Source organism: Aythya fuligula, chromosome 4 (genome assembly GCF_009819795.1).
Source record: "Aythya fuligula isolate bAytFul2 chromosome 4, bAytFul2.pri, whole genome shotgun sequence".
In the NCBI taxonomy this organism is placed as follows: domain Eukaryota; kingdom Metazoa; phylum Chordata; class Aves; order Anseriformes; family Anatidae; genus Aythya; species Aythya fuligula.
Genome location: NC_045562.1, coordinates 51,272,163 through 51,416,341, shown reverse-complemented (window position 1 = coordinate 51,416,341; position 144,179 = coordinate 51,272,163). Strand labels below are relative to the sequence as shown.

Here is a 144,179-nt window from a genome sequence, read left to right as displayed (position 1 = left end):
TTCTCACAGTTGTTTTTAGGCAGTATTCTAGTCTTCATTTATATATTCTATATGGATGCACTAATTACATCTTAGTTTTCAGAGATCTGAGGGTTGTGCTGGTAGCAAAACTAGATGCTCCTATTTATAACAACTGTTTGATCAATAATGTATTGCAGACGCGCAGCCCATAGTACGTTGTTACAAACATACACATGGGATGCCTTCCTACTGCACACACTGTGGTAACTCAATTTGCAGTGGCAAGTGCTGTTCCACTGGATTAGAAGTTTACAGAAATCTTGCATTCATTGCATGTCCATTAGAACAACACCATAGGTTAAGTTATTGCAGTACTGACATTTAACTGGCAAACAGGCGAAGTCTGAACAGGAGAAAGGAATTGTGATGTTATTTTTATTGTATGAAAAGAATAATTGTACTGAAGTCATAAGTATAGCTCTGAAATAACTCCAGAATATACACTCCTTGGCTTCGGCTGAATGCAGTAATAAATAGAAAACAGAATGTAAAGACTGAAGAGAATAAAGACTGAAGAGAAAGAAGACCTTGATTTCCTTTTACTTACGCCCACCTCATCAAAACTAACTGCACTGCAGGAAATACGTAGGGGAACTGACTCTGACGGATTGTTTTTCACTTTTATGACATGAATGCCAAGTAAGCAGAATCTGATTTTGTCCTTATTACTTTGTTAGGTTTGGTGGGTACAAATAAGAATAACTTCCAACAAAATTCAATGTAATATAGACAGCAGGCATATTTAGATTTGTTGTCATTACAACAAAAATATTGCACTCTATTCAACAAGTAATAGTGAACAACTGTGACTATAAATGCCTCAGCTCAATGGAGTGGCTTAAGTACATCTAAGATACATACATAGTAATGAGAAAATATGTTATTTTTCGTAAATAAAGATTCCAAAGCTTTTTCGTACCCAAAGTAGTAACATTTTTTTCAAGGAATAAGCTACCTTCATCATTACTTTGTAATCTTAAATCATTATTAAACACCTTTCTAAATATATACACCAGTAACTTCCTGAACTGGAGGCAAGATCTTTTGGTAAAACTATTCCACTTTTTAGACAGAAAGATATAATGGTCTCTCTTAGCTTTAAAAGTGAATTTTATAATAATATTTTATAATAAGCAACACATTCCTAATTCTTCTGAAGATAATTTATGTTAAAAATAAAAAAATATATTGTTTACAAAAGCTTGTTAAAAGTTTTTAACTTTTGGGTTAGTAGAAACCAAATCATTTGCTGTCATTTTAATTTCTATTCTAATTTAAGTTCTTTTCAATCAGTCCCTTTTGTTATGTTTGTTATTGTACACTATCTTGCACATCCTCTATTGTCATCATAAATTTTTAAATATTTCACCAGAACTTCACATAATACATTTTCTTCAACAAAAGTTAACTAAATAGGCAAAGATTATAATGTTTGAGAATAATTCAGAAGATAATTATTTTCCAATGATTTTAAATGATTTCAAAACGAATATCAGATCTGTCTCAGATTTGTCTTAGGTACTCCAAAAATTACAGAATTTGATTGCCAGCATCATTCTATAAACAAAACACATAAATCAAAAGTTACTGTCTGGCTGCTAATCATAGCTCTATTATATTTTTATATATATATATATATATTTAATTTAATACAATTCTCAGATATATATTTACCTGTAAACTTATGAAAATTTATCTTTTGTTGTTTAATCCCACTATTTTCCTAAGAGGTCTTTTTTATGCTTTAGTTTAACAGTAAAAAATGACAGCTATATAGTGTTTTATATCTCTTCAACACTTTAGTTTATAAAACACACACACACACACACAAAAAAAAAAAGACAAATTGCACCAATTCATCTGGCTCTTCTTGCCTTCTGAGCACATCACCGATGTGTGTAGTGTTGTCTGTGGGATATCACCAAGTGATTGATGGTACTTTTTTCCTACCTAAGTGCTTATAAGTGTTTAGAATACAATTAGTTTTTCTAATGGAGTTTAAGAGAGTATCAACATCATCAGGGAAGCTACTACAAGTTTTTAGTTTAAATGGCCAGTTGTGTGCCAGCTGAAGTCACAGAAATAAGTCCATTAATTTGCAGACAGACAAGTTTAGACTACAAGAAATTCAGGATAAAAAGCCATAAAGTGTGAAGATAGAGCAGCTAAATTCCAGTATCCTTTATACTAACTTTTTATGGGTATAGTTCTGTCAACATCACTGGAGCTGTTCCCAAGGTACATTGGTAGCAATGGGACTAAAACTGAGATTTAAATAGTTTCTCATGGAGCATTACTTGATTCAGTAATTCTTGTTCATCAAAATAGGCAATCTAATTTCTGCAAGATTACCTACATAGGCTAACCGATACAAATTTCAATCCAAAGCTCTAGGAGTCCACAGTTTTTCTGCATCATTGGTTTAATCATAGTGGAAGATCACATCATGGTTTTATGCATCCATATGCGCATTTGACACGTCTCTGAGGAGCTGAATGTTCATTACTTTGACCCTAAGTAAAGGGAGAAAATGCAACCATTTCTTTTAGGAGCTTGATTCACCATCACACTGAGCAGGTTGTGGAAATGTCAAGGGCTTTGAATTGCCGTTAAAGTCAAAAGCTTGAAAGGTTGAGTCATATAGACATTTATTTTATAGCAATTAATAACTTGAGACATTAAGTCTCTAATATGCTATACATCTTAATTAGAAGCCACATCTTCAGTTCAATTTAATTACCCTCCTCTATCATGTCTTCAACTCAATTAATTTCCTTTGCAGTTTGATTTTTCCTTCTCATATTCTGTATGAGATTTACACTGGATTCAATAGTTGTTATGTTGTGTGTTATATGAAACTTGATGAGAACAAAGAGGGAACACTTAAGTGATTCATTTTACTCCCAGGTGACATGCAAAATTCTCGTGGATACTGGAAGATGCATCACAGAATACCTCTCAGTGCCTCTGATTAAGTCCTAAAGCTAACTTGACTTGAAGATAGCTAGCCTTTTTTAGTTTATTCTTATTGCTTTTACAATAAGTCACAGTTTATCTTATTGCATGTCCAATTAGAATTATAAATTCAATACAGTGGGAAAACAAAACAAACAAACACAACAAACAAAAATAACATAATGGGAAGGACTTCTTTTAAATACAAATTTAAAAGCAGGTCATGAATTAAAAGAAATCTCTCAACTTCTAAGTAAAAAAAAATAAAGGGAAAGGAAGGGAAAAAGAGAAGAAGAAAAGAGAAGTAACCCTCTTTTACAGATTATTCTAATTAACTTAATATATTAATTTGGCATTTTATGTTCTGCATGGATATGTTTATTTTTCTAACTCACTATTATATTTCATATCTAACTACCATGCTGACTTTAGTCTATTTCCATGCATAACTTACATCACCTAATTTCTGTCTTTACCAATCTCCTATTCAGATTACATAAACCAGTTTGCACACAGCTATTTTGAATTCAGTATCATCTCAGCTGCACATTTGTCCCACCCACCCCACATCTGGTCCACAGGAATATGTGGTGAGATTCCTCATGAACCCAATTTTTTCAATTTATAAGAAAAGGAGAAGTGAGCTAGTCTTCCGTTAGGCAGGCAAAGATTTGTGCATAGATGGGAAATACATAGTCAAAGGATGATCCACCAGAATTTCCTCCCTTCTAAAGAATGTGAATTCAGGGAAGGTTTAGGTTGGAAATTAGGAGACATTTCTTTTCAGAAAGAGGGTTGCCCAGGGAAGTGGTGGAGTCACCATCCCTGAGGGTTTTTAAGGAAAGGTTGGACATGGTGCTTAGGGACATGGTTTAGTGGGTGACATTAGGAGTAGGGTAATGGTTGGACCAGATGATCTTAGAGGTATTTTCCAACCTTAATGATTCTATGATTCTATGAATGTTGTTTCTGACATAATACATCTCTTTTCTGCCCTGTTTATTAGCCTAGATAAAGACATACGTCTATTCAGTGTTGGTAAACTACCACCACTGCCAGCCCCAGCATGCTGCTCCTCACTGGGTGTGCTCAAATACTTGAATCTCTGTTTCCCATACTACATGTGTTTTGGTTTGGTTTGGTTGTTTCTTTGTTCTGTTTTGTTGTTTTGGTGACAGAATACCTGCCTCCTTTATTCACAGACATCATCTTTCTCCTTCTGCTTGTTCCAGATGTCAGTGGTTTGGTTTTAGGGCTTCAGAGACCTTGTGCCTTGTGCCAGAGAATAGTCTTGACCAACACTGTCAAGAAACTCTCAGAATCTCATAAATCTGAAGAGATCTCAGGCATCTCCAAGACTAAGTTGTTTAGATGTCTCTCTCTTTCTGTTAGCATAACTCTTCAGTGTTTGAGAGATGAACTATAACCTTCCTATAAAACAGAAGGCAAACGGGGGAAAAAAGCCTAGATCCAAAAAAGGGTCGTCACTTAAACATGAACTTCATTTCACTGCCACCACCCATGTCCAAAATTTTGAGCACACACCATCCACCAATGTCCTAGCTTTCATTTTCTCATGTATGTGGAACAGGAATGAACAATCAGACATCTCTCTTGTGCCTTAGCTTCCTTTGAATCACAAGTTAAACCTTACATTATGACACAAGTCACTTGTGTTGTCAGAAAACACAACAAATTGATATAATTCTCATTTTCCAAGCCTGTTTAGAGAAAGGGTGTGTTAGTGCTTTGTTTTTAGCAGTAGCTTAATGATAGGATTACTCCTCCAGGCTGGGATTTAGTGTTTTACTCTGCCTGAAGGATTACAAATGAACATCTCTTCTTCTGTGGCCTAATATAAGATACGGGGCTCTTTTCTTCCCTGTGAAGTCATTCCAGTCCACATGACATACCTGAGGGCTTTCTGGAACAGGAAGAGTGAGACAACTGTGGTCCTACCCTCCAAAGACAGAATGGGAGAAAAGGAAACTTAAATCTTGGGAAGTGTTCCACTGAATATATTCTTCATCCTGGGATCAAGGACAAAAATGAATTCTAGTCCTTGAAAAGAAATTCTCTAGTTTACAGATTTTCTTTCTTTTTCACTCTTCTGAAATATTTAATTATATTCTAGACTTAGGAAAATCACTTGAACAAGACAGAGTTAAAACATCCAGGCTTCCCTAACCAATCTATTACTTGGTGGGTACAGCACATACAATTTTCTATTATAAACAGAAAACTATGGGCATAGTTAACTGAACCCAAATGACACATATCTGTGGTGAATATGCTAATCTCTCAACTTTAATGGAAGATGGAGTTAGTCACTGAGCTGTAAAAATAGGGTTCTATACATCTTCACAGCCCTCAGAGAGGACTGGGTGAATCCTCAGCTGATCTCAGGAAAACTTCAGATGTATGCTGCACCTAGATTTCCTGTCAGTAAGGTCAGGTGCTCAGTGTTCAGAGTGATGGTTTCAGTGTTGCATTACTTTCTCCATATTTGCAAAAGGAAGCCAAGGTCCCTAAATCAAGTCTGTGAGCCTGCTTCCAAGTGCCAACTTAACTTCTTCTAAGTTAGGAAGCTTCTTGCTAAAACATGTTGTGGAACTAAAGGTATAAAATGGGTTCATGGACACAGTCTCAGATAACAGATGCCTATTAAACATAATTTCCCTTAGGTCAGGGAATCCCCAGCTTCTGACTCTCAGCTGTGGGAGGTAGTGAGAGGGTAAGGATGCTGGTATCTACACTGTTTCCTGAGGCATCTATTACAAAGCACTTTCCAATACAATCCACTGATTGATTGATTGATTGATTGATTGATTTTGTGATTCTGTAGCGATGCTCATACATAAATTTAAATTGAAATCAGGTAATAATAATAGATGTGTAAAAAGAGAACAGTCAGTACGGTCGAGATTAACTTTTGTCATAAATATTATCCTGGAGCAAAGGATGCAGCTAATAGTAATGAGTTTTTCAGATAACAAGGTTCCTTCAGTACTTAATGTAATCTTTTTTCTCAGTGAACTGTGCATTGAAAAGCTTAAACTAGTTGTAATCAGAAATCTACAATAACAGCAAACTGAGGTTAAACATATGTACATACATATATGCATGTTTCTGCAGATTTTAAACTGTGAAAATATTAAGACACAAAATGTTGATGTTGAGAATATATTGGTAAAGAGAAAAAAAAAAAAAGAAACACTCTTTAAACAGTAGCTTTAAAAGTTGTGCTTATTAGGAATTCTGGCAAATGCACTAAGCCACTTTTGTCCCATGAATCTTCCTAGAGCTGGTGGATTTTTAACTGTTTCCTCTTGTCTGTTGTGCAGAAAACTGATAGATAGAGTAAATCTACCCTCACAACCTTCCAAAGACAGTTAGTTCTCTGACATTTTAATGCCTCCATTCACATTCGATTACCATACTTGTAATGTCAAAGCCATTCCAAAAGTGGGGGTATTCCAGCAGCCATGTATCTCATTGCTCACAAATGCTAGTCCACAGATTCTTAAATAAATATGTTGTAAAAATAGTGATCAGGGAGTATCTTTTGAAGATTCACCTCCTGAGTCACAAACTGTTACATTTGTTAAAGGTCGTAAAATGAAAGGGAAAAAAAAATCCTTGATTCACAAAAAAAAATGTGCTTTATTTTTTTAAAACCTAATTAGTAGAAAGTCCTCCAGAAAAGGATTTCCAAATCACCTTTGGCAGGGCAGACACAAACCTGCAGAAACAGAGAGGCCTGTAGTAACCCTTTATCTTCCTGCAAGGAAGGGCTACACATGATTAAGTAAGCTTTCACCGTCTGGCTGAAAGCACCTGTCTGCTGGTATTATCCCTGCAGGCCAATGCTCCTGAACAGATCTGCCACCTTGGCTTTTCAGAAAGCAGATGAAGTTTTGAAAGTGAAGAGATCCAGGCCTGATGGACTCACAAAGTCCATCTGAAGGGAGAAAAAACATGAAAACAGAGAGAATCTGGAAGTCATGGTATCAAGAAGCAGCAGTGTGAATGATGGCATATAACTGAAAAAAAAAAAAAAAAAAAAAAAAAAAAAAAAAAAAAAGGAAAAAAATATATTTGTATATTTCTAATTCAAATTTATTCTTACATGTCTTCCTTGAACTATCTCTAAAACAAATACATAACAGGGGGTCCTCTGTTCTCCTTTGAGAAAACAAGTGAGTGTACATGTGCATGATGGAGGGAGGGAGTGGGGAAAAGATAAAGAAAAGGTAATTTGGCAGCCACAGTTCCAGCTCAAACATTTATATTAAAGGTTTCTAGTTGGCATCCATACAACCCAGATTTTGGATAGATCCTTCCTCAATATATTGCATCCCTTCCTCTACTTTCCCTTTAAAGATTAATTCAGGCTTCTTTTTGTTCATTTTTTAGTTCTCATCCCAAATTGTTGTATTTGACAGAGTTCAGAAAGTGACTGTAGGACAGCAGATGTGACTTTTTTGTTTTGTTTTGTTTTGTTTTGTTTTGTTTTTCTTGAGGGACACCCTTCTACAAAGCACCTGTATATGCAAGACTTCTTTTTATTTGACTTGAGACGTCTTATTTTACTCAAAATACACACAGGTATGTAAAAAAAAAGCAATTTCATTTATACTCATTTAACATTCAGATAGATGGGATGAAGATCATAAAGGTGTATAAAATTTTAGAAGGAAATTCTGTCTTCACAGAGAACTTTTCCAGTGTTCACAAGGACGTATAGTCAGCAAAAAGCATAATGAACATTTGCTCCCAAAATGAGGATGTTCTTCTTGTTGTTGTTAATTTAGTTTCCTGAATTTGACACCAATCCTAAGAAAAAAACTGTTTGCATCTAGCTAAGACTATCAAATGTGTTTGAATATTTGTTAAATACCAGGAAAAACTGAAGATTTCTAACTTTGTAGGGACACCATTCTTCTAATATAACCATTTTGATGGGGTATGTAATAGGTAAGTTTTGTGGTATGGCTTTAGTAAGTTGGTTTCTGGAATAGAGTTTTAAACTGATATTTTTATTTGTTATCATTTATTTATAATAGAATTGCTTTTACTAAAGACTACACCCAGAGGTCTCAAGTGAATTGATTGCATAAGAAGGTCTATTTTTAACACAAACTACCATCTCAGTCTCCTTCCAATAATATTGTTACATTTCTCACTTTCCTCTTCTTCAGGCAAGAATAATATATTATAGAACAAAGACTTATACTAGCAAAATATGCAATGAGAATCTTCACAAGAGGTCTCTCACAGAGAAATCCTCTGATTCTTAAATATAAAAAGTATGTCCATATTACAAAAAATGATGATATATAAAGGAAATTTATATTAAGTATTGTTTATCAGCTGTTGAAACTGGACAGCTCTAAAAGTAATTATATAGAATAATAATAAAATAATCTAATAAAACATTATAGATAAAATAATACAGAATAAAAACAGGCTTGCATCTAGATGAACTGTGGGCACCATAAGTGTAAGAAGAATTTTATTTTAAGCATATGTAAGGTGACTGCCAAGGAATAAAGAAATGAATGAATAAATAAATAAATAAGAACAGAAAGGACTCTCAAAATTTACAGAAATGCCTGGTGTTTATGTGTTCAGTGATGCAATCTAAGTACTTTTCTGACATCCTAAGAAAATGATTTATGGATGATGGGAAAAGAAACTTTCATTGAAAAAAAAAAAAAAAAAAAAAAAAAAAAAAAACAAAACATCCAGGTATGCAATTATTTGTATCTACTGAATTCTCTCTTGTTTCTTTCTGCATTGTTTCAAAAAATTCATTTATTTTATGGTGATTTAAAATTCTTATATTATGATATTTTTGTTTGTTTTCAGTTTGTGCCTATTCTAGAATTTAAACAAGACAACCCTTTGTATCTTTGGCAAACATTTACAGTCAAGAAAATGACAGTTTCTCAGATTTAATTGCATGTAAGAATTTGATGTTAAAAACAGTTGACAACATGGCAGATGTTCATCATGTGCAGTAGGACACAAAGGTATTTTTTTGCATCTTGTCAGATGGAAATGTTTAGATAGTACTTAGTAGAGGTTAGGTGATTTTGGTTTGGATCTCTGAGAAATAAGAGATTATAATAAAAGGCTCCTTATGAAATAAGCTCTTAGGAGCTGCTTTACTACCCAAAGAGAAGAAAAGAGAAGACTTGGACAGAAGATGAAATATTTCAAAAATTTAAAACAATCAAAGAGGTCTCAATTCTTGAAGATGTCTCATCACAAGACAAAGAGCTGATTTAAAATTTATCAACAATACTGTGAACAACCTCACTAATTTCAAATGTCTACAAGAAATTTAACTTAAAAACTCTTTGGCTAAATTTGTAATTAGAAAAAGATAGAATAGTCCTGGGTCTCTGGGTGGCTAGAGACCAGATATCATTCTTAAACTTAGTTTGAAGCTGTAGTCTACTAGTCTACTGCTTGCTTTTGGTAAATTGTCTTTACAAAGATATATATATACATATATATATATTTCTTGTTCTGATCATTGTTAATTTGTTCCATGAGAACTGATAGAGAGTTTGTTTAGTCTCATTATTGGAGCTGGTGCTATCTTAATAACCTTTCTCAGTTTTTCCTTTCAGTACGGAAAACAAATTTGCAAAGACACTGCTCCATTAATCAGATTGATTCTAAGTAATTAATGGCTGTTAATTACAAAGCAAAAATAAACAAACATACCCTTCAACCTTTTTGTTTCCTTCTAGAGGTCTCTTTACAGACTTGAATGTTAGTTTATTTCTAACATAAATATGTTGCATTTCATCAGAAGTATAATTTAAGTCTAATAAAATATATTAGAATTTTAGATCAAAGTTTTTTTTTTTTTGTAAAATATCATGATTTTACTAAGATAATGGTTTGTGTTTCATTATTCATATTCAATCTCTATTCTTCTGGTTTTAACATGGTGCAAGCTAAATGATTATTCACTGAAACAGAAATCATTATTCCAATTAGAAAATACACTTGCCCTATACATCAAAATATTAAGACCTTTTAATTACTTGATGGATATAGATAGCTTCCTTTCCCCAGTGCTTCCTGAAAGAAATAACATAAAATCTTTATTTCATAGCAATGTTTCATATTAAACCACTAGCAATCTGTCAAAGAAAGGGGACATTAAATTTTCATAATTGTAAAATTGTCAAGTAAGAGCACCAGTAAAATGTTATTGATTAAAAACAAAGGGGGGGGGGGGGGGGGGGGGGGGGGGGTGGGAAGAGATGGAGTGGGAAGGAGGGGTATGACAAGAACTTGCACACAAATATCTTAGATATTTTCCTATTTATTAGAACCCCGAGGTCAACGAAAAATCAGGAAGACTCACTGTCAAAATACTTGCTAAGTTTTGTGTGTCAGGAAGGGCTCAGAGGCAACTGAATCTCCATCTGTAAGAAATGAATAACACAATTTGCATTAGTAGGCTCTCAAAAATTATGCTAAGTTTTAAAAATTAGTGAGCATAATACAGCTCCTAAACTTGCTTTTGCTTCATCTCAGCAATGTTGAACTCACCCTTGGGATATGATGAATAACTTCATTAACCAGCTTCTTACACTATGTACATGTACATGTACATAGGATTCTCATCTGTATGCAGCTGCTACGGCACACTCGTTCCAGGTTTACACATAACGATAGTTTACACATCTTCATTCACAGCCTAAATTCAAGTCAAAATATAGAAATTCATTGTCAGTGTATTCAGCAACAGTTGTCCCCAATTCTTACCACAGACTTCTAATATCATGCTCTTCAATCTTCCTTCACTTACAAATAAGCAAGAAAAAAGAAGAGAACTTCTGACTGCAGGTGAATGGAAAAGCTATTACTTAAAGCCGTGAAGTATGTAAGCTTTGTTAATATGATAAATGACTAAGAAGCTTCTATTTAACTATTTACAGAAAGAACTAGTTTCGTGAAAAGCAAAATAAAAAATGCTATAAGGTCTTGCATCAAAAAAAAAAAAAAAAAAAAAAAAAAAAAAAAAAAATCATGCATAGATTTTTTAAAAAAGGCTATCTTTTATATTTAAGATTGCAGAAAAGAAAGCTGATGGGCCATGAGGTGGGAGGAAAAGAGTTATTGACTGTGAGATCTCAGAGAGAGAGAGATGAACGAAAATTAAATGGAGAGATTTCCCTGATAGACTGGGTAGTTGTCTACATTATACATATACATTTTACACATTCATACCTTGCATGTGAAAAGAAGTGGTCGTCTGAACTTCATGTCTCTGTTAGAGTGATATGTTAACCTCTGTTTTACAATATGGCTTACTCCTAAGGATAGTTTTCAGATTATTCAACCAAACTGAGTCAATATCCAATGGCAAATATAAACACAGTAAAATAGGAACAGAGAAATTTCTTTAAAACCTTTTGGAAAAAAATGCAATAAATAAATAAATAAAATAAATAAATGAATAAGGATAACCTGGAAGGGGCTGGATGGGAAACGGAGTGCAGCTGGTATTTGTTTGGCAGAACATATCTGTCAAAAGGGCTGATGTGAAAACTAAACTGGAGGGAACTCCAAAGCACGGCAGGGAGACAGACAAGAAATTCTGTGTATTGGGGAAACAAGTTTAATTGCAGTGCAGCATCAGGTAGCTGAAATCACCCTGATCAAATGTGGCAGGAGAACAGGGTGAAGCTCCACAGAAGATGAAGCCCACAAGTCTTTGCACTTAGAATGGAAGGTAGAAAGGAAGTAGATGCTGCAAGTGGCATCAACTAATGCTTGTAGAGACAGTAACAGATATTTGTATTAACACAATTACCAAGCTATATTCTTTGTGGTCAGCATGAAAGAAAACATCTGTTACAGAGAGTGCAGAGGCTTTGCATTCAAAAGAAATTCAAGCTTTTATGCCCATAAAATTTATGCCCATGGAATTTAATGCATATTATGAGACTTTTATCGTGGTGCCTCACATAAGCTGTGTCTCCCTTGTGAAATTTCACATTGGGGTAGGTTATAGGAAGCCAGTAGCCATTACAATGGTAATTTGAGCTGGGACAGAGTAATGGCACTGTATTATGAACCAATAATGGGATACTAATGTTTGTAGTACACTCTTGCACTGCATAACAATGAAGGGGAAATATAAGTTTAAAATCAATGTTTAATTAGGTGGATGACTTTCTGACTCTGACAGACACTGAAACTTGCCCAGAACTTCAGTACTGATTCAAAGCTTTTGCAGTGTTTCTACCTTAGAGCACACAGGTCTCTACCCAGCAGTTATTCAGGGCTGTTTGTTTTATCTTTGATTGCATAAAGTCACCCGAGTCTCTGAGTAACTTCTCAAAACCCTTAGATTTGCATGCAGCTTTATTCCTGTTGTGCAAGTGATCTTATGCCATTTGGCAGCACCCACTGTTGCAATGAACACATCACTATTTCAGCAGAATTAGAAAGCTACAAAAAGGGAAAATGCTGGTGTTTCGGGTGCAGTCAACTTTCTTTTGGTAAGTGTGAGCAAACAACTGCCAAAAATGATTTCAGTAAACATACTCTGCATGTTCATCCAAATGCTCCAGGTGGTGAAGCTTCACACTGTGGGTCATGGCTGCCTACAGGACACCTTGCATCAGAAGGGCAGTGATTAAATCAACCTGTTGTGTTAGTCCAAGTTTGAATGGCACTCACAGGCATGATATGGATAGTTTTATTCATCCCCTGCATAACCTGAATATCATGCCTGAATATCATATGTGAGGAAAGAACTGGTAAAATAAACAAGCATATGGAATGGTTAAGTCTGCCACTGTTCTTACACGCTGGCCTAAATTCTCTGCTGCTGCACAATGACATCAATCAGAATCAGTAAGTGGGGAGTGAAGCTGGGCTCCTCAAAAGCTAAACTGCACAATCTCATTTTTATTGTTATATTTCTGGTTCTATTTATTTATTTATTATTGGTTGGTACAAATGATGTGTAAGAATTCTGTGTGTGCCCTCAGGTTCAGCTGTACCAGCTTCATAGTCCATTAAGCTAAATGTCCCTGCTATTTTCACTAATTTTATAGATGTGGTGTAAGGGTTATGGAATTCTGCTAAATATCTCAGAAACACATTAAAATCTGAAGTGTACAGATACTGTATGTAGAGCATGTTCATCAATCCTTGTCTTCACACATCTGGAAAGCTGACAGACTGCTTGCTGGGCACTAAGCATAAAGGAGACAAGTTTTGTGGGGCAGCAAAACAGAGCAGCAGAAAGCAAGCTGCCCAGTCCTCATTTCCTGCTTTTCGTGCTTACATTGGGAATTCCTTAATTCAAAATATTATTTAAAGTCCCCTTGCTGAAGCTTGTGGGTTTTCCTAGAAATGTATGGAAATTCATTTAAAATAACAATCTTTATATATTTATTATATAAATTATTTGGGTTTTCCTGAACAGATGCATTCTCTTCCTCTTAGAATATTACTAGTTTCACCTCAGTTTGCTATTTACTGCCTGCTCACAGGTTAGGTCAACCAATTTGATTTTTTAGTGTCCAATCATGATTTTAAGTCATTTCATTTAGAGCAATTAAGTAAGTTGCTAGAAGTTTCTGGACACACCAGGTCAATTCATTAAGTTTTATAATTCTTCTGAAGTTTAAATTTAACACTTTTCTGTTGAATTACAACTCTAATTAATTATCCTCTGCACTATGCATCAAAAGGAGACATCTTCTCCTATCTTAACCTGCTAATAAATGGCAGTGTTTATAAAAAGGAATGTGTCAGATTCTCATTTGCACCAAGGCTGTTCATGAAAAATGACAGGAAAGAAGGCTTCAGAGATGCACTGTCTCCAGTTTCAAAGGCCCTTCTCTACTGATATAATGGACAGTTATTTTGATAGTGTCTAAATAAGGAAAGATCTAAGATTTTGTGAGTAGAGAGGCAAATAGGCAATGAAAAATGTCACTTCTGGGATTTAGAACCCATTTTATTTATATACATATATGTACACACTATTTTTTTTTTGTTGTTTGATACAGTGTTATATATTACTATAGGAAGAGATCTTTTCTCAATATCCCTAGGGACGTGTCTGACTCTCTCCCTGTTGATAAGTCTCTTTAAGCTTCATATGTTTTGTTCTACCAGCTTCATTGTTTTTAAAAGCCACCCTTGACAGATTTATAAATTGAAGATACTAGGGGGGGCAGGGGTTGGGTAGAGAATGGGGTTATTTTTTTGTTTCTCTGACAAACAGGTATTTGCAGAAGCAAGCTAACATTTCATCATCCTCAGGACTCTCCTGGTGTGGAAGGAGAGCTATATTTTGTGGGTGATTTCTTCCGATCCAGAATAACAGCTTCATTCCTGTCCTGTATTACTATAAGCACATAACCTTTTTGTCCTGAATGAAATTATTATGAGCTGTTTAGAATGCAAGGAAGGAGAGATGTATAGTGAGCAGACCTGTCCAAGGCAGGTATTTGCATGGCCTCTATTCCCTGACCTGAAAAATACAATAAAATTACAGGAAAGAGAATATTTTCTATCAGCCAAAATGCCAATATGACATTGCATTATTGCTGTTACTGAATTTTTGTGACTTTTTTTTTTTTTTTTTAAATTTATACATTACTGCTTTAGTATTCCATCCCAATTTTTCTTCCTAAAAACATACCTAGATGAACAGCTCCTGTACACAGATACATTGTCAGAGACTGTGGGGTCTCCCTGGGGTGGGGAAGCCAGGGTCAGCCAGGACCCAGGCAGCTGGGAGCAGCTGAGGGCAGCCCCAGCCCCAGGCATAGGTCCCTCACTGGACTTGGGGATGGAGCCAGGATATCTGCCTGCAGGTGGGGGTCTATAAAAAAGCACGATGGCGGTTTTGTTTACAGTCTGGGCATCCCAGACATTTTTTAAACAGTAACTTATCTGAAGCTTAACCCTCCAGGTGTTTGCTCATTCAACATTACCTAACTACCCAAATGCCTGTAACCTGAATACACACCAAATGTTTATACCCCAGGGCTTGTACCCGGTAAAAGTCCTCACCTGGAGCTGGTGGCTCCAGCAGAACATCTGGACAGCCACATCTGCCACCTTCTGGAACCCCCTTGCTGATCCAGATTTCTCAGAAAGCCTTTTTTAAAATAAATAAATAAATAATAGTAATAGTAATAGTAATAATAATAATAAATATTTATTTTATTTTAATTTATTTTATTTTATTTTATTTTATTTTATTTTATTTTATTTTATTTTATTTTATTTTTATTTTATTTTATTTTTTTAATAATAAGGCAAGGAATGGACCTGCCATGTTGTTAGTGTGGCTCAGATATGCTGAAGCTCAGCAGTCATTCCCCATAACATAACCATGTCCCATATGCAGCACTGCTTACAATCATTAAAAGGCAGCTGGTGAAGAAAGCCCTGTCAGCAGATGGGTATGGAGGGGGAAAGGACAGGTCTGCTTTGGGACTTAATTTCCCCCTGGAGGTATGTTTCTATCCTCTGTGGCTTGCAAGGGAAAGGGAAGAAATTGTATTTTGTTTCACATTTCACCCTCCCTGAGCAGCCGCTGTTTATTTTCACATCTCTGATTCTAGCTTCAAGTCCCTCTTACAACCTCTCCCATGCAACCCAGAGCTTCTGATGGCTTCCTTTCAGAGAATTCACTAAGGATTTCAACCTCAGCCTATGAAAACCATGGTGGCTGAGCACACCACACCTTCTTCAGCTTCCTTCAGGACCCCCAGACCACTTCCTGAGGGTGAAGCCAAGACAGCACTTCACTGTGTGGTTGGGAGAAGGGGATATTAGTTCATCAGCATCACTCCCTGGACACTGCTTGGCCATAAGCTTCCCATATGCAGGCACCTGACTGTCCATGCAGCACTTGTTCTAGGATTCTTCTCTGGGGCAGCACCAAACCAGCTCACAGCAGTGTGTGCAAGCATCGCGTAGCTGATACAAGTGAGCTGTGTGATCTTCTTCTGCCCTCTCTGCACTTTCCACAAGCTCGGTCTTAATTTTATTCAAGGAGAGACAAAGTTGGCTGCAGGCCCAGATTTGCAGCTGGTGTCTCCAGCTTACAGAGGGGAAAAATACAAACCAATAAACAAAATAACCCAGATTCCATGCTGAATTTGCAGGCTATGCAGTTGGCATCATTGAGCCATACAAGACATTGGAAACATAGAAGGAGGTTAAGGCTAAGGTTTAGGGGAGTGTAGCAGTATCTACTGTCTCTCCCCCACTGGTGTACAATAAAATGAGAATCCCGGGGGGACCAATGCTTTTAGTTGTATGGCTCTGCTGTGCAGTCCAGGAATTAAAGCCTAAAAAAAGAAGGAAGAAAATAGGATTTTGCTGATCATGTGTTACAGAGAATACATTATGCTACTGCCAGAAAATATCTGCACTGCCAGAAATAAATTCCCTTCTTTTAAAATTGTAAATATATATATATTAAAAAGCAGCTTGTTTTCCCACCTGGATTCTACACAAAACCTCAGAGACAGAAGGTACAGAAAGGGTGATTATGCAAGAAGGAGAATACATCTCTTTTCTACTTTTCAGCACTGTGCTTTGGTAATTTAAGCAGATTTGCAAATATAAGTATTGCAACAGTTAAAGGTAGCAATGGACCAGACAATTGTTTTGGACACATGCCTTCCACGGAGGCTAAGCAGCCAATTTTCAGGGCTGCCTTTGAAAAACTTTGAGTAGAATATCCTATAAGTGAGCAGAAATGTGCCACTGTAAATGCAGAACACAGCTGTGTGGTATCAAGCTGGAGAGACCCTACCCTATCTCTCCAGAAAGGTCTGGGTCTGTATTTACAGGCAGCTGAACTTGCAAAACTGTTAAACATTCATTCATTATTTATTTATTTCTAGTCTTTCTGAGGAATGTGATGCTCTTTCATGAGGTAAGTTCTCATGGCTGCCATCTGCTTCAAAACATTGTCTGCATTGGACGTGAACAGATGGGAATTTTAAGGGCAGAATTTTAAGGCATTCATCCTGCATTTGGATATACACAGAGAACATGTGCATTGATACTGACAGACTTTTGACCGACACAGGGTCTTAGCCACTGGGCTGCAAGATTGGGTCCTATGATAAAAACATTTTACCCCTTCAGGAGCTTTCCTGCCTGAATTGTCACAAGACAAAATTTCTCAACTATCACATACCGACCAGAATGTTCACTACTGAGACAGGTTGTAGGTAAGGATTTTTTCCTCTGTTTTGCATTCATGTGATGTGATTTCTAAGTTAGACGATCACATGATAAGGAAAGGGTGTCATAATCTGGTAAGTCTTAAAAACATAAAAGTGTCAAAGAGAAAGATAGGTAATTAGGAAGATTTGGTGCAGAAAGGCTAGGTCTAGGAACAAAATAACTGACAAGGATGTTCATTGATATTAAAACAGAGGAGTTATGAAAAGACTGTGATTGTACCCCACACTGTAATAAAGTTTAAAGAGAACGATTGTGGGAATACTAATGGAAACAACATAGAACAAACAATCTCATTGCATTTATGTTATATTTGTTGCAACTGTCCCTGTTCCTGTTTTGTCATTTTCAATTGTCTTGATACAGGAGACAAGTCTTTATGCTTAGCTGTAAAGCACCAGCCATGTATGTCATGCAAAATAAATAAAAAATGAATCATGATAGGCATTCCAGGGTATTAAGTAAATCAGCATACGCCTACTGCATCAATAATTCTTACTGAATATCCTTGGGTGACTGAGGTGCCAGCAGGGATGAGGAAAAAATAAATAACATGTCTTCAGAACTGGGGGGGAGCATCAAGCAGATAATCACACAAGCACGTATACAACTTCAAATCCTGGTCTCTTACCAGATGAAAATAATCCTTTAACAGTTAGAGTCAGAACAGGATATGATAATTCTGGTCTTGGGTCCTGCACAATATTGCAGTTTTGCTGAGATCTTCTCTTAATGATGGGATGTGGCAAACATCCAAGAAAGAAATCCCTGGGGGTAGTCTACACCTCTCCCACCATTATTAAAGTAATAATCTATGAAATTACTTCCCTGTTTACTACATTGATGGCTTTAGGCAATGAGGACCATGATCTTGGAAGTCCGGTAGGAACTCATCTCCTGAGCAAGGAACAATTCAATAAACAGGGGGCCCCAGCACAGAATTGAGGTAATCATGTAGGAAGGATGAATTCAAAGAACCTAAAGATCTCTTTGCTCCCCAGGTATTTGGAGACTGGAGGAAACCACTCAAATCACTTTCAAAGCCATGAAGAATCTTTTTGTCCTGTTCTTGTTTTATTTTGCGTCTTTTTCCCCCTATGGCATCTTCACCATAAGTAGACTTACAGAGGGACACAGAAGCCTTCAGAAAACTCCTGTGGGTTTTCAGAAACACTAATGTACATCTAATTTATTTGAAGCTCATATACAGTGGAGTTCTTCTCATTTCTGTACCCCACAGAGCAGCACCATGGCTTCCCTCCTGCTGAGATGCTTATCACAGGCTGGCTCAGGCAATTGCTGTTTACCCTAGTGTGAGAATGAGACAGACTCACAAGGAGTATTAGAACATAGCTTATGTCAGACAAACTTGATTATTCTTTTTAGTAAGCACTACAGAATTAGTGTATGAAGGGAATGGGATGTTATAATCATGCCTGATTTCAATGTTAAAAAAAAAAAAAAAAAAACTTACTAGTATGATTAATTCAAATTGCCTTGGAGTGGAAGTGGGAAGCTGCAGTTAAAGATGATTGACAGATCCTATTGAGATGAGGGGAAGGACACAGGGATCACTGCAGAGGTAACAGGAGTTTTTCAGAAGTAGAGAAAAAAGAGTTAGATACGCAAGTCTCAGTAAAAGCCACAGGGAATTGGGGCTCTCTCACCTATGTGCCTTTGAAAATCTGTCTCACATTTTTATTTGCCACCTTCTCTAATTATCTAAGATAAAGTAAGTGGGATATTCATAAAATTCAGTAAAAAATAAAAAATAATAAAATAGACTCATGAATAATTGGAAACATGGAGAATGGTAGAATGTGTCTGACATTATTTCTGGTCAGACATAATTGAAAATCAGTGCTGTTTATTTGAAAAGGGCTGAAGTAACCAGGAAAAAAAAAAAAAGGCAAGAAAAAGAGAGAAGAAAGAGAAAGAAGAAAAGAGTAAGAAAAAGAAACTGAGAGAGAAAGAGGGAGAGGGAAATAGAGAAAAAGAGAGAGAGAGAGGGGGAGGGAAAGAGAGAAAAAGAGAGAAAAAGAGAGAGAGAGAAAGAGAGAGAGAGAGAAAGAGAGAGAGAGAGAAAGAGAGAAAGAGAGAAAGAAAGAGAAAGAAAAAGAAAGAAAGAAAGAAAGAAAGAAAGAAAGAAAGAAAGAAAGAAAGAAAGAAAGAAAGAAAGAAAGAAAGAAAGAAAAAAGAAAGAAAGAAAGAAAGAAAGAAAGAAAGAAAGAAAGAAAGAAAGAAAGAAAGAAAGAAAGAAAGAAAGAAAGAAAGAAAGAAAGAAAGAAAGAAAGAAAGAAAGAAAGAAAGGAAGGTAATACAGATTGTATTTCAGGCAAGACTTACAATTTAAGAAGGTAGTAAAAAAATAACATAAAATAATGAATTCTATAAATGGGAATGGCCCTTTACAGTGCAGGAAGAGAATAACCTTTTTTCTACCCCTGTCCTTCCATTACTGACCAAAATGAGAATATGTGAATCTGTAGGTACCTGTTTCCCAAAAGAGTATTGAACACTTGGAAGACATTCAAGGAAAGTAAGAAAACACTTTTGAAGAGACAGACTGAACCTCAGTGTCAGCAGAGATACTTGCCAGGGAAATTCTGGACAAGTATTTGCATGACTTAGTCACAAAAACAGAAGCCAAGCCTGCGCTCTCTTTGGAGGCCAGGATGGTGCTACTTAATTTTTCCATGAGGACATACTGGATCAGCATCATAAAACCTGTGAAAGAGCAACATTTTTCCCCCAAAGACTAGGTTTAGTTCTGTAATGTGGTGAATCCAGAATTCCCTTGGGGAGGGGTATGCAAGGACTCTACATCCTGCCCTGCCCAGAGAGAGAAGCACCACAGGCTGTGTCCTCAGGGACTGGGTTTTTAATCCCTTGGGTTGCCTCCACATCCACAATATCATGAAAGATTATTTTTAACACTATTCTTTTTAGTTCCATTTCCCTACCTCCAGGGCAGACTCTATGGCAATTGCTTCACTGCTCAGCAGTCATCTCATTTGCTGATGTCAGAAGCTTACTAATGTAATTTAAATCAAGGTTAGATATAAATCAAAATAATTAAGACCAAAAGGCCAGTAACTGTTTTGGACTGCATTGAGTCCGATACTACCTTAGACAGAAAAATAGCATGAAATGTCACCCACAACTCACCTAAATAGGTAAGAAAACAGAAAATAAATAAAAATAAAAATAAAAATAAAAATAAAAATAAAAATAAAAATAAAAATAAAAATAAAAACAAAAATAAAAATAAAAATAAAAATAAAAATAAAAATAAAAATAAAAATAAAAATAAAAATAAAAATAAAAATAGGGTCTTTGATTGATGGTTCCCACACTTCATCCTAAACTAAACTAGCAATCTGGTAGGGATGAGAAATATTCCATCAGGTGTTCCCTGCTGTCAGAATTTACATTTACTCTGCACAGCATACATTTATGAACAAAACAGCCTGTCAGAAATTTAGCATGAGGTGTTAACACATTATGAACTGATCAATATTAAATTAATGAATTGCATGCATATTAAGCAGATAGTAGATAAAGCTATGGTATTTCAGCATTAAATGTTGCTTGAGAATCTGGAAAGATTATTTATTGCCAATTGTGATCTCCCTTCTTTTATGTTAATTTAATTTTCTTGTTGTTACTGGTACTCATCTATTATTGGGTGACTTCTTGCTAGGAATTACACTGCACTATAATTGAAATGCTTACTATGCTCAGTACTAGAATTACATCCAATACGTATAGGAAAGATTATACAATCTAGTATCTCAAGACCAATGTCATCAAACTATTTCTACACTCTGTGCATAAAGGAAGATAAAGTAATATTTTAAATAAGCAGATTTTAAAAGGCAATACAACACAGAGACTGTCAAATTCCTACTACCTCTATCTAGTCTGTTGCTTCTCACTCTTTTTTTCTTTTTAGCCCACCAAAAAGAGGACGAGTCCTCAGGGGAAGAGAAAATTCCCAAATATTTATTCCCTTATAATCATCACTCACTGCACTCACTGCATTTGTGGTTTCCCCAATGTGTTTTACACAATATAATGCCTGAAATTGAGGGTTTCCAGGGTGCCAGGCGCCAAAGAGATGGGAGTACAGTCAGTGCTGAGTTTCTCCTCTGGGCACCATTTGTGCTGTTTTCTCAGCACCCCATGCACATCACCATGAGGCCGGTTTCAAAGAAGGAACAGTGTGGTAAAGCAGCAGAGATCTCCATCTGCTGCTATGGAGCTACACGTAAGGACTTGGTCCCATGGGACAGATGTTCTCAGTGCAAGCAGTGATAATCCAGCAGGATGAAACAATGGTCCCAGGTCAGATACAGTAATGTATCTGGGTGTGCCTCTGGAGAGGCAGCTATCCACCACAGCAGCCTGTAAAAAGTGGTATATCTTTATGAACAGACATACTGCTCTTACCTGCTCTGTGAAACCCAGAGTCACTGTGTTTGAATTTGGATCATTGTCTCTCAGCTGCAGTACCAACACAAAGCGCATGTGTATGGTAAGATGAATACTGATGATACTAGGATCTTATTTATCTGTTAGTAACACTATTAGGGATTGCTTCATTGGATGACTTGACAGTGATAAAGAGATGTAGGGTGATCCACCTGACTTTGCCTTTCAGCTTGTGCCTTATGTTATCTTCTTGCCAATAGTATTGAAGTTTCCTCAAACAAGCAGCACTCAGTGTGCTCAGCTTCCCCCATCATCTTCTAGCATGAAGCCTGCTGTAGTCCCTTCTGAATTCAGTTATGTAACTTCAAGTAAAGAACAGATAAATAGAAGTGATTGTAAGAATGTCCGTAGTAACAATGGAGAAAGGAGAGGCAGAGCAGAAAATATGAAATAGGATGAAAATTACTTCTAGATAACAGGTCCTGGAAAAAATAAAGCTATTTGATGGCCTTTACTATATAAGCTAAAGTAATGTGTGAATGCTATTTTTATGGTGAGCTATACCAATAGTGTGATCCTGTAAATAGCTAAAGCCTTCTTGAGAATTTCCTAGCACTCCCAAGGAACTTGGTTCAGGACATGAGTCACTCATAGAGTGAACCCATCATTGCCCTGTTGTTACCCAGTATACTAAATTGAGTCTTCCACCTCCAGTATGAAGTGTATTTTTGAACATCATTACTTGAACAAAGACAGCATTAGAAAGTCAAATGATTTTGAATAAGCACACTTTTTAAAGGTGGACATGGTGTTTTAAATACAATTTATTTCTTTAAAAATTTATCGAAAGTGAATTCTAAAATATATTTCAAAATTAATTTCAAAGCACGTGCTCAGTGGCAATTTTATGGACATTACTGGCTTCTGTCCAAACATTTTTGCTCATCTGATTTGTTTGGTAGATTTTTCTTCCAGTAGATAAGTAAAAAGAATAAAATACAAGACTTGTAAATTTAGGTTAGAAATAATCCTCAGAAATAGGTTCAGAAGTAATCTTTCAGCAGTAATTAGGCCACCATGTGATTATGATCTTTCTTCACACGTTTAGAAGGTGTAAAGTCCATTGCATGTACCCCTGTTTCCCATCTGCTCAGTTAGGACAACAAAGAATATAAAAATAGACAGATGTGATATCCATCATGTGGTCTTAAAAATATTTTTTATAGTGAGTAAACATGGGCAATGAGAACTATTTTTGTGGCAGATTCTAATAGAGTAGAATAGAATAGAATACTTGAATTTTGTGAAATATTAGTTCAATTAGGAGATTGCTTCTAAAGGAAGTTTTATTTTATTTTTCTCTGTTCCAAATCTTTAAAAACAGTTTATAATATAGCTTTCTTATTATTCTTATTAGCATTGCTTAGCATGTTAAAACTTAGGAACTAAACTTGGCAGAAATATATAAAGGGAGATGGTTTTACAAGTTAAATCCTCAATAACATAATGATTTAAGCAATTTTGTTGATTTAGAAAAAAACTTTCTGAAAACAAAATATTTTTTTCAAAAAGACTTTCTTTCCTTCCAGAAATAAGTTTCATTTATATGTTATGTGACCTATTAGTATTTTATCTTAAATTGATTTTTATTTTTTACTTTTTAACAAAGCAAGTGTCATCTAAAACTTATAATATCATATGCTGGCTAAAAACAACTTGTTCTATAATGAGATAAGTTAAGGTCATTATTCTAACTATGAAACATAACCCTTTAAAATGTGAAAATAATATGAAAATTATAATTGAAATATTGAGAGAACAATAATAAATTTATTTTTGACATTCTTTTTTAAATTTAAGATTGAAAAAAAAAATCAGTATTTTGATCTATCTTTGAAAAGAATGTGTATTTTAAATGTATAAACTTCACATGGAGTGGAATTTTAATGTACTGATCAGCTCTACTGAAAGCCAATAAAGGACACAGAATTCCAAAGTTTGTAGACTATTCCTCTGTAACAAAGTAAATAGCTGGAAAAGAAAGACAATGAAAAAGACTGAAATGGATAAAAGAAAAAGAAGCTAATTAGAAAAATAAGAAAAAGAAGAGAAAGAAGAATGCAATCAAAAAACCCAGCTCTTACCACTTTCTGCTTAATTACAGAATTCTCTTATAACACTTGGGAATTTCCTGTCAACCCTATCCATCTAATCACCCACAAGCTCCTCAGTTACACTAAATGACATGACTTGCTATCTCCCTAATCACAGCCTGTAATCTTAAACCTGTAAATTAATAAACACATAGATGGGGTTGGAACTGTAACTGTGTGAACTGTATGAAAGCTTGACAGGCATCGCAGAATATGATGGTGGATTCACAGGAGCCATTGTTTTTTTCCCAGTCTCTTACTACATGTGCCAATTTTTCACTCTGAAAGAATCAGAGTATGCGCTGTGTAACCCCCAGACCAAAACACTTTATCTGAAGATGCTGGTGGGGTTGCTAAGTAACAGCAATGTGGTTTATGTGACACATCACTCATGCCTTGTGAGCACTTCAGTGCTCTTCAAGAATGAATTAAATCTGAGAAATTTTAGGTAGTACATTAAAAGAAAAAAAAATCATTAAAAAAAATCTACATATTGACAAATTAGAAGGGATACACAGGTCAATCAAATACCTAGCCATACCATAGGCAGGTAGTGACTGAAGTGCAAAGAGCAAGTAGCGCAAAACAGTCTCCAAACTCAATGGCAAGGTTTAATGGAAAGGTTCAAGTTACTGTGTGAACCTAAAAGGCATCATCCCCAATGGAAATAGCATAAAATAAAGACAGTGGAAGACCGTATAACCTGTGAGAAGTGCTGTGAAGTAATATTCAAAAGGCAAGAAGAAAATTCAGTGTGAAGTTCTCAAAAATTCTCATTAGTCTTAAGTCATGAAAATGCTTTCAAAAGATAAAATGCTGGAGTAAACTGATTAGTTGAATGGGAAAGAGCAATAACCTCCAGATATTAATTATATTTATATTTATATTTATATTTATATTTATATTTATATTTATATTTAAGTAGTGAATGAAGTCACTGAGCTGCTATCAAAATTATGCAAAATTGCCTGTTAGGAGACTAAAAAATAATATAGGTATTAGGAATAATCTTGGAAATGGAAAAACAAGAAGCCCCATTTTGCCAGGAAAGCCGCCAGAAAGAAAACATTTCACATGCATACGTACAGTTCCTACTGAAGAATATGTATGGCATTGAATCCTGATAAATGTGTGGGATAAATACATATGTTTGTGCATTTATGCCCAGTGATAATTTCATGTGTGTAAGAACTCAACAGTTCTCCTGCAGACCCCAGCAGCCCTTACCCATTCCAAGTATGGCTGTCTGCACCACAGTTACCTTGTTATAATGAAAACCATATCAATTTTCCTCTATCTGCTTTGAGAAATTAGGTTTGTCACAGAAAAGACTATTCACAGAAAACTTTATTCTGTAAATGTGTAATTTTTCTGTGATATTTTAAACCCTCTGTTTTTAAGATGATTTTTGTGAACTTGTCAAGTTTGGACTGCTTTCAGTTCTGTTAGTGAAAACACTCCGTGTTTTAGTTCATTCCCCTCTGTAGCCTAGCATAGCTCTTCCTTCTGGAGTCTGTACTGTTGTTCTGATTAAATGGCACTGCACTAAACATTGTTCACCTACTCTTGAAACATGTGTGGTGTTTTCTTTTTTTTTTTTTTAGCAAAGTAGTTATGAAAACATTAAACAAAACAAAACAAAACAAAAACAATTTGCTTGAGTCTCTTTAAAAGAGAGAGGAGATAACAACAGACAAGAAAATCTACCAGATGGTTCTTTTAATAAATACATTAAAGTCTTTTTTATTTTTCTCCAATTTTAGCAACTAACATAACAGAAACTTTCAGACCATCAAACCAGTTTTCACAATCTGTCATAAGTTTGCATTTCACAGAAATAATCCTGACAAGCACTAATAGAGGAACGTTGTTGGTGCAATAATAAAACAGTATAAGGCATATTTACACCATCCTTACATACAGAACACTGTACACACAAAAAAATCACAGACCCAGAACAAAGCAAATTCAATCCCTTAGACGTTTTACGTTTATAGGCTTGGTATCAAACAAATAATTCTCCAAGCAACAGACAACCTCTTGTTCTTGTGTGATTTATTTGTAACATTGTGCTCATGCAAAATAGGTATTTGCTTTATTGCATTAACATTGAAAGAACATTGGGAGTTAGTTCTGAAACCAGTTCAATCAAATTTTCAACCCTGTTTCTCTTCATCCATAGCAAGTCTGAGTCATTTTTATTTGTGACATAAAACGAGGCATTAACTGATGATTGAGATTTTTATTTGATAAATTTCAAAATGATAATGAAGCTCAACTGACTACAGTTCAAAAACCATCTTTCTTCACCATGCACATTTTTCTTTGCTATTATGAGGTGGTTAAGATGAGACACTTTTTTGTATTTTTAAGTTTCTATCTTTTTATATATATTTTTAAAGAAACCATGTACTATCCAACATCCACTGTTCACAGAAGGAAATAAGCAGCAGGAATAGCTCTGGTGGCAGAGTTGGCCAGGAGAAGGACATCAGTAAGTTAGTGGCAACTTATTAAACATCAAATGCCCCAGAGATACGTAATGAAAGAGTTGAGTACTATAACCCATATTTCTGTAAGAGTTCAGACTGCCAAGGACGTTTGCGCTCTGGAAAGTAATCTGGAATGTGGATTTTTTTAAAATCTTGGATGCATTTTCTCATTTCTTCCTCAACACTCAGCTTCTCACACACCTTCTTTTTGGAAAGATTTGTTTCTCTGGACTTGCTAATGAGAGTTTGAAAGAGTTCACTGTTCCTGCGTTTGTCTGGAGGTGGCATCCACTGCACTGGGGCCTTCTTAGATGGACGATCCAAAGTCAGAGTATTTGGCTGATGAGCTGTAGACTGCTGAGTGCTAGAAGCATTTTCTTGAGGAGTGCTTGCTTCTGAGTGGCTGTCACAACTTGAGGTGGACAACTCGTTGCAGGAAGTCCCACTTTCACTACCCTTGTCCAAGACTTTGTCGTGCTTCCTGTCCTCATGGTCTTGTTTCGGGGAAACAGTTCTCTGTGGTGGCCCTAATACAAGGCAGGAAAGAAAAAGTATTAAATATACATCGGATTACACAGAAAACTGATCAGCTGCCATTTAGAAAAACATGACACGGGGTCTCAGCTGAGACAAAATGGATGCATTTCCTTTTAGTCAAAAGAATTATGTCAGAGTGGTATGTGACTTCTAGGTCTGGTCCTACATGTGTGTTCAGTTGTCAATGTCCTCACACCTAAAAATGTTTTCAGCAAGAATTCAATGCCTGCCTAGGAAGAATCCAGGAAATTAAATGTGCATAATCCTCACTGATTATCTGCATCAGAAATCCCTGCCTGCAAATTTGAAAGAGTTATTTTGCCACCACATCCCAAGAAGTTTATAATGAGAAATTAGATTTTGTAGTATTGTGAAAATACTGCCATTCAATCTGCAATCCCTTTCCTTTGCTTAAGGAAAAATATTCCAAGGGCATTGATTTTTAATTTTAATTTTTATTTTAATTTTAATTTTTATTTTTTGAAACTCTAATTTATCTGTTCAGAACAGTCTACTGATGCCATGCCCTACAGATGTCAGCTATGCAGAAACCCCAGTCTCCAAAAGAGCATTAATCCTGGAATAACAGAGATCGTTCTGTACTGACAGTCTTTAGGCTTTTTATTATTATTGATTTATTTATTTTTGCCATATACTGATTTCACTCCTCTCCTACTGTCAGTTGTTATGCCAGATTTGCCTCAGTGCACGTACAGGATTAGGTTGTACATCTCTTACTGCACAAGCTGGCAAGGAAAAGGAGGCTACGAAGTTATCAGCAACGAAGCACTCTGTAGCAGCAGAGAGAGCAAGCTGATGGCCTATCAGCAGGAATTGCTCAGTGCTTCATGTGACTGAAAATGGGATCAAGGCTGTATTCTCTCCAGATATTATTTTTGCTTTGAAGTCTGGAGCAGAATTATGAATGTGAAGATGGTTGTCACTAAATCTGTACAAGTATTCTCACTTCCGAAAATTTATTTCAAAACTCCAGCTGTGATGTTATGCTGACATCATATAAACATCATGATGTCAGTTTGGGACACTATCTAAAACTCACAGAAATATGTACAGAGTTCAACAGGCTTCAGTTCAGAGCAAAGATGTTTAAACATCTAAATGAAAATTAAGAGCAGTATTTCAGTGACAGTTATGTGTCTGCTAGGACACAAAACTGTCCAAACAGCATCCAAATGTCTTATCAAACCTAGCTTATCCTTACAGTTTATCCAAACACCATGAGCATCAGTTACTGTCTTTGCCTGGACCAAACCTTTGGGTATGACAGCCCAACCCCAAGTTAGTGGGACAGAGTTGCAAGGAGATTTTTGAGTCACTTATTATTCTGTTTTTCAGAATTACAAATTAGAAATATAATTACAATTATAAAGAATGCAGGAGCAATACAAACACTCTAGTGTCTTTTTGACAGTGCCATTCAAAGGAATCTAAGGAATCTAAGAAGATTTTATAAGAAACACAGGGGAAAACAAAACAAAACAAAGAAAAACACAAAAGCAAATATTTAATAAACTAACAAAGCAGCACTCAACAGTCTGCTTTTCTTTTGTTTAAGAGAGCATCCCAAGACACTGTGACACATTTCTGTAGTCCACCTGGAGAAATCCATGAATAATCAATATACAAAGAGAAGAGAAAACAATCCATCAGGGCTTGTGCTTACATTATTCAGAGTGGAAATCACAAGTGATTTTCTACTTCTTTAGTAGAAAATATTTAGTGCACGGCTGCAGAAATTTTCCTACTCTTTCTCTTCCAGAAACATGTTCACCTTCTTAAATAGATTTACATGCCTGCCTTCTATTATTGTATCTGGCATTTCACTTCATACCTCAAAACCATTGTATGAATATGCTAAATCTAGACAGTCAGCTGGCATCATGTAATTACTCTGCCTGTGCAGTATGCGATTATAAAACTGAGCAGTTAATCAGATAATGATTTCAGTATTGTTACTGTGATTTTCAATAACATAATTAACACCGATGTCTAGTTTACAATCATAGCTTCTTCAAATGTAACAACAGTCTGCAACTGAGAAATTAGTTTAGTGTTATCAACACCCTGTAGACTTCAACTCTCTTTCCTGACCATTTATTTTTTTTCTTTAACCACGTGAATCAAGATATTATGTCTAGTTGGTCTATTACTTCTTTATTGTTATTCCTTGTTTCTCCAGGGCTCAAACCTACACTCTACTAAGGATCTAATTCAAAAAAGTATTGAAACACACATACATACTTCCAAGAATATATAAAAAAAATAATCCATTTTACAGCTACAAGGTTATCCAAGTGCCTGATATTAGCAGGTATGTAAGTGTTTATTTGGATCAGGGTCCTGAGGTTCAGTACCTTACAGCACTGAATTGCCTAAATTCACAATGAATTTAATCCATACATAGGTTTCTCTCACACCTCTCCTTTTAACAGCTAACAGATAGTCCCTTGGAAAGAATTATCTATATGCTCCTGCACTTCTTTCTTGATAGCGCGTTATTAACAGAAGCAAAAGTCCTGCTGGATGAGAGGTTTTTGTTTTTGTTTTCTCACAATATTTTACACCTGGTGAAACCCCCCAAAAATGTATAAATACATAATAAAGGGTCCTCAGAAGAAATTTGTTTTAATTTTCCAAATTAGGTATTATTGGATTCATTTAGATATCTGTTTCAGAAAGCAACTTCTTATTGCCCTTATTTGTGACTGAGATTGTGTGATGGGGTGCTGGCTCCACTATAACTTCTCAGCCCTTCCAAAATATCACCAAAGATGTTCATACAAGTCAGTCTACCTGGAAATATGTATTTTCCACAAGTATAGATAGAATAGGTCTATAGAATAGAAACTCAGAGAAAGTATATTTGCTCTACTGTGCATGTAACTAAAAAGCTTCACTGACTTCCAGCCTTCACCTGTTGCTCCTTCTCTTGCCCTTTCCAGAACCTCTTACCTGCTGCTGGTTCTCCAACTTAAGGGAAGCTAGAAGTCAGTCACTGCATTTTGGTCCTTTCCAACACATTCTCCTCTACCCATGTATGTCTGGTTGTCCTCTCCACTGCCCAGTTCTCCCAATATTTCCCAGTTAACACTTCTCCGGGCACTTCCAATACATAGAATAGAATAATTGAGTTGGAAGTGACCTACAAAGATCAAGCCCAACTCTTGACCACTTCAGGACTAACCAGAAGTCAAAGCATATTATTATTAAGGGCATTTATCCAAATGCTTCTTGAATGCTGACAGGCATGGGGCATCAACCACCTTGCTAGGAAGCCTGTCAGAGTGTTTTACCACCCTGACAATAAAGAAAATCAAAAATGAAAACAGGAGGACAACAAGGCTTAAGCTGACTGATTCTCTTAGAAGGCTCGAAAACATGATAGCAAAGAGAACAAATGTTATTTTTATTTGTATTTATATACATATAAAAATATCTAACCCAACAACATGGTTTTCAATTTGATTCATAATTTTTGCATGAATGAGAATATTGGCAGTATGTGATTTGCATATGATTTTGCATGACATGCAGACTTTTTTTCTCATTGTTTTGCATAGCTACATAGGATTTCAGTCTGGTACACAGCCTTGTTAATATTCCTGAATGAAATTTTCTTCTACTTAGTTTCTCAAATTACATTATTACACAAATCCTATTGTTTTATGCTTTATTCTTAAAAATCTAAATAAAATAAACTATATTTAATATTCTATTGTAAAACAAAACAAAACAAAACAACAACAACAACAACAACAAAACCCTAATCAAATCCTATATTATGATGGACTCATCCATCTTGTATATCTACCTTTTTTATTACTTTTCACCAGCATTCTAAGTATTGCACTAATCTAAAAGCTTAGAGAAAAGTCACCTGTGAATTTTGATGACAGGTTACAATTACTCTGAGAACATTTTCATTAACAGACTTCTGAGTACTTAGTATGTTACTTTTTTGATAAAGGAATATGGTTGTTTTTTTTTTTTTTTTGGTCTAATTTCACCTTTATTTTTTAAAAAGTTTTTTATTTGTATTTATTTATTTTAAGAGCTACAACAGGATAGCACTATAAACCCAATATATTTGAGTTTGCATTGTTACTCTGATTTTCAATAATATAATTAACACCAAAGTCTAGTTTACAATCACAAGGGTACATACTCTGTCCTTGTGAGGTCTCACTTGGAGTACTGCATCCAGGTTTGGTGCCCCCAGCACAAGAAGGAGTGGGTCCAAGGGTGGGCCATAAAGATGATCAGAGGCATAAATCTTTCTTCACCTCTTCTGTGAAGAAAGGTTGAGATACTTGGGGATGTTCAGCATGAAGAAAGGAAGGCACTGGGGTGACCTCACTGCAGCCTTTCAGTAAGGGGGCTTATAAAAAAAAGATGGAGAGCAACTTTTTGTTCAGACAGATAATGATAGGACAAGGGGGAAGGGTTTTAAACTAAAAGAGGGAAGAGTTAGATGTTAGCAAGAAGTTCTTCATTCAGAGGGTGGTGAGGCACTGGAAGGGGTTGCCCAGAGAAGCTATGGATGCCTCATCCCTGGAGGTTTTCAAGGCCAGCTTGGACAATGTCATGGGCAACCTGATCTAGAGGTAGCATCCCCACCCATGGTAGGAGAGTTGGAAATAAATAGTCTTTAAGGTCCCTTCCAACCCAAGCTGTTCTATGATTCTATGATGATCTGTGGCATATTAATGATATTTCAACTGATAGGAGAAAATCCAGCTAATTCCTTGAGACCATTATGGGATTCAGCTTGCCTCTTACTACTAGAATTGTAGGTTAAAACTAGCAACTGTAAGTTCTGTGCTATATCATCTTATTGAAATTTCTTCTGTGAACATACACATTTTGAAGAATAGTGCTTGATGGCAAAGAAGTTTACAAAAGGACCACTACACTCTGTCCTCTTAAATGCATAACAAAATCAAACTAAAGAACTGCTCTATGGCCAGAAAAAAGAAATATAATATTTGTTGTGGTGTTTGCTTTGTTGTTGATGTTGTTTTTTAATAGCGAATACAATATTTAAAAAGCAAATAAATAAGTAAATAAGCAAATACTCAGTTTTCAGCTTGCATCTCATCTGGAACAAAATTTCAAACCAGTTTTTGGATTAAAAGCCAGATCCAAAACATGCTTAGTATAAAATAGTGAAGTATTTTTCAGAAGGAGGATTGAAACTCAGATTTTCCTATTTTTCTTTCTCCTTTGAGATGAGTGATCAATTGCTATGGGTAGCCAAATGCTCACATTTGTGTGTTCTTTGACCCAACTGAGTCAATGCAAAGTAGAATATCTTCAAACTGAAGAGAATATTCCCTTCACCTTCAATTACTCCAGTACCTTCAGGGTAATATATACATTTGGAAGTCGTGAGTTAACTTCCCTCAGGCACCAGAGAGAATTAGTATCTGTGAGGCTTTGATTTATTAATGCTTTAAGCCCTGAACTCTTGTATAAAAGGCCAATACTGTTGACAAACCAACTTCAGTACTTGGAGCAAAACCTAAACTTTATGTGACCTAAGAAAGCCAAGCAAGTCAGTTTGCAGATGAGACTGACACAGAAAAGTCTTGTGAATTGCAGCACAGCTTCCTTAACATGAAGAATAGCATTTAGGTTACTCACATCTTAACAAAACAGTTTTGTAAATATGACCTATGATCTGGCAAAGCTTCAAGTTCATGTCTTCAGGGTATGCAGATTAGTTTGTCTTCACAAACAAGCTGATTCTGATCTGTGAATCTGGTTCCAAAACTGCAGCCATTTAAAAAATATATATGTTTTAGATTAAAATATTGACCCCATTCAAGTCAGAGACAACATAATCTGTGACCTTAAGTTATAAAAAAATAATTTCAAAAGAAAGAGTATTCATTTTAGTGTGAATGTAAGATAAATAAATAAATAAATAAATCTTAGAATGAAAGTAATTTAATGGTGAAAGAAGAAGGGGTGAAAAGATACCGTCTTAAAGAAAAAGAAAAGATTTAGAAAGATATATTCTTATAACTTTTCAGTACTTAATTCAAAAAGTGTATTTTTACTGGCATCCCTGGAAAGTTCATCTTTAGGTGAAAACAAGCAAAATTATTGCAGATAATACTTTAGCCCCCAAATATTAGTGTAGGAACATGTGAAACTACTATGCTCTAAAGAAAACCTCACCACAGACTTAACTATCAGCTTCACTAACATACAGAACCTATGATAAATAATAGGATATTCAATGAATCACTGTAGTAAATTAAAAAAATTGTGATAAATTTATATATATATACATATATCATATACATGTATCATATACAAATACATATATATATATATCATGGCAATTATGACAGATGAAGGAAAAATATATTCCTTGATTATTCTGATACATTTTACTACATTCAGAACTTAACAGGAAATACAAATTTCCTATTAAATTATTTCCTATTTATTTCAAATTTCCTATTTCATATTTTCATATTTCCTATTTTATTTCAAATTTCCTATTAAATTAAAATATGCTCAGGAGGTATCTCACACACTTTGATTCCAACACAAAATTTCAAAGTGTGAACTGTACACTTAATTGTTTGTGTTACACTTATTGTTAACATTTCAGAGCATTAGGATTTTTAGGAATGTTTATTTGTTGTTTGAATGCTTGGATATTTCAATAGGAAGAATATGTGTGTGATTGCACATTTGATGAAGCATTTTATTTAAATCCCCTTACCTGCCATGAAAAGTTTAAAAGGCACTGTGTAGAGATTTTGGCTGTACTGGGCATAGCTCTCACAGGAGAAATTACCCTTTAATAGTGTTAAACTTGGTGGTGTGTGAATGGATATGTGGTACTTGAAGAGAATGAACCAATTCATCTTTCAGATTAGTACCACATGCCTGTAAGTGATAAGTGCTCTGTCTCAAAAGAAAAACAAAGCAAAACAAAAAACGACATAAAAATATTTTTTCAGTCACATTTACTACCACCTGATGTTAAATTAACTTCTAGAAAAGTTATAGTAGAAGGAGTTAAAAAAATTGTTTATTTATTGAAAATTTCTTTGTTTACTTCCAGTAAAGCTTTATTTTAAATATTAACATTATTCATAATGTAAAGAGAGAACTAATGTAAAAAGGGAACTAACTTATATAGAGGGATGAAATTTTTTATAGATGGAACGACTGAAGCACTCTGATAAGCACTCACAATAAGCACTCTGATGTCCAACTTGAATTCATTAGATACTTCAACCTAATTTTGTTTGAACAAATAACAAAACCATACTCTTTCCATTTATTAGTTTTTTGACTGGGTTCTGTGGTAGGCAGAACAGTACATAAATATAGGAGAGAGTGAAATTCTAACACAATTTGTTGCATTCCAGTAAAATTAATGAAGAGTTCACAATTATAATCATTTTTAAATATATTAATCTGAAAATTATGAAGAAGTACTGAGAAATGTCATTTCTTGGACCCAAATCTGAAACTTTATTTAAGATAAATTTGATACTTAAGGACAACTTAGAAATGAGTGCATTGGTATATATGAAAATAACAATAACAACAACAACAACAACAAAAACTTTCATAAAAATCAGGCATCTTCCATACCTTCACTTGCAACAATGAATAGACCAAACTGTATTTCAGAAATATTTCAGCAACTTCTGGTAAACATCCTTGTCATTCATTTCCAAACTGTCAAGTAGGTTTGCACTCAGCTCTATGTGCTAATATTATCTGCCTCTTTTTGATTATTTTTCAGTGGCTAGCAGAATTAAGAGCTAAAATCTTTTGTTCTGTCCATGAGAAATGTTTATTAGTTTTCACAAAAAAAGAGCAATCCTATTCCTTAAAAAAAATAGTTAATTGATATTAAACTATACCAAATTATCTTCAAATTATTAATTTATTGATCTGAAATTTAATAAAACTTATCTAGGGTGATATTCTCAATTGACCACAAAAAGGAGTCAGGGGAACAGTATCAAAAGCAGGACATTTTATCATGCAGTTCTTATAAACTCCCTTAAGACTTCATTGCTTCTTTCCCCTAGCTGGTGCTGACAGAAAGCTTATCTTGTTACCATTGATCACTGGAAGAAAGTTCCTTGATGCAAATCCCAAGCTTCCAACTCCCTCTTTAAAGCTAAAAGTGTCTTCTCAATTCTTTCAACACCAGGATACTGGTCTAGATACTACAATAAAATCCCAGTTTCAAGGATCCAGATGCCTTTAAATTGTTCTAACTATTTTCTTGAAATTACTTCTACCACAGGTTTAAATTACAAGAAAAAAAAAAAAAAAAAAAAAAAAAAAAAAAAAAAAAGTAGACAATGCACTTACAAAAGCTTTATGGGGGCAAAGGGACAAAGAAAGACAATCATTCCATCTTCATATTGCAGAAACAAACCCTAGATGCATCTCCCTCCCAGGATTCACAGGACAAACTATACATTACTGATTAACCTATGGGTTTATAGACTTACTATTCTCTTTCCTATCCCGTATCCTTCCGCATTCAGAGAAAACAGCTGTTGGGCTGGGGAAGGACTTTTAGATACCTGTGCTTTCCTTGAATTTCTGAGGTTGTCAGATACTTGTGGCAATTTATCATTCACCTTCCTCACTCCTTTCCCCTTTCTTCTAACAACATATTTAAGGGTAACCTAATCAGGAATTTCAGTCTGTCATCAACTGAATTGCTGGCTGCTTCCTTCTGCTTTGTAAATATTGATATTGGTTGGGCATCTGCTCAATTGTGAAATAGACTTTTAGCCACTGGATCTGTGTTTGGCAAAGCCCTAATAATAGCTTTAGGCAACATGAAGTTGAATCCCTTTCCACCAAGATAAGTAACACTCCTTTTTGAATGACTCACATTTTGTTTTTCCTAAATTAGTTTTAACTTCTCAGCTGTCAGATGTGGCTCCCCTGTGTGGCCACACAAATGTTTGTACCAGAACAAAAGGCACCAAAGGGAAAGGAAACAATACAAGGGAAGGGATTGCACTTTTCAGAGAAGGCTTATGGCAACTTGAAACACACATGAAACTGTAACCTGTCTTTTTACTATACACACATACAGTAAATATACTGACTTAATAATGTCCTCATCAACATGTAGTTTACATTCAATAAAAATATACTTGGAATGTAAAAAATATCCACTCAAATAAGATCTACCTACCACAAACTTATTTCAGTGGGACTTCAGTGATTCTGTCACTTCTGGAAACACTGCTATGTCCACAGAAGCTCAAAAATTATTTCAAGACTGAAGGAGAGGGATTACACAACAATATAAGGAATCTTTGTTTTGATATTTTCTTTTAATGTAAATGCATTCACAACTCTTACATTGATAAGAACTCTTCTCTTTGTGAAGGACAGAATGGGCAGAAAAAAAAGGGGGGGGGGGGAGGGGGAGAGATATAAACCATATGGGGACATTTTCCTCCACAATTTTACTTCCAGTTTGTCTGGTATCATCTCACATTTCTCTGCTCTGTCAATTACATTGTCAATCACTTTAGATAAAATGTGTAATATCCACCTCTTCCTTCAGTCTCTTTCAATTTCACAGGTTTCTTTCCTACTAGCATGCAAAATAAATTAATGTTAATGTGAATTTACAGAATGTGTATAAAACACACTAGCAGAACATTGCCAAAATACCACGCACTGGCTTGAGAAAAAGTGTCTCATTAAAGAAATAGTTTAGGCACCAGCAATTTTGGCAGGCTTACATGATACTAATGATAGCACTATAGGCAGTATTCAAGTACAAAATAATGAGAAACACACACTCAAAACGAGTCTGTATTTTAATTTTGATTACTGACAGCTAGCCGAGAATAAAATGCACAGTTTAAGAGTTCACAGTGAATTTTCCTAAGAGTTAAAGAACTAACAGAGTGGCAATTCAGAATATACTCAGATTATACTTGTATAGTTTTATGCCTTTCCTTCCAGGTTCTTGGGATGTGTCAATCTTCAAGAATTCTGTGAAATGTTTGTTGAAAGCTTTCCCTAAGTAACAGTGATGACCATCGCTCTCTTACTTCTATGTACAAGCTTTGAAATACATTTCAGACTAACATTTCAGTAATAACAGTGCCATTCATCTATTTTATCATTAATGGCCGGTACATGGAAAATAAAGTAAAATAATATGTAATTAATGAGGCATCGCATCCTAAACTATGTAAAGCACATGCTGATAATAGCACGCTATCTTTAGATCCAAATTCCTAGATCAGCCTTATGGAACATTCAAAGCATTCACCCTAATAACTACAGAAAATGTGAAAACATGGAAAAAAACAGTCTTATTTATCTGGTATATATTTAAGTAAAATAAAAGTTATTAAACATTGAATTCACTCCACACATTTTCTCCTGTGCAAAAACAAAAAGATTTTGCAAATGATTTGTATCTAAAAATATTATATATCTACACTTCCTCAACCAAAATATTATGACTATATCACATAAACCCACAAACAGATACAAAGACTGAAGGTTGAATTCACTGAATGAATTCTCTTTGGGAAACAGTGAGACTGCACAGATCACAACTGCAGTGCAGTAAAGGCAATGTGAAATTCTTAACAGAAATCCTGAGTATTTGCAGAAGAGCAAACCAAATTTGTGACAACACAGAAGCAAAAGCATTTAAGGGACAGGAGTACACTGATCACATTTAAAAATTCAAAACATATTCCTATCAGCAATATTTGAAACATCACAAAATTTTTTCTTTCACTTGGATAATATGTGAAGATAAGTGTGGTGTCATATATCTTGAACTAACCCAAATATGCTATCATTTAATCTGATACAAGACGTAAAAATGAAGACCCAAAATGGATTTACCTTTATTAAAGATGTAGCTGGTATTAATAATAAATTTATTCCTCTTGCAGTTGCAGACTCTATGCTCTATTAATCACCTGCATTGTGCACAATGTAGTTGGGCTGCATCAGCATTAATTAATAGACAACCTTTGCCCCTAAACAGTTTAAAATCTAAGAACATGACAAGAAACAACAGATGGGAAGAGACAGATGGGAAAATACCAAAAAAATGCAGTTTTGGTCAGCATGATAGGCTGCTTGTCTCAGACCTCCAGCTGTCTAATCTTTTGTCAAGACTTATACGAGCAGCATAGAAACAGAGAGTTTTAAGGAGGATTTTGAAGGAGAATAACACAATAGCAGTCCAGATTTAAGAGGAATTTTCTCCCTCAAGTAAGAAGCAGTTTTAGCAATGACACGAATGTGAGCGATAGATAAAGTCACCATGGTCTAGTTGGAGCCATGAGTTACAATTACAACAGGAAATATGTGGGGCTAAGTGAAGATAGTCAACCAAATACCTGGAATGTGAGGACAAACAACCCACCTTTGACACAGAACTGAGAAATTTAATGTACGGACTGAGAAACAAGGATCAAAGCAATAAAATATATTTTTTTAAAAATAGTATTTATTTATTAACAGCACAGAGCACATGCTCTGTTAAGAGATAAAGGTGTGTTTTCCACAGTTACTTAAAGTTTGGATGGAAGAGGAGGAAAATAAAGACTACTTCTTAAAAGTATAATTAATTATCCATGTTTTTAAGCAAGCTCATTTAAGACTAAAAATCCATGTTGCTGTTAATATACACAAAAGTGCATCAGTTTTCACCCTATCACAAGAACCTGCTTCTTCAATCTATCTGAATTTAATTTATTTTGATAGGGTAGAAAATACCATTTGCCAGAATATTTTTGTGTCCTCTGTTATGTAGGCCAATGGAGCAGGCCGGTCCTGGTTAGCTTTTCCATGATTTCCCTTAACACTTCTTAGAGTACTCTCCTAAAACGCTTTCTTACACCACCCTAGCTCTTCCTAATGTAGTTCTCCCTTCTTCCTGCAGCACTAATCAACAGCTAAATTACACTAGACCTGTTCTGAGCACTTTTATGCTCTTAGGATTGGTCCTGTGGATACATGTATATTTACACTTCTGATTCTACTTAGCTTACATATGCTACACAATGCACGAATTTGTAAGCCAAGGGATCTTAGAGATCTTGTCTGAAATATTTATTTATTGCTTAAATCCCTTGTCAAAAATATTTGCTGCAAGGTGACATCTAGTTGTGTCCAATGGTTGTATTTACATGTAACACTTCCACCCCTGACCAAGTTAAAAATACACTGGTTCCCAGCCCAGAGGAAACTAAGATTAGGATAGGTAGGAGGAATTTATTCTCCCTTTATTTCCAAAGTTTCAGATATCTTATCAGGAGACACAATAAATATGCATTACTGAGATATTTAATCACTTAACACAGTTGCATGAATAAATTATGCCCATCTCAGACTGAAATGTGTTTATTTAAGCTCATTCTTTCTTGAAATATTAACTATATTTGAAAAGTTTTTAAATAATAAAAATGTTAAATAATAAAACATGCACTGATTTTCTACCATCCTGCAAATTGAATACAAAATGAGTCCAAAAGACTATAATTTCTTTCATTATTGTTAGAATTTTGGATTTTATGAAACATACCAAATCTTGTGAGATTCACAACACTTGTCTTATCAGTGCAGAAACATAGATAACTATTAGTCAATTATCTAATTTAGCCCTAACAGAGGCAAAACAAACAAACAAACAAACTACAAGAATAAGTAAGAGAATTTCAGAGAGATACACATTCATTTATACATTTTACAGAAATTCCAGTAAATTATTTGAGTAATGTTTGAATTAAGAGTAGTAACAACATAAACAATAAAAGCAGAAAAGAAAAATATCTTTAATGTCATTTTGGGACAGTTGGAAGTACTATTGAAAGTTATTACTTTAGATTTCATCTGCCAAACAATTTTCATTTTAACATAATTTTCATTTTTCCTACCTAATAAGGAAAACAGTTCATAGAAAATTACAACCTCACTCTGATTATCACTAATAGTTCTGCCTCAGTGTGACCAATGTCAAGCCAATAATTGTTCTACCAGAATTTCATTAAATCTAAACTAATTTATTTTATTTTTCTGTCTTGGACCGGCTCAACAGAGGATTGGCCAGCAGATGGAATAATTACTTGGGAATATCATCACAAAAAAGTTACTGGGTTAGAATAGCAGCATTCAATGCATTTTAGCAAATAATCATTCATAATGAATATAATCTCATTTTGTATTAATTGGCATCTTCATTGCATTCATCTAAGAGCTATAATATCTTAGTTGTACAAAAATACTAAACCAAACATTAAGATTTAGAAGAAGATAAGGGGCAGCTGATATGAAACACTTCTTTCTTGTAATAACCATAAGGTTTGGGAATATTTAGTCTTTCAGAATGAAATACTCATTTGTTTCCTTACAGGTGACAAAAAGAGCTTAGAGTGAGTCGTAGTTCTGCATTTGGAAGTTTCCAACAGCATCCCAAACTGAAACCTGCTTTTGACAACAGCTGAGGTGCTGTTTCTTTTCTGTCACGATCCAGAGATGACAAAAGACTATATGCATAAGACTGTCAGGGGTGTATGACGTAACTTCAGTAACTCGGACTTCCAAGTGCTATCTGTGTGGTGATTAATCAAGGAAAGGCCTACATGTTACTTTTCTTCTCGCTCTATTCCCCAGAAAGGAACCCAAGGTCAAAATACTCCTCTCTTTTATTGGCTTCAGGATTTTTGTACAAAATATTTTGCTTTCAACATCTTGTTTCTCTTAATATTACTCATGTGATTGCCTCAAATGCTAGTTTCATTTAACCAAGTTTTACCAATGCTAGCATATCTTTCCTAATGAGCTGTACATTGAGCTTTCAAATGCAACAAGACATTTACACTGAACAAATTGGTTTTGTGTCTGAAAATGTTATTTTCTTCTGCTTTTCAATGTCATTATGAACGTCAGTGTGCCCCTGCCTTGGTGCCTGAGTTTCTCCATCTGTTAAATGTGGGTGGTCTCTTCTGAAAATGTTTTCAAGATCTACTGCTGAAAATATTGTATGATAACTGGATACTCATAATATTAAACCAGAAGAAATCTCACTGAGATGGGTTACACAATAAAGTACAGCTTGGGCAAAGAGAAAGTAAAATCAAGATCATAAACTCAGTAACAAGTTTATTTCTTGAGACTATAAAAGATATCCCCTTTTTCTTACTTGGTTCCTGCTCTGCTAATGAGTGGTATGACTGTGGTTTGACAAATTTAGGAAAGCAAATGAAGTCTAAACACATGAGGTGACTACTCTGTCCTTAATGGAAAAGATGAACGAAGATCCAGTGATATTAAGATCCAGTTCTTCTGGCTGCTTCTGATTGACTTTGATTTTCACTCATCAATTGAAAGTTTATGACATTGTTCCTTTTAAAGAAAGTGCAAACAAATGTGGAAAAGAGGAAGAAAAATGTGCCAATATGGAATCCTGCATTTTTCACACACGATATTGTAACTTACATGCTGAAAAGCTAGCTTTCGTGTTATCCTTAGTATGCATGAATAGCAGAGCTTCAGAGCTGTCTGTATTCCAGACGAGGTCACAGATGTGAGATGAACACTGGTAGGAACTTTTTATTAACAGAACAAAAATGTTGAGGTTTCCCTTGAAAGAGAATGTATTTAAAACAGAAAAAATAAAAGAGGAACCAATTTCAGAACAGGAAATAGTTCTGTCTTTATTTCTCATTATCATTATGAGGGTGAAGATCCTTGGCAAAATATATTTGTAATATCCTAGTCATAGTGGAGGTTTTACATTTTTTAAGTATATGATGGACTAAAACAAATTTGCTTCTTCTCTTGCTCAGGATTTTTGTGATTTTTGCTTTTTAAATTTTTGACTCTTGTTTTAAGACATTTTTTGTCATTTCAGCAAGTATACGTAAGTCTTATACTAAGTCTTTAATATTTTAAAGATGAAATCCACATAAGTTAAAAAAAAATATTGAATTAACTTCCAATACTTTGGAAATTATCCGTTTTTTTTTTTTCCTTTTCTTTTCTTTTTTTTTTTTTTTTTTGGTCTGTAACACAACTGAACCAATAGTTCTACAGATTATTATTTTATTATATATTTCTGAAGCTATTTAAAGTCTTTATGTGAAAGACTAAAGCAAAGAAAGGGGCAAAGAATATGGACCATTTTAACGAGCATGGTAAAGTAATTAGAATAAGAGTATTTATGGATTGTGCAGTATCTATGGATAATGTAGACATAGATAATGCAGTACTAAAAATATAGATACAGGAATACATTGCTACTAATGGTAAGACATTATATAATATAAAATATGACACATTTTTCCTCAGCAGGTGGAGGCAGGCAATTATTTTACAATCACCATATCCTTTGCTTCCTACTGCTATTGTTTGCTCAGTAATGAGAATTTCAGTTCTGGCACATTCATAGGGATACATTTTTGATAGCATGGATCAGATCCTGATCTGAGTTGCAGTACTGTAAATATAACTTCATTTCAGCAATGCTGAAAATGAAGGAGGTGCTTTGGTCTTTCACCAAACTTAAAACAGAACATGAGTTCACTGACAACATCTCATTTATTATCATACATCAACCTGAATATATGCAAAAGAGACACAGTGCTATATTCAGCAATGTTATAGTTGGACCTGGAGGAACTTAACACCTCTGAAACTTCTCTGTTTCAAAAAACTCAGAAATGCCTTCATAGTCATCATCAAACAGCGCTGCTAGGATTGGAACCATTGTATCGCTCTTGCAGTTCATTTTTATTGTTTGTGTATTGTATTTAGATATGTTTTTAAAGCATAGCTACTAGGAAAGGATTCATCATTTTTAGATGATGAATTATTTTCTGCCTTGTGGAACAATCTCAGTAGGCGGTCCAGGAACACAGACATTGAAAGCTAAAAGCCTGGAAAATAGAAAACTCTGCTATACATTGCACAGTGAAGCAGTAGCTGAGGTAGCTGAGTCAGGTTTCTCAGGATGACAATTTTGGAGTTGTCTAAGTTCCAGCATATATACTTAAATCTTTTTTTTTTTTTTTTTTTAATGTGGTTTTCAGTTTTTCCGTAACTGGAACATAGCTTAGAGATGTTTCCAAAACATTCACTTGATTGAATGCTACTCTCCTGTCATCTGTCATGTAAGCAATGAAAATTTTGAAAAAATTCCAGTCATGTTTTCCTCCTTCATATTTCTTTAATAAAGGCTTCACTAAGTATATTCAGTATCTCAGTTTAGCCAAAATAAAAGGAAAAACTTATGGCAGGGAAGTAAATGAGTTAAAGAGGCTTGGAAATAGTAGTATATGGTAGTGTATGGTAGTATAAGGTACTATATGGTAGCATATGTGGCAGCTTGATTCCTTAACCCTTGTCCAAGCCTGGATGTCAGGACAAAGTAGATTGATGTGAGAGCCCTCTTTTCCAGAAAAAAAATAAAGCTCTTACTTGCATCAAGGGACACATTGAGAATTGGCTCAGTTTATACAGAAGCAAATATTGCCTGATATGCACAATTTCAGACATAAGAAATAGCGATAGTCACTGAATGGGAGTCCACAGCATCAAACTAAACCCCCTCTGTGAGCAGCATGTCTTTTCAGGATTAACAATTTATGAAGTTAATGCAAATCTAAGTATGCAGCTGTCCTTTTCTATTTTTAATAAACAAAAAGAAAATGTCATGAAGCAAAGGGGGGAAAAAGCTGTTTCTCAGCTGCAACTGCACAGAAAACAGTGGCAACATTATTCTTCGGGCTGTAAAATTGTACTAACCAGTTTTGTCATGGATCTTAAGAATACAAGATAGGCCCAAACATTTTAACTCAATTTATTGTGCCTTCATGTTATTATTAGTGTCCTTTGAATGAACTTATTTTAACTGATAGAAAAATAAATATGAGTTTATGTGTCATGGCTTTGCATAAACAAGCATTGCTGCTCTAAATATTCCAAGATTTCATTGACTTTTCTTGATGTTTTATGCAAGAATTAATATAAATAATGTCTTAGTTTCCTTAGGCATTTAAGCATGAAGAATTCTTAACCGCTTTGCAAAATTATATACACGAAGGAAAAACTTGCAGCATTTGAGTGCTGCAGTCCTCTGAGTGGGCTTTGTGTAAATATACATATTTTTCTGCTTGCCATGGGTTTCTTACACTTTGGTGATGGGTGTGCTATAAATACGTTGATAGGAATAGAATCTGCAGCTGCATGAAGAGATGAATTCTGAGTAATAAATATTTTGCTAAGGCATCAGCACAACTTCTCACTCATTTGAAGAGTATTGTGAAACTTTTGCAGCAATGATCTGCAAAAAGCCAGACAAGAGGAGGACAGATACACAAATACAAAGGTGGCAACCTCTGACTAAATGGGAGGTGAAGATGCACTGCAAATTGAATTGTTAAGCTAGAGAAAAGTGACAAGTGGTTTCCCTTAGGAATCATTCTTGAGACGAGTGTCTCATTTAGTATTTGTAGTAATGACCTCTGCACAGAAGCATGCTGCTAAAATGTGTTGTTGACACAAAGCTGCAAGATACTTCCATTAAAAGGGAAGCTGGAGAAATGAACTGATGCTGAAGACCAAAAATGTTAAAAACAGGATGAAATAGAATGGTATAAAAGGCATCTTAAACATTATTAACAAGAATTTCTTCCCTAAGTATCTGAGGTGGAAACAAAAGGATAGGAAATAATTGGTTGTGCTAATTGATCACAGTGCCTCTGAACAAAGTAATACAGACATTAAAGAATAAGATGTATGCAATTCCTGAGTATGACAAGTCATGCATACCCAGAAGAAAGTACTGAACAGCTCTAAAGGGAAGACCTGACCCAGAATACCACATTTAATTACAACTTCCCACACTCTTGAAAGACAATTTCAAATCAAAGGAGATGTAGAAAGAGCTTCTATCTAAATTTTTTTCCTTCCTTCCTTCCTTCCTTCCTTCCTTCCTTCCTTCCTTTTTTTTTTTTTTTGGAAACAGACATTACAGTGCTGGAAAAAAAAAAAAAAGTTGATTTTAACCAATTATGAATATAGTACTAGCTTTTTAACAAGCAAAACAACACAGTTTTGAAATTTGAAACATTTGTTAACAGGATTCCATGTGGTCGGTTGTGTGATATAGTACAGCAACAAATTTAGTAAAATGGCAATTGTCCTCAAGCCACATCTATGATGAGACATCCAGATCAGCTACAGCTTTGGATTTGCCTAGATATTTTCCTATTGGTAATTCTCAAAGGGCTTTTACTAAATGAGAATTAACCACAACAAAAAAAATGGGTTTCCTTGAGTCATTTCTGCTGGAGGCTACCAGATTTATTTTTTTTTTTTCTCAGATTAGCAAAACTTTTCCACTCCAAGTGACCCAGTGATGGTACAAGGCAGAAGCAATATCCCTTCCTTTTCTCAGCCTATATAAAAGATCACAGTGTCCAAGCTTAAGAACAAACAAATCAAACACGTGCAGTCACGCCACCCTGTCAGAAAAGAAGCTGGTGAGCTATACACAAAATATTTATTAAAAAATCCTACATCTTACTCACAAACAAACAAAACACCCTCCCCTATAGGTGTTTCTGAGAATTTGTTAGCTCCCAGTAGCACGTGTATTACATGTGTGATGTTGAGAATATGGGGATCTTGGCCAAGCTCTAAGACCAAGACTGCATGCCTTCCCAAACAAGAAGAGGCTACAAAATATTTTGAAGTCAGATGAGAATAATGAGAAAAACCCAGAGTCAAAAAAGTATTTCACAGTTCAAACTCTGTACTGATAGGAGAAAAGATGAAGCTGCATTAGAAGAGCTTCTGGATTCAACTAACTTTCATTATCTATTTAAAGCTATACATATACATGATTTTCTTGATCACTTGGAAACAGAAACCTGTCCTAACAGCCCGGTTTGGGTGTAATGGTAGTGGGTCCACTTTTCAGTGAAACCGTGTCATCATAATTGGTTAATACATATTCTTCATGTTGTTGATTTCATAAGATTTTATCACTTTCATGGCTGTCAGTCTCAGCACTCTCAACACAGTGTTTCTTCCTCCCGCATTCTCTTTCATTTCTTTAGCAAAGGGCAGGTAGTAGAGCATGATGTTTATGCTGCCATCTTTGCTGCTGTTGCTTCCACATCTAATGCACCTAAGACAAGTTGTTAAATCATCCTGAGAATAACAGACATTCTGAAGCAGATTACTTTATTTTAAAAACACTATAGAGTAATGATATTTTTAACATAAAGCTAATTTCTTTTTATCACTACAATCTGCATAGGGCCAGTTAGAAGTCTAGTAAAAATCAAATCATTAGTACTAAAGGATATTAAATAAATTCATAAATTCATATGAAGACCTTTCTTCTAATTCAATAGGGTAACTCTTTTGAGGTTATGTTAATAACCTGTACAATTCTTCAGTGCATCTGCAGTGGTTATCACTTACTCTGAAAAGAACTATACTGTGTACCTTTCTGGGGCAAAATTTAACATATTCCTATCTTTTGAAGGTCTCAGCAGCAACTGAATATGATACAATATGCACTAAGCAATGAAACTAAATATCTGTTCATGGGAGAGGAACTTTAAAGATTTATTCAATGCTCAGACTGAAAACCTTATATTCACCCAACAGTTCACAGATCTGTGATTCCAGGAGGAAAATTTAGACTTCCCAGTCCCTCTGGAAACCAAAGTGTTGCCACAACATCACTGTACATGTACACTTATCTCTTCTTCCTAGTATATTTGTAGGGCAGATATGACCATACATCAACTAAAGTGGTAATCAACAGGGCTAAAATTAATGGCTGTATAAAGTTAACAGGCACAGACATCCTCTGGTGAATCTTCATGAATGGGGACAGAAGATCTTACACTTATTCTCATCTGTTCTCTGTGCAACTCTGGAAGAGGTTATAGCCCTCTGAAACAACAAAAGAAAACATTGTGCCTGTATCTCAGCTACCTTTCAACACAGCCCATTAATCAAATCTATTAAAATTTATACACACAAACACACACACACACACACATATATATCTAAATCAGTGTTGTTTTAAAAGAGTAAGCACTAATGTATGTTTTATTATTCTTGTTTGGTTCCATCATCATACATCAGAGTTGTTCCTTCTATCACTGAAATACTATATATTTCTAATATAAACAACTGTCAATTTATATCCTGTATTTTTTACAAACTGTTGTGCCAAATAATCATGTAGTCCATAAATAACATTCTTGGTGAACAAGTCTACCAATATGTACCAAATATACCAATAACAGAATATTTTTGATATGGACTCATATTCTCTACAATTTCATCAGTAATACTTAACTGAAAATTTACAGAAAATGTGAATAGGTATGCCACTTCATTAATTAGCATCACACTGTGTGCAGAACACTCCATATAAATACAAGATATTGTATGCTATGGAAAGAGATTGCAAAATTATGATTTGCTTCTGGACTTAAAATATCAGGCAGTGTCTATGTAAAATAGTCTAACAGTATCGATATCTACGCTGTTATGACTGCTGCAGAAATCCATTTGGATTTATATTTCTTTTCCAAATTTTTATGTAGCCCAACCTCACTTTTACTACTTTAAACAGACGTTTCAGTGTTGATTTTCTTTATGCTCTGACCTTTATTAATGAAATACTGCACAATCTTCAGATTGTAGTTCAAGTCTGAATTATGCAAAGGAAAGCTCTACAGATAAATAAACACTAGTAAATAGATGAAACTTCAGCTACTGGCCAAGGAGATTGTTCAGAACGTGTAAATGCAAGCAGTTTTCTTTGAACAATTATACCCAATGCCAACAACCTTTTTACCAGACAATAACCCTATGTTATAAATGAAGTCTCAACTCAATCTGAATTTAGTAATATTTATAAAAGAATATTTATAAAAGATATAAAAGGCAAGTAAACAGCGCTGGGTGTGTGGGGAGTCTACACTCCACCAACACGCACACACGAACATCAAACATTCTAAATGTATAGAACATTGCTTTTACATACTAAACCCGAGTATGCCTATACAATCAGAAAAGGTAACAAACAATCCTTTAAGTTCCATGACTTAACAGTCTCCATTTTCCGTTCCTTTTCTTGATTACAATCGTCTCCATTTTCCATTCCTTTTGAACAATATGTCTCGCTTTAAGTTGTCAAGCAACTCGGTCTTTGGGCTTTATGTATCCCGTTCTTCCCGGATCGAAGAAAAGCGAATCCATCTCCTTTTCAAGGCCAATAAGGCCTGGGTCAAAAGGCACGTCCAGGTCAGCAGGGGCAGAACAGCAAAAGCCTTCGATGGCTGTAGCAGCAGAGGGGCTGATGGCATAGCAGAAGGATCTGTAAAGGAGCCCGCAGCGCCCGCACTGTCTGGCAAACCACACGTTTCTGACTGTGGTCCCACAGGGCTCTTTAAGGCCTCTGAGACTGCTCACCAGGTGCTGAGCAATCCCACTGCAACCTTGTCGTTTTTAGTTGCAGAGTCCCACACCTTGTTGATTAAGGAGGTATTGGGGAGGCATTGGGGAGGCAAGGACAATCCCCAGACATGGACTGTATATCTCGAAACAAGACACTGAAACTCATGATAAGGAAGCGGCAGACGGACAGAGAAACAAACGTAAGGACTATAAATCTCAAAACTGGACATTGGAATTCATTATAAAGATACAACAAACGGGAGAATTAGCAACAACCAGCTCTCGCAATTAAGAAACATGCCAATTCAGCAGATTCCTGACCAAAGGTGAAAAGTACACTGTGAGGAAGACTCGGGGTCTTCCTCCCAGAGACCCCTGCCCACGTCCCAAAGACCCCTGCCCACAATTCTTGGGAGGCTCTACGCAAGCGCAAGGTGCCAAAAGGCTAATTAGTATGAGAAGCGAGGGAAGGCGGGGATAGGTAATGAATATGTATAGGCACTTGTAGAATATTGATAGATTGATTGTATAAATTCAAGACTGCTTTCCGCTTTGGGTATGCACGATAGGTGGAGAGATCCCCCGTGCATCCAGAGCTGCAATAAAGAATATACCACTTAAAGGAATTTCGGCTTCGATCTTTGAATCATTGTCCTCAATTTGGTCCCATATTTCAGGATCATTAACTGTCTGATTGTTAATAAGGAGGATAAGCTGTAAGGTTACCAGGACAGTTTGTTTCTAAGGACGTACATGTATGATTCTCCACAATGCGCGGCTGCTTACCAGAGAGAGGCAGCTGCGTGCACAGGTCCGCTTCTCTCAGCTCGAGCTTCTTCCCAGCTCCGATGCACCCATTTCCAGCGACTTTCAGTACGAGCTTCATGAGCCGTTTGCTGAGTTTGGCTGAACCTGTCTTCATGAGGCAATCAATGTGCCTGTTCCCGTCCCGGTCTCCGTTCTGCTAGTCTGCTCCTCTTCATTCCTTCTTTCTGCCTCCCCATTGACATAACTTCATTACATCGTGTTGCCTTTTTTTTTTTTTTTTTTATCTTGAGGACAGGCTCCCCTCTTATACCCTTCTCCCCACAGCAGTTCTTTTCAAAACAACTTTTTATTGGTCAAACAACTTTGAATATAACAGCAAACACCCAGAAACTTCCATGCCTTAACGGCTGGAGAAGAAGCAACCCGAGACTGCATGGCATCTCCTGAATCACCCTTCTTTGTTCCCTCTAAACTCTTTTACATTCCTGATGGCCTCACCGTTAAGAGTCTGATGTTACCATCAACCACGGGGATTGCCGACCCTCATGGCTACACTCCCAAATCTCCCCCTTCTTTATTAATATCAACCATTTTCTCGACACGAATTACCACTCCATATATAACACCCACAACAGCTCTGTGATACAGAGGTATCTGTGAGGCCACTACGTAGGCTTAAGTTTCCCATAACAGCCCCACACATCTTTTAATGCTGCATTATCCTACACAGTCAGTCTTCTAATGACAAAAGATACTCATGATGAGAAGTGAGAAGACTGTCCTTCAGCAGTGTTTCATAATGAAGAAATTGGGCATTGCAGTTTAGCAAGATATAGATAAAAATCACTCAAAGTTTCTTGTGGCAGAAATGGTTTGGAATAAAGAAGACAATTCTAGCTTGAATGCAAATTTACATATGGAGCTTAAGTTGTCAAAGTGGGGGATGCTTTCAAAAATATAGGTGGAAAAAAAATAGAGAAGGATGTATACCTTCCTGGTATATAAGTATACATCTTCATAGCCTGCATACTTTCAATATATAAAACTCCTATTTTCCAAATAAATAAATAAATAAATAAATAAAACACCCTAATTAAAAACAGATATGTTGAAAAACAAAGGAAGAAGCACTTCCTAATCCTATAAGGTAAAGTAATAAAATGCCAGCTAATGGCATAATAAGATAAGGAATACAGGCTAATTGGTGATAAAATGTCAATATTCCAATAGACGCATACTAGCAGTCCATTAAAATTAATTAGTCTCTCTTAGCAAGCAATAAATCATGCAAAAGACAAATTGAAAAGGAAATCAGCTGACTACAGTGAAACACTCACAGGTTGGTTTACCAAAGCTAATCTTTGGGCAAATTAAGGAGTAGCCCAGACATGTTAAACAGAGGATTTGAAAAAATGACCAATGTCTAATATTAGTACAGGATTAAGAGACTACACCTGAAAATCTAAAGGCATTGTTGATCTGCTCGTGTTTTAATTATGATTTCATTTATTGATATCATTAAAAAAAAAAAAAAAAAAGTATTAGGAAAGCTTTGAGTGAAGGGAAGCACTAGACTGGAAAACTGGGCTGCTTACACACAGCCTTGTTCCAGAAGCTGTTAATAATTAGTGTGCAGCATGTAGATGCTGTAGCTTCATTCCATGTTCAGAAGGGCTCAATGTACCTGTTTCTGTACACACTATCAACTGGATTAAAACCTACGGGGCATGAATGGAAAATGAAGTGTAAATGACTCAGAGGCCTCATTTGCAGGATCAGGGCAGAGGAGTAGGAAGTGCAATATGCATTGGTTGAACGCATAAAAGCAAGCAGACAGAGGGTATGCAACTATGAGATAATAAAAGCAGCATTTCTTGGATTACCACAACACAGAACAGTGTTGTGCCAATAGGATACAACATATCTGACTAAATTAAAATTATTTTTAGATTGAGATCAATAATGGGATTTTATATTTCTATGACTATTCTCAGCTCTTTATCAAAAGACATGCAAAAAGGAAAATGTGACATTTAAAAAGGTGAATTAAACACAGGGCACGAAGTAGCAAAAGGAGAGGTTTTGTGTTAATATTTGGTAGAGGCAAAGGGAAGATAGGAATAAGAGGATACAAGAAAACACACTTTCTGGACAAATCTGAAAATAACAATTGAAACCTTTCCCCCTCCCCCCCCAAACTAATCACAATAATGAAAAATGTATCTTATGAAACTAGGACAGAACTGACACAGAGCTCCATTTTCCCACAAGCTAGACCTCCTCTAGTTATATGCAAAACAGAGTAAATAGTTTTCATTTATTCAAAAAATGATGCTCTGACGGTTTGCATTAATGATGGGATCGGTGAGAGGGGAAGGTTGGAGAGATCCTTCCTGGTCTTGGGTGTTGGTTTGTTGTTTTTTTTTTTCTTTTCTTTTTGTTTGTTTGTTTGGTTTGGTTTGGTTTTGGTATACAGTTAAAAAAATCTATATTCCTTTAAATTTCTGGTCTTAATCTGCTCCCTGGGAAATTTTAGGGAGGAGGAAAAGGAGAGGAAGTTAAAGGCAAAGTTTGACAACTATTTGCTGGATTTAACTATTACTTTGTGCTTGTTTCCTTTTAACTATATATTAATATTCTATGAAATTATCTCTGTGGTAAAAGTGCTAACTGGAACGGTGATTTGCAGTGAATAATGGAGAGTAGCAGCAGAAAATAAGCTTTCAATTTGTAATCCTGTAAACTCTCAATTTGTGTCTCTCTGTGTGAGATTGCCTTAATGTAATATCAAAAATATTTTACACCAGAAGTTAATAACCCATCTCTATTAACTTTCTTTCATGTAAAAATAAGTCGAATATTGGCCTTTTTAATAGTTGTGCTTGATGTCTGCTCAAAATTGCCTCAGGAAGAGAAATTTTGTACTCTGTTTTTTAAATAATTAACTGATTTTCATCTGTATCCTGCATCTCTCTGTTGGACACCAGTGTGATTTCCTCCAAGAAATTTGACCTCTCAAAAGAAGTCATATGCAACATGGAAAAAGTGGTCCTGAACTATAGATCGGGATTGGCTATCCCATACTCACTGAACATCCCCTTGAACAGAGGTCTTAGCTCTGTCTGCTTCAAAGAACAGGCTCTCCTGGATTTTGTTTTTCTCATTGTGCCTCATTTCATCACATTTCTTCATATGGTATACCTCAAACCAGACTTCAAAAGCCCATGTATCATGGAGTCAATGACAGTACTTTAAGAAGAAAAGTAGTGCTTAACAAAATGTGCTGCAGTCGTGAGTATGGATTTATTTTCTTAGCTTATGTACAAAACTCTCACTCTGATAACAATCACTGGCTCTGTTACACTTCCATTTCAGACTATCCAAGTTACTGACAGCTAACACATTACACCAAGAATTATCTATGGCATATTTTCAGTGCTACACCTGAGCACCAGGGTAGCACTAACATGCGTCAGGCATATCACTTCTGGCATCAGATGAGCTTCATCAGCCCTAGCCTGGAGATGTGCTCCACTTCACCGTATAGACCTGTCCTATGGGAGGGAAAAGATATCCAAGCTCCAGTAAGCTTCAAGCAGCTCATTCTTCTTCATTTTGTTTTTCATTATTAATTTGAAGATTCTCCTTATATTTTCCATTTGTAGAAATAGAATTCTCTCTATACAACCTCTGCATGGTTATTATGTTTTATATGCATTACTATTATGTCAGCAACCAGTGTGTCTATGCAGGAAAATGTAATCAAGTATTACTTTGGTATTGTGTGGTTTCTGGAACACTGGGACGTTAACACCTGTCACTTTCTGATACATAAGGACTCTTCCATTTTTCAGTAAGTTTACCGTTAAAGTCAACATTTTCCTAGGGAATAAATATATAGGAAAAGTTGAAATCTCCATGTAAGTTTATTTGCTGGATTTGTTTTATGATTACCCTTAAGAATGCAGTATAGATGCTAGAGTATAGCCAGCTGTCAGTTTTAAACCACTTACCTATTCACACTACTGAATGAAACAACTCTGGGAAAATTCTTTAGTTAGGATTTGCACCCCATAGATGCAGCCACTTTCTTAGATTCACTTAGAATACCTATAAAGATAGGCTATTTCTGGTATTAATTTCAGGATTTAATTAGCTTGTTTATCTAATTCCAGTTCAGTAAAGACTAATTTGCTGATTTGACCTTGCCATGACTAAATGTTTTATATTTGCTCAGTTAAAGATTATGTACAGTAGCCTAGGTTTGGTGAGGTGTTGTAAGTGTTCTATTAAATCTTACTAGTACTGTCTTTTAATATCTCTTGATATTAGAGGTGACAACAGGTGGTCCATGGGAGACTGTGAAACCTATGTTTAACAAAGAAGTTCTAATCAATAATAGGTTTTACTATTAATTCATGCTCTTTCCTTGGTTTTAAGAGGTTACTTTCACTTAATTATTCTGAAATTAAATGGTTGGAAAGTGTATAATACTGCTTTTACTGGCTTCACCAGAATTTTGTATCACATAGCCAGAAAATGTTAGATTCTCTTAACTAAGCTGTAAAGGCTTCTTTTACTTCTTTCACTCAGAATGGGAAGGAGTTAGGATGGGAGTGGTAAGGAAGAGCTTTCTGGATGATTTTCTCATGAAGATTCATGATAGAGGTGGCTACTGAAGCAGAGGCCTCTGTCAGGCTGCCGGCAATTCATCAAAATTTACAAGCCATGTATGTTAGCTCTGGGGAGAGCAAGGGAGTAGCAGATTATCCTAGTCTCCATTACTGTACAGAACATAGGAAAGAGCAGGAGATACAGGAGCATCCTAATAGGTTATTAATATGTCTCAAGAAACTTTACAACTCTTGTCACAACTACTGTGTTTGCTTCAAAGCTTTCTATTGCTCTGTTGGTATACTCCCCATCATCTATGCTGCCCTCAACCCTTCCTTCATATAAAGAACTAAAATGCTTTAATATTCCTAAAAACTATCAGTTGTAAGTAAGGAAGAGTTCTTATCAAACTGTCAAAATATTAAACTCTTTTTTCATAGCCATATCTGCAAAATACAAAAATGAGAAACAGGAGGACAAGTGGACTACCTAATATTATTTCTTTCAAAACATTAAGTAAGTCTCCAACCCTGCATATTTATCAGAAATGGGAGCTTCAGAAAGAGTTCAAAGTATTCCTGTTTCAGGTATCTATGATACCTATGTGCCATTGTATCACTGTTTATATAGCATCACTTCTCTACTGTAAGGAAAAAGTGTTTTACTTACTACTTGGGAAAAATAGGCAATAAACACTTATTTAGAAAATGGAAAATAAGTGATTCTGAAGTCAGGGCCTGTTGGAAATATTTTGAATGCTATACATGACAGTTCATTTATTTTATTCATCGACTCCAGATACTATGAGTAGGTATGAGTATGTTCCAATATAACTAAATTTAACACCTATAAATATTCAGAAGGAAAATGCTTTTCCTTCAGGGCATATATTCATTCATTTGTTCTACCTAACTAGTATCAGCATCCAGATAAATTCCATGATGATAAATTGATAATACCCATGCATGGTGTAAAGGTTGTAAGTTGTGACTGAATACTGTATTTTATTTATTTTATTTTATTTTATTTTATTTTATTTTATTTTATTTTATTTTATTTTATTTTATTTTATTTTATTTTATTTTATTTTATTTTATTTTATTTTATTTTATTTTATGAATATGAGGCAGCAATTTCCCAGTAGCGATATCTCTAAATGAAACTGAAGAATTCTGAAGGTTAGTACTTCTTGAAGTTCTGAAGGTTTTAAAGCTTAAATAAAATTTTAATTAAAAAAAAAAAAAAAAAAAAAAAAAAAGAGAGAGAGAGAGAGAGAGAGAGAGAGAGAAAGAAATACAGGGTACAGGAAGCCTGAAGGAGGTTTTTAGGCTGGATGACATGAAGTAGGTTGCAGATCATCACTTCAAAGCTATTTGTACAAGGTACAGAGTAACATTTTGAAATCTCTGAGGTTTGCTTTTTGCATTTTCATTTTTTTAAACATTTTGAGTCACAACCATATATGACTAAAAAAGCTTTACCTTTGATGATAAATAATTACAGTTCAGGGATATATTCATTTAATCTGTTCATCAAATAAAACCTTTATAAAAGTCTGGATTTCTCATGTCTTTTAAACAAATGAGAAAACATTAAGAGTAAGCATGTAATTCAGCACAAAAAGTTGTTAATATATAGGTATAGGTAAATTCTAATTCTAATATTCTAATTAATTCTGATTTTCCCAGGTGTAATAGACTGAATTCTGCAAAGAAAGTTAGAAGTAAAAGGAGCAAAAAGATTAATGAGAAAATAGTTTTAGAAATATTTAGAAAGTACCTTCTTGAAGGAAAAAGGCTAATTAAAGAATATTTTCCAATTTATGGATCTTAGTGCAGTGACTATGTATATAAATTGGAGGAGTTACAGGAACAGGACATGAAGCCTCTGACTTTTGGGACTGCAATCCAAATTTTGTCAACAACTACTGCAGAATAAACACCACCAAATGAGCACTGTCTTGGTGAAATGGGTGTTTATTTTCTCCTTACTAATTATCCACAGACAGGCTGACTGGCTCATTATTAACTCAATTGTGTGGAAAAATGTGAGTTGGATTTTCTCTGCTGTGCATAAACTCCTTTGACAATTTGAAGTTGAACAGCAGCATGTTTTGCTATTTTAATAAAATTGTACAGTATTCTGAATAAACATCCTAGTGTCTGAAAAGTGAAAATGTAACATACAAGGAAGGTATGTAGATAATTACAGAAAATGAATTATAATTGTTTATTGATCCAGATTCCACCATTTCTTATTGTGATGGGAAGGGGCATACTGCTCAGCTGGTCCTTAGACCTCTACTGCAGTGTGTTTGCTTACACAGCTGCAGAACTGAAGAAATAAGAAATCTCCATCCTCACAACGGAGATCAAGAAAAACTAATACTCCAAGAAGATGTGCTAAAATTATTATTTTTTGTTTCAAACAATACTTAATAATGGTAATGACAAAATCTCCTCTAAGGGTTCTATAAACTATTTGATAATGAAAGTAAGACCCTAGTAGACTTAAATTATTGAATTTTACTGTGAATATTAGCTATCAGAAAAAAAAAAAAAACATCAGGCATCTAATAATAAATTATGATAATAATAAATAATTAATGGTATAATTCTCAGAAATTTCAGTTACTTAAGTTGTATTTTGGATAGTGAGAACAGCAAAACAGTATGACATAGTTAGACTTAAAGGCAAAAGTCTTTTATTACAGTACCCAAACTCAGCAGTGTGAGAGGCATCAGCATATCCTAAGAACATATTGGAAAGAACTTTTCTTACTTTTATGTAAAAGAGAGCAATTACAAAGCCAGCTCAAGTGATCTTCCTTATACAAAGCATCTACAGCATGCCCACCATGGTTTTATGCCAGTAAGCAGCAGTAATCATTTTTTTCTGTTTCAGTTTAGGTGTGGATGCATTTTCAGCCTGTATGACGAGACTGTCTGAAATACAGAATCACAGAATCACAGAATTTCTAGGTTGGAAGAGACCTCAAGATCATCGAGTCCAACCTCTGACCTAACGCTAGCAGTCCCCACTAAACCACATCCCTAAGCTCTACATCTAAACGTCTTTTGAAGACTTCCAGGGATGGTGACCCCACCACTTCCCTGGGCAGCCCATTCCAATGCCTCACAACCCTCTCAGTAAAGAAGTTCTTCCTAACATCTAACCTAAAACTCCCCTGGCTCAACTTTAGCCCATTCCCCCTCGTCCTGTCACCAGGCACATGGGAGAACAGACCAACCCCCACCTCTCTACAGCCTCCCTTGAGGTACCTATAGAGAGCGATAAGGTCGCCCCTGAGCCTCCTCTTCTCCAGGCTGAACAAGCCCAGCTCCCTCAGCCGCTCCTCGTAGGACTTGTTCTCCAGGCCCCTCACCATCTTTGTCGCCCTTCTCTGCACCCGCTCAAGCACCTCGATGTCCTTCTTGTAGCGAGGGGCCCAAAACTGAACACAGTACTCGAGGTGCGGCCTCACCAGAGCTGACTTCAGGGGGACGATCACCTCCCTAGCCCTGCTGGTCACACTGTTCCTGATACAAGCCAGGATGCCGTTGGCCTTCTTGGCCACCTGAGCACACTGCTGGCTCATATTCAGCTGACTATCCACCATCACTCCCAGGTCCTTCTCTGCCTGGCAGCTCTCCAACCATTCCTCTCCCAGCCTGTAGCTCTGCTTGGGGTTATTGCGCCCCAAGCAGAATACAACCCTATTCTTGCCTGACAATCATGTCAGCCAAATAGAGGTGAAGGTCTTTGACCCTCTCTAGAAGAGAACCATTGTTTGACCCTGAAAGACTTGACACAAAAGTCAAAGAGTACCAGTTATCTACTGGACCAGAGCAGTGGGTATGTGAATGGGTATGTGAAACACAATAATCTTAAGTGTTCCATAGACACCAAAAGGCTTCCTCCCATATATCCCATTACTCCTCCCTACCCAGCAGTTGCCATAGTTTTCTCACCTGCAACACATACACTAAAATGGCAGGAGATAAGAAAACCAGATGAAATGGATGGATTATTTGAGTAACGAATCTCATCCTAAAGCAGTGGCTACAGGTGAGACAAAAACATATTTTGACTCCTTCAAAATCCGATTATACATGGCAGAGAGTTTGAATTTTCTGCATGTAGCTTTTTTTTCCAGGAAAGAAAGCTGTATGCAGTCAGAAGTGATATAGCTCACAGAGAGATATATTATTATTTTTTTAAATATTTTTTAGCAAAATGCAGTAAGTCAAAACAGATGTACTTCACACTTAAAAGTGAAAACTGAAAGAACAAGAATGTTTAAATTATCATAAGTAAATAAAAATCATAAAAGCACGGTAATTCACTTTCCTTAGTACTTCAGACTGCCCTTTTCTTGAGAACTGATTGAGTAAGAGTAGTTATTTATCCACTCCAACTCAGTATTACTGGAATTAGCTCTTAATATTCAAGTTATAAGAAGCATCCTCTCAGCTCGCACAGTATAATCAACCATTTTATGAAAGAATATATTTGATTAGTTTTACTTTAGACTGGCAGGTCTTGAAGAACAGAGAGATGATAGATTGATTTTTCTTTTCTATATAATATGCTAAACAAAAGAATTGCAAGGTATAATTTATAGCTCAAAATGATGAACTACTTTGGAGACAGCTCTGAAATAGTGATTCTAGGATTTCTCTCTCAACATTTTTTTTTTTTTTCCCCATTCTGCTTCAGCCCCAAATATGGAACAGTCCTTCATCAACAGGTTATTTTACTGCTCTCTTTTCACCTTTAAGAAAGCAGCCAGTATGTTAAAACATTAGGTAAACTACTGAATTCCAGGCCTATACTAACACAATCAAAAAAAGTATGTGATTTTACCACAAGAACTGTTATCTTAACTTATATCTTTCTGTAATTCATGTTATTATGCTTCTTTAAAGAGTATACATAATTAAAAAATAAGTTGCAAACTTCAGAAAAGTATTCCTTTTTTAAATTTATATAGTTTAAAAAAACTATTTTTACGGGTACTGTAATAAAGCTCTTTTACATTTGTCACCAACTAATATTTTGTTAGTTTTTTGTCACTCAGTTTTAAGGAAGAAGATTATGACAGTATGATTTTGCTTAATGTGCTCTGTCTATGGAGTCTGTCTGAAAATAACCTGTATTTCACATGGAATGTGAAAATTTCACATCTGCTGTATATCACAAGATGAAAAACATTTTAAAGGAACAATGTATATTCACAAATAAAGAACTGGCTGGAGAGAGGGAGCAAAAATCCAGCCAAAAAAAAAAAAAAAAAAGCATCAGAGTGGAACTTGGACAGGATTAAATTCATGCTTCTTAAATTGATGATTCGAAAGCTCTCTAGAGTTTATGAATTTATTGCCTGTAAAGGAGGCAAAAACCTATTGGCATCGCAGTATTCAAGTGCTGGCTAAACTTGAAATTCAACATACGTAGGAGGTAGTTAGGCCTCTGGCAAAGTCAAAGCTCTGTGAATTGCTAGGTATAGAAATATAGTATTAGACATTGATTTCCAATGCACTACATAACTTTGACAATTTTCTCAGGTGAAGCCTCACTGTAAAAGACTGAAAACCACTGATACACACATGTAGGCATGCACACATTGGTCACCTGAGCCAAAACCAGATGCTGTGCAAAATTTGGATCAGAGCTAGCTTTGAAGGGCAAGCTTTACCTGTAAATTACCCTGGGCAGGTTTCATCCACAAATTACCCTAGAACAGAAACCACCTGCAATAGGGATGAGAGGATCCTTAATGAATCTCTCAAGGGCTTTAGGCTCACTCATCTCAAAGCATCACATAGTCACCACCATTTGCCTGTAAATGACTCCCCAAAATCTGCAAATCTTCCTGTGCAATTTTCAGTATTGAAAAAAACACTGGCAAAGATCCTTATTTAAGAGAAGTTACGCAAGTATTTCTTTGTAGAAGATGAAGAAGATGCTGTCTGACAGAACAGCAGCAAAAGCATCTACAGAAGGAACCCAAGGGAGCAACCCTACAGTCTTTATGTTTTGTTTCACTAAAATCTTACTGTTTTGTTTCATTTCATAAGAAGATTTATGAGCACCCTGAAGAAACAGTATCATTTTTAGATAAATTCTATCTTTATCTACAGGAACCAGAAGACAAATCAATTTTAGAATACTAATTACAAGATGAGAGATACAAGTCAAGACACCCAATCAAAATCAGAAAAGCAATAGGGGCAGATGGCCTGAAAAAAAAAAAATCTTTCATTCAGTGCAAAATCTCTTAATCCTTAAAATGGTGAAAAAAAATCAGACAGTTTCTAAAAGTATTTGGCCTAAAGAGTTATATTTTTCTTGTGATAACTACTTCTGATATTTTTCTTTTTATGCAGCCTTCAGTGTAGGCTGTAATGTATTTTCAAGAACTTCTATGTTTGGGAAAATATTTTACTTAAAATACTTCAGCAGGATGAGGTTTAACAATATTTCATTGTACTAAAAATAGTTCTGATAGGCTGTATTAGAATTTAATTTCATTTTTCTCAAGATTTCCTATATTCTTTGATCTCAACCTCTTTTATTTGGTGATTCATACTAAAACAGCAAAGTATCACATGAAAACAAGGAAAGATACATCCATGAAGAACAGGATTCTCTCTGGAAAATCTACACACTGGCTGATGTAGGCAAAAATAAAACAAGAGCAGAAGTTATCAAACAGAGCTCTAAGTCTGAGAAGTGTAACTGATCCTTAGTATGATGGAACAAAGCTGTGAAATCTTTTTAGAGAGGTACTTGTTCCATAAGCTGGCAAGAAAGTTTTTGGTGAATTCAGGTTCTTATCAGGGACTGAAACTAATGAAAAAAGCCTCATAAATAAACTCAAATTTTCAATTTCTATTATATTAGACAAACAAAGACAGTAGTAATTAGCAACTGCTTCCTCAGCTAGGACCTGCTTGGTAAAGTTCATACAATCTCTTAAAACTGTGGTGTGCTAATTATGATTCAGATAGGCAGATGACCATTTCAGATGATCAGAGGGTTTTAGTGCCTAAAAAACTGAATTGATCCTATGAGCTCAGTTATATGAATTTGTAGGACTGCATCTCACAGGTTTAGAAAAGATTGAATCAACTTATACCATTATTATTAAGTGAAAATGAGTATCTAGCAGAGATGTTTAGTTTGTTAATGAAGTTATTTCATTAAACATATACTTATGAAATAAAAGAATTCCTCCTAATTATTATGATCACATCACTCCACTCTTTAGCAGATTGGTTTCATTACTGGATTTAGAAGTTGACTTTTTTTGACCTTATTTTGTAGGGAACCATCCAGATGGTATAACCTGTGTGCTGGCAGCACTAGAGATGAAGCCGATCTTAGCTCCTGTTAAATTCTTGCCTGCTCTTTGATCACACTAAGCAAGGTTGAATTTATTTTACCTGAAGGTGTATCCTGCAAAACTTAAAAGAGTAAGTGCTACAAAGAAGCAATAGAAGCATACATAATTTAAATGATAGCATGCTTTATACAGGGGGTTGTCAAGGAATATGACAAAACTATGAAGCAAATTGAGCAGAATTTAAGGAATCTAATACAGCTGATAAAGCTAAATGAGAAAGATTAAAAATCCTAAATGAAAGAAAGGTCAATGGAAATTAAAATAGCTATAGATGTACAATAATTTTGGTGATTGCCTAGCACATTTCTAGTATTTCACAATTCTAAAAAAAAATGCCAATAGAGAGAAAATGGTTATTAATAGCTTAATAAAGAAAAGAATTGGAAGACAGAAACTAGAACAAAACTTAGAAGATGAGTCAGACTGCAAACAGTATTTCAATCATTGGTAGAGGTTTTCTTGGTAGTTGAAGTTTTCTTGCTGATGAAAATATGCAAGGTTTGCCAACACAGCTCAAGTGACCTTTTATGGGTGTCATCATGAAGATACTGTATGAAGACATAATTTAAGCAAAAATGGAATGGTTTGCACTCACTTCTTCAGGTTTTTAGTGCAACACTATGCAACATTGACTCGGGCATTTTATTTGATTTGCTAATAGTAAATAAAACAAGTTTCTTTTTCTCTCTCCAATGCATGCACATACACACAGCAATCTTAGAAAATTTTTGACTCTAAGTATCAAAGTACTGCAAAATTATTTATCTAAAAATAAAACTTTATGCTCTAATTAACAGCAAGCTCACAAGAGATAAAACTACAGTAAGAAAAATGAGAAGAGCCACTGAAATGAATGAAGCAGTGCAGACTTCCTAGGGATAGTTTCCATCTGTACTCATGTCCCTGAGATGTCCTCATTTGCCTGGCAGTATCTCATTAAGATGAATGGGCCTCTTCACAAGTCTTTGGAGAGTTTCTGAAAGGGCACAGAGACACGAAAGAGAAATGATAGTATTTACCTTCTGCACCGTTTAATGGCTATTTACTGGCATGGGGATCGGGTGCTCTACATTTTAAAGAAAAACGACAGAAAGATCCACTCAAGTTCTTAGGTTTCAGAGTTTATTAATTTTATTAATATTGGTAACCCTCAGACATACCTTCATGACAGGTAAGTGCTAGCCTAAATACCTTCAATATGTATAGGTTTAATTGTAATAACATTAAAGCAGCGCATTTCCTTTTGGTACCTAAGGCACATTCTCCAGCTGATCTGAGAGTTGTTAGTTTGTCTTCAGAATTCACTCCAACTGAAAGGCAAGCAGTACTTAAAGCAGCAGGATAAACCTGCTATTAGACTAGCTTAATGGAAATTTCAGCCCACTTATTAAAAAAGAAATGGTGGTAGGTAGAAAGAAATGGTGGTACGTAAAGTTCTGGTACAGCTCTAATTATGCCAATATAATATCCTGGGGAGTTGTAAAAGCTAAGAAAATTTCAAATCAATCTCCTGTTCAAAATAAGCACAGTTGGTACACTCCATCCACCACAATTTCTGGTGGGATCTAACCATGCTCCCTCTCTTCTAAACCAAATTGGCTCTGGATGAAGTTGAAGATTCAGTGATTCTGTGAAGACTTCCTTGCTGCCTGGGACTAATGGACTTTTCCTGATAGAAAAAAAGGACATCCCAGTAAACCAGAGTCACTAGTGCACCTTCTAATTCAGTACTGATTCCTTCTCTACCTTCCTACAAGTAATTACAAAAGTAAGCAATGGTGCTATTTTTCTACTGATAGTTTGTGAAGAGAAAAGATTTTAGCGATACCTAACATCTCCAACACTTGAATGGGAAAAGAGGAAACTGATTGACCCCATAGCTATTTGATGGTTGGGTACACGTGATGGAGCTAAATGCCTGATAAAGGCAGGCGATGTATCTTTGCAGCAACATGTGGCAGTTTGGGATATCCAGGACGCACATTAGGAAAAACTTCTGCACCGGGAGGGCAGTGTGACACTGGAACTACATAGTTCAGAGAAGTCATGAAACCCTTTCCTTTGCAGTTTTCAGGATTCAGCTAGACAAAGCCATGTTTGACCTTGTATAAGGCTGGTGACAGTCCTGCTTCTGGCAGAAGATTGAACTAGACGACCTTGGGAGATTCCTTCCAGCCAACATTTCTAAGATTAGATGAGAATTACAGACATAGATAGGCCAAGTAGGATGCCTTAAATCAAGAAATGGAACAATATTTGTAGAACTGGAAGTCAGATGGTTTGGAGGCATTTGAATCTCCTTCACTCTGGGATCACGTATTAATTTCTAATTAGGTTCTTCAAGTATGTCATGTTCATCAATCCATCATAGTAAAGCTTTAGCCCTAAGGAATCTGTACCTCTCTTGGTGAGTTTGTGAAAATGAGATCTGAATTCCTTTCTCCTATTTTTAAAACCATTGTTAATACCATAACATGTTACAAAAAGGTGGCAGACTATTTTTTTTTCCTGAATTGGAATTCCTCATACCCATATTTTAAAATTCACTAGATATAATATGGCAGTCAAATCCTCAGCTAATGATATAACACTACAGATGAGTTCATTTTTAAATCAGTCCTTCTAATGCTTCAATCTTTTCTGTTTAAGAGCTGAAAGGAAAACATAAAAAACACACTTTAAGCCAGTTGGGTTTGAGACAACTCTGTTTGAGTACTGGTAGAATAGAGAAATTAGAACACTTGTAAGCAACTGAATTAATAAACATTTATTCTTCATGAAACAGAATCATACATCTATGGACATTAATTCTGTAATTAACATAAGTTACAATAACAATGTTGGGTAGCCAAATGACACTATTTACTAAAAGATTGATTTTGATAATTCTCAGATAAAGGAAGTAAACTTGGGATTCTCTCTTTCCCCCAGCTTTTAAAAATTCTAGTGATAAGAACAGCTCATGTGGAGTCAATTAGCTTCCCTTTTTCTATGTTGATGTCAGTTTTGCAGTTATACTTGGCATAACAGCTTTGATTAAGCATTTTATATAATTGTAAGCTTCCTGAGGGGACTTAGAATGGAGCTATCAGGTGCTTGGGTTACATTCCAGATGGCAAGAGATTTGCTCAGCTTCACACTCGTCTTCCCACTGATGATACTAAAACACTGTGGAATTCATTTGCAAGTAATTCCGGGAGCCATCAGGTTGAATTTCAAAGAATTTTAAATATCATCAACTCTGCTTAAAAAAAAAAAAAAAAAAAAAAAAAAAAAAAAAAAAAAAGCAGATGAGTTGCTGTGGTTGTTTTTTAAACAATTCCCAGGTTTTCCCTTGAGTAATTTTTAAACCCATGTCTGCATTCATTACACTCTAAAAAAACACTGCTGCTGGGGTAAGGCTACAAGTGAACTGAAACAGCCACCTACAGTTAATCGTTTCCCATTCCTAATCAACGTGAAGCTACATGAAGTAGAGTCAACATTATCTAGAAGCAGATAGGTATGATAAGAGAGTCAGGAGAAGGCAGCCCATAATCAGATACATTTGGGCTACCATCACACCTGGGCTCTATTTAGATGAACATACTTTAACATCGAAAGTTAGCTTCTGCATGGAAGGAAAGTTAGGAAGGAAGTAATCTCCCCTGCAGAGACAGCAATGTTAAGGACATGTGGAAATAAATCTGGGGACACTGACGCTCCATATTCTAGAGAACTGCAAGCATGGAGGGCTGCAAGGACAAACAGAATGACCATTCTCAGAAATCCCTAATAACCTGCTCCATTTTTTTGCTGTTCCTGGTGGGTTGTCAATTGGATATACAAGTTTCTGAGTTGCAAGAACATTTCTATGTGTGTTTATAATGTGTAATGATAGAGGTGAGCTGGCTTCTGGATTTTTCCTATCCCATGAAAATGGGTACCTAGAAGGGGACTTGAGCACTGTGGAAGTATTTACGCACAAAGCTGCATTGCCCAAATTCTCTTTGGTGACTGAAGATTCCTAAATTCAGTAGGCACTGTTTTGAGTTTAGAAACACTGCTTCTGGTATACACAAAATTGACCCAGTCTGAGCCTAGTTCCTGTTTTGCCCGAATTTGGCATTATTTGATTTCAGGCATCCTAAAAGACTTCATCCACTGGATTTTAGGCTCAACAAGAATTGAGTCAGGTTCAGCAAGAGAACTGGCTTTTTCCCTCCCATGCTGAATAACACATGGCTGTGACAGCTTGAGGATGTCTGAGGAAGAGGAAGTGGCTGTGGACGATTCAGTGCTGTTTTTGCAGCAAATGACCAACAACCACAAAGTGACTGTCCTGCAAGAACTCTTTGAGAAAGTGGCTACAGATACCCAGTCAGAGGAAGGTGGAAGACCAAATACTTTAGTAAAGTATAGGCTGACTTGACACTTATAGCAGAAACTACTGGGAGAATGGCACAACTTTGAGTGGACTTCACTAGTACACCAGTAGACTGTAGTTTTCAACTGAAGATTCATCAAAATACTGTCTGACATAACTCATTATGCTCTGTAAAACAATCAAGCAATGTAACTGTGGGTAGTGATTTGAAAAATTAGCATCAGCAACGTAGTGTCAGACTGTCTTAACAATGTAAGTCAAAGCCAAGGAATTCTGTTTGTTTTTTTTTTCAGGGCACAGCTATTTCGAATCTCCCTTGCCTCTGCATGAGCAGAATAGAAAAACATTGCGCTGGAACATCTTAATTTGGTAACAGTACGAACATGTATAGTTTCATTCTGCAAAAAGACCTCTGCTTTCTTATCACTAACGTTTGCAGGTGTTACCTTCAACTGACAGGAGAAGAAAATGTTAAAATGATGTTTCACAACAGGGGATTTTGTGAATCAAAGAATCAAGTAATGTTAAATACAGAGTAAAGGTCAGATGAATACGATCTTGAAAGATCAGGATGATGAACTGCAAGTCTTTAAAGCCTCTGAAATCTCAGAAAAATTTTAAAAAGAAAGGTCAATAAAGGATTTAGTCAATTTGCTGATGAGTAACACTTTAATGAAAAATAAATCTTATGTTCTATCAGATGATTAAAATGTCATGCCTGAACTATATTACTTTCTACAGTTGTAGCAACAGTTATAGCTACATAATTGAGAATTAAAAGAGTTTTTTCAACTCAAATAAGGATTTTATCAGACAACTATTAGAAGTTTTAAACAGTGATGTATAGGTTTACAGAATTTTTCATTAAAATAATCCTTAGAAAACAACACAGTAATAATAGTAAAACCCCTATAAAGCTGAAGTTAAAGAATTAATATACAGCCGAAAGGATATAACTTTAATAAGATTTTAACTTTGAACCCTGTTTTGAACTTACTATAACAGGCATTTAAATGTATTAGTACTGATATTTTTTGTGTGCTTAGAGCTAAACTCTTAGTTCTAACTTTTTAATCCCTCAGGTTTTGTCTGTTGGTTTGTTTTCAAACATGAAAATACCAGCCCTGTATTTGAATGAAGTGAAGCCTTCAGAACATAAACATCAATTTTAGCCCACTATTATTTGTCCTATTGATTAAAACGAACAAACAAACAAACAAAAACCTTAACTAAGTCTGACGTGATAGGAAACAACCCAACAAACAAAACTATTTTCTGCCACCTTGGATATTTGAACACAGAGAAAATAAAGAAGCCATTCTAGAAGTGACTACTTGAACATAAACAATAAAGGTTTCCTTTTCTGCAGTTTTTGCAGGTGTTTTTGTTCAACAGAAGAGTCAAAAAAGCACAGAATTCCTTCTTCCTTCAAGGAAATCTTCAGGAGCAAAATCAGGCAGGATAGCAGACTTTTGCAAGTTTGCTTGTGATTCAGCTGATTTCAATTTATGCATTTCTTTTTCTCTTACCTACTTAAGTTCTGTGAAAGATAACCATTTTCAAAAGAATCTCTGAAGTTATTCTTTCCATAAATAAAACTGCCAATAATTATCTCATCCCATCTAGAAACTGCTGTGTAATTATGTAGCATCCAAAAGTTAGGAAAGTTAGATTTCAATATAGTAACTATTGAGACTTCATTTGTTCTTCACAGACTTTTAATCTATCATTAATGTTTTATAGAATGTAAATGCAATCACTCAGTTTACACAAATAATTATTCTCTATTCCTATTGAAAGCATATAATCCACAGGCAATAAAAAATCATTTTAAGCTCCACTAATTCTTCACATAAAATTATTTTAGAACCTATGCATTATGTTTCCTCATACTCATGTTTTGTCACTGCCAATACTCGTCAGAAATCTCTAAAGAGATCACATTCTTAGTTCATCTCAGAGCAATGATTTTTTTGCATTTGCAGTTTATCATTCCTCCTGAAATAACGTAAAGGAACATTGTAAAAGTTTGCTTGTTGTTCTTGTATGGATAACCCATTGTTATTTGGCGAGGTTTGAGACCATGTGAAATGCCAAGATGTTATGAAGACATAAAATTATTTGCAGCTATATGACGATACTACATTGATGTCTAGTCGAGAAACAGATTTGTCATGCTTTCAGGTACTTATTCAAACAATAAGTACCTGAAACCTGATTAATAATAAAAAATAATAATTAAAAAAAAAAAAAGCATCCAATGGATGTCTTCTGAATTTTCACTCTTGCAAAGTCTTCCCTGCTCAATTTTAAGACCTATTCCCCACCTCTGAGATGGAAAAGATGACTATTACCTACAGTGAGATACAATGGAAAGTCCCATCAAGAAACTCTTAAATGCATGAATAATTTCATAGCTAAGGATGATTCCTCTCTTTTTGGGACTATAATCAGTCTGAGACTAAGGCAGCCTGACTGACTTGCTAGTCATTTCAAGTAATTAGAAAATTTGTCGGAAAGACGTATTGATAATGAAACCATTCTTCTAGTGCTTTTTCTTTTAATGTACACTTGTATTGTCCATTGCCTTTAGTTGTTTCAGGATACACACATGAATGTTTCAAATAAAAATGCAGCAGCTTCTTAGGAATTTACATTACATATATATTTCAAAGAGCAATTATGGGTCAGATGGTCCCTGGCTTCTGTGAAGCTGCAAAGAGCTGCAGAAAAGGGATAAATCCTCCTTAGCCTGTCTTGTGCAGCCATCTGGGAAGAAAAGCAGCTCTGATTCTGAATAACATAGCAGTGCTTTCTGCATTTTTGAGCAGAGAGGAATCTCCAGGCTGCTCGGACAATCCCTGAAAAGGTGGAAGGAAGTGAATCTTCTGTTCTCTTTTAAGAGATGTTGCTTGACATGCGTATTATCTGCATGTCATGCCTTTGTGAGGTCATTGAAAGGATAAGAATTTTGATGAAGGATTCAAAGGAAGAAAAGGAAGTACACTGGAATGCTGGGATTACTAAAACTCTGTTTCATGTGACAGTCAAGTGTAAATAGACCTGACCCTGTCCCCTGTCAGATGTTTCTGTGTGGAGGAAAGTAAATCTTCAGGTACTCTAAAAAGAAGAAAGGAAATCGGGAAGATAAGAAAATAGGCTTTTTTTTTTTTTTTGCTTTTTTTTTTTTTTCTTTTGGTTCCCTAACTATAATCTCTGGGAAATAAGGGCCAAGTCATCACTTGTAAATTGGTGGCAAATATTAGCATAGTCTTTACCCTCAAGGCAAATGAGACAGCTCAGATTAACAATGAAAATCTCTCATGACAAACAGTAAATACAAGGTTGTCTTTTTTAGGACAGAGGCTCTGGGTCTGCCTACCCAAAAGATCCAACTAAAATGCATTGAAGTTAGCAGTATCCTTTTTCCTAAACTTAAATAGGATCACAATGAAATCCCACAAATGCTCAAACTGTTCTAAGAAAATTGAGTATTCTTTTTTTTTTTTTTCTAAATGGACTCTTGTAGCAAAATTGTCTCCTTATATCAAAAATAATTTTGTGATGAGAACTTTCACAACAGTAAGAAAGAATTTAAGGACAATGGGAAAATATATCAAAGTATGCAACACTGCAAGAAAAGGAGCAGCAAATCAATTTTGGCTGTGATTTTAGGCCAATTTTTTTATTAACTACTCTGACAATCACAGAGCGTCACCTATGGTAGAATAAATGTTAAGGAAGAATGAGTGAAAAGGAACAGAAAATATAGAATTAGAATATATATATATATATATATATATATATATATATATATTTAAGAAGTACTTACAAAAATGCACAAATCCCATGTTTAAGTTTTCAGATGTGCATTCTTCCTGAATACAAACCTTGTATAGTGAATGACAGATACAAATAATGTAATTTTTATATAATTTTTTGCAACTAATAAACTAAAAAATACCGATGTCACAGGAAACTGAGAACTTTATGTGTAATCATAGAAAAATAATATTTTGACATAGAAATGAAAACAGTGTAGCTTTAGCTTGTATTCATGGAGGTGTTTTAAACTTTACTTATATATCTAACCTAATAGATATCTTTATCTAATAGATATATCGTATAAATCTATTACTATTCCCCATGCATCCCAGAGCTCTGTACATCCCTAGATAGCAACGTTTAGCCATTTCACATTTATTAAGACTTATAGGGAAGGTTAGCACTGTCCTTTCTTACTGAATGCACTTCTTTTGCCAGAATGGCCAGAGAGCGATCTCCTTCAGCTGAGCCCCTAGCTATGCTTTTTTTGGTGTGTGTGCATCCATAGCATAGTGACAGGCAAATTTTCACTGTCACATAACCAGTTGATGCTATACCACCAAAACGAGTAAATACCACCAAAACTATACAGCACCACTCTTGATTGAAGAAGATGAGAAACTTGAAAGCTCCAATGCATTCCTAAAAAAGACTTATAGTAAAGAACCTGTAAATCTTGTTAACTTCTATGTAGCTCTTACTACAACCAGTAAAATTCATACTTTCATACTAATTCATACCAGTAAAATTCATACTCAAAACATGACAAAAAAAAAACTAACACTATCAAATCAATTATTAAAACTGAAGCCGTTTTTATTGTCTTGGCCTGAAATACTTACTGAGTTTATGAATTTTCCATAATTGTACCTAAGGAATTAAAAACGTGGTTCTAACATGCATTTCTGCTATTAACATTTTTATTCTAATGTCATTTAAATTAAGTAATTTATACAGTTTTTATCCCTAAAAAATGAGGTTTATTTTTTATTTTCCAGGATAAAGAGTTATCAGTTTTACAGTCCAATTAAAACAATCATTGTAGCGGGCACTTTCCAGTTGAATACTTCCCTCTCTGCCCAGGTGTTTACACGTCCCTTGACATATGTCTCTCTTCTTGCTAAACATTTTTTCCAGCCAATGGTATAAGTTGGGTTTTCAAGTGCTGTGACTGAAGCTATGAAGGCAAGGAAATAAAAGATGAACAGGTTCTCAAATGCCTTTATATTTCTTCTTTCTTTCTTTCTATATTCCCTCTTTTCCATCTTAAGAAACATCATAAACTCATCAGCCATCCTGGGACCACAAACGTCAGGCGGCAGGTATTAGCAAATCCCAGTATCTCAGGAGAGGCTATACCCAGAAATATGATTGGTGTGGTTGCCCAAGAGACAGCTCAGTACAAAATGCTTCTTACCCACATCTGCCATAGGATAAAGTTATAATCAAAAAGCCTCCCATGAGCTCTCATGCAGTATTCTCTGAGATGCAGGACAAAATATGCCTGACTTAAAAATTACTCCTGTAAGCAACTTGTAACTATGTGCAATGCCCTTCTTCTGTCCAAACAAGCTTTCTCCCCAGAATACCATCTTTTTTTTTCCTTACTTGTGAAACATCTTACATGATTCACTTTTTTGAATAACACCTTACATAGATAAAAAGTTTAACAATATTTTAATACAAAGAGCCTTTGCATAATTGCAACAGAAAGACATAAAGCTAATATTAAATACAAAATTGTGTCACATTCTGTACATTAAATCCAGTTCAGTTCTGAAAGAATATCTTTAAAAGCCTCCTTGTGCTCTCCCAGTATTTACTTTTGTGTGAACTAGGTTCATCCCTCCAAATTATGGTAGTTGTCAACAACTTTAAACTACTTGCAGTGGATGAGGAATAGGAAAGCCATCAGCACTTCTGAGGTTAGAAGCCCAGACAGAGCACTAGCCTGTAATTCTGTCACCTGTGAAGATAGGATAGGATAGGATAGGATAGGATAGGATAGGATAGGATAGGATAGGATAGGATAGGATAGGATAGGATAGGATAGGATAGAACAGTTGGAACGGACCTTCAAACATCATCTAATCCAACTAATGTCTGTATGGCCATTGCAACAGCCCTAAATTAATACTATGCCACTCCAGCAATGAATAGCAAAGGCTCTGGACCCCACAGTTCAGCCCATATTGTTTTGAGAATCCCGTAAAGTGAGAAGATGCTCCTGATACAGAGACAACAATCTAATAGGCAATTAAACTAACAGATTAATAACTGCAATGTTTTAAGAAAGAACAATTTCTGACCTCAGTTATACCAGTACCAATCTACTGTAACTTCCCCACAATTCATTAATGTTTTGTTTTGTTTTCTACAAGGTTCCAGACTAGCTATGAAATACATCTTTTATTGTTCATTAAAAAAATATATATATATATATATATTTTTCTACATCAATCAATTCAGTTTTCTGGATTCCAGGATGCTAACAGACATGAGGACATCTGTGACAGAAAAAAAAAACCAAACCTCACTTCTAGAGCTGACAGCTCACATAACTAATGCTTCATCTACCATATGATCTATTGGAGACCGTGATCAATCATAGCTGTGATCTGCAGACTTAGGCATTCCAATTCATGTAAAAACTTTGCAGTGTAACACAAGACTATGAAGAAACTATTATAATTATCTGTTACGAGTGCTGTGTTCACTGAATACAGTCTCCATCATCTGCTGTTTCCTGGCATTTCCAGGCATTTCCACCTTTCCTCTTCTTTCTTGCCCAATAAGAAATTAGAAAACTATATCAAACAGTACCAGATTATAAAACCATGCCTCAGTGACAGCAAGCCTACTGCAGAATTCCTCAATATAAGACAAATATTTTGTTGATAGTTGCATATGACAAATTCCGTATCTCATTTATTCAATCTTGTTACATATACTGTCACTATTAATAGTTTCCTGTTAGAAAATCATTCATTTTGCTATATTTTTCTAAAGTAAAAGATGCTTTTGTATAATACATTGAAGTCAATATATGCACTGTATTTTTGTTGTCCATTATGCTAATATTTTATTCTGAAACAAATCTCCAAAGGCCTGCTATAAGCAGACAGCAGATGGAGCTGATGAATGCATCCATATGTAATCATGGCTGCTTTTATTCTTTTTAGTGGCTGGAAATATGTAAGAAATATATATTTTATCCATGTACCCATACTCATTTCTGATGTACTCTGAGAAGTTCTCATGTTAGAATCAAAACATAGAATTAGAACTGAATGTATTATCCATTTTCAGGGAAGATTAATTCTTCAGAAAGGTGCACCAGAAGACTTGGGAGCATTCACTCAGCAGTGTTGAATGTTGCCTGTGAGGATGTGAACTTTTTTGACTTTGTGGAAAGTCAGTGACGATGGAAACACTTAGGGCTTTGATGCTAAAACTGACCTTTGATAATTAGTTAGAAGAAGGGAAAAAAAGCAATCTATTACATGCATGAATAACCTTATCTTAATTGCCAGCAAATGAAACCAGCCTTCTTTTTTTAATGCCTCAGACTTCATTCACCTTAAAAACTTATGCTTATACTTGCAAGTTGGTACTTGCAGGAAACTGAAGCGTAGGAGAGTTAAGATGACTAGAGCCAAATGGACCCATTTTGACACTGGCATGGATAGACCAAGAAAGAGTAAATGCTTTGATGTGAATCCCAGCTCAAGTGAGAGGGCACATATAAGGAAACCTCATTACAAAGCACTGACTCTAGCAGTAAACTGTTGCCAAGAAAAGGAGATTGGGTTTCACTCAGGTAAAAATGTTAAATTAACACTGTGCTAATTCAAGATTTTGGTTTATTTTCACATCTATCTCTAGAATGAAATAAGGCTATATGGTAACATGAGTGGAATATTGAAAGAAATATTATTAAATTTGGAAAAATAATCTTCTTTTTACTGAAAATTTCACTCATTGTGGGAGTTCACAACAGTTTGGTAGCCCCCATGCTCTTTTATAGGTTTTCACATGCACGCAGGTCTTTCTGAAACCCCAGAGTTGCAGAAGTCATATGAATATAAGTCCCAGCCAGTAACAATTGTAAAATTTCACAGCAGGGTTTGCTGTTTCTGCCTGGGGCAGGATCCTTGGGGTTGCTCCTGTTGGCTTCTGGATAAATGCTAAACCACAATTAGGGTCCTTTGCCCACCACAGAGAGTGAAAGCAAGAAACAGGGAGAGGAAAGAAGAGGAAAAACAGATGCCTGCAGCTAAAACGCCTCATGTTGTGTTTGAGCAAACACACTGAAGCAACGCAGCACTATTTCATCAAGGTTTTCAGTGGACAGCAGGCAGTTGATATCACTCACAACTAATCACATTGACCAAAAATAAAAATAAAAATAAAAAAAAAGGAAGAAAAGGAGGGGGGAGGAAGCTGAAAGCTACAGAATTGTAGCACCCAGAATGGTTAATTACCAGAAACTTGGAAACAATATAAACACAGCTCTGAATTATTATTACCTTTTTTACAACTCAATGAAAAGTTTGTCAATTCCACAGAAAGACATACATGTATAGCCTAACCTACACCTCCTTATCAGTTCTGGTAGTCTGAAAGTGTCTCTCTCCCAGTTTGGATTATGAAACTATTATGGAATATTTAAATTCTCAATACAGTCTCTATACATGATAGTTATTTTAGGATATTTAAACAGGTAGACTTAACTCAGTATGGCAACTTCTACATTCTATCTCTTCTGCAAGACTAGGTACAGGGGACAGAAGTCCACTAGTCTAAATACATAAAATATATTTTAAAATAAATCATACCAATTCCAAACATCCAAAAACAAAAGGCAAGTCTAAAACAATCGTAACAGTGGCTTTAAAATCTTGACAGGAAGAAGGAAATAGGATTTTTCTTTTTACTTTCATCTGTGTGAAGTATACCTTTCAATCTTTTCTTTGCTATCCACAAGAGCCAGTACTCATTTTAAAATATAATTTAAAAGCTTGAATTCTGGTTAATTAGATGAATACAGGAACTTGGTTTTGACTTCTGGAGGAAGAGGACTGAGGTGTGGTAGGAGACTTTTGGTAAATCATGGAATGTCATAAAATCTGGGGTGAGAAAAATGTTATATAATTACTTTTTTATAAATAGTTGTACATTCATAAACCTTACGCTAATAAAGTGTTAATTGTATGTGGCTCTTAACAATATTATCTTATAAACAGATATCAAAACACTTCAGGAAAGTAAACAAGACCAGTACAACTACTTTACAGATGGAAAAAATGAGTCAAAAAGGATCGAAACAACCTGACAAAGGGAGCATCCAGTAACAGCCTCATATTAATGCTACACCTTAGAAATCCCACAAAGGTATTCCTTACCAAATACTGTCTCAAAATAGGAATCTCTATGGTTATGGAATTTAGTCATAGACAATAAATTGACCACCTTAAATAAAAAGCAAACTGCAAAGCCATGCAGTGTCTTGCAATTTGCTCATACATTTTTTCTAAAAATCCTGCTTCAACAGCTAGCATAACCACCTGGTAAGAACCATTTTCTGCAAGCTTCAGATTTGATCCAAATATAAAAACCTGTTCATATTGTCTTTTTGATTATGCAAAACTTTCAGGACTTAAATCAGAGTAAAAACACACCAAAAAGAATCTAATTGCTTTGACTCTGTGTCTTTCACACCAATGAATTAAGCCAGGGCAAAGTATAAAAAGAAAAGGGAAAAGTAGGAAGGATAATTTCAATGTAGTGATTAGATTCCTCATGTACTTGTCACTAAGGCACTGTGAAACGTTAAATCATCGGAAGACCCAGCCATAGCACAGCTGTTGGTAGTTTAGCGGTGTGATACACCAAGATCTCCCTCTCAGTAACATTTCTTTGTCTTTGCTCTAAGCAGTGGAAAAAAAAAAAAAAGGGGTGGCATATCATTAAACTGAATTTATCAAGTAGAATACATTTTCTGTATTTAAATACTTGTCAATTAGCATCAAAATTTTTGGATTTAATCCTGGGAAGACATATAATTGTGATCATCTAAGACATCCGTTTAGTCCTTGTGATATAAAATAACATACTATAAAACACTATACTATATACAATAAAATAATATAAAGTATTGCATTGCTGTCGCTATTTTTGCAATAGGAACTTCTTGGAATCTCACTCTGACTACATGGGCAAGGCAACATTTCCAAAAACCCATGTGGACACTTCATGTAGGAAAAGCTGGACATGGGAACATTCACAATTTTCAGAATTACAGTACAAGGTTTACAAATCTCAGTGATTTGGGAATATAAAATCATTTGGCCAATTATTTACAGGTTACAATTATGGCTGAACTATGATCTGCCACATACAACAAGATGTTAAATTCTGAAAGAAAAAAAAATATTGAATGGAAGCTTAGCATAAAAAACAAAGCATAAAAAATCAGCTTACACTTGTAAAGGCTCAACTATATTTTTGAAAGACAATATTCACAGACAGCTTCCGTTCATTATGAAGCATGTTTCTAATTTCCTACTGCTGACTCACAGCAATTAAACTAGGAAACATAGTCCGGATAGAAAGACTCAGGCAGACAATTCACCGTTGGCTGATAAGCTTATTCACAATGGCGAATTTGGCTCTAGGGGCAAGAAATGAGGTGTCATGAATCCTACAAAAGAATGGTTTTCGTGTGCTTTAATTTGAAAATTACAGAAAATGGAAAGAGATGTATGGAATAATTATGCTGACAACACTGTGCTTTTAGTGACAGAAGACAAAGTCAGAACAAAAACAAGCAACTGAAAACAGAAGCAAGCTAGATAAAGCACTGGGTTCCTTTCCACCTGAATGTTTCTTTAATGAAGCAATAATCTCTGTCTCCTGCATTAAAGGAAAAGGTTTGCATAAGAAAATAAAATCACTGTTCTTCCAAATGAAAGCAGCAAATACAAATAAATAAATAAATAAATAAACAAACACACATTTAAAGTGACAAGTTGCAATGGTGTGAAGCACAACAGAATTCAAGTAATAAATGGGGCTTTTGCATAGGATCTTGAGAGACATCCAGTTTTCAACAGTTAGGCAAATATACACAGAAGTTTCAGTAATGCTTTGTTGTAGCAATTGTAGAGACATTTCCAAACCTGTAACCTTTAATTGCATGTGTTTTTTATTTCTTTATTCATAGATATCAACTGTGAAACTAAGTGGCCAATGTACAAAATGACAGAATAGAGAAGCCTCGGGTAGCTGATTCCAGGCCCCTGTTCCCGTGTTTGCACAGCAACAAGCCCAGACCTGGCTATGGCACATCACTGAAATGCAAGGTCCCAGAGAGCTGCCTGTGACCTGCAAGCTGTGACAAAACATCAGTATTGTCTTCATCACACTCTCACAAGTATGACCAGGACAAGAATTAATAAAAGAAAAAGCCACTTCAGCTTTTTCAGCTATCTAAACTAAGGGAACTTAACACCTTTACCTATACCTACAACTGAATAATAACATTTTAATATTTTAGATGGTTCCTTTTTTTACTTTTCTCTTCATGTCCCATTCATCTCAGAAACCTTCTTTTAACAGGAACTTTAGCTAGCTAAAACAACAAAAACAAAACAAATTTGCTACCCAGTATTAAATCCCTCTTCCCCCCCCCTAACCCCCCCCCCCCCCTTTTTTTAATCCTTTCTAATGGTACTGTTTTTCATTTGGTAAAGAGTTTCTACAGCTTTTAGAAATAGGTTATCTCAAACACCTCATAAGTAGATTTTGTCTGGGATTTATACTGCTTTGCATTTGATATCATGTCTGTTGAATCCAATTGCCAAGATATGCATTTTTTCTGGGTAAATGCCTTCTAAACTGTGAGGGGAAAACCATACTTTTTTTTTTTTTTTTTTTTTTTTTTATAGAGCTAATTTTTACAAGCCATTTTGTCCGTGTATCTTGTCTTCTATTTAAAAAATAGGTGTATTTCAAATTTATTTGGGGTATTTCAAAATAGATTTAGTTTTTACATAAGTGCCCTTCAAAGATGGAACAAATAGCACTCATTACTGATATTTCAGAGCACCAGTAATAGAGAGTATTTTGTATTGTAAGATCATGCATGTTGAAGAACACTAGGAGTTAGTTTATATTACAAAGTGTACCTGCAAGAGATAGTGTTATAATCATCATTAAGGTGCAAAATGCAAAACTATTGGTCTGGGCAAGCCTTCCAGGCCAGACAGGCTGTACCTGAAGTCGGGGATTTTCAACAGCCAAAGCAAGAAATAATTGTTTCCCACTCTGTCCCTGAGCATTTGGAGCAAAGCAAACAAATGAAACAAATCTCTGATTGGTAGCCAACTGCAGAAAGAAATACTGAATACTAGTGGAAACATTGCACAGGAACACTATGTGCCTAGTTTTCTAAGTTAAAGTCTGTGTCTGAATAAAGATATATCCATTTTAAGTAATAACATATGTGAAACTACAGAGCTTACAAATATTTTACAATCAATACAGAAAGGAACATGACTTTTTTTTCCATATGCAGTCTATGTTAATTTCCATCACCATTGCCACTGAAAATTCTCAAGCACATAACAATATTACTTAGAACTCCGAGACTATTTATCATTCTCAAGATCAGATGCTTATCTACAACCAGCTAGACCTTAATCAGTGCTACTGCTGTGTGACAGTAAAGATCTCAGACTGTAGATTCTTTTCTATGCTATGAACAAAATAGGAGTGGGAAATGCCATCTTACCCAAATACTGTAGAAGCACTTACAGTTCCCTGCTACTGGTCTCTACTGCTTGTCTATTATTTTTTTTCCATCTTACATTTCATGTCTCATTTATCCCATAATAAACTTCTCCTAAGTTTATAAACTTATATAAACATTATACTCTATTTTTCATGAGCATTCTCCAATGAAAGAATTTCAATATCCTTGTTCACGGACCTCTGAACTCCAGACAGAAAGTCTCAGAGGCATCTGAAGACTGAGATCTACCAGTCCTATCAGTCAAAACATGTTCATGAATTCAGTGACTAAAACTTATGAACTTAACTTAAAACTAACTCCATTCTCAGCAATTAAAACATTTGATACTTCAAAACTGTTCTATTCATGAAAGAGAGAAAAAAAAATCAGCAACTAAATTATGAATTATTTTCTCAGCTCTTTTCAGGACATTGCATGATGTGCTTTGTTGCCTCAAAGTTTTCTCTACATTAAACATAAAACATTACCATATTTTAAAATTTAATGAACAAGTCATAAAGAAATTACAAAGGATCTGTGAATGAAAGCTACATTAGAAGTGTCTTAGGTAGGTAAAGTTTAATGTTGGATTTAAAATAAGTAGTTTAGCATCTATGAACATAATCACCTACCTTTTACTATCAAGACATTTTCTTTTGGGTGAGATGCACTATATTCTATGGAAATTGCATGGTTTGCAAAATTATTTTCCAAAGAACATCCAGAAATCTATTTGCTTTGGTGTGCCAGCATCTACATTTCAAATACTAACACTAAAATATTTTTTTCTGTCTTTATATATAAGGAGAGGAAGTATCACTATTGGATCACAAAGTATCTATACACTTTTCAGGGCATTTGATATTTGACATTATCTTACCTGTTCTTCATGCCTCTCCCTAACTAAATACCCTATCCGTCCATATATCTCTGATTAAATACCCTCTCCACACACAATAATGTGGCTACTGACTACACAGTTTTGGTTTGAGACAGCACAGCCCCATTAATTAGAAGTCTTAAGGCAAGATGTGTAGTTGGCACTTCATTTGGCTACATGACACTTTCTATATGTAAATCATCTTCCTTTTGATATTTCCATATGCTATTTCTTCTAAATGGATAAACAGCTTATTTTATATTACAACATTATGATTAGTTTAACAGAACCTCCTGAAAATATTTAAAACTTATTAATAACTTCAGTTTTATTCAGATGAAGCTTTACACTTGAGAGCATAAATTTATCCTGATGTGAAATGATATTAACGGTAAAGGAGGTAATCTCATTGTCTTAAAAGAGATATACAACTTCAATCCTTCCAGAATCCTATGGAGGTATCTCTCTGTCTCTCTTAACCATAAAATTAATAAATAAATAAATTTCTAATGACAGATGTTTTAAACCTTACCTACATTAGGTACTTAAAGGTAGCCTAAGGTTTACAACATGGATATTCAAAGTGGGCATATTCATGTCTCTGAAGTCCAGATATAACTACTAGTATTTAGCAAAAATCATGGTACAGATAAGCTCACATATAAAATAAAGGCTTTTAAAACACAAATTAAAGTAGGATATCCAACTTGCAGTGGCCTGAACTTACTAGTTAAAAGGCCTTATTTGAACCGTGACCTAAAACCAACAATATCATTGCACCAAACCGCTAGCAAGCATTTATTTTCAGATTATTAAAATTATATCCATAATAAAAAACAAAATATATCCATCATAAAAAAAAATAAAATAAAATACTGCAATATGGTTAAAAATTGCTTCTGGATAAATATTTTAGATATTAATAATATAACTTTTGTTTAAATTTTGTATATTGTGCCATCCATTATTATTATTTCTTAATTATGTTTTAGCACCAGCAAGTAATTAATTTTCATCATACTTTTCAACTTGAAAGACTTCAAGAACCTAAAGGCATTCTGTGAAAGCTTTGAACTTTCTATTTCCTTTGTACTTTCCATTTCTCTCCCCTGTTCTGCTGGTTCATACTTACATGCTTAAAGATACAGCAAAAAGGTCACAAGTAAAAAAGGCAGCTCAACCAGCACTGAAAACAAAACATAACAAAGCAAGAAGAATGAAAAGTAAATCTCTATAAACATAGTTCACAAAGGCAGCACAGACTGTTGTTGAAACAATTTAGTAAATGCTTCTGTAGTGATATTGTTGCCAGTAAAGCTTCCATCTCATCTCCCAAGCTTCTAAACAGAATGTCCTTGGCATTCCAGTTTTCTAATCCATATGAGTGAAATTAGTTCTCAAGTGGACTTAAATTACTACACCCTGATGTTTTGCAAATTTCCCTATGAATCTCTGACTTTTCAGATGAGAACCCTTCCTTTTATTTATTATAGACATCTTGGAAACATAAACCATTGGCTATTCCCAGCTAGGATTATCATTTTGTATATAAAGAAGTAAAATCACCCAAGTATCTTACATTTTACAGTCTTCTAAAACAAAAAGACTACCAAATTTATTTCAAAGCATTTCCAAACAGCCATAACTACATAATATCAAGGTGGAATAATCAGAGCACAACTGAAATCTTCCAGAAACTTGTTTAGGAACAAGGTTTTCAAACACACTTGGGATGCCTTAACAGTTACATACTTTACTGAGGGTGATACATGATCACTGAGGGTGATATATGATATATGGCACTTTAGTCTGCTATCTTAGCTATATTTTGCATGGCTTTTAAATTAACAGTATTACTTTTAATGTAAAGCATGTGCCCAGAAATAGATCTACTGGTGTTATCAGCAGAGCATTAAAAAAAAAAAAAAAAAAAAAAAAACAAACAAAAAACAGTACCAGTCATATTAACAGCAGTTTTTTTTTTTTTTTTTTAATGAATTAGAAAAAAAAAGGCAAGTTTCAAAGTATTACTGAAGGCAATTAGTAAGCAGCAAGTCTATTGCCAACAGTTTGCATTTTCAGTGCCAGTCATGAGATGACATATGGATAAAAGCAGACAGGCTGCTAGCTGGCAACAGGATAAGTCAACAATGAAAAGGACAACATTAAAACAGTCAACATTAGTGTTTTCCATGTCAGGCTGTTGATGAGTCCTTGAAGAGATTCAGGGACTAAAGAAGCAAAGGTAAATGGAAACCTTGGTACTGATAAGTGCAAAGAGGCAACAGCAATAATGGCACTGGACTTGCTGTTTTTCTCTCTGAAGAAGGCAGCAGACTCCTACACAGACGGGAAAATAAGAGCAGGTGGCAAAAATGTGATGTATGTGTAAAAGGACACTGAAGTTATTTGATGTATGAATATCCAGATGAAATGCCACTACTATATATGCAAAATATAATTTATTGCCCGTGAGGAAATCAGATCATACACTGTTCCTCTATAAGAAGATCCAGCTCGAGTGTTTTTGATCATGTTATTACCCATAAAAAGTTACATTTTCTTGCTTTCTGCTTCTTCAGCCCCACAGGTCCAAATCCCCAAACACCACACCAGGGCTGTGACATGAGTGGTGAAATCCTGCTGAGGAATAAACACAACCAGCATGAGCGTGTGGCATTGCTCCTCGGGGAAAGCAGCAGCCCTGAGCACAAGCAGCAAGCACTCAGTGTAAAGGGCTGCTGCAGTCACTGAAATAACGTGCTTGCCTGTAAATTAGATCAGCCCAGCTGGGATGCATTGAGGAAGTCAATGTAAGTGCATTTGCACCATGGGATTTGGTTTCAGAATTATGTGAATTAGAGAATAATTTTGAAACAAGAGAGATTACTCCCAAGTAAAACCATGCGGTTCTTTCAACTGCCCATACTTGCCATTACATTTGCTTATTGTGCCTGCTGGGCCAAAGAACGAGACATAAGATGATATCATAGCCAGTTACATTTCTGCCTGTGTCATCTGTCATTGATTGGGGATTTCAGCCGCATAAATTCAGCAAACTGATGAGAGCACTGCTGCCCCCACTGCTGAGCTCTGATGAATCATTGTGTGCTGCGATGTTGGCCTTTCTTTCAACTACATCTTGTGAAGGCTGTTTCATCTCTGCATTACTTCATTGCCATCGTTGTGCTGTTGCCACTGCCGTAACATGCTGCCAGATCCTGCCATTCCACCTGTAGCAAATCTTAAAACATTAAGAGGTAAAAAAACTCTGGAAAAAAGATTCAGAAGGGAAAAAACACATTGCTATTCTTGAAGAAGACCACTGAGCCATCTTAACCACATTGTAACATCTCCAAAAAATTCTTTGTTTGAAAGCATATCCAGAAGGAAGCGGTAAATGAGTACATCACTAGACAGATTATTTGATGTGACTTGCCAGATGCCATCCAATAAGTTGTTTTTCTTGTATCTGTGTTGGGGCCCCTGAGCTTTCCAAAAAGAACCTCCACTCTGTGGCAAACTCTTAACTGAAATTAGTCAAGATTACAAACACCTACTGTAGAACTTTCTGCTTTTTGGCAGGTGTGACTAATGAGTTACCAGCTCTTGTCATATGCAATGGACCTTCATTTAACATAAAATGAACTAGTTTAAGCTATCATCATCTCCAGTTAAAAACTCAGGGTGGATAATGATGCAGGCAGTTGAGAGTGTCATAAAGAACTGAGGACGACTGGCTGACTAAGGCATGTGTCGTGGTTTTGGCTGGAACAGAGTTATTTTTCTTCATACAGGCTTGTAGGATGCAGTGGTTGGATCTTTGGAGATACCACACCAATGTTTTTGGATGTTGCAGAGCACTGCTCACACAGAGCCAAGGACTTTTCAACTTCTCATGCTGCCCTGTCAGTGAGGAGCCCGAGGGGCTGCGATGGTGTTTACCTTCCCAAGAAACCGTTATGTGTGATGAGCCCTGCTTTGTTGGGAGTGGCTGAACATCTGCTTCATGATGGGAAGCAGTAAACGGATTCCTTGTCTTGCTTTGCTTGGACATGTAGTTTCTGCTTTACTTAATGAACTGCCTTTACCTCATCCCATGAATTCTTCTTGTGCTTTATCTTTCTAATTCTCTCCCCTATCCCACCTGGGGTGAGTGAGACCTGTGTGGTGTTGAGCTGCTGCCGGGCCTAAACTACAACAGCGTGTCAGATACCTCACCTCAGGGCAGGTTATTTCCATAGCTGGACAAGGGCAATCTGACAGCGCTGCTACAGCACAATCTCCACCTGTGTCTCTGTTGAATGTATGGGATTTTATTCCAACACTGACCATTCCAACTGACATCCAGTCACTCCTTACTTCCTGGCACTGTCCCTTAGGAGACACACAGCTGTTGTGCTCAAGATACATGGAGGGTTACAGTCTCCCAAAAAATGTGCCCAGCTGAGAGTTGTATAAATATGGCAGATACATCATCCGAGTCTATGTTGTGTGGATGGGTATTTCCTACAAGGAGGAATACATGTATGTACAAGGGAGGCTGAAATTCTGGTGGACAGGATGAAAGTTGACAGCATGTAGACAAAATTAAAATAATATACATGGAAGAGATTAAACTGGACTTAAGAGTTGCCCCCAGAAACCTCCATGATAGACCAGGCAGTAGAGGCAGGAAAAAGAAGTCATACATACCTAAATATACATAATATGCTGTAGTATCGTACACTGTGAACAATTATACAGCTATACATGGCATTGCCCTGTGCAGATATTTGCTCTTCACTGCAGGTGGGTTAATCACCAAGTTGCCCTGGTAAAGCAGCCCCTACAGATCTTCTGTGGAGACAACCCTATCATCAATGGCTAAGGCTCTGTCTGAGATAGGAGACACAGGAGGCTTCACTCACACTACTGCCAGAAATCTGACAACTTCTACATTGGGGGTTTCAGAGAATCTGGAAGCACAAGACAAACATTTTAGAAGACAGTGGAAGAGCAAAGGTTGTGGTTATTTCACATAATCTGGCTTAGAGGAACCAAAAATTGGCCAGATGATTTATATTCTTCTGTTCTTACAATGTTGAGCACAGGAATACTTAGTGTAGAGGAGAGTGTGCCATCTATTCCAATTTCCACCCACTTGCTCTTTTAGAAAGGGGACTCTGCCAAAATGTGCTCTGATGAGAGATACACACGTTTCAGCCCCATATAGTTTCATAGCCAGGAGGAATGAGCAGAGTTTAATGCATGCCTCTTCACCAGCTGTTGGCAGGCAGGAGATCACTGCAGGATTAAGTAAACAAAAGCAATGCACTTAATAATAATCAAGGTACCTGTACAGAACCACGAAGCAGGCTTGAGGACTTGCAGATAGAGGGAAAGAAAGCATTGAAAGGGAGTGCAAGAAAGAAGGACCCAAAACAAGACAAAAATCATTGCTTGGAAGGGTTGTTATTGATGGAAACTTTTATGATATATAGCTCTAAGGATTTTACTTGGGCTCTTCTAAAGACTGGAGAGAAAAAAAAAATAACGTAAGGACTATATTTCAGGGACCCTCAACACTCTTCTTACATTCCTTGCCTTCTCCCTTCTCTTTCTCTGCCTTGCTCCCATCCTGTCAGCTAATCCATGCCTTGTACGCTTCTGGTGACACCTTGAAGGTGTGGAGCACAGCCAGCCACTGGGGAGGGGTCCATGAGGTGAAACTAATAAAGAATAGTCTGATTGTCACTATTTAGCTGCTAAGACAGAAAGCTGCATTGCTGCTTTCCATGTATTTTGTGCACACTTCACAGGCTCGTATCTGCTTACACATCTGGGTGAGCCTAAAGGAAGAGGTACTACTCAAGACGAGTACCTTCTTCAAAAATGACAGAGGGGGTCTTGCAACACAGATTCAGTAGGAAGTTGCAAGGAAGTTTCACTGAGTTTCACAGCTGGAAAAGGCAATGACTCAATGACTGAGAGCTACTCAGCAAGAGGCAATCTTTGTGAACATAGCTGAAATGAACAGTCAGTTTATTAATTGTATGAAAAGGTCACAAAAATAGGTCACAAACACAACAGGCTGTAGTAGCATGGGAACGATGAACAAAGGCACATTCTGCTGTGAGGCAGAGTCAGAAGTCAAAAATCTGAGTTGATATTGAAGTGTGAGTTACCAGTGAAGCGCTTTCCTAACAGAAATTGGTGTTTATATATAAATGTATGTATCCTCCCACCATTTTTCTTTTATATATAATCATTTGCTAAAGATTATGATGAAAGTGTCTAGGAAATTGAAGACAAATAGTTCACTTTAAGAGCTGAAGCTATACTGATTTTACTGGTGGTTGTGTGCTGGTAATGAGGAATTCTGGAAACTAAAGATTTAAATATGAAACACACTCTTATCTTCATTACCATATGTTCCAAAAACAAATGCTACCTATGGTCTTACTAGCAACATCAAAGCTTTTGAAATTTTTGTGAAAGTCTTACATTTTCCACTTGGCTCAAAGACACAGAGGAAGGCTCTTCAAAGCCCTTGGGAATACATTGTAAGCACAGTTACATTAATAAGAAAATGCCCTGGCCTTGTAACAAAAAGACCAGCTTGCACATTATATCCAAGTCCACAGGGACATATGCAGGTGGACTAATAGGCAAAAATACCGATACCAGCTTATTTCCATTTCAACAGGAGCCTGATACAACATATTAGATGAGAAAGTTGGAAATCTTTCAAAGAAAAAACTGTTTGGTATTTTAAAGGCAACTATCATTTTAGCGTATTATGTGGAACTGAAGGCCAGAAGAAAAGATTGTTATTGAAAATCCTCATCTTTTTTCTTTTCTTTCTTACTCAGATAGTGCCTGACAGACACATGTGAAAATGTAGATTTTAACCTTTCAGATATCTACTTCACATAATTTCAGTGAGTGTAATATTATACTGTCATACTTCTCCGTGAAGCAGTTGATGATGTTGATGAAACAAATGGCATCTCATGATTACAGAGGAAATGCTACTGATTGACCAAGAATTCAATTATAGGCAGCTTGGGGAGAGAATGTGAAAGATTCCACAGCACTGCATTTTAACACACAATACACTACTCTGGAAGTAACCAAAAAGTGTAAAGGTTTTTACACAAAACAGAAGTTTCTCTCTTACATCTTTGAATATATCTCAAATAGAAATGGCTATGCTAAGCATTTAAAATTACTTTTGTCAAAAAAAAAATAATTCAAAAACTTCATATTACTTGTAAAATTTACAATACTATCTGTCCTGGTTTCAGTTAGAACAGAGTTAATTTTCTTCCTAGTAGCTGGTAGAATGCTATGTTTTGGCTTCGGATGAGAAGAGTGCTGATAACACCCCAATGTTTTAATTGTTGCAGAGCAGTGCTTATACTAAGCCAAGGACGTCTCAGCTTCTTGCTCTGTCCTGCCAACGGGCAGGCTGGGGGTGCAGCAAGAGCTGGGAGGGGACAGACCCAGGACAGGTGATCCAAACTAGCCAAAGGGGTATTCCATATTATCTGATGTCATGCTAAACAATATATAGGGGTGGCTAGCCGGGGGAGGGGGGCTGGACTGCTCAGGGTTAGGCTGCGCATCGGTCAGCGTGTGGTGAGCAATTGCATTGTGCATCACTTGTTTGTACACATTATTATTAGTAGTACTATTATCATCATTGTATTATTATTATTATCGTTATTATTATTGTTATTATTATTTTCCTGTCTTATTAAACTGTCTTTATCTCAACTCACGGGCTTCACTTTCCATTTCTCTCCCCCGTCCCAGAGAGGGAGGGGGGAGGGTGAGTGAACGGCTGCGTGGTGTTTAGCTGCCGGCCGGGTTAAATCATGACACTATCTAACTTAAAAACATCATGATTATATCTTTTAAGTGGATTCCCATTCTACTATTTCCAAATAATGGGGCAAGTAGTGCATAAATAATAAGCAAGATACAGATCAGTGTTTATGGTTGAGAATCAATGGCTCTGATAGTACCAATGATGCCTTCTGTTAAAATAAAATAAGGTTTCACAGCCAAAAATAACATGTGAATGTGTATAATTGACTCTCTAAAACTCATGGCATGCTATGACAAAGCATTCAAAATAATTGATGAGAACTTTAGAATTCTGAATGTAGAAGTGAAAATATCATAAAGTGGGGCTTAATACTTGCTGTGAAAGGGATCTGAAACAAAACCGTATGAAATTTAAATCGCATGCTACTTCCTATTTCTTCCGAAGTGCATCTACTCCACATAAAGTTCTGAAGTGGACTGCCTTATCAATTTGCTGCAGAAGAATTACATTGCAGGAACAGTTTAAATTCAGTTTGCACCAAAAGCCCAAGGCAAGCAAAATGTCTAAGTTAGTAGTAAGAATGCCTCTTTGCCACTAGGAGAGATAATGAATCCTATTACTAAAACACAGCAGTATGCCTAATTGTGAAGTCACATGCAAGTTATGGCTTTAACATTAGCATTTTTAATATTAATCCTATTTTTAATATAGTTTCCTAGCAAATTGGTACATAAAAAATGTAAAGAGGAAACAGCAGGCAACAATCAGCTTTTGATTATGCACTCAGACTCTGAAGGGGTTGGATAACCTAAGTAACCCCAAACCACATATAATACAAAATATGAGTAATATTAGGCCCTAAGAACACATAGCAAGGTTGTTACAGATGAGCATGGAGCACAAACATCCCCAGGGTGGCACCCACCAAGCAGTTAGGAGCATATTGTGCATTCAGTTTGGGCATTGCTGTACTCCTCCTGCAATGAAACCAGCTCAGGCAGAGCCAGCTCCGGTATCTCTGCACCAGCAGCATATTTAACCCTGAAACTGAGTAATGCATCCATGGACAATCAAGAGCTGGCCATACCTGGATGAGCTGAGTCCATTTGTTAAATGCATCACCTATAACTGTGGCTACAGCAAAAGAATGGAAGTTTCCCTTGCCAGGTACTGTGTATTGAACAGTGTTTTAACTGTTCAGATCTTCAGTGCATTAGCTATTTTTTCAATTTAAAGACTGCAATAACATTTCACCTAACAAACTTTCACCCAGTATTATGGATGTTGCCTTAGCCTGCCATTTTGCTTCTATTAGTCATTAAGTTCTGTGCATACACTCAGGATGGAGAAGCAATTTACACTGAATTGACTCAATGCATTTTCTTTCTACTTTCCTTTTCTTCCATTCTATTTCAAACACTCACATTTATTCATGTAATTCCTCACCTCAGTTTTAATTCTGCAATACACTGTAATTTCCACTTACATGTTTAGTGCAGCCCTAATAAATTCTCTGATTGCCTTACACTATTTAAAGCAAATGGTAATCCCAATATGTCCTAGAGATGATGGGAGCAGTAAATCACACATTTAAAGTGCATTAAAATCTTCAGGTGTAAGGGACTATAAAATGTTTAAAATATCACTACAGAATACTCACTGTGGGAAATAAGACTAATTGCTGTTATACTTCCTCATAATCTTATTCTGCCACTGTCTCTGGCAGAAAATAAACAATATGCTAGAGCCTATTTGTCTTGCTTCAGTTAGGAGATCTAGAAACATTTTTAGTACAAATTGTGGGAACAGCTACCAAATACAAAATATGACTGAAGGGTACTGCCAAACTCACTGACTAGCTGACTGAATATCACGTTAATGTTATTTTGTATTTACCTGTACAAGATGTAGAATTTTGAGACTACAACCTACTATGATCTTTTAATTAACAGATACTAAATTTGTAATTTTCCCTTAAAATTACTAATGTTTAATAAATCACATAGTACTATTTGAAATACAAAAATTGGACATGACTTTTAAAACATTCAGATGTTTAAGAATTCTATGCAGTTAATTTTCCTGAATATCTACATTAAAGCTCAGTAATAATAAAATTCAAAAACAAGAATGCATTGGGTAACAACATACCTATTAAAAATTTAAAAAAACATATTTTAAAGACAGGATAATTCAGTACTGAATGTACAATGTAAAGTCATTTTAACCTTAATGTATGTAGCTGTATGGGTACTGCGGTTCAGCAGCACAGTTAAAAAAAAATGTAATTAGACCAACACTTTTCTACAGAGAAATATGCTGCTATTATCTCAGTGGGAGATAACCCTGGCCTTTAACTTGAAATAACTCAGCAAGTTACCTTCCTGATAAACAATGCAATATTAATATCACAGCTGGGAGCAGTTCTCTGAACACTCACAGCAGGTATCAAATTTGTTGCTCAATTTTTGTTGGAAATATAGCATTCCTTTCTAATGGACATATTTAGCTTCAAGAAAGAGGAACAGGTAGAGTTCAAGATATAATTAATTTTATATTAAATTAAAGGACAAAACAAACCGTGGAGCAACAATTATTAAATCATAGCAAGCCTAAATGTTAACAACTGTTCAAACCATGTGTGATGGTATGATGCAAGATTCTTAAATTTAATATACGTGTTAGTAATACACAAATAAGCATATAAAAATTGGAAAAAAATAAGGAAATACTTGTGTGTGAGTTCAGTTTACGTTGAGATTCTAAGCCAAAGATCATGATATATTATGGTCTCAGAGATAGTCAATTTTATTTTTTTTTAATCCACTTTAAAATACATCAGTGATAATCTTAAGCATTTTCTACAGTTCAGAAATACAAGAAACGATGCTGTTTTTAATTGGAAAGGGTGAAAAGTCTGTTATAGTTATTTATTCCACTTTTGAACATCAGCAATCCTAACAGACCACTTCTATACCTTTTAAACCACAAGAACATCATGCAACGCACATCATTTTGCAACAGACTGAAATCAAATACAATGCAGAAGTGCAGTAGGCTACTTGCCTAGTATCAATCAGAAGTGCAGATTATTGCTACTTGCATAATCAAGGAATTCTCTTGAAAAAAATAATAAGCTTTACTTATCATGAGAATTTCATAACAAGATATTTTCCAATAGCACATGGTGACAAATGCAGCTAAATGTTACGTTATTTCATTCTAAGCTTAATTTTAGCCATAGCTCATATTGTCACCCATCACAGCTCTTCATCCCTTCTATTAACACCTGCGATACAAGCACACTGAAAAACTCAAGAATGGAAAAACAGAATTTTCCAAAAGAAAAACACATGCTGCAGACCAAATTTGAAAATTGCTGATTCTTTCTCTGATGTTTAACTAACATTTCATTATGATGGGCCCATTGTGAGGATTTTTGTTTTGCAGTAGTCAAGAGTTTTAAAAGCAACTTATCCATAAATTTCAAAGAGCAAGCTAGTATCTGTTTGAAAAAGTCTTTATGAAAAAAAAAATACTTTATTCTAAAATATATAAATGCCACAGTAACAATAAAGTCTCATTGAATGTACTCTATACAATTCTAACTTCCCCCCCCAGAGGCTCAGATGGGGAAAATAAAGGTATTGGGTAAATCAGAGGAATTATAACACTATCAAACACAACAAAATCATACCTTGATCATGTTAGCAAACAAACACAGAAAGAACACAGCTGTTCCTAGAACAGACAAGAAGGCCTATGTAAACTACCAGCAAATAAGAGCAAATCACAAAAAAGAATAAACTGATTCTGGGTAGAACTAAGGCTGGACATTTCAAGGTGGCTTCTAGCCAACAAAAGTAGCGACAATGGACAAAGTGATAGGTTTTAAATTGACATAGACATATTAACAGGACTACTGACACTTATTTATTGAGGCAAGGGGCTGGACCTGAAGATCTGCAATGCCATGTCCAGGCTTGTTTTCCTACAAACCAACCAGTGCAGCTAAAAGTTGCACTGAGGCTGCAACAAAGCTATTTGCTTTGTTGTCTCAATAGGTTGCTGGAGGAAATCTAGTGTTTTATCTTTATCCTCTGCCTTAAGATATTCCACGTATTGTATTCTATGTATGTATTCTAAATAAAGATTGAGAGACCAGGTAATTCATCTCATCTGATTCTTAGGGATATTTGATTTCTAATTATATTTTGTTATTTATTGATGAGATTTGAGTTACCATACCTTTCTTACAAATGTACACACTGGATTACATGAAAAAAATTATTCATTTTTCAGAGAGCTTTGCAGGAAGGAAGACTGACTGTGAACAGAGGAAACAAAGGTGCTGTCATTCATGTCCCACACAGCTGCACTAGAAAGAACTGAGAATATCTAATTTCTGCAGACCATGGCAGAATGATTGCCATCAGCTCACAGGAATAAAATTATTACTGTATCCTATTTATTTACATATGTTTTAACCTATGTGAAAACACATCAGACCATAGCCAACTCCTCACTGGACCTTAGCATGATCCTTCATACTCTTCCTCAGCAGAATCGCATAAGTATTAAAAATTTGTATTTTTGTCCACTGCAGTATTGCAGGAATTACATCTGACAAACAGGTATTGCATTTCAGAGAAGAGAAAAACAATGAGATGTACAATGCTACAAAACAGGCAATTTTGGAGATTTTGTTAACACAAAGGCACGAAATCCTATATTTTAATTAGCATTGCATGTTTTATTACATATTTTTTCATAAAAGGTCTGTAAAAAAATGAAGCTAAAGGCTGAAGCTATCTTCCCAAAGCTCATCCATCCTACAAATATAGCAGATGAATAAAACTTTCATGGCAATGGGAAGTTAAATCGTCTACACAGATTGCCACTGAACACTTCTGCCTTCATCCGCACGTCATGCTGATTGTTGTTCATATTGCCACTATGAGCCAGGACCCAGAGAAACACAAAGCATAACTCAGGATGCCAAACTGATCTGTTCGTACCATACAACAGAACCACATAATAAAAATCAAACTTTTGCAAATGTTCTACAGATGTTACTATGGAAACCTATATTTTTCAATTTTATTTTTATTTTCAGAGAGTCCCTTCCCATTTGTTAAAAAGTTTTAAAGTTCTTTTAAGTCCTTAAAATCTTTTGTAAGCTGAAAGGAAAAGTGAGGTAAAATTTCCTTTAACAAAAATCACTATACTCCAGAAAAAAATCCACCCTCCAACCAAGAAAAGGAGAATTATAAACACAGGGTGAAGCTGGCCAGATCAGTGATTCCGCAACCTCTGTCTAAAGATTTTTTGGTAAATACTTCAATTAAAAAAAAAAATTAGCAATCCCACTACTCCTCAGTGATTTAAAAAACGTGAATAGGAAGGAAGAAAAATATGATACAACCTTTACAAACAGATGGAAAAGTGTGATGTGACTTAGAAAAAAAAATCTAATTTCCCCGTGTTATTTCATTCTTCATTTTGTCATACTGAAATATGGAGCTGCTCTGAGGAATTCTGAACTGGTTTCTGACAGAGTAAATAAATAGTTATTAGTACTAAAAGTTATGGATTGAAGGATTTAGGGCAGATATTCTATTTTGCAAAACTTGTTTCAACTGATTCTTTAAATGTCAAACAGTAAAGCAAGTACACTAAGAACACAAAAAAGTATTAGGCACATTCACAAAGTCCAAAAGGAACATACACGTGAACACATCACATTCTGGGGTCTGTATTACTGTGTGATTAAATAAACTGTATTTAGCCATTGTGAAAAGAAGATGGAAAAGGTCTCTCTCTCAACTGCTTCTGTCCTCATTCCCATGTCTTTGAAGCATCTCAGCTCCTGCTGTGACAAACTTGGCTTTCCAAAGCCAGTCCAAGGAAAAGCAGAGCTGGCACAAGCTGCCCCCTCTGGATGTCAGAAGTGAAGGACCAGTGGTGGGCAGTAATTTCCAAGAGTTAGGTGAGCCTCCAGTGTAGCATCCTGAAGGTACTATAGTTGTGAACTAAGAGAAATAATTTTAATAGTGATACTTAGGATCCCTGGGACCAGCAATTTTAGATATTTAAATTAAAATGCCAGTTCTGTTTTTGCCTCCTGTCTGTATACAGCACTGTGATCATCACAAATAAATATCCTGTCTTCTGTTGCTGACTTCTTAACACATGGCATGATTAAATATGATCTTCCTTTTCCTCTCAAAGAATTCTTCTTGAATTTTAATGGCTTATGATTCTCTTGTTGTCTTTGAAGAGAATATTGTTTTCCATAAAAACTCAGTTCAATATTAAGTTTCACAAAGTTAACATGACAATGAGGTAATGCTAAAGTTGCACATCTAAACCTAGAAAATCAAGTCCACAGAATACAGAATGGGGAATAAAAATAACTCAGCATTAATTTTTAAGATAGATGCTTTTTGTGTTTTCTTAAATATTTTTCAAGTTGGATAAAATTAGCCATTTTCCCATTAATTTTGTATGGAATTTTTCAAAGAAGAAAATTCATTACATAATTGCATAGTAATATTAACACAAATTATTTTATTTCAATTTTGTAAGTTTATTGCCTCTAACTGGGAAGGACATAAATCTACCTCACTACCTTTGCTGCTATTGTATGAAGGGAGGCAGAAAGTAACTGCAATAAATAAGAACAAGGAGAAAAACAGATTAATATCTTAGCAGCTTTTATTTTTTTGTCCATAATACTAAATAAAAATGCATAAAGTGCATAAAAATGCCTTTATGCTATAAGTGCAGCCACAATTTGGCTTTTCAGCTGGACTGAGGATTTGAATCTAAAGGAGAAACCAACTAGTGAATGGAAACAAAGGACTTTGAGTGTGTTGCAGAACTTATGAAGGAATAAAAAAAAATGAAGCCTTAAACAGCGAGATCATGTATTTCAGCCTCCATTTTAAAACATGAACTGAAAGAAAGAATAAGGAAGCGTGACATTTTACAAAGAAAATACAAACCTCTTTATCTCTATTATGCCACCCAAAGAACTTCCACTGCTGTGGAACCATAGGAAGCAACAGTTAAGGAATGGAAACAAGGGAACCAGCTGTTTCCATATGTCTGGCAAGACAGAGATGAGAAAACAAAGACAATTAAGAAAGAACCAAAACTGCTGTCTTTTGAAGGTTTTAATTTTGCTAAAAACAGAATAAATCATAATATAAGGTAGAGGGGATTGTTTTTTAAATCCCCTGAGTACAAAGTCTTCAACTGCTGGTAGAATGCCTTCCATTTAGAAGCAAGCATATAAGGCAACAGAGACTTTTAAATTAAAATAACAACAAAACTTAAAGGTAATGAATTAAACAAGAAAAAAAGAAGAGTAAGGACAAAACACAGTGGCAGAAAAGTAAGTGACAACAAAGAAAGGAGTTAAAAATGCATTAAAAAATCAAAACAAATAAAAGAAAAATGATATCACAGTCAAAAGGATAATGAACAGATCTATAAGCCTCTCAAGAGGAAGATGATGGCAAACAAATAATAAAGCTATATAGGTTCAAGTAAGAAAGGAAAAGGCAGAAATTAGGAGGACAACAGGAGTGCATAATGAATATTTTGCAGGAGTATCTGTGACAGGAAAAGCCATTCAAAAATTAATTTATGATAGGATGCTTTTCCCAAGTCCAATGACTTGGAAGGATATCTCCCAGATGATGTTTAGAGTAACTCAAGTGTAATCTGCAAAACTTGACTGGTAAGCAATTGGATGGTATAAAAGCCATACCAAGGAATGCTAATGTAGCAACAGTAATAACTCCATGTGGAGGTGACATTTCAGATCCAGGAGGAGGCAAGCAAAACATTGGGGAGGGAAAGTAGTAGTAGGAACCCATAATGAATGTGCTCTTCATGAATGTCAAGATTATCAAAACTGGATAGGTATGACATTTGGTTTTGTTTTTCAAAAACACAGCCACAGTAAACTCAAGAAAATAGTCTGGAAGAGCACATTGCCTTTTTGAGAAAATAAAGCTTGGATTATGGGTGTGCAAATTTAACAAATGTGTGTTCCTTCTGCTTGCAAAGCCTGATTCTTAAAAGCAAACCAACTGCTTGCAAATAAATCACAGATATGAGTAAAGACAAGTCATTTGGGTGGTTTGAAGAATCCTGTCATTCATTTGTTCTTTAGATCTAATCAGAACTGCCATATGAGCAAGATAAAAATCTGCTATTAGAGCAAGATGCTCATGGATTGCCTGAACACTAAGATTGCTGCTGCTTCTCCAAATGCTTAACATTGCTCTTAAACATGAGAATGGCTACAAATCTACTGATGAGATAAACCAGATTCTAATGAGACTCTCTAATTATTTTTAAAATACAGATGTTACATTTCTTTGCTACTTACATTGAATGTTTACAATTTATCTTCTTTTTAAGCTGGATTTTGATCTGCATACTACCCATATTGGTTAGCGAAGCCTCTGAAAATGCAATCATGTTAATATTAAAGAAATTCTAGCAGAGGGATACCCAGAGGGCCCCTATATCTCTGGCTACCATGTATTGTCCAGTATGTGAAACTGTGTGCTCACAACAAAAGACTGAAAGGAAGACAAACTCTGGGAGTAGTTCACCTACTCTCCAACTTCTTTTTTTCAGACTTCCCAAAGCAGAGCTACATCAAAAAGAAAATCCAAATTCATCATCTGACCACAGGATGTTTGGGAAAGAAAACAAAAGCAAGACAGAACATAAAAAAAAAAAAAAAAACACACAGCAGCAGCAATAACTCCTCTCCATTTTAAAGTTCTGCATAATACTGTTCATATAAACAAATACTAACTCTTAGAAATACTGATTGTATATGTTATAAATGAAGTCTTAATCTGAATTTAGTAATATTTATACAAGAAATATTCATAAAAAGTATAAAAGGCAAGTAAACAGCGCTGGGTGTGTGGGGAGTCTACGCTCCACCAACACGCACACACGAACATCAAACATTCTAAATATACAGAACATTGCTTTACATACTAAACCCGAGTATGCCTATAAATAGGTACAATCAGAAAAGGTAACAAACAATCCTTTAAGTTCCATGACTCAACAGTCTCCATTTTCCATTCCTTTTCTTGATTACAAACAAGTCTCAAATTTTCCATTCCTTTTGAACAATGTCTTGCTTTAAGTTGTCAAGCAACTCGGTCTTCAGGCCTTATGCATCTTCCCAGATCGAAGAACAGCATATCCATCTCCTTTTCAAGGCCAATAAGGCCTGGATCAAAAGGCACATCCAGGTCAGCAGGGGCATAACAGCAAAAGCTGTAGCAGCAGAGGGGCCCATGGCGTAGCAATCGGATCAGTAAAGGAGTCCACAGCTCCCTCACTGTCTGGCAAACCACATGTTTCTGACTGTGGTCCCATGTCTGAGGTCTTTAAGGCCTCAGAGACTGCTCACCAGGTGCTGAGCAGTCCCACCACAACCTTGTCGTTTTTAATTACAGAGTCCCACATCTTGTCCTCAATTTGGTCCCATATTTCAGGATCATAAACTGTCTGATTGTTAATAAGGAGAATAAGCTGTAAGGTTACCAGGACAGTTTGTTTCTAAGGACGTATGATTCCCCATAATGCACAGCTGCTTACCAGCGAGGGGCAGTTGTGTGCACGGGTCTGCTTCTCTCAGCTTGAACTTCTTTGCAGCTCCGGTGCGCCCATTTCCAGCAACTTTCTGTGTAAGCTTCTCTGAGCAGGTTCAGCCAAACTCAGCAAACTATCTCCAAGAGGCAATCAATGTGCCTGTTCCCGTTCTGGTCTCCGTTCTGCTAGCCTGTTCCTTTTCATTCCTTCTTTCTGCTTCTTTATTGATGACATAACTTCATTACATCGTGTTGCCTTTTTTTTTTTTTTTTTTTTTTAATATTGAGAACAGGCTCCCCTCTTATACCCTTCTCTCCACAGCAGTTCTTTTCAAAACAACTTTTTATTGGTCAAACAACTTTGAATATAACAGCAAACACCCAGAAACTTCCATGCCTTAAAGGCTGGAGAACAAGCAACCTGAGACTGCATGGAGTCTCCTGAATCATCCTTTTTTCCCTCTTAACACTTTTACATTCCTTATGGCCTCATAGTTAAGAGTTTAATGTTATCATCAACCACAGGGCTTTCCGACCCCCATGGCCACACTCCCAAATTTCCCCCTTCTTTAATATCAACCATTTTCTCGACACAAATTACCACTCCATATATAACATATAGTGTGTTTTGTTTTTGTTTTTTTTTTTTTTCCCCCCCTTAAAATACTTCAGACATTTTTCCTCTAACAGCTCTGTGCCATGCCTCCTCTTGATTAGAAGAAGCCGCCTAATTGGAAAACAAGTTTGTTTTAAGTAAATCTTCAAGGCACCATATTTATATTTGAATTCAGAAAAAAAAAGTTGCAAAGCAAGTAGGTATTTTTCTTGACAACCTAACCTGATGATTAGAGAAGTCAGAGGTGGGAGGTCTATATTCAGTCATTTGTTCTCTCTGATTTAAAGAACTGGCAACTTCTCCCTCCCACATAATTGTCCCAAGAATTAGGCCCACTTTCTAACACAAAGTTCCTGACAAATTCTGACTTCACACCATTTGTTGCTTTTCCTAACAAATAAGGAATAGTTTAAGTCAAATACAATTTGAGCTGCATTTTTATAGCAAGCCATCTGCATCTTCTGGCAGAATTATGCAATAAATTGTAGGCAGGACTACCGCTTTCTGTGAACTACAAAAAATTACAGCAAGTAACAGCAGCACATTTTGCTAAAAGATAAAGTTTTTATGAACATCATGGTAGAAGATAGGCAAACATTCCTTTGGCTTTTCTGCCAGCAGTATTAATGAAATTTCAGCTAGTGTGGCAGACCTAGTAAAAACCAGTGAGAGAAAATTTGTTTTCCTGCATTTCAATTTGTTTTTATCCAGCTCATTCAGTAGGGATGTAGCAAAAAATAAAATAAAACTGAATAAATAAGGCAGAAGCTGCATGCATTGAGGTCCCAGGAGACACCAACTTTAGTTAAATTTTCTTTAAGAAAATATATTCGTGGCAGTAGTCTTCCAAGCCCCAGGCAAAAACTTTCCTGATTTTAAAATGCTTAACTCCAGTGAGCAAGATAAAGGTGGTGCAGTGAATTTATCTCCTGTAAGTATAAATTTGAACGAGACTTGAAACAATGATCTTATTCCTGAGCAAGCCCCCACCATTAAGAGACTACTCAGGAAATCCACATAGAGAAAGATATTTCTTTGGTAACTCTTGACTTCCTGATACCTTTTTTTCAGTCTCTTTCATACCCTCTTTCTTTCAGCTCTTTTTCATACGATCAGTTATTCCTGCATGCAACTTATTTTTTTTTATTTTATTATTATTATTATTATTATTTATTTCAACTACTGAATTTCTTTTAAGGTGTTTAATTTCTCCTGGTACTGCATGTGACTTTTTTTGACCGCGAAGTCTATTCATATTTGTGTTTTTTCAAAGTCCTAATGTCCTTACACAGGAGGATTAAAAATGAGAGACCAGGGGTGGTAGTTTTTTTTTTTTTTGTTCCCCTTTTTTTTTTTTTTTTTGGGGGGGGGGGGGGGGGGGGGGGGGAGGAGGAGGGGTCTGCTTTTTAATAACCTTATGTTTTGAAGGCCCTCACCCGTAAATTTCAAGCATTATATCTTAATTTCAAGTTAAATTTCAACTCCATGCTTACTGCTTTTACATTTTTCTCCAAGTGCAACCATTCATCCAATCCCTTGCCCACCAAGTGGTCCATCTATAGAATTCAGGTCTCTCCAATTTAGGGACAAAAATGTCACGCCAGACAGTGTCAAAGTGACTTTACACAAGTCCAGGTATATTACATCAGTTGCACTTCCCTTATCCACCAACACTGTAACCCTGTCATAGAAGGCCACCAGATTTGTCAGGCGCGATCTGCCCTTAGTGAAGCCATGTTGTCTGTCACTTATCACTTCCTTATTTTCCATATGCCATAGCATAGTTTCCAGGAATATCTGCTCCATGACCTTGCCAGGCACATAGTTCAGACTGACTGGCCTTCAGTTCCCCAGGTCTTCCTTCCCCCCCCCCCCCCCCCCCCCCCCCCCCCTTTACAAAAATGGGGGTTATGTTTCCCTTTTTCCAGTCAGTGGGAATGTCACTGGACTGCCAGAACCTCTCAAATATAGCGGCTTAGCAATTTCATCCGCTAGTTCCCTCAGGACCTTTGGATGCATCTCATCCCATGGATTTGAACACCTTTAGGTTCCTCAGATGGTCACAAACCTGACCTTCTCCTACAGTGGGCACTTCTTCATTCTCCCTGTCTCTGCCTTTGGATTCTTTAAATTGGGTGGTATGGCTAAAGCCATACCTAGAAACTACCTTTCCTTCCCCCAAAACCCCAGTCATCTCCCTCTGCTCTCCATCCCCACCTCCCCAGCACTTGGTTTTCTTGGAAAGAGAAGGAAGCTGTGTTTTTTAGTCTCCCTGACTTCTCAGTGTAGACAACACATGGCTCAAAACTGTGAGGCAATCTGCTCTGAGTCTGGATGTATTCTCAGCTTTAACTCAATAAAATGTTTCATATGAAGTTTCTATGGATGCAATTCTTTAGGGACAGCACAGGGAGAGAGACCTGGTTCATCTCACCTACAATGCAAGCCTAGTTCAATCAGTTTGAATGGATTTTCTTTTGTACAACAGAAGAGGGGAAATAATTTGCATCTTCCTTTGCACACCCATGCGTGGCTGATTGTAATCCAGTCTCCTGTGCAATTCTTTGAGCTATGTTTGTGTAAGGAAGCACGAAATAGAAGGATTTGTTCCCCCCTGGACAAATTAAATCAATTCCCCTATTATGGACTAGTGCTAATGCACTGCCATCTAGTGTGGAAAATCAATATAACAAAAACAAACCAAAAAAATAAAGGTTCAGCAACATGGTAGATGAAATGCTATCAGCTTCCACCAAATGTTTTGAACATCCCATTCATAATATTAGTCACTCTTCTTTAAATATATATATATAAATGCTGCCTTTTATAGAAAACTGCTTGACTTGACAGACTGCAATGGCTTCCATTAGATTGTACTGTGTCAGGGCAGACAGGCTCATCAGAGCTCTTCATCCCTGTAGCCTCATTTGAAGTGACTTTGTAAAGCTAAAGATAAAATTTTACAGTATTTTAGTAAAAAAAAAATCTTGCTGTTAAAGAGTTTTTTCTTAATGAGCACAAACTTAATTTCAGACTTATAATTTCAAGGCTTTATTCTCTAACTCACAGACTATGAAAAGCACTGCATCTTAACAGATGGACTGCACAACCAGAGATCAGGGACTCTTCAGTTTTGTCTCTGCATTAACGGAAGATCTTCTCATCTCTTTCAAGAAGATTTCTCTCAATACAGCCCCAAGTTTCTGTTGTTTTGCATCCTGTGCAATTATCTACAATTGCTCAATGAGCACACAAAGGACCTGACCTGTTTTGCTTGGACCAACTTTGCACTGATGAAGTTATGTACAAATGATATAAACCAATAGCATATAGCATATAATTTTACAAAAACTGCAGATTTTTTTTTATAAAGACTGATTACCATAAATTGTTTCTCATTTCTGTAACTTGCTATAACCTCTACATTACCACTCCGCTAATCAAGAATTACTCAAGTAACACTGTAGTCTGCCTCTTTCCCAAACTATACCATGACAGTGTTATTTAACTGGTACAGATATTCCTCATCATCCCCACCACAACAAAATCCTGCTTTGAATCCAGGTTGAACCAATGTTTCTTAGAGTCCACATAGCTAGTTTCTGCATAAATTTATTTATTAAAATTATTTATTAAAATATAATCACTTTTTGGTCTCCAGTAATGCTGGAGAGATACTGTTAATTTGGAGGAGGGAAAAGAGAAAATGTATTTATGTGCCAGTGAGACTATTTTCCTATCCAATGAGGGGTGAAATGTTATAATCTTAAAAGAGAAATATGTGGATAGAAAATTCTGTATAGAATTTGGAAAGAAGAATTATAAAAAGCAGAATTACTTTAGCATAATCTTCTATAATGGATAATATAATTCTTATTTGATGTAGGATTTAGCACTACATACAATGATTGCTAAAATCAATAATTGTATTTTGATAAAATTTACATATAAATATAAACTGAACTAAATGCAAAGACTTCAAGAAGCTTTCACCCATGATGAAACAAATAGTTCTTAGTTTATGCAAAATCATTTAGGAATTCTTTTGTGCTACAAGTCATACAGTAAAACAAATTATTTCAACACTAAACATTCTAATGATCAGGAAGGATCAATGAGATATTTGTTTGACTACTGAAGAATGTATGAAAAAATAAAAGGCATACATGATATGGCAATAACATCCTGAAACATACTGGTGCAGCTATCTACTTCTTAGATGTTAATAAAAAAGAAAAAAAGCAAAGTATCTTGCCAAGAATTTAACTCCTGACAATAATTTTATAAGGGAAAATACTTTTCATAAAGTACTTTATTTGTATTCCTCTCAAACCACCACAATATGACTCAGAGTACTGAGCCAGGGTATCACATCTAGCTAATGCCTTTTCTTTAAACATTTATAGATAGTTAAATACAGATACAATATAAGATATATAGATTTAAGGTTATGACACATCAGATTTAAGAAATATTTGGAAATACTGCATTGATAATTTGTTACTGTAGTTTCAATGGTAATATACAAATAAAGGTAGAAGGAGAGTACTGAAAAGAGGTCACAGCACCAACATACACTAAGCTCCTCATTCGCATGATCATGCATAAATGAAAGGCTTTTATCTTTAAAATAAAAAGCAATTATCTGCCCCTCCAGGAAGAAAGGATGACAGACATAAACAGAGTTATGAGATCAATTAAACTCTGGAGATGAGCCTAAAAAGTCCTGAAATGAGGAGGCCAGCCCATGCAAATCACTGAGGGGTTAAACTCCACGGCTCACTGCATCTATGACATAACACCAACTTAAGCACAGAAAGTATCTACCAAAACCTCATGGCTGCGCTTCCTCAGGAACCCTTCCTTCCCTCTCTGCTATCGTGAGCAACTGGTCTATGCGTAGAATTGTCCTATCCTAGACAGAAGTTAGTTCTTTGCTGAGGGAAAGAAGAAAATGGAGCTCATAGTTTTGAATGTCTAGCAGTTTCTTCTAGGTATACTACAGCAGATATACTAACTAGCAGGTATACTAACAACAGAAGAAACCCATAATAAATTTCTTCTTTTGTCATAGACTGTACACAATCAAGACTTTTTCCTTTTCCATTAATTATTTGGATAATTAAAAACAACTTAAAAATACACACATTTAAACTCACTATAACTTGTAAGGCAAAAAAATGTAACATGACAACATTTTATTGGTAGCATCTTAGCATTTTATTGAAGATGCACCACAATGGAACATATGGTGGACATGAAGCCTTTAAACATCAATAAAAGGGAAAAAGTTCTAATGCATGTTCTTTTTTTCTTCACAATTTGTTAGTTTTTCATGCTGGTAAATCAGGCATAATGATAAAAAAAAAAAAAGACTTTCTAGCCACTAGAATACAAAACCACAAATACAACACTACAAAATCAAAACAGATATTTTCCCCCTGTGAGGTTTCTGACACATCCCTATTAGGCCCTGGATAACTTTAAAAATCCACTATATCTGAGGCATATCTTAGGAAGAAGGTATGAATTAATGAATCAGTACTTACAGATAGATTAATATAAATCCAGGAGAACCACTGAAAAGTAATTCAGCATGGTTCATGTTTGCTTTATGATTTGTTTCTTAAGTTTTCCAAGCCACCAAAAAAATTCTGCTCAGCACATTTTCAGTTACTATGTAAATTGACTCAAGCTGTGCTGGGGAAAAATACAGAGGCTGAAGAGCTCAAGCAAAAATATGTCACGCTAAAGAAACCAAACACCAATCAAAAATATAAAAATGAGGGAAATCCTAAAGAAATCCAAGGTGATCTGTCATATTTAAATTTTATAGGAGGTATCTATATCTCAAGAATGGCAATGAAAATGGTTAGAGATTTAAACAGTAGTGATTTAACTTTTTTTTTTTTTTTAACATGTTTCTCTTCAAGCAAAAGGTGATCAACTACCATAGTAATATCCAACATTAATTTTGTAAAATTTGTGTAAGGTACTTTCTTATTTGTGGCTTGTTCAACATTCTACGGTCTTGAATTTAAGGCAGAAAGTCCTGTAAAAAAAAAAAAAAAAATTTCCTGGAGTATTTGTTTCAGTTCAGACTAGAGGAAAGATACAGAAAAATAAGTAAAATGATAACTAAGTTCATGTTTTGAACCTTGTGACATTTGGAGCGATCAGAATTTAAAGCTCTCTATAATCTACTTCATTTACCTGCAGCAGTTCCAATACTAAGTTAAAACACCTAGCACAGAATCATAAGGTAATTGAGATGATCTCTAATCCAACATTCTGCTCAAAGCTTAAATCAAAAGGAAAGGTCTGACATCTATAAGTCCAGACCAGGTTAGCAGAACTTGATCCTGCTGAGTCTTGAAAACCTCCAGGTATGCCCAACATACACAGCATCACAGCACAGCCTATTCAAATACCTAAATGCAGGAGACTTTTTCCTTCTATCACGGAACTTGTAAGTCTATTAAAAAGCTCTAAAGCTGAGTGTTACACAGCTGCTACAAGTATTATGGAATAGTCTTAATTTACTGATTCATAGTCTAACACCACACACCTTCTTGGACAGCAATTACGGCAACCCATTCTGAACAACCAGTAATTACCCAGTAACTTGCAATAGCTTTGCTATACAACTACTTGATAATACAGTAAATAGCTTTTACCACTATTGCTGTTGTACAGTAGTATCACTGTTATAAACTGATTTAATTGAGCAAAATAATGACTGAGAGGTAAACACTAACAGAAAATTTTAAAAAGTGATTTTGGATAAAAATGTCGATTTCTGTATTGCTAAACCTCTAACATAACCACAGGATAAAGAAGAAGTCAAACAAGTACAGTTTATCACCAGTCATGAAGGTAAGAACCACTAAGTCTTCCAAACAAGCAACACAAACTTCAGGCCTTCTATTCCTACTGTTGACTGGTACTCAAACTGCAGATGGAAATTCTCCCTGAACTTGTCTGAATTTTCTGAAAATACATTCGAGACTATATGCGTTGATTTGGAGCTCAATTTTAGACTCATGCTATTCTCAAAAGTGATTAATTATATGGTTCATTAAAAAGGATATCTGTTTTTGCTGGTAGCCTCACTATTGATTAAAAGAATCATAGAATCATAGAATATCCTGAGTTGGAAGGGACCCTTAAGGATCATCAAGTCCAACTCTTTGACACCGCACAGGTCTACCCAAAAGTTCAGACCATGTGCCTAAGTTCACAGTCCAATCTCTTCTTAAATTCAGACAGGCTCGGTGCAGTGACCACTTCCCTGGGGAGCCTGTTCCAGTGTGCAACCACCCTCTCTGTGAAGAACCCCCTCCTGACGTCCAGCCTAAATTTCCCCTGCCTCAGCTTAACCCCGTTCCCGCGGGTCCTGTCACTAGTGTTAATGGAGAAAAGGTCTCCTGCCTCTCGACAACCCCTTACGAGGAAGTTGTAGACTGTGATGAGGTCTCCCCTCAGCCTCCTCTTCTCCAGGCTGAACAGGCCCAGTGACCTCAGCCGTTCCTCGTACGTCTTCCCCTCAAGGCCTTTCACCATCTTCGTAGCCCTCCTCTGGACACTCTCCAACAGTTTCATGTCCTTTTTATACTGTGGTGCCCAGAACTGCACACAGTACTCGAGGTGAGGCCGCACCAGCGCAGAGTAGAGCGGGACAATCACCTCCCTTGACCTACTAGCGATGCCGTGCTTGATGCACCCCAGGACACGATTGGCCCTCCTGGCTGCCAGGGCACATTGCTGGCTCATATTCAACTTGCTGTCTACCACGACCCCCAGATCCCTCTCTTCTAGGCTGCTCTCCAGCGTCTCATCGCCCAGTCTGTACGTGCAGCCAGGGTTTCCCCGTCCCAGGTGCAGGACCCGGCACTTGCTCTTATTGAACTTCATGCGGTTGGTGATCGCCCAGCTCTCCAACCTGTCCAGATCCCTCTGCAAGGCCTTTACGCCCTCATTTGAGTCCACAACTCCTCCAAGTTTGGTGTCATCAGCAAACTTGCTCAAAATACCCTCTATTATCTAAGTTATCTAAGAAGATAACTGTTTCCAAAAAGATGTATTGAAGATTAAAAAAATACATCTTCTCAAACTTCAGAGTATTTTTACTGTTTTCAGAAAATGCAGCGAAGCAACCCCCCAAGCTCCTTTAAACATTTCATGCATCTTAAGTGTGACAACACATATAGGCTTGCATGCAGTCACTTTGTCAATACTAATTAAAAATCAAGCGCTTTTACATAAGTCTAAAAAGCAAGTACTTTTTTTTTCCTAGATGTTTTGTTTCCAGGTTACCTACTGCTTATAACACTTTTTTTTTTATTCTCCATATTTTGTACATTTAAATTTAAAGAATATTTGGATCAACGTTACTAAATTAAAGATTGCAATTAAGTTTACACCATTTCAGCAGCACCATTTAAAAAGCTCAGATAACGTGCTTTGTCACTGAATAAACATTTGCTAGGTATCTCTTGCCTTCCTGGTGTCTTTGACCAGAAACCCTTGCTTTTCATGTATAATAATAACTCAAGAAGTTATTTCTCATTTACTTTGTGTCATAAGAAGTTCATGAAATTACATAGAAGGAGGGGGGGGGGGGGGGGGGGGGGGAAGCCATGAGTCACTGCCCTGGGATTTCAAGGCTCTGAAGCAATCTTGTGATGGTGGCCTGCCATGAGTCCTTGGAGGACTGGAGGACACAGCTCTTGGCTTCTCTGCTTGTAGTCCCAGAAAGCAGACAGTCGCAAATTCCTTCCACCCACTGCTTCCAGGCCTGGCTTTAAGGACCCTGGCCACACACGTGGGACTCCTGCACAGGCCAAAATCCTGTATCAGGCCCAGGACCCCCAGCAAGGCCACAGCAAGGACAGGCTCCAGCTCCCCAGAGCCCAGCCTGGGCCCCTGCTCAGCCCACCTAGCCAAAGACACCGAGAGGCCCCCACATATTTTTGGCAGCATTGACCCACATCCAGCTCGCCCCTAACATGCCACATCCATCAGACCAAACAACTAAAGCCTCTGAATAGACCCAAACATATACTTGCACAGACCACGCAGGCTTTATTCATCACCTGCACAGCAAGAGGATTTAGGAATAAAGCACTGCCAGAGCTCAGCCACCAGGGATGTGATTAGACAGGCAGCATTTACCCTAATCTCTTCTACAGCAAGTGCCTTCTTCTTCCTGTAATTAAATGTGATCACAGATGCAGTTATTTAGGGGCATAATTTCACCAATTTAGACACCAAACTACTTCCATTGCAGGTGGAAAATGCAAGTAATGAAAGGGTGTGAGTGAAAATGTGAGTGTTTTTATGACTGGAGGCCAGGCTGATGGCTAATGATCATATGAATATATATAATCTTGGCAGGTTATGGGATTAAACAGAAATTCAATCAGTACTCAAAATGTCACATACTAAATAACCCATAAATGTCTGAAAAGTTTGTATCTTTTATCTTATGGAGTTAGTGTTATTCTAAAGCTTACAGATATTGTTATCTGTTATTCTCAGTTTTTGGAGGGTGGGGGAGATGATAGACAAAATGTATATCCTTAAGCTATCTCTGTCTATAACATTTAGAAATGCTATATTCATTTATTATATCCCCAGAGAGAAACTGACAGCATGAAAAGATTTCATGTGAAAAAAAAAGAAAATGGTCAGAAATTGATGTTTGAGTTATGGTAAAACTGAAACAGGTAGCAGCTATGTGTAGCTTTCTAAGGAATTGCTAACATAGAAAATTAAACTCTACAGGTATTAGTAAAGTAAGAATTGCAAGCGGGATTACAAATTAGTGTTCATAGTTACATTCCTTTCACATTTTTTGTTATTGTTTTAATATGATAAGGCATATGCACATACAGAGATACCGACAGTTCCTGCTCTCAAGAACTGGTTCTGAAAATGGATGCTACTGAAAAAGGAAGGTGGGGAGGGGGGATAGATGCCAGAAATTTGGAAACAAGAGGACAGATCCAATCTTACTTAAACACCTGCCCTATTCTGTCTTGCACCATATACAGCTGAATTGTTTTGATATTTTTTCCGGAAGTCCAAGTAGCTTCAGTAATATTGATCACACTCTTACAAGATTGCATGCAGTTATTTTTAGAAGGATGGAATGAGTGGTATTTTTGTTCCTAAACACTGGAAAGAGACAAAAATAGGTGAAAAGGCAAGAGTAGCCATGCCTCCATTTTGTTTCAGATCAACTAAAAAGTCACAGTAGGCATTAACAACATAAATAGAAACAGCTGTCTACGAACAACAATACTGAGAAGTTACTGGCTGTAAATGGGTGACTTAAGAAAAAGGGAAAGAAACTGTCTTTATTAAGAAAGACTAGCAGAAAATGTTCAGCTTTAATGTGTAGACAATACAGTGGAGAAAGACAACCCCGATAAATTTTCCAGACTTACTTTATCTGCCTTCTAACACTTATGTAGTTTGTTTTCATATTATTTAGTATTCATGAATTCCAATGAGAACGAAAGAACCTTGGATTAAAGACCACAAGCATTACAGAATACTTCTACTTACACATAATAGATATTTATCATTACTCTGGAAGTTTTGCTGGTATAGTGGTTTTAGTGGGGATTTGATTAATAGGCAGGAAAAAAAAACATCTTGTTCTAATAAACTGTTTTTAAGTTATGAAAACATATTGAAAAGAACTATATCATACCTATTTATTTGTATAATGGGTATAGATGTAATTCTGTACCTCTTTAAGATCAGTCATTCTTAAAATATATTCCACTATATACAAATATTGACACTACCCCTTTTTTATGATAATTATAAAGGGTCAATAATGCGTATACTTCACAGACTCTCCAAGTTACATTCATGCTCTAACTCAGCTATTACAGAACACAGTTAGGAAGGAATAAGTCAATTTCTCTTTTGTCTTTTGATATTAGAAATACTGTGAATCTAAACTTTCAAAATCTTTAGCTAAGCCCATGTTTTTTCACTGAAACTAGATATAGTTGGAAAACAAAACCAAACTTGCATGTCCTGTCAATAAGGCATAATAGTTTAAATACATGGACCAGTGCATACCACTACCAAACTTTCATCTTGATGTAACTTGTATCCAGCCTACTCAGAGCAGGGTAAGAAATCTACATGAAAACTTTAGATCTCCAGTTCTGGAGCAAGTGGTGGAATTGAGGCAATTAGCTAAACAGAAAGATGAAGGAAATATGCAAAGCATGGGGGAAGGAGAGAAAAAGACAAATAGAAAAAAAGATGAGCAAGTCTAAGATGAGAAGCAAATATGGAAGTAAGCAGCAAACAGCCAAAGGTGGAAATGTTTAATGAACATCCTCTGGATATATGTACGTCAAACAAAAAATGAAAATCAGCCCTAGAGACTCTTACATCTCTCCAGGACGGGGGAAAAATTAAAAAATAAATAAATTCTACTTTTACTAAGTGACTTAGTATCCACTGAGCCCACGTACAGTTGTTTTTTCATATACAGCTTGCCACCAAGTAAGTAAATGAAATCAAGACAAGGAAAAGTGTCCAGATCTTCCAAATGAAAATTCTTCCTCTCAATAAGTTCGTTTATTCTGGGAAATTGCTTATTTGTGCAAAAGGATAAGAATGCCTTGTGTTTGAGCATTTAAAATCATACTGCACATGTCCACTTTAATTCTTTTGTACCTTAAACTGTGACCATCAGATAGGATGGACATGGGTATTTCATTAGTAATCTGAATAAAGAAAGGAGCTTGCTAACTCTGCTGGGAAAAAAAACTTTGAATCATGAACAATATTGCCAGATTATATACCTCTGAGTATCACTAACCATGTATGTATACATGATACACATACCTATATGCATATAGACATGCTTGCATTAGAATTTAGACATAAATTTCTTCTTCTTATTTAACAAATATAAAACGCTTTACAGATATCCAACAAAATATTTACTGGTTAAAAGCCTCTGTAATGATAGCACACTTTAATAACTTCCATGGAATATGCTTACGTAGTTATAAACCTTGAAATAACCTATGAATATCCTTGTTCAAAGATGTATATACACAACAATTTCACTATTAACCTATGTTGCAGAAGTCTGTTTACAACAAAATGTGACAAGAGTCCCTGAGCACCAACTCCTCTCTCTCTGGGAGTATTTGTTAATACTACTAAAGAGTAATTCCCAGTGAGGATGAAGAAGAAAAGATACAAAACACATCTGAAGGTTTTAACAAATAAATAATATATTGCCTGATTTCGTTTCTGAATCACATCTTTGTGCTAATGCAAAGAGAATATCTCTATATATTATGTACAGTAAGACTAAATGCATGCTAAATGAAAACCTGGAATATTTAATTTCATTAATAAAAAATAATGACAGTGTTGATTTCTTTTTAGTTCTTCATCCCTCTCCTTTTCCCCCAAAGGAAACATGCAGCATATCTACTTCTATGCATTAGTTACTCTTGCTGTATGTACTTGCACTTTGGATTGAGTTGTTTGTCTCTGGATTTATTCATAGTGTTGTAAAAGTGTTGCAGAAGCCCCTTCAAAAGGAATTTCTATTACTTTTTTACTCTATAATCCATTCTGGTTTTCCTTATTCACTAAGAGCATATCATGGAAACAGAAAAGAGGTCGGGCACAGCGTACAGGAGCACTACAAAGCAAACCTGACAAGCACACACAGCCCAGAGGCAGCAGAAGCTGCCTGGAGGCAGTGGCAATCCCCTGAGGCAGTGGCTCCTGTCTCTTCGCCTCCTTTACTCAGAGCCCCTGCAATAGAGTTCAGGAATATGAGAACAATGAGAAAGGGAACAACTGAATTTTGACCAGGCGAAATGATGATGATGAATGAATCACTGTATTAGCCAGAGCTGAACAGTCCTCCCACTGCTTATGGCCTGTCTGGCACCCATAGGGTAAAGAATGGATAAACACATTGCTCACAACCTTGGAAAGACAGTACCAAGACAGAAGTCATACCATAAATATGAAATAATATTTGCTTAAACATTTTCAAACCATTGTATTCATCACTAAAAACGTGAAACATTTATCGACACCACTGTGTTACATGTGTGGTGAAGTCCTGAGAAGATTTAGAGATGTGATTACATAAATGGAATGACACCTTGCAGCTAGATGCACACTTTCATTTAAATGTCTTCTGAAACTCAACTGTTAAAATGTAACAAACATAAGTTTTGGTATCACATTCTGATAAAATGCAACCAAAATTGAATGGTTGCATTCAATTCTTTTACAAGTGCCATGAAAATTATAAATCCTCCTTGCTTGCCTCCTGCCAGGATTTTGTGTACTAGGAACAATTATGACACTAAATAATTACTCACGTAGTTTTAATTTCACTTTGATGTGAAAGACTAGTGCAAGGCAATTTGGTGCTTTAGTCCCAGTGAAGGTCTATCTTGCAGCTGTGAATGGGGCTGGAGTGTGAGTTTCACATGCTGTTTATGACTAATCCCATTTAGGTTAAAAAAAAAAAAAAAAAAAAAAAAAAAAAAAAAAAAAAAAAACACAAACCTGAGCAATCCTTAATGTGTATGAGGCAAAAGCTAAATATACAAAGGTCATTACTGATTTAAAAATAAAAGAATAGAAGTAATACAAAATAATTAAAGAGATGTACTTAAACTCTACTGAGAATGATAATTTCATTTCAGACCTGGCACTTTTTTCTCCTAACATTTAGTTAATATATGAACTTTAATTAGAATATAAATTACCCCTTCTCAAAGAGAACATGCAGTTTTATCAAGCTAGAGTGAACAACCTCCCCAGGAAATCCATCATGAAGCATTTGATTTGCTAAAGAAAAATGAAGTTTTGCCAGGTAATTTTTTTTAAAGGATTTTCCATTGGGCTTGTGGCTCAATTTAAGAGCCATGATTTGAGAGTGCCATTACTATTCCTGCCACTTTAAGTAAGAAAAGTCTAGCGATGAGAAATGAAATAAAGTCATCCTCAAATACAAAAATATCAATACCTGCTTGCCAAGTAAAGATGTTATCTGGTATCGTGACTCCAGCTTTCCTCAACAATTATATCAAGTCAAACAACCCCCAACCAAATAATCAGCCCATAGTGTAGAAAAGCTCTGTAAGTGTGACCTTGGACAACTTACATGACTCTGGCAGTAGAGTAATCCAAAAGCGGAGATAGAAAATGGAGGGCATGTTATTCACATCTCCTACAGTGACACCAAGAATGTGCCTAGCTGCTGAGAGAACACAGAGCAATGCTGGCTGGGAGCTGTACCAGGCACCATGTTGGTCCTGGCCACCCCACAGAAGTGAAATGCATGTATACCACCCTCCATACTTTCCTTCTTTGTCCTAGGGACCTTCCTCAGCAAAAACCTCACCCTTAAACAGATAGCACACCAAAATGTGACTGATTATTTCTGGATGGTTTGTTCAGGTCATGATGATGTTCAGCTGGGTGAACATCATCATGATGGGTGAAGAGTGCCCTTCTTAGGCTTAGGTTAGTAGAAACCACTTCAGTCTTTCCTCACACCCATAACATTTTATCTTTGAGAGTTGGCTGACAGGCTTTTCATTTCTAGGGAAATATGTTTAAATGCAGAACTGTGGCAGAAAGAGGATAACATGAGTATTGTTGAGCTCCCTCTTTGTGCAGCACTCAGTGAATTTTTGCACACCACACAAATTCTCATCACAGCATAATGAATTCCGTATTTGCTGCAAAGGAGAAAAGCAGCAGTGAAATTACCAGCCATATCACACTGTGAAAGCAAATATGTTTCAAAATATATTTTATTAGCAGTAATGTTTTAATTTTAAATCACGATGTTGGAACGGTATACTGTGAAAAACTTTTGCACACAAATTCTGCACTTGAACAGTAGATAACTAGAAATTCATGTTGACAATAAAGGAAAAAAATAAGATATGATTTGCTCATTCCACTGTCAGAATGTAAATGTTTCCCTGCAACCACTGTCATAAATCCTTGAAAATGCATGAAGTGATCTGACACCAAGAAGCAGTTTTCCTGCAAAATATTAGGAAACCAGCAAAGTCAGCTTCTCCAACATTGTAACTTCATTCCCAAGCAATGCATAAGAAGTGTAAGTCTGGAATAGTTATCAAAAAAAGTATATTTCCATTTCTGAATACCAGAAATAACAGCTGCTTGTATCAATGAATCTGTTACTCATCTAATAGTGATCCTAGTATATAATACCAGGACAGATGTTTCCTCTGATAATCTCCAATTTTCCTTTTAAAATACGGTGCAACAGTCCCAATCCCCAGCTCCACACATTAAAGTGGTTATACAGTACTTAAACATATAACTTTATTTTAGTAAGAGCAGAATGTGGATGTAATGATTCAAGTTCAATCATAAATCATTGTATTGAGTCTTGCATACTTCTACTTGAATTTAAGAAAATCAAAAGGTTCCCAGTATCATTTTTAGAGCAGTGTCTTCACACACTAGCTGTAGAGAAACTCTGGTTTTCATTATTTATTGAAAAGAAGAATTTGTTCTAATTCCTTTTTAATTTCGCATCTTTAAAAAAAAAAAAAAATCAGTCCCTGAAATTGAGTCTGTAGATTGAAATGATGACTGAAATTAGAACACCAATTTCAGTAGCCTAGATTATTTCACTATGTCAAGTGGTGGCATAAGGAAAATATTTTCATAATAGTGATTTATGACTGTATGCTTTGATTCATCCTTTTATGTTCAGTGACGTGCATTTTGGAAGATGACAAGACAAAGCATATCCTATTACGCTTATATTTTTAAACAATATTAGAGTTAACTGGACTAATAAACAGATCATCATGAAGTTTTATGTCAATTTGCCAAAGTCACAACTTACAAAATCACTCTTAAATTTTAAAGAGCTTCACACAATAGTGACCAACATTTCTAGATTCTGATACTGTCAGAAATCTAAAGCTTTCCTACATCACACCTGTGATGCAGGGAGACATGATGGATCAAATCCACCAAGAATACCCCTCAAATATTTGAGACTCCGATTCAGGCTCAGAAAAAAATAGCCCACCTTAACATTCCACAGAGAAGCAATATCCTTATTTTACTTTTGGTTTAGTCTCCTTTCTCTTCTAAGCCTAGTAATTTCTAGGTATACATCGCATACGTAAAAAGGTTAGTTGAAAAGAGTATCCCAAGACACTCCATGTAGCAAAAACACTACCAAATAAATAGTGATGGATGAAGAGCAGCTTGGCATTGCCACAGAAACCACCCACAGAATGGATCTCCTTACACTGTTCCCTCAGAGCAGTTTAGGGTTACCTGCCAACACACCACCCCCTAGCTATCCCAGTGGGATGATGAACTGGATTTGGCATTTACAGAACAATTAACATCTCAATCTATTTCACTTATGTTTTTTCACCATGTTTCAATTATCACCTTCTGTTTTCTTCTCCTCTGTATTACAAAGATCCAAACAATGAGGTGTTGGTATGGTATTTTGTTTACTTGTTTGTTTTGGGGGTGAGTGTTGTTTTTTGTTTTTTTTTTTAATTGCTTCCAACAGATTATTCCCCTACTGATTATGAAATTATTAACACTTGTTTATGACAATTTCCACAGAAACCAGTGTAATCTCTGCATACTGTGACCAAGCAGAAAATAAGTGCCATAAATTCACTCAAGTGTCACCCATTACGAATAAAAATAGGCACGGAAACAAAATGTCACGTGAAACAGGGATACTGAAACAGAATACAACATTTTTTTCATGAAATATTACTGTCTTCTTACAGTATCCATGTCAATTCAGAGTGGATAGCTTCCAGCTGAGCATGATGCTCTCAACACCCATAAGTCAGATTGTGTAGCAGATGTTAAATGTAAAATCCATTAAGACCAATTAGATTCTACAGAAGAAAAAAAAATATATAGTAATAGCACGCACTGGCAATTCTACATTACACAATAGCACCAAGAGATACAGTGAAGTACAAAAGAAAAGCTTAAAAATGTAAATTACACAAAATCCTTACAAAGAGACCTACTAACAGAGGGCTTGCTAAGTTGTCTGCAGCCATGTGAAGTACGGTCTCCTTGCTTCTGGTCTCCCATCTCCACCTACATGGAACTTTTGTGAGGACTATTACCAACAGGTAATTAACTAAACAGTGGTCCACATGATGGCCTGAAACTAATGCAGCAAAAGAGCTTGAGCCTCTTTCCCAAACTGCAGACATGTTTCACACTGTATTAACAGGACCAAATCACTCTCTCATGGGCTAAGGTCTGTAAGCTTTAATAGCCCTAGTTAGTCTTCAGGATCTGAGCAAGTATAGCTCAGAGCTGAGCTATTGGGGGAGAAAAAAAATGAAAAGTGATGCACTCTAGTAGAGCCCTTTCAATACCACATTAAAAGCTACCAATTTTATCAGCCATTAGGAGAGAGAGTTTGTAATAGATACATGGAACAGATCTGTTGAGCACTTTCCAGAAATGAGCCATCAATATGTAGTAATTGTGGAGACAAATGAAGCAGTCCCTGCATAGGTGATAGTTTGCACACCACTGGAGGCAAATAATATATATATATATATATTTTTTTTTTTTTAAAGAATTATGCATGCTAAGAAAGCGCATCTCTCTATGTGTCAGGACATGTTACCAAAGTCTGAAGGATCATCTCAAACAACCCCTGGTTCTTGAGTCAGAGTTGAATCAACTAATCCATCCACTGATACTAAGCAATCTAAAAACTAACTAAATTATGTTTAGTACCCAAAGTGAATTTCATCTGCCACAACATTTCAAAAAGTGGAATTTATTTTCTTAAAAAGTGAGATTGTTTTTTTAATTCAAAATACAGAAGATAGAGATATACTAGAAACAGACCTGAAATCCATTTCCCCAAGCAGAGACTAAAGGCCACCTTTGGCCTTCAAATGTTCCTTAGTAGCTTGGGAAGAAACTCATTCAGCTTGTCCTGATCTAAGGCAATGGCTACAATGTGTATATCCTCATGTATTTTTCCACACCTCCAGAATTGTCCACAAGTCCTCTGGAGAAACAGTTAGAGAGAAAACTGTGTGGCTGCTATAGAATTACAAACCAACAACTAATATAGCTGCTGGTAGCAGGTGCTCATGATGTGTACAAAGCTGTGTTTATGTGAGCAAATAAACAAATATGGTCCTGGCAAATGGTCTTGGAGAGACCACAGCCAGTAACTTTGATCAGTCTTCTCCCCCCTGGTATATAGCAGCAGGGCAGGCTTTTAAGGTTTGCTGTCCCTTCAGTGGGTTCTTATGCAGGAGACAGAAACTACAGAAAGCACCCAATCCACCCAGAGCCCTCCATTATAAAGCATTGTTTTATCAGAGATCTCCATCAACTGGACATTTAAGTCAGTTAAAAAGAAAAATAATCCCTAAGGCATTACTTCAGACATCGTGCTCTGCCTGTTTCTCTTCTTATTTGGATTTTTTTTTCTTTGTTTATTTTTTAAAGTTATCTCAGCATTGCTACGTTTTGGAAGAATCTATCACATAATCATACAGAAATTTATAAAATTACATTAAGCAGAGGTTGCCAAACTAAGCTACGAAAAATAAAACCTATTCCCCTTCTTTTAAGCCTACTTTAGCTCAGCCATTGTTTGCAACCAAGAGTAGGGGTAAATAATAATATTAGGCAAAAACTGAAGTTTTCAATTATCAAATTAAGTAATTAACTACCTGTTTTACTTGTTATAACACGATAAACTGGAAGCCAAAAAAATAAATAAAAAGAAATTGTGGTGTACGACATCTAATTCATCCCTGGCATGATTCCACATAAATCAGTGGCATTACACTGGGGATTAATTTGGAATGCTGATCTGAATTAGAGCACTGTTCTATACAGCAACCTCATCATAACACACACACAAAAGAATCCAAAACATTGTAAGCATCACAAATGCACACAAATAATTAGGCACCCAAAAAATCTATGTCTGAGCAAACAGAATAGGCTATTTCATAGTCTTGATAACAACAGTAAGGAATTTCTACTATTTCGAAAATTAGGTCCCTCTTTTTCAGAAAGGAAAATTAATTAACACATATTTTACATGATTAAGTCCACACAGAAGAAAGTAAAGCCCCTCTGACAACTCAGTTTTTACATCTCCTAATCAGATATGACCAGCTTGATGGGTTACATAACGAATCTTCAAAAGCTGTTTTAATACAGTTTTGAATACTGAAGAACTGAAGTTTGTTCACCAAAGAGTGGTCACCACCTAAATATCATCGAACTATTGAATGAATTTCTCTTCCGAAAAGAAAGCCATTCACATCTCCCTCCTCTACTAAATCCTGTGCCCAAGTCTGGTTTTGCACACAAAACAGGTTGCTTCTGTTTAGCCGCACTCCTGGTGAGGTTTGGGGTTGTGTATGCCACCCAGGGACAGATAGATAGATGCTCAACAAAAGCTCTCCTCCTGCCCTCAGGCAGCAGGAGACCACACAAAGGTAGAAGGAACAAGACAGGGGATGGAGAACAGCAGGGCTCTCTTAACTCCCCAAACACACCAGTAAGGTTTAAGGCTAACCTCTGCCTTTCAGATACAAATCTCTGCCAAGGGCTGGTGTTTTCCATCCAGCTGCTGTTTCAGCAGTCCAAACCCCTGCTCTACAGAGGGCTGAGTACTTTGCAAGATAGAAACACAGCATTCTCCATCACTTGATTCCCCTATTTGCGAGTGACCCGCAACCTTTAAGGCTAAGCAGAGCCAACAAGCAGAGTTACTTAAGAGCTGTGTACACACCACAGAGCTTTTGTGTATGCATTTGGGTTTTTTCCTCCCTTTGAGCCAGGCTCCTTCTTGTTCCCCAGGACGTGGCTCTGCCCTCGCTGCCCTCACCAGGAGCGCACCCGCTGCCAGCAGCGTGCTTACTCCGCAGCTAACGAGAGCTGAAGGCGATGTTGTAATGAAATATTAAAAACCCTTCCTCTCTCCCAGCTCCAGCGGCGCAGTCCCCACACCATGGAGCGGCACAGCCAGCACTGGGACCCGCCGCGATGCCCCTGGGGGAGACCCCGGCACGGGGCAAGGGGGCTGCTCCTCCCCGGGGTGCATTCACTTCCTACTAAAAGGTGCAAACAGCCCCGATTTCTCCAACTGGGTCTTGGGGGGGGGGGAGGGAAGGAACTGCTCCCGTCGGCACTCCAGAGACATCAGGCATCCCCGGGCTCCCCCCCTACACAAAGTACTGTGGCAGTGACAATGCTTAAAGAGGGGTCGCAGCCCCCTTTTTCCCCCACCTGCACGTTGCTGCGGGACAACAAGGTGTTTTTAAGGGTATTTTTAAGGGGTTGGGGGCAACAAGGTGCTTTTGTTTTTTATTCAGGGTAGTGGGGAGGCAGATTTAAGCAGACACCGCTGCGCACCCACCCCGGGGGCAGCACTTACTGAAGAAGATGTACTCGGTGTAGCTGCTCCAGATCTTGTCGTCCCTGTACTGGTTGATGAAGGCGGCGGTGCCGGTGGAGTTGCAAGCCACCATGTGGAAGCCCGCCTCGGAGAGCCGGTCGAAGGCTTGCTCCAGGTAGGTGAACTTGAGGTAGAAGCGGGAGGTGTACTTCTCGGGGGGGCGGTCGGGGTCGCGGCTCTCGTTCAGGGTCTCGCCGAAGACCTCCTTGGCCAGGGCGATCCTGCCGCACACCATGATGCGGGCGACGCGGCGGAACTTGGCGTCCGCCTGGTTGTCCCGCACCGTGGTGTAGGAGCCGCGGTAGCCCACGGTGAGGAAGCCCGAGCGCTTGTCCAGCGCCGCCCGCTGCAGCCGGTCGCTGCTGCCCTGCGAGTTGCTGTCCTCCAGGTCGCTCTGGCAGCCCTCGTCGTTGAGCGAGCTCTGCTTGGTGACCTTGGGCGACAGCAGCTTCACCAGGTCGCCCAGCTGGAAGTACTCGGCCTCCCGCAGGAGCCGCTCCTTCTCGGGGAAGTGCTCGGGCAGCGCCAGCTGCTTGTCCCGCAAGTAATCCAGCACGTACCTGAAGAGGAAGCCGTCGCGGTCGATGAAGAAGCGCGCCCGGCTGTCCCTGGGCAGCTGCCGGGCCGCCGCCGGGCCGCCCCGGCAGGGCGAGAACATGGTGGCTAGCGTGCTGTCCGGGACACTGAGCAGCGTGGAGTGCCTCGTCACGTACACCTGGCCCCCCACGTTCAGCTCCACCACCTCGGGGAACGGCGAGCCCGACGGCCCCGACACCATGTCGCTGATGGGCAGGATGCTGCCGCCCGCCTCCTTCAAAGCCATGGCTGCGAGCGGGCGGGCGGGCGGCCGCGAAGGAGGGTCTCCCTCCTAAAAAAGGCGGCCTCCCTCCTTCCCTCCCTCCCTGCCTGCCTCCCTCCCTCCACCCACCCCACCCCTCCTCCTTCCCCGCCGCGCCCGGAAGCGCCTGGACGGAGCCGCCGCTCTCCAGCTCCGCCGCGGGGCGCGGCGCCGGCCCTCACCTGCCCCGCGGCGCCCCCTCGCTGCCCCGCCGCCGGGACGGCCCTGCCTGGCCCTCCCCTGCCCGGCCCCGCCCGGTCCGGCCCCGCCCGGCGGCGCGGGGCTCGCAGCAGCCCTGTCCCCGCGGCCGAGCAGCCCCCGCAGCCGGCTGGCACTTGGCGAAGCGCTGCCAAGCACGGCCCAGGGGAGAGCCAAGCCCCTAGCCCGGCTCCTCCCCTTCGCCTCGGCTGCTGGGTGGCTTTTTTGGTTCGCTTCGGATTATTTTTATTTATTTCTTTGTTCCTCCCGCTTAAAAACCTCTCAACCTCTCCCCCAGATCCTTCTGTCTCCCATACGCTGCCGCGCCGCTCGGCGCTTGCAGAGTTTCACAGCCAGAATGACGGTGGTCCGTCCAAAAGTAGCATCCAGCAGGGTGCATATGACAACATATTTCAGCGTATAATCAGCACGCCTTCACCGCGAGGGAAGGGGAGGAATTTAATTGAGGGCATCAAAGAAACGGGTATTCAGCCGTGCCAGTGGTATGGCTCTGACAGGCCGTGTTGGCACGCAAACGCTGCATGCATCGTGCTGCTGCTTCGCTGGGGCACAGCGTGCTGGGGTCTTGATTTTCAGAGCACTGTGGTAGAAGCTCAACATACTCTCTTGCTTCACAACAGAATTGGGGTGATTCAAAGCAGAAAAGAAACTCAGCTGCCACCAGGATCCAGATGCCAAACGCAGATTTTGTCTTGAAACACATCACCATCTGGATTGTTGGCTGTGTAACAACTACATTTGTACTCTATCTATAGAGTGGGTTTTTTAATTTTTATTTATTTGTTCTTAGCTGGAGCCACAGCTCACCTGCATCCAGATTTCTGATGCATGTACTTTCAGTCTGTGCTGCTGGAACGCACTAGAGTGCAGACTTGTGCCCATGTACTGGAAGAGAGACGTGTGATTGCTCTTGCCAGTAGAAACTAAGGCCTAAAACAGACAGGATTTCTCAAACTACTAGTGCCAGATCTAAGTGTGACTCTGTCTTGCTGGGTACTTCATGGCAACACTAATTTTTTATGATTCCTTAAAAGTTAAGAATTCAAGCCTTAATTATACCATATAGATGCAGTAGCCCAGTTTGTTCATAAGTTAAATAATGGTCACACTTCAGTCTTCAGAACACATCCATTCACAGGTACAGTTGCAGTCTCTCACCTACTCACTAGAAGGTGCTGGTGAAGAAGTTGTTTCCTTCAGCAGTCACCAGAAGCTCAGTCATGTTCCTCAACCTATTTAGAGAGAACTTCTTTTAATGCACTAGCACAGATATCTCTCCAGCACTTCATCCCATCTGCCTTAGGTACGTCTTTCGACATGGGATGAATCAGTCTACGGTGCTACCATCTCCCTCCATTTGCTGTCAACAAATGCTACGTCTAATGTTTAGAGAGCATTCCCAACTTTCACATGGTTAATTTTAGGGGAGGTGCATCTCACCTATCCGTTGGGTGGGGAATGTTGGAAAGACTGAGAGAAGACTTCAAGAAAACTAGGTTATGCTATGCTTCAAACTTAAAAATTACTTGGGTCTGGAAGAGATTGTTATAAAGAATAAATGTACAGAAAAGACACCATTAGTGCCTCTTCTTGACCACACACCGAAACTGATGAATAGTTTTGAAAACGGATGACTGTAAGAAATTAAGCCACAATTAAGCTTTCTCTTTGGTTATTTGTTTGAAATGCTCTTGAAGGTCAGAAAAAAAATATTCAAACTGCTAGACAAGAAGAAAGTAGAGCATTATTGTTTATTGACCATTTTGTCACATATTTCTTTAGGTGCAAATCCTTAAGGCATGAGAGAAGAGAGTTTCCTTGTCTTATTCTTGCCTGCAGGGTTTCTCCTTGAGAATTCAGTTGAAAAGTTTCTGCTGATTTCTAAGAGGACGGATTTCATACCTGCCCTCTTATGTGTAGTATGGAATAATAATTTGTCCGTGTCTAAGACAACTTGTGTCAGAGCACTGCATGACTGTGATGTTGCAGCATTACACCGATGAATGGCACTGAGCTGCTACCATACCCAGTACAGTGCCATTAGCAAGGAAACAAATGCTTGTCGTTCTCATCTCCAGAAACACATGGCTACAGCACAACTGTGTTAAACTTTCTCTCTACTGACTTGTGTTTGTAAGTACGTAATCTAAGGATATGCAACTTGACAAATGTTAGAGTGAGATCATTTACCATGTAGGATTGCCCAAGTTTGGCAGGTTGCATACAAGTCATGCATAAAACAAATGTTAACATATTACTCAGGGAAAGTAGAAATTTCTTCTCAAGATTATTGGGGGGGGAGGAAGGAAAAATGAGTCCTTCATTTTTTCCAAGCTTAACAGCCATTGTCTGAAGCACTGGAAAAATCAACATACTGAATTCTTGCTGTCACTTCTGCATTAAACTCCTGTATGCTGCCAATTATTTGGTCAGCTTATGGTTTCCTTTGTGAATAAGTACATTCTGTGCTCAAAAATGCATATGTCTGGGTCAATGACCAAACTTCATATAAATTGCAAAGATAATTTTTCACGAGAATGGGGCAGAGAGAACATATTTGTAATCTATAGAATAAGAAGCCTCTTCTTCCTTACATAGTATGTCCCAACAATGTCCTTCAATGCCATGTGGGTGAAGCCTGAGCCCAGTTCAACAGAAACAAGTAAACGTGCAAGTACATAAGTAAATTTCCTTATGCTTTAAATGGGTGGTGGTGTTTGATTCCTAAAGCAGAGAGGGAAAAAAAGATGCAGGTGAAATCAAGAAAGTGATTTTGGGGAGCATTTTAAGATAGGGCAGAAGACCTCATATAGGCAAGAATTTCTCTTTGAGATTCACCTTAGGTAGGCACACTGGTGCAAGCAACAGACAGCAACAACAGCCCCTGGAAAAGCAGTCAGCCTGGGCAGACACAGGCAGACCATATTCCTCAGAAAAAAAGCGTCCTTTTACCTTCTTTTACGTTCTTCCTGCCATGGAGTCATTCCAGGTGCTGGCCTGATCAGGCTACATGATAAATCCAGACTTCTCCGTGACAATCATGCTGAGAGGGGAAAGTAACAGAAAGGAGGGGCAGGGAGATCATCCAGACTGTATCATCCAGATCGACTGGGTTATCCTTATGAGAAATTCATATAGATACAAGCACGCATTTACTGCTGCTCAGACTGCTCGGTTCTGAAATGGAAATCAGGATATTAGGGACTAACACATTTACTTGGCTTATTGCTCTGTCAGTTTTTGAACTGATAAAGGTTTAAACCTGTAAATTTTTTACACCTGTAAAAGGCAAGTTATTTACATTAAAAAAAAAAAGTTTCTCTAATCTGTTATGAAAATGTATTTGGTTAAAAACTAATAAATAAAATATTTAAGGTTTCTGAGAAGAAGAGTGCTGAAGGTGAGAGTTACCTTCACAAGTGATTTGTCCCCAGACAACAGTTAAGATTAGAGCACATATTTTAAAGATACATTTCAACATTTTTTAAAAACAAAATTAAAAAAAATAACTTCACTATTACTATCCATGGTGGTTTCTGCTGTTAGTCTTATTTTTACATAGTTGAATAATACAAAATGAAAGATTCATAAGCACTTTTCAAATTAAATTGCAAAATACATCATATTCCCCTAGTGAAAATGAACAACAAAGTAGAGGATAACATGTAGGAGAAGAACAAACAATGAAATTGGCTGCTTAATCAGAGGTTCTTAGAGAGAAAATTATGAAAACTCTGTAATCCCGGTAAGTGAATAAATTAAGTGAACTTTTTTTATTTTTTAGCAAGAAGAGTCTTCTGGCAGATTTCCAGTGAAGTCAAAGGGAATTGTTTCTCTGTCCAGAATTTCAGGATCAGGCAGGAAGAGTATCAATCAGAAAAAGTTCCAGATAATTACAATGAGAAGGTCTATAATAATTACAGAAATCACCTGATAAGCATTTAGGATGATTATGTTGTCTTTCAAGAACTCATCAGCCTCCAAAAAATGACATTAAAATTGTAGACAAGAGTGTGACAAACTGCCAGCAGAATCGGATTTCTCACTCAGTAAGCCCAAAAAGAATTGGCCACTTTCATGGTTCTCTCCTCTTTTTGTTATAATTTCTGTAATTTTTCTGGTTATTAATATATTTGTATTAAGAAGTTGTACATCTTTCTTGTTCTGTGTTGACAAGAATGCAACATTTCAAAGAAATGGTTGTTGCTTTTTTTGTGTTGTTGTTGTCTTTTTTTTTTTTTTTCCTAAAGACTATGAGCTTGTCACATTTCCCTTCATCTAACAACGGTCAATTCAGTATATGTATTGTATTTGCTTCTTCTTGGGTCTTCTCCTTACTACATTTTCCTTCTAGTCCTGAATCCATCTTTTATAACCTTAGAAGTATTTCTATGTAATGTTTCATTATTCCAAAACGATTAGAGCTCTGTCATACAAGACTTTAGAAATAATTTTATTCATGTGATTAATTCTCAGAGTTAAGCAGAAGCACACATGTAAACTTAGTACTGTGGGAATTTGTACATTCAGGACCTAAACAGCACTGCGAGTGTACACAACATTTCATACATTTAAATGAGTATTATAGATTATTTAGTTGTACCGCTGGGACTGAAATCAGGAGAAACTAATCTGCACACTTGATTCTGAGAATGTGGGAACTTTCTTCTTTACAGTCTGTAGTAATTGATTGCTCTAATGTAAGATGCATTTTGAAATGTACCTGCTGTTTATTAATGTTTCAAAGATTATACATTCACAGGGAAAAAAAAAAAAAAAGTTGGTGAGAAGTTTTTTTCAGTCATGTTAATCAAGAAGAATTTAGCAAGTTTTGCTTCTCAAGGACTGGAAGTTTTAGTCACTAACAGTTAACATACATGTTCCCTTAAAGTATTTACAAAGATTATCATTGTTAAATCAGCTCCATTGTTCTGTGGCTGAAGTGAGTTGTTTGAATTATTCATTGCAACAACTGGACAAACTTTACATGATGAGTTCTTGGGGTCCAAAGTCATCTATGGAAGTTAAAATAAGCTGGGTCTTTCATACTGTAGTTGTTTGAATGCTCCCTATACTATGTTACAGAATGAGAGAATGCACACACAAAAAGAATAACCTCAGGAATTCTTCCTATAGGAACCAGCCTAGCTTCATTACAATATTTCAACTGTATTATTTTATCCAAACAAATATGAGAATAATTTGATATTTGGTGTTACTGGACTCGTTACACAAAGAAAGCACAAATTCTTTTGCTTCATTAAGATTAAAACATAGTAGAAAACAATATAGCACTCTGAATTAGCATACCCAGAGTATTTAGGCTCTTGGTTCCTTTTTAAAACAGAAATTTGTCTTTGTGAATTTACACTAACCTAAATCTAGCTAAATTCTAGCTTCACTGGAGCAAATTTTACATTTAGCATACTCTGCATCTAACCAGCCCATAGTAAGAATGTGTTAGCTCATTGTTAATTAGGCCTAATAGCCTGAACAGTTATGCAAGTGTAACCTGGGTATAAGGATATTTTTCTCACTTTTCTCAGTGTACTCTGTATTCAGTATTTGAATGTACTATTTTTTCCATCTTCTTTCATTTATCTTTTTAAAAAACCCTCTTTTAAATGTTGATCAATGTGAAGCGATCTCCATAAAAATCCTGTGTATTGACGTTCTGCTCAGCTGCTCATTTCTTTCTTATTCTCCAGCAGCAATTTTCCAAAGCCTGCTAAAATGAACAGCCTGACAGAACACACATATATCTGGCACAGCAGTGTTTCATTATAGTGAAGTTAGGTTACATTTCATTAACACCTGGCTTCTGAATATTAAGTTTATAATATGTCCCCTTCATATAGCAACAGATATTATGCAGCTATGCTCCTTTTTGCTATTGTCCAAACAGGGAACCTCATATTCTCTTGCTGCCATTTCTTTATGAACATAAGTCGAGTCAAATCCAGAAGCATCAGGAACCGATAGCACGTATGGGTAGTGGTGCGCACTTGTGCTGGAGAAACTAGAGTCTGACTGTAACTGTTTTGTCAATAAAAATTTTGATTTTCCTGTTTTTGATAGATTCTACATAATCACAGCTCCCTTTGGCTTCAGCTTGTGTTTGTGGTATTCAGGAGTTCTTATAATAGGCACTTAATGTCTGAGTGGGTATATATCTGCAGTCTAGCACATGGAAATTAATGCAGCAGTGTTTATTTCAGGAACTCCCTACAGTGGTACAAATTATGGCTCCACTAAACTTGGTATAGATTTTTCCTGTTTGCTGTAGGTTATCTAATATTGGAATGGATGATGATAATGATCTTTTCCTTCTTCATTAAGGTATAAAGTATCAAAGAAAATATAATGCACAATACTTCTGCAATATAAGATTATACTTGAGTCAAATGCACAAATCCAAGAAATGTCATGTTTCTGGTAATATCACAGCTTGCCATATTGTACATCAACACTGATGTTGGATGAGTCAAAAAGGATGTGTCAGACATGGCTCTTATTCTACAAAACACTTAAGGCCAGATCTATAACAGGATATACAAGACCCTATCATGATGCACTGGAATTAATGTGAGTGAAATGCCTAAACAGGAGGTAAATGCTTCAATACTTGGGTCTGGACATATAGAAACTTCTTCAATAACAGCAAAAAAGAGCCCCAATGGATATGATGAGATGGATATTCACATGCTATGCAGAATCAGAGATTATACTGTCTTTGCTTCTCTGTCAGTTATACTGTTATTCTGATGTTTCATTAGTATGAAACAATATTTATATAAAGCATAAAATAATAATTCATAATGCTTTAAAGCATACTGTCTACTCATTTCGCTCTGAAAGAGACAAAATTACATAGTGAAATATGAATTTCTGTTTGTTTCTTCTGTATATTTTTTCTTCTTTCTTTGTGTACTTGATACTTTCTTCCTAACATTCCTTTGAAGAACAAAATCAGAATATAAAGATAGAGTTTCTTTGTCATGCAGGGAGCAGCATTCACAAAAGAAAGCTGTGGAATGGATTATAATGATAAATTAATGATAGCTTTAAAGTAGAAGAAAAATTATGAAAGTGACAAGGCTTCAGTGAATAGCAAAGTAAATCTACACGTGAATGCAAAAATAAGTATTAACTACTAATAACAATGTGCATTTGATTTTTCAGCCAACAAAATTGTTGTCACTATCAAAATAATATTAATAAAAGCCATAAAGTAGAAAGAATAAAGTAATTTATTTTTGGGGGGTATGTGTGCTGGACTGACTGAAAGGATTTAGAGAGGGCTACAACCCATTTCTGAGAGAACAATAAAAAAATGAAGTTGGGATTTTCACAGGTGCTATGGAAAATATAAAAACAAAACAAAACAAAACAAAAAACAGACACAAAACCACACATACATGTATAAGGGGACAATAACACCAAGAAAGGCATATTTCAGTAGAAACACTGTACAACGGTTTTCTCCTTACTGTCTTATGAGCATTCATATTGTGATTGACACTTTTTTATTTGTAAGAAAAGAACCTCCTTGTAAAGTGTATATGTATGTATTCTTTATAATAACGTATGTCACGTAAAATGTTGTTAATTAACTGTAAATAACTACTTCACTGTTACAAGATTTTTATATCAAAATAGGCAATTATATCATGTATATACTGATATACATATATTCATTCCTGCTGACCTTTTCTGATTTAATATATAGAGTGGAGGGAGGAAAGACATCTAGAATTTATCTGAGTGCACCAGTATTCAACTGTTTATTTGTTTTCTATCATCATAAGAGTATTTTATGATCGATAAGGTAGTATCTTATAGTCAGCTGAAGCTATTGAAGAAAAGCCAAACCCCTCCCAAATATGGCCTCTCTAACAATTGTATGCATAGAGATGATGAAAACAAAAAATAGAGTAAATGCTAACAGGAAAATGTACTTTTATGGTGGAAATGTGCTATATAAGAGATTAATGGGGAATTTATAGACATTAATATACAGTAATGTAAGCTCAATAATAAAAGGTTGTTAAAATGCCTGTATAAAATGGAAAGAAGTCTAACGAAGTAGGTAGGAGAATGAGAGAGCTAGTCATATGAAGAAAAGTAGGACATTATAGGCATAACTTAAATATGGCTTGAAGATTACATTAACTGGGCTATTAACAATGAAAGATATATATTAGATGAAGCCAGCAGAAATGTGAAATAGGAAGTCTGTGAAATGGGAAGCCTGTACCTTCCTTATGAGCAACTACTCTTATGAATGGAACTACTTCATCCCCCTTTACTTGGCAGCAGAGGACCTGGAAAGGGGTATAAACTGTTGTTCTATCAGCTTAAATTGGCCATCCAATTCAATGTGGAGAGCCCATGCCATGAGAGAAGGGTTTCCTTTTTCCTTCTTCCCCATGACAGGTGTTCATATTGGCACTGATTAGCTTGTTCTTCAAGTGAAGAACAGTGGCCACCCAACAATTCCTGAGGCTGCAGTGTCATTAGGGGTTGAATTTGAATAGGTCTCAGAGAATAAACTAGTTACAGAACTATTGTATATTCTGCCTTCTCCAGAAAGAACAGCTCAAGTGTGAAATGACTGAGGAAATGAAAAGGCATATGGAAAGGTCAAGAGAGCTTTTGGAGTAATGGGAGATTTTCTTAAACTAGTCATAGATTTGAGAGAATCAAGTGGAAGAAATGAAGCTAGTAGCGTGTATGTGGAGATAAAACACAGCTGCAGTTTTCTACATAATAAATTTTAAAATACTTTGAGAAAAATACTGCTGATAATCACAAAACCTACAAATGTGGAGACGAAGTATGGAGGATGTCAAGCTTAAACCTGAAATTAAAGCTAAAAATAGAGGTGAAACAGAGGTATGTCCTATTAAAAATCAAAATGCAGGAACTAATAATTAAAATACAAAAGGCTGAGGTACTAGAGAGCTCAAAAGATAATTCAATACAATTATTGAACATACTAAAGGTAGCTGGTGCTGCAAGCAGGGAATGAATGTAATATAAATACTTGTACATAAAATATTAATAAATTATTAGAATTAAGGGCAGAAACATTGCCACACAAATTCGGATTTGACAAATAAACCTTTTATTGTAAATTATATTAACATTGATTTCAGTTTTATGTAGCATACCTTGTATTAAAATTCATGAAACTTTATTGGTTTTGTTCATTTTTCCTTCTGCTGGAAATTGGGAATTGAGAGATCATACTCCTAAAACAGCAAAACATTTGAATCTTCAAACTGACCCTTTTGTCTTTTTAGACTTTATTTATTTTTTTCTTTGTTTATTTTCTGATTTTTTCTGAAATTGATGTTGGCAGCCTGTGTTCCGTCAGCTCTTGGGGTTCACCAAAATGTAGCTAAGGTAAGCAGAATTAATACTGATCTAAAACTAACATTAATTCTCAAATATTTTGGTGCTGTGCAGCAAATTACTTCAAACACCTTTTGTAACTGGATTGGAGAAAATGCAGAAAAAAAACCTTCAGTATAATCTGGTTGGATTTTTTTGATTTATTTTTTTTTTTCAGAATGTGATCTACATGAATACTTACACTGTTTTTTCTTGTTTTTATTCTTATCTCCCAAGCTGATGACAGCTTCTGTTGTTACACACAAGAACAACTGCATTTCTCCAAAGTGAAATACATCTTTTTTTTTTTTTTTTCCTAACATGCGTGATAGAAAAAGAATTGTGCTAAGCAGCAATATGCTAAATGATCAAATTCTAGTAATTTAACCTAGTGAGACTTCACTGTGTGTAAATCAGTACAATTTGGCCTCTAGAATCATGTGTATCTCTGGGAGTAAAAGCACATTTTTTTTCAGTAATGTTAAACAAGGAATGAGTGTAGCCAAACTTTGCACGTGTGGAAGGAATACGGTCTCAACCAGTTTATTCATCCTGTAGGCATGATACTGTAACATATAATTAGATTTCTACTGCATAGTTAATCATAGAGGCTGGTTTCAGATGAAGTACAGTGTCTGGCTGCCATCCATGCATTTTTACTGTGTTAAAAGAAAATTTGTTGATAGTGTCAAAATCACATTCATGAATATCTGTGGTTGAGATTGCCCTACCTAGGAACACATAACACTACATTTTTATGGTGACGTGATCAAAGGATCAACACTTTTAAACTCTCCTACTTGTAAAGAGGTAGAAACCAAACACTTTTTTTGGTCTTCTTGAAAGCTTCCTGGTTTAGTTTCCTCATGGTTATGTTAAGAGTTACCTCTATCTGTTCATTGATGATAATGGGCTCAGGACATAGATCAGAACAGACATTGGCCACAGGAGCCTACAATTCAAGAGAGGTAATAAATTATGTGGTGGACCAGGTGTATTCCTAATAGAGCAGTGCATCAAATATATTTTCATACTGATGGGTAATAATACTTCCTACATAATTGATTAAGGCTACCTGGTCATTGGGAGGCATATTTCCAGGGAAGAAAATTATTGCTTTCCGTAGCATGGAAGTCACTTTGGAAGAAGGCACCTTGGTGTTCCACTGATCTATAAGAATAACCATACGGGGACACTAAAGGAGAATGCAGCAGCATAGGATGGCAGAGCCGAGATTTATCTAGATGTAGAAGGTAAAGAAATTGAATAAAATCCAGGCCTCCCTGAAATCTCTTGCAAAACTCTCATTTACTTTGGTAGGATTTAGTCTAGGAAATCTAGAGTTTATCTTTAAGCTCAACTAGAACTCTGATTTAAAAAATTCCAAGTAGACAAATTCATAGTTATTAAAACGCAGAACAGTAATCTAAAGACTTTAACCCTGATATGAAATAAGTTACTTTCCCATCCTCAGCCTTTTTTAGACCAATGCTGGCTTGAGGGGATTTGTTACACTTGGATGAAATATCTGAGACAAAAAGCTCAATGAATCATGCAAAAAAGCAGTGAAAGTGCTGGGAGGTGCAGAGGGAAAGATTGCCTGTTAGGGGCTTAAATAGAAGGGAGAGTGGAAAGGAATTATTTTTTGAACACATAAAAATATCACGTGAAACAAAAACCTCCAGCTCTACAGAAATATACTCTAGAGACTTTAGGGAAAACTAATTTTAAATGCTGTTTTTCCATGTCTTCTTTTATAGAGGTTTATGTCTGATCTACAGCTATTAATGATGAAACCCTCCCATGTTAAGAAGCAGTACTGGGCCTAGGTACTCCCTAAATCTCACTTAAACCTTCCAAATTGGGTGTAAGCGAGACAATAAAATGCAGTGCGCTATTGTGAATAATGCCAGAGAGCACATTTTCAAGTTTTTATAATGAGATAGAAATACAATTTATTTTTTTTTCTTCAAATGAGCAGTGAAATGCTCTCACCATGGGTCAACAATGCCCCATTGTTTTGTTATCACCTGCATGCTTTAGGCAAATATTTCATTTCATATTCAGTTGCTATACTGCATAGGCTTGTTATACAGAGAGTTGCCTGAGTTAGGTTACATTTATATTCAAATGACAAGTCATGATTCATTTTTTAAAAGATCCTTTGATAGCACTAAATAGCCTGATTAGAAATATATCATTATGGTACATTATGTCAACCAAATCTTTATGAGGCAGCATTCAGACCGGCTTTAATGTTTATCTTCAGTGACGTCCAGAAAGGGAGACTGAAGCCAAGCATGGTCATGCCGAGAATGGAAATTTGAAGAGTCTTTTTCATTTATAATAAACACACCCAGCTGGGAGCACAGCTGCTAACTAGGGAGCCAAAGCTCTAGCTTCCTGCTACCTGGGAGAGTCTAATTACAAAACCACCTAGACTGGCTCTCAAAACTACAATAGCAGGGTCAGAAGTAATTTAGGCATGGGCAAGAACACTATCAAAATAAGGCATCTGAAACACCATATCGCTAAGCAGTGGGGATATTTTATACAGTAATATAAATCCAAAGAGCTATTAAATGAAACTGAAGTAATATGCTTCCAGGGGTATTTAACTTCAAAATCCTATTTGACCCAGTGTGTTTGATCTCCTTTTACAAAGCCATTTAGAAGATAAACAAACAAATAAATAAATAATGTAGGAAAAGAGAAGAGAAGAGAAGAGAAGAGAAGAGAAGAGAAGAGAAGAGAAGAGAAGAGAAGAGAAGAGAAGAGAAGAGAAGAAAAGAAAAAAAAGAAAAGAAAAGAAAAGAAAAGAAAAGAAAAGAAAAGAAAAGAAAAGAAAAGAAAAGAAAAGAAAAGAAAAGAAAAGAAAAGAAAAGAAAAAAAAGAAAGAAGACACCGATAGAAGTGGAAGTTTAACACTTAAACAGAAAAACATTTTAAATAAGTCCAACTTATTTAACAGATCCCATTAAGTGAAGATCTAGAAAATCAGATAGAAAAGTATTCCTTACAAGTCCATCTTTCTTATTCTTGTTATAAGAACAAATGCTATAATAAACAAGGAAGCATAATTGCCTTTACTATATTTAGGTATTCTTGTAATTGCACTGCAATTTCCTGTATTTGGGGAGATTTTAAGATAGTACAGGAAAAAGATTTTATAAAAAGTAAAAATTGAATGTAATTAGTGAGTAGTGAGATACAAATACGGATCAGTAGTTCCAATAGGCCCCCTACTCCCAGAGTTTGCAATTGTTTTCCTTTGTTTTGTGTGTATCAATAACCATGTTTCTTTATACTTCTAAAGGAAACAGCCAATTTCTGTCAGCCCCTTTTCTCCATTATGAACATTATATCAATAAGGTATATTTTATCATGGAACTTTGACACACAGCTTTCTATCTGACAATTAAATCTGTATTATAGACTGAATTTTCCTTCAAAGTTTGTTGATTAAATCACTCAGTTTTATCTTTCCCCTTTCAGTCCATTTCTTCCTGTCTTTTTTTTTTCATTTTTCCTAGTGTAGGATACAGCTTGCCATAAAGGCTTAAAAATAGAAAGTTTAGTTATTGTACATATATCGTACCATATGGAAGAGAATAAGCAAACCAATGAACTTCCAAATATGACACTTAAAGGTAATAATATAGATTAAAGGTTTTTTACCCAATTAAATGATTTTTCCTGCATGGTTAGAATATCAGTGAGCTAATTAATTAATTAGCAAGTGATGAATGGCAGAAGATAATTAGCAACTGGACAATGCGTGACATAAAACATGATTCAGTTGTATATGGTCAGGTTATAGATCCTTTGGATTCACACTTACACCCCATGGTATCTAGTACTGTTGCCATATGTCAAACTGGCTTGAACAAAGAAACAACAAATCCAGAGCTGAGCTGAGCTGTGGAGCTGAGTGCACCCAGTCCTTGGAAGAGTAGAACCAGAAAAGTCATATTTAAGTTTTCACTGGTTTGCTTATTCTCTCTGGCTTGGGGCAAGCTGGCTGTGGCCATTGGAGAAAAAATTTGTCAGAAGGGAAAAGCCTTCCTCTTCTTCAGTCTCCCACTTCTTTCTGGACGTGCATAGTAGGGGGAATGAAGAAAGGACAGAAAATTGTCACAGAAGAAAAAATTAAGAAGTTATTATTTTCTTAGCACAGACTGCTGCTTCATAATATATGCACAGAACATCTGAGAAGACAAAAAAATTCTCAGAAACCTTTTAATACTTTTACTTTAGGATTACTTTGTCTGTCATTTCACCAAACAGTGAGGGATGCAAAATTTCAGGATAGGGAGAAGCTCCGTTATGTTTCTTTTTTCTTTGTCCCTGGAAACATTTTGATCATTCCTGAGTTCTTTGGCATTAATAGCCTGAAGACTCACCAGCATATGACAGTCTTGTAGGACTTTATGAAGTGCAGTTCTCCACATCAAACCACTGCATGACATGTTGTGATGTGCTTTTTGTGCACTCTACTCCTGTGTAGTTGCAGAAGGAACACAATGTTCAGACATACTAAGGGAACTGGGCAGTGGCAGAGCTATGTTTAAATGAGATTTGGATACCCCCAATAACTACAAATCATATCCAAAGGTTGATCCACATTGATTTTTGGTATAGGAATTTATGATCACCATGTTTTTGAAAAATGGGTAACACTGAGATAACAAGTCTTATAGTCTTTTCCTTAATAATAAACTCATGGCAAACAGTGGCAAGAGTTCATGCAACTATCTTTACTGACAATTTAAAACCTCTACAATAGCTATCACTCTTCAATCACTTATTCTTTTATTTTCTTTCAGAATCAGAGAAGAATTCCAGGTATTTTTTCAAATTCTTGCATCTATAATTAAAGAATACAATTATTTCCTGCAGTCTGCTCTTCAGCATATTTTTCCTTCATTAGAGTTACTAAGGCAATAACTTTCTCACACACTATATTAACTGCAGTTCAGCCTGATCTTCACATTCTTGCAGGTTCCCTCAACACACTCTGGAGTGCATTTGCACAGCTGCCTACATAGGGACCTCCTCTTGGGGTTTCATTGAGGGCTACTCTGAGCATCATTCCAAAAAACATGTAAGAGAGCAGCTGCCATCTGAAGCAGCTCTGATGAACAGGCTGGAAGTAAACGGCAAACAGTTAAATGAAGGAAAACATTACTTACCCTTCTTCCTAGTTTTCTACCATAGGGCTATGTTTCAAGAGGGTTCAGGACTCAGGAATAGATGCTGTCTTATAAGAATGCAGAGTACAAGGTGTACATGCATTTTCATGTGTATTTTGTAGGATCAGAAGCTAAAAGCTTCTCATTTTTATGAATTCATCAGCTGCAAATCTGCTTCTTTTAAGTGCATAAGGGTTCTATTCTTTCTAAGTATCAGCTTCCTATTGATATTAATGAGAATTAAATGAGCTTAAGTTATGGTGATATTAATTTAGTCATAGAAAAACGTTTTTCAGTTTTAAGTAATCTGGTTGTAATTTCCTAAGATATATGTGTATTTTTAACAATAGATGGTCCTGTGGTTTACACTAACACTTGTTAAATACAGTATGGTATTTATTTCAACATTCAACGTGTACTACTCTACCTCACTGGAAAGATCTCATCTTGAAGATTTCCTCCTACAGGAAGGAAAGATGTGGAGAGTTTTATTTGTTTTTCAGTGACTTATCTATTTCTATTGATTTTTAAAACTCTTTATCAAATTGTTATTGCCTAGACTTATAATTCCCTAACCCTGAGCTTTATTTCCACTGTAGACATGATAACTGTATTAATTATTCAAGAGGCTCAGACAACTTTCTACCAGTAATTACCAGTACAATAATGTTAAAAATAAAGGTGAAAAAAAAAGGGGAGGGGGGAGGTAGTGAAAAAGGCAAGATTCTTCTAAACCCTAACTTTCCAAATGTTTCTTGCTTATTTAACATGGGAAGTAGCATTCCCATGAAATCTACTTTGCACTAACAGCCTAACAGATGATTTCCGTATACAAGTGGTCAACAGAGGGAAGTACAGATCTTACATCCCCTCCTTTATGTAAGCATATATGATAATCTTCCATCTAGTTCTTAATCAGAGGAAAACTCAGACAAAAAATGCAGGACAAAAATCTACTTTAATCTACTGCAGAGATTAAATGGTGAAGATATAGTTAATGGAACTTTATTTGTTAGTTCTGAGAAAGATTGCTACAGCAGCCAAAAGACACACGCCTATACATCATAGAGCAGTGTAGCATATAGCAAAATAAATAAATTAAAAAAGAAGAAGAAAAAGGCTTGTTGCTGTAAGCTTCCTGGTAAAAATCCCTCTTAAATCACAATAAAAGACTCAATCCCTAGCATAATACTTTCTGAAAAGAAAAATATGGCCTGCCAGTATCCTGCCTTTAGCTGGGAGGTTGGGAAGATTTCATTCACTGTTTATCAGTGTTTATGTCCATGCCCTTTCTGTACAGATGGAAATGTAGTGAAGCAGAAGCTATTTGGGGAATATAAGCAGGCTGGCAAAGGCTTACAGCAAGATATGAAAATAAAAGACTCAGTCCTATGTGTCAGAAATGGCAATGCAAACTAGCTCCAAATCTGGGATGAATCCTTCATTTTTTTTTAAGTGTTCCTAGTTTTATTTTTGAAAAGTTTCTGGTCTTGAATTTCTGTTAAATAAGAGCTGTTAATCAAATGGTTGTTTTGTGCTTCAATTACATATAGATGGATAGCTGACAAAGAAGGAGGAGAAATAAAACATCAAATTACTGTGTCTGAAGGTTTGTTGAACCTTCATCACAGTGTTTATTGTGTCAGTGTCAGTGGTGGCTTCTATCATGTATTTATCTGGCTCCTGTGCTAATAAATGAGCTTGATGTCTCCCCAGGGATTAACACAGTATGGCCTTGGAATAAAGAGGATATTTTGTTTTCTATTGAATACAGGATATCTCTACAGTCTTTCAGAAGTGTGTGTTTCAAAATAATGAAAACAAGAATTGAAATCATTAAACGAATGTATCCAAACATGCTTAGGTACTTTCCCTCAAAGGCTAGGAAAATCACAGATCCACAAAACACAGGCAAGACAAAACCCCTCAGACACCTCTACACAGGTCTACAGTCTTGAAGCCCGTGCTTGGTGCAGGCAGCTAAGCTTAACAACAGACAAGCAAGGAAGGAAAGGAAATTTATACATATACCTAGGTTATTAACTTCTCTGGGATCTGCCTTAATCTTTGACTCCTCCACTTTATCTGATTGCTGGAAACCATGTCCACTGCACTGTAGTGCTGATCTAGGACTTACTCTGCTCGTTTCCAGATTGAATTTGTCTATTTTTTTCTAAATCTGTTTGTCTAAATCTGCCTATTTAAGAGTGATGGCCTCTGTCCCTAGCATGGTATTCTCATCTGCTTAACAAAAGCAAAGGGTTGAGGTGAAGTAGTTTAAGTAGTTATCTTATTACTATTTAGTTTAATACAAGATGAAATGCAAATTGAACACTGAGAGCAAAACCCCTGCTTAAGGAGAGTCTCTCTGGAGCACTTTAAGCCCTTCACAGATAAATTAAAGTCATGACAGATTTTAGTGTTTTGTAATCTGCCCCTTTTCCTTACTGGTTCCACAAAAAGCTTGATTTTAGAGGTAAGGAAAAGTTTTTAGATTGACTTGTCTGTCCCATGCCAGGCTTGGATTATGTTCACTGGTATTACGCCAGTTTTCTAGCCACCTCCAGAGCAGCAGCTTATTTTTTCTCTTTGTCAAGGATACTGCTCTATTGGCAAGAATAGTATGAAAAAAAAAAAAATAAATACTGCAGTATTTTCTATGGAGACCAGCCAGGAGAAAAAAAAAAAAGAAAAAAGATTGAAGTAAGAAAATGAGACTGAGAGGAGAGACAAAGGAAGAAATAATGGAGTAGAAAAGAAAGAATAAAGGCATGAAGAAGCAAACAGAAAATTATCAAGGAAAATAGCAGAAATCTATTCCATAGCAGGTTTTTTTTTGTTTTGTTTTGTTTTTTTTTTTTTTTTTTTTTTTTTTTTTTTTTTTTTTTTTTGGTCCTTAGTATTTTCCTGCCTTTTACCAATTAAATTCTATTCTTCTATTCTTCACCCCACTTTTTTTCTTACTGACTTTTTTTTTTTTTTTTTTTTTTTTTTTACCTAGCCAGGTAGCTTATGCAATATTTTACTAGATTATTGGGGCATCCCCTTAATGCTTTTTTTTTTTTTTTTTTTTCTCCCCACGGTGAATCAACTTTTATTATGTCTCAGTGCAGTGACTTACTCATTACCACAATAGCCACAATCTTTGGCTCTTTAGTATTACATTCAGTTTGAATACTTCTCCTTAAGCGATTTTTTTTTTTTTTTTGTCCTGTTCAAAGAAGTGGAATATAATAATGGGAACTCAAAGACTGCACAAGGACAAAAGCAATAATGATTCATATTTCAAATGAAATAAGAATTACTGCTAACTTGCTTACCTTTGGATATCTGAAAAAAATAATAACGTTTTCATTATTAATCTGGGAATAAAAGGACAGGGCAGTCAAGAATAGGCAATAATTCTGGATCAGATCTCTTCTGTAACAATATTAATTACTACAGAGGAGCATAGCTATAATCCAAGTTTGTATATATCCATATATACATATGCAAAGACATTATTAGGCACAATAAAAATGTGGACATTAGCCAAGATTTTAGAGACTAGTTTTCCAAGCCTTATTTCTCTTAACTGTCCCTAAGTTCTCTCTGCTTTGCTGAAATACAGTTTTTGTACTCCCACACACAGGAGTGACATTGTGGCCATGAACATTCTGGTTATGCATAAAGAACTTTCTTTTTCTCTCAGCAAATTGAATAATAGAGTGGATTTTCTTTTACTTTGGCAATTGTAATTCCCAGAATATGTATAGGAATATTCTTCTGATAAGAATTATTAGGTCATTGAGTCCAGTGGAGTGAAAATGTAAAAAAGATTTTATAAACATTTTGTTCAGAAAACTGCAAAATACTTCTCAATGTATGTGTAAGTCAAGAATTTGTATCATAAGGGATAAAAGGGAGACTCCGAAGACAGCGTCCGAGAGCTGGGTAGCGACTGGGAATTTGTTAGGTGAAAATTCCCAGGATATCACTTCTCATTGCTCATTATTACAGACAAACACATTGGCTAAGTCTTTTAGATTCCTCTTGTAGATAAATTCTCCAATTCTCTTTCATGGCAATATCACATTGGCATCTTATCTTTTTCTTTTCACATGCCAGGAGTTATTTAACAGAAAAGAAAGTATTTCTACTACTCTGAAAGAAGGGTTCTGAACAGAAGAGTCCACTGTTTATAGAATAAATTCTTTTTGTAAGTCCCTAAGTTCATGTCCTCCTATTTAACATTATTACATTTCCGCTTCGCTTTAGCCTAAGGCTGGTTCTTTTATATGACATTCCAGTCATTCTCTTAGCAGGAAATATTTCACTTCTGATGTTCCCACATTTTGCAGCAAAAATAAATAAATAAATAAATAAATGTGGAAGCACTATCAAAGTTGCAATACTATCAGTATTTTTTTTCTAGTACAGACAGGATTTACATATTGATTATTTTCTCCTGTTTTCCTGATTGAGACTATGGCTTTTCATTTGTTTTCAATAATAAAGGCAAGTCAGCCAACAGAAAACTCAGTCTCACACATCAAGGTTAGTAGCTCTTTTCATGCCATCTTTCAAAAACTTTTCTTTATATGTTTTATCACAATTGGTAAAAAATCAAGATGAGTTTGCCAAAAAACTTTCTCACAATATATGGCCAGCCAAAAGAGCATATGTTTCATACATAGCTCTTCTGGCTGAGAGAAGGAAATTTGCCACAACAGTGAGTACCACGCTCTCAGGTACTGGTGGGGAAGAAGCATGAATAAGCAGTTCTTACAGTAGCCTTTAAGAGATATATTGACCTATAGGTGAAAAAATATGCCAGGTCCTTTCAATGTATGTATAAATAAAATAAAATACAAATAATATCATAAGCTTTTATCACTTATTAGCCTGCCTTGAATATCAGAAAAGTAAATCCCACTGAATCCCATGTATACCTGCAACCAGATGCAAAGACTGCAACAAGAGTATAGCACTGATTATTATTTTATTTTTCTCAGTGTTATTGTTTCTAGTATTGTCTTAACATTTCTCTAGGTTAACACCTCTGAGGTAGTTTCATTACTGGTAACAACTGTGAGAGTGGTGTTTCAAGTAGGAGAGTGTAACTATTTAAATATCATGCTGTTTACAACTGCTTCAAACACACTCAGGTAAACTACTCTAGTGGTGGAACTCCTGATAGCCATTATGACTTGCGACATTTATGCTCCATTCTAAATGCTGTATGGAGTCCTCAGGACAAAGATGTTCAGGCTGTTGCTTAGATACTACTTTCATGGGCTTCATATGAAAAATCTACTTATGCAGGCAAATAAATAGATAAGAGTTAATAGGCTGAACCTACAATGGACAAATACAAATCACTGCTTTTACAATATATTTGGATTGGAAGAAACAAATGTGGAATACACAGAGCACTTACACTGTGCAAAATGAAAGTAGCTGTGCTTAGCTGGGACATGTCCTCCAAATATTTGAGGCCAATCTGTCTTAATGAAAAGAAGTTACAGTAAGAAATTACATTAATTCGAATCACAGTTTATCAATAGGTATTCTTGCTATAAAAGTATGCTTGAATACCATGTTTGTTTGCCTATGCCAGAGAATCTTACAACTGGGGACCTTGCAATAGCAGATCAAAACCTATATCATATTCTGAAATTTGAAAATCACCTTAGTCACGTACACCATCAACTTTATTTCCTACCCCAGAGGAGTTAAATTTGCAATGGTTCACATATTGTATTCAGCATACACAAATTATATCTAGTGAAAACTGCTTTACTAAAAATAGTTGTTGCTCTGCATAAGTATTAGATTGGTTCCTGCTATAACATTTCATCAGTAGAAAAACAAACAAACAAACAAATCTCCAACAAATTCTGATATGTGTTCTGCTTCACTAATATAATATAATATTTATTTATTTATTTATTTATTTATTGGCACCAATAATTACTGACTGGGAGCAACACACTGAACAAAAAGGGTTCTGTGTAAAAGCTGACAGTTACAATATCACAATAACAAAGCATGATGTAATTATGGTGACACACACCATTCTTGTGATACACACTTACAAATTATATAGGATTTTTGAGTAACTCCATTTTGTTCTATTGAGCAAAATGAAATGACTACACAAATTATTGCATTTTGCACTTTTTTATATTTTTTGTTAATCCCCTGCAGGATAAGTGTGTGTCTTCATAGGCTTTGCATTAAGAAAACAATTGCAAAGGCAGCAGAAGCAAAGAATTCAATACCCAGATTATACTGTCTGAAAGAATAGACAGACAAATAATTTTGAGTGATAAAAACAGTTACATATTCTAAGACACCATTCAAAATCTTCCAGATTTTCTCTCTTTGAACTAGCTTTTAAGTGTTTGATTCTGCCTTAATTCTGCCTTAAGGATTATATATATATATATATATATATATATATATATATCAGTTTGTCATGTATTTTATATGATTACTACAAAGATTTAAAAAATCAGTCAAGGTATTTAAAATGACAAATCAATCTAATAGATTACTTACTCCACGTTACTTGTACTTTTCATCAATTTCCGCTATAAAAGCATATAATCTATTATGTACCACTTCTCTTGCAACTTCGAGATGAATACATGCATATATATGCCATTTTTTATATTTTTGAACCTGACTTATACCTGGTAGTGAAAAGGAACAGAGTAACTACTGACAGAAACACCTGTCTTTAAAATACTTTTATAAACAGTATAACAGGGATGACATTCTTTACATTATATACTATCTCTGTATAATTATCCCATGGTAGATTATCACTTTCCAGACATGAGTTTTGATGAGAGACACTGAATTTTAATGACTGATTCCAATGTTTATTTTATGAAATAAGCCATGTTCAAATATTATGAGTATAAATATCCTTAAAAAAAAAGAACTTAATCTCCTCGCCTGGAATCACATCTCAGGAGAGGTGATCAGTTTTGTTTGGTTTTCTTTTTCTCTAAAGGAAAATAACCTTATTAAATATTATATTTTTATAAAATATTATGTTTAATTATTTTTTTTCTCAACTTCTACTTGAAGGATGAAGTGTTGATTTGTTTTTTGTCTACAGAAACATGTGATTATTTATCTATTTTCCAAGCAAACCAAGCAAAATTAGCCCAAACATTTAAATATCTAGAAAATGAAGTGACCTGAGCCATTTAATTACTTCTTTTGACAATTTATAACCAAAAAAAGGAAAGTCATGTTATAAACTTGCCAGTACGAATCTAACACTATTCCTCAGTTCCATTCCCCTGCATAGGACCACACTTTCCTTTCTTTGAGGAAATACCACCTTGTCACAGATGACAAAGAGATGGGGGGTGCCTACACCGAAAAGTAGCTTAGCAATCCACAGCTATTTGATGCTTATGAGTTTTTCGGAATAGGGTGTAATGTATTCATTTCCTTAAAATCCTTGCTGAACGGGTGCAGGTAAATGGGAGGAAAAAGTCTACTCAGCCTTCAGGTCACACTCTGTATGCTCAAGAATCGATGTGCCATGCAGAACCCTGATGTTCAGGTCAGGCACCCAGCAGGGCACTTGGCAGCTCCTTCGTGGCTCACAGCCACAGAAACCAAGGTGTGCAGATGCAGGGGATATATGCTCAGGTCTTGTTCTGGCAAGGAGTCCAAAAGCCTGGAGGTCATCCCTCACAGTGCAGGATTCTTGTATCCCATGCTGCAGACATAGCCTGATTTACCCACATGAATCTTCATACTTCTGAACTTCTCCTTGTTAACTAAAGTCTGGTTCTTGTTGGATTAACTTTCCAGAAATGCTATAAGTACATATATACCCCTTGATGAAAGGTGGTGGAAAGAGATATCACAGAATCACAGAATTGAAGGGGTTGGAAGGGACCTCGAAAGATCATTGGGTCCAACCCCCCTGCCAAAGCAGGTTCCTTAGAGCAGGCTGCCCAGGTAGGCATCCATACAGGCCTTGAATATCTCCAGAGAAGGAGACTCCATAACCTCCCTGGGCAGCCTGTCCCAGTGCTCCGTCACCCTCACCGTGAAGAAGTTCTTTCGCATGTCAGTGCGGAACTTCCTGTGTTCTGACTTGCAGCCATTGCCCCTTGTCCTATCCCCCACAAACCACTGAAAAGAGGTTGGCCAAATCCCTCTGTCTTCCACACCTCAGGTATTTATACACATTGATGAGCTCCCCTCTCAGTCTTCTTTTCTCCAGGCTGAGCAGACCCAGGTCAGATCTCTCATAAATAAGATGTTCCAGGCCCCGTATCATCTTTGTGGACTGCTATTGAAATTCCACTGGACTCTTTCCAGGAGATCCCTTTCTTTTTTGGACTAGGGAGACCAGAACTGGACACAGTACTCTAGGTGAGGCCTGACCAGGGCAGAATAGAGGGGGAGGATCACCTCCCTTGACCTGCTGGCCATGCTCCTTTTAGTGCACGCCAGGATCCCATTGGCCCTCTTGGCCACGAGGGCACACTGCTGGCTCATGTCATCCATCAGGACCCCCAGGTCCTTCTCCTCAGAGCTCCTCTCCAGCAGGTTGTCCCCCAGCCTGTACTGATACATGTGGTTTTTCCTTCCCAGGTGCAGGACTCTACACTTGCTCTTATTAAACCTCATTCGGTTTCTTCCTGCCCATTTCTCCAGCTGGTCCAGGTCTCACTGAGTGGCAGCACAGCCTTCTGGCATGTCAGCCACTCCTCCCAGCTTTGTGTGATCGGCATACTTGCTGAGGGCAGACACTATTCCCTCATCAAGGTCGTCAATGAAGATGTTGAACAAGACCAGACCCAGCACCGACCCCTGGGGAACACTGCTAGTCACAGGTCTCCAGCTGGACTCTGAGCTGCTGATCACCACCCTCTGAGTTCAGCCAGTCAGCCAGTTCTCAACCCACCTTACTGTCCACTCCTCTATCCCACACTTTCTCAGCTTTGCTATCAGGATGTCATGGGAGACAATATCCAAAGCCTTGCTAAAGTCAAAGTAGATGACATCCACTGCTCTCCCCTCGTCGATCCAGCTGGTGATGCCATCATAGAAGTCAACAAGGTTGGTCAAGCATGACTTCCCCTTGGTGAATCCATGCTGACTACTCCTCATAACCTTCTTTGCTTCCAATTGCTTGGAGATGGCATCCAGAACAAGCTGTTCCACCACCTTTTCAGGGACAGAGGTGAGACTGACTGACCTGTATTTTCCCAGATCCTCCTTTTTGCCTTTCTTGAAGACCGGAGTGACATTGGCTATCCTCCAATCTTTGGGCACCTCTCCTGTTCTCCAGGACCTTTCAAAGATGATGGAGAGCAGTTCGGTGATCACCTCTGCCAACTCCCTTAGCAAACGTGGATGCATCCCGTCACATTTCCATATCATTTCAATGGAAATAAATCTGATGTTAAAAGTACCACAGTGAGAGGAGCTAGCACATTACTCCACTGTAGAATGTACCAGCATTGCGAAAAAGGACTTTGTAGAGGAATGTGTCATGACTTCTGTCTCGGTATTTTTTTTTAACAATGGTGTGGTGTTACAATCTGATGGAGGTTTTGAACAAGTGCCTGAAGGAATCACACTATATACAACTGTGCTTTTTATTGACTTTTGAGGTAGTTTAATGTCTCAGGTTCAGAATAGGACTTGATTCCTTTTCATTTTCATCAGAAGTGATGCAATGCATAATATTGGAATGATCATAGATGCAGGTACTTCCATTCATAACTTATAATCAGTAAAGTCTACTTTTATGTGTATATTGTGTGCTGAAATGTACTTTTAGAATTAATTAATGCTCAAATGCAGTGTATGACAATTTCAGATAAGCCCTTGGAAGAGTTAATACTACATCCATTCTCCCTCTCAGTGGAATTTCTTCCTCTTTCCTTCTCCCCTCCCCATTAAACATTACAGTTCACCAACAGGAGTAACATTCAGACAGGTTCAGCTAATGTCTACAGTCATATAGAAAATAATAACTGCTGTTTTCAATGCCTAGCTGATATTTGTACTAATAAATTGTGCATATAGAGCTCAAAAATTCAAGATTTTTTTTTTTGTTGTTTTACTATAGTTTGTTGATTGTTCAAAATTGACTGGTTTCAGTGGCCCTGGTTTCTCAAGATGGTGTGGATCCTGAGACACACATACAAGTCTGCTAGAAATGTAGCAAAACAAGGTTTAATTCAGCAGACCATTACGGCTCTTGTTCTGATATTGAAGATCTTTGGTGATAGTTTCATCTTCAGAGGAAGATTGTTTTTGTTTCAGTCATGAAAACTGTCATGTCATATATTAAAAAAAAAAAAAAAAAAAAAAAATCACCTTTTTTATTATTATTGGATCTAATCAAATACAACAACAAAATCACAACTTATTTTTTTCCACTTGTTTTATTAATTTTGGCTAAGCCTGTGCTTAATTTTTTATCTATAAAAGTAGCTGTCCTTCAAAAGGGCATGAAATGGGCATGTAAAGCATTGCATGTTTTTAATTTATTGGAGCAGTACCATCTATTTATTTTTTAATTCATTCATTCATTATGCTCTCTTATGATCTTTACACTTATGAATAATGAAGTCACAGAAAACTGCAGTTCAGCAATATGTCACAATTTAAGTTTATGAGCTGCCCCTTTGAAATCACATATATTAGAGGGCAGAGTGAACAATTTGGAAGCTCAGTCATGAACAACAACAACAACAATTTTTTATATAACTTATCTGCAGCACATTCATCAGCCAATGTAACTTACAACATCAACACATATCCTAGCATACTCAATATTCTGTACAAAGAAGAATGGAAACACTTTTTTTTTTTTGTAATTACAAAAAAGTACCCAAACAATATAACCACATGTTTTTTTTGTGTTATCCATGACAAAATTGTAAGAGAGTGG

General features: G+C 36.3%; 1 protein-coding gene across 1 annotated transcript; it reads right to left on the bottom strand.

Moving 5' to 3' along the window:
* Positions 1-25,545: 25,545 nt before the first annotated feature.
* Positions 25,546-118,502, bottom strand: KCTD8 (potassium channel tetramerization domain containing 8). The gene is made up of 2 exons (XM_032186675.1): positions 117,587-118,502; positions 25,546-26,850 (listed from the first exon to the last, which is right to left on the bottom strand). The coding sequence occupies exons 1-2, from the start codon at positions 118,428-118,430 to the stop codon at positions 26,390-26,392; spliced, it is 1,305 nt and encodes a 434-aa protein (XP_032042566.1). The 5' UTR covers positions 118,431-118,502; the 3' UTR covers positions 25,546-26,389.
* Positions 118,503-144,179: the final 25,677 nt, after the last annotated feature.

Excerpts from the sequence above, each read along its gene's own strand:
- KCTD8 (XM_032186675.1), bottom strand. The coding sequence starts at position 118,430 with ATGGCTTTGAAGGAGGCGGGCGGCAGCATCCTGCCCATCAGCGACATG. Across the intron at positions 26,851-117,586 it reads CACCGAGTACATCTTCTTCA|GGCCACCACAGAGAACTGTT; the intron begins GTAAGTGCTGCC and ends GCCTTGTATTAG.